This window comes from Notamacropus eugenii, chromosome 1, assembly GCF_028372415.1.
Source record: "Notamacropus eugenii isolate mMacEug1 chromosome 1, mMacEug1.pri_v2, whole genome shotgun sequence".
In the NCBI taxonomy this organism is placed as follows: Eukaryota; Metazoa; Chordata; class Mammalia; order Diprotodontia; family Macropodidae; genus Notamacropus; species Notamacropus eugenii.
Window position 1 is genome coordinate 440731603 of NC_092872.1, and position 144179 is coordinate 440875781.

General features: G+C 40.1%; 1 long non-coding RNA gene across 1 annotated transcript; it reads right to left on the reverse strand.

Annotated features, from left to right (window-relative positions):
• Window positions 1-5224: 5224 nt before the first annotated feature.
• On the reverse strand, window positions 5225-86147 carry LOC140526573 (uncharacterized). Its single transcript, XR_011974436.1, has 2 exons — window positions 86063-86147; window positions 5225-5619 (listed from the first exon to the last, which is right to left on the reverse strand). It is a non-coding gene; the product is annotated as an uncharacterized lncRNA (long non-coding RNA).
• Window positions 86148-144179: the final 58032 nt, after the last annotated feature.

The window sequence follows — 144179 nt, forward strand, 5'->3', positions numbered from 1 at the left end:
CTATAATTCATTAATGTTCCTTTTAATACATTGTACTCAGAACTGAAAGCAATACAGGTATCACAATAGATTAGACAGCCCAGTGGCAGAGACCAGGCCTCAAATCCAGATATTCTGAATCCTATTCTTATATACATTTCCCTCTTCTGCCTTCTCTTACAGCAGAACAAACACCATAAAATTTTGTGAATGGGGAAAGCTGATATTAGCGCAGTTAGCGAAGGTCTATATAGTCAAAGTTATAGTTTTTCCAGTAGTAATATATGGCTGTAAGAATTAGACTACAAGGAAAGCTGAGCACTGCAGATTGACACTTTTGAATTATGGTACTGGAGAAGACTTTTGAGACTCCTTTGGACAGCAAGGAGATCAAATCAGTTAATACTTAAAGAAACTAATTCAGGCTATTCACTGGAAGGTCAAATACTGAAGATGAATCTTAAATACTTTGGCCACATAATGAGAAGATAGGACTCACTGAAAAAGACCATGATTGAAGGCAAAACAAAAAGGGGATGGCAGAGATGGATAGATAGTGTTATAGAACATGAACTTGGACAGACTTCAAGAGATGGTGGAGAAGGGCCTGGCATGATATGGTCTATGGGGTCATGAAGAGTCAGACATGACTGAACAAATGAAATGAAATGAAAACACCACTAAAATGTGATGCAATGGAACTCACAGTAGACAGATGTCTCAGAGTACCTCCAATGCCCCACTTTCATAACCTTTAACAGGATTTGAACTGACCTCTCTCTTAGGGAGGTCCCAGAAAAAAACACTGAGTTTTTCAACAGGTTGGAGTTGCCCCTTAACTCACAATCCAAGAGCACTGAGTAAGTGATTACTAGGAATAAGGAGATATAGGACCAAAACAAAGATTTTCCTGCCCCATGGAGGGATGAATTGTTTAGAGAGAACATCTATCTATTCATTAAATAAACATTTGAGCACCTACTATGTTCATAATTCTATATTAGTAGCCCTGAAGGGCACCGAGAAAAACAAGACATAGTTTCTGCTTCAGTAGAAGTTATAGACTATAGAAAAGATACAAAATGGATATATATGTATATATATATATATATATATACCTATAAAACAAAGTAGATCAGCATCTCCCCCATTCTCTCTTCTTTTTACTGTCAATACTTAATGCCTCCCATCCCATTCACTTCTCAGTTCCTTACAATCTAATCTGGCTTTTGATCCCACACTTGGCTGAAATTGTCATCTCAAAGGGTGTCAGTGATCTCTTAACTACCACATTCAATGATTTTTTCTCAGTCCTCATCCTCCTTGGCCTCTCTGCAATATCTGACAGTGTTGACTGTGCTCTTTTCATGGATACTTTTATATCCCTGGGTCTTCATGATGTTGTTTTCCTGGTTCTCCTAATTATTGGGATGCTTGTATTCAGTGTTCTTTATGGGGTCATCAATCATGCCCCACTTACTTTACATATATATGCCTCCAAGGCTTGAGCCTGAGAAAGAGGGAGAGAGAGAGACAGAGAGAGACACAGAGAGACACAGAGAGAGACAAAGAGAGGTTTTTCCCTTCTCCTCCATCAGATTCAACTTTCATTTCTATAAAGATGGCACCCAGATCTACATATCTAGCTCTCATCTCTCTCTGAGCTCCAATCCCATGTCAATAGCTAACTGCTGAACCTAGATATCTTATAAACATTTCAGACTCACTCATGTTCAAAATAGAACTTCCCAAACATGGACCTCTCTCATTTACTTTTCTATTTCTATAAAAGATCCTAACATCCCTTTAGTTGCCAAGATTTACAATCTAAGAGTCATGCTTGACCCCATTTTCATTCTTCTCCCCACTCCCCAGATTAAATCAGTTTCCAAGACTATTCAATTTTGCTTCCTCACCATCTCTCATATCTCTCTCCTTTTCTCCATGCATACAACCACCACCTGTATCAGTAAATACCCTGACATACACAATGGAGCCTTGCTATCACAGGTTCTTTGACCTGTTTCTCTAAAAAGAAAGGCAACTTTTGAGGGGTTAACAAGCACTTTAATCAAATACATGTATCATTCAGTTAGTTCAGGGGGAAAAGTCAGCACCCTGAACTTCAGAGAAAATCAGAATCAAAATACAGAGAAATCAAAAGTCAACAGACATGCTTCCAAACATCTGACCATTAAAATACTTACACCTTTACCAGAGAGGGAAGCACCAACATCTGGGTTTTCAAAGATGGAGGGCTCCTTAGACCTCCAGAGTCTCCTCTGGCACACAAAGCTTCTTCCAAAAACTAAGTCCCAAAGTAAAACCTTACCTCAGAATCTTCGTACACTTTTTAGAGCCAGAGGGCATCACATCCCTTAAGAACCAGTACCTCATTAACAAAATGTGTGGGCCTTCCTACAAATCTTCCCAGGCCCATCAATAGGTGCGGAAGATCCTCCTTAATCACATTATTCAATCAGAGGCACTTTTAGTAAAACAAAAGCAGCAAAAGATCCTACTTTGCTTGCCCTTACACCACCCTAATTCAGGACCTCATCACCTCCCACTAGTTTCAATAGTCCCCCGATTAATCCCCCTACCTCCAGTCTTCCCTTTCCCTAATATATCCTCTACACAGCTGCCAAATTTGTATGTCAAAAGCATAGGTCTGAACAAGCCACTCACCTAACCAAGAATCTTCTGTGGCTCCCAACTGCCTCTAGGAAAAAAAATGCAAATTCCTCCTTTGGGCATTTAGAGCACTTCATAATCTGATTCCAACCTAATATTTCCAGACTGATCTTACGTCAATCACCCTTCATGCATGCTCTGCTCCAGCCACACTGGTCTATTTATTGATCCTCATACACAACTCCCACCTCCATGCCTTTGTACAGTCTGACCCCCTGTGTCTGGAGTTCTGGTTTTCATTCTTAGAATCCCTAAATCCCTTAAGATTCAGTTTAACAGTCACCTCCAACGTTTTCTTTATTTCCACCAATTCTTCATGCTCTCCACCCACTCTGCCCCCAAATTTCTTAGTGTTAATGCTATATATATATAGTATCTGCTTATCTGTGTACTTATTGTTTTACCCCTACCCAGGAGAACATAAGTTTGCTGAAAATAGAGACTGTTTCCTATGTGTCTCTGTAATCGTAGTGCCAGAACAGTGCCTTGTCACACAGTAGGCACTTAATGAATGGCTGTTGGATCAGACTGAGTATGTAAACTGCCAAATGTGTATGTGATAGAACGGAAAGAGCATTGAATGTGAAGTCAAAGAATTCGAGTTAAATCGTGGCCCATGTGTGCCCATGGACAAGTCACTTAACCTCTCCTGGGGCCTCAGTTCCCTCATTTAGAAAATGAATTGATTGGACCAGATGATCACCAGAGTTCTTTTCTACATCAAATCCCATTTTCCTAAAGCATCACGCTCCCCCTCCTCCTCATTTGTTCCACTTTTCCCAGTGACAGCCCTCAACTGCATCTGCAGCAGCTGCCTTTCTGGATGTTCCTGGGCTGTCTTTTCTTTGTTTGTTTTCATTTTTGTTCCACTCACAACAGCTAAGTGGGGTGCTGAAAGACCTTCAGCTGAACAGCCGACACACCAAACATGCCTCAGGCGAGAAGGCAGTTTTTATTTATTTAACTTTTATAAAAATAACTTTACTTTCTCTTCATGTTGTCGTCTCTACCCCATTCTGTTTTTCTCTCCTGGAGGTGGCTGCCTGGCTTTGTCAGACATGAGGCTGTCCTCCTGCCTGTTTTCTGAGAGCCGATTGGTCAGCCCAAAAGGGTGTTGGAGAGGTTTGCCTTGTCTCCTCAAGGGGTACCTTCTGAGGTAGAGCCCCAAGCATGGCTGCTTTGTAATCAAAGATGAAAGGAGACTAGGTGATGTGCTTTGGATGGAAGCACAAAATTGTAAATTAGAGGACAGTTGCAGATATGCTTTGGTAGAGGTAGATTCCTTACTGGGAGTTAATTAACTAAACCAATGAAATCACAGGTCTAAGCCAAAATAAAAATATGGCTGGTATTATGCTAGGTGCTGAAAGCTAAAAAACTAATGAAGGAAGGTGAGAAAGGGAGGGAGAGAAGGAGGAGAGAAGGGGAAGGGAAGAAAGGAAGAGAAAAAGGAAGGGAGGGAAGGAGAAGGAGGAAGGGAGGAAATCACAAAGGAGGAAAAGGGAAGGAAGGAAGGAAGGACAGATGGAAGGAAGGAAGGAAAGAAAGAAGGAAGGAAGGAAGGAATCCTGTCCTGCCCTCAAGGAACTAATATTCTAATGGGTAGGTCAGGAAATACTATATATGGCCAGTTATAGTCTGTATCTCAGTTCTAAAGTAGGATTCTTAGAGAATCACAAGCACATCACATGAGATCCTGACTAAATGCATCTCTGAGCCTAATAGTAGCCAGGGCCACACACCACACTACAAGGGAAAATGGTCACTCCCATACTTCTCAGACCCTTCCCTAGTGGCCACTACTCCACTCTTTCTTATCCTGCATTATAATTCACAAACTAGGTCACTCTCAGGGAAGACAGTGCAGACTTCACTTAAATACCTATTACTTCCTTACTATATGTGAGTAAAAGCCCTGAGAGTCATCTCCAGTGTGTAATTGAGGCTGAGTTCATCAACCTCAGTGTCTGTTGGGGGCTAGTTGACAAAGTCAGAGGCAAAGTATAAACTAGACAGACCCTAAATCTTTTAGCCTAAGTAGGCTTAGCAGCACACTATTCTTTCTCCAAAGACTTTAACTTTGGGCTTTATCTAGAAAATGAATAACCTCATGAAGTATCTTCTCTGGGGGCTTTTTTCTTACCTGAAGCAGCTAGGTAGTCAGGAAAACCTGAGTTTAAATCCTGCCTTAAGTAAGTGGGTACTTAACTCAAATGTGAGACCCTTCTTTATCTGTAAAATAGGGTGAGAACAGCCCCTACCTTTGCAGCGCTTTTGTGAAGATCAATTGAAATAATGTGTATAAGGCACTATACAAATACTAATTGATACTGTTACTACAGTCCCTATTCATACTCCCTCCTACCCACCCCCCACTTGCATCTCCAAATGTCCCCACCTTATCCGACATTTCTCTCTAACCCCTGGATGAGAAGATGATCTTTAGGTGGCCTTGGTAAGAATCCCAGTCCCTCCCTGGACTTCGAGTTCTGTTCTGCTTTCCCCACCATCCCGGAGCTTATTGTCTCTGCTAAGCATATGTAGGCAAGACTTGGAGGTTGTGCAGGATTATTATTATTCCTGAGACAGCTTCATTTTTCTTCCCCAAGCGGGAGCAGAGCCACCTGCCCCTAGATCAGCACTAGATAAAGGAGAAAAGAAATCTCCTTTCTAGCTTCTGGCGAGTTCTAGTTTGGGAGTAATACATTTACAGAGCGAGGGAGGACACATAATAGCAGGAATGTGACAGGAAATATTTTTGCACATTTAAGGGAAATCTGATAACATGCAAGAGTCAGAGCCAGAGTCCTGGAAATTCATCGACTGCCCTGGGTCCCTTCAGGATCCATTCTTCATGACTTGGCCATTTGTCCCGTATGGCTCTCACCTTCACCAGGGAAAGAAGAAAGGTCAGATGGCAGGCAGTGAAGGTGGCACTCCATTTCCCTAAGAACAGCGACAATGAAAATGATAATAGGTTAAAAAGAACACCATACTCACTACAGAGCTGGAAAATCATGGAATACTAAAGATGGAAATTGGACATAGAACACAAAATGTTAGAACACAGAACACAGAATATCATGGACTTCAGAGATGATCTAGCCCAGGGACAGGGAACCCTCAGCCTCAAGGTCACATGTGGCTCTCTAGGTCCTCAAGTGCAGCCCTTCAACAGAATCCAAAAGTTCCCCACTTCTGATCTAGCCCTACTAGAAGGTAAGCTTCTTGAGAATAGAGATTGTTTCACTTCCCCAAATCCTAACCCAGTGACTGGAAAATAGCAGTCATTTCATAAATGCTTGGGGCAAGCATGATAATACATGTCTATAATCCCTACCCCTGGAGAGCTGAAACTTGTATATCCCTTGAGTTCAGGAGTTCCTACCTGGAGTCCAGCTAAAGCCAAGAAGGTATATGAATAAAGTCTAGTACTAATGTCATGAGTTCCACAGGAAAGGAGGGGACCAGGCTACTAGGTGGGAAAAATGGAGCAAGACAAAGCTTCTGTGCTGATCAGCATTAGGGTCAGCCATGAGTAGCTGCTGCACTTCCAGCTCCAGGCGATATAGGAAGAAAAAAAAGAAAGGAGAGGAGAGGAGAGGAAATGCTATCAATTGATTAATAGATAAAGTCCCTCATTTTGTAGGAAAAAAAGCTGAAATGAAGATAAGTAAAGTTACTTTCCCAAGGTCACACAACAAGTTAGCAGCTGAGCTAGAAATATCCTACTTTCTAATTCAGGGCTATAACCATGCTGCCTCACCTCATTTCACTCCTCTTCCAAATCTACTTCAGAGGTTCTCCATTTGCCTACAAGATGAAGTCCAAACTACTTAGCCTGGCATTTAAACCCCCTACAAACTGATCCCAACGTTATCCAGCTCTGTGTCCCATTTCTCCACACACACCCCCCACACCCCCACATACATACTCTAGCTCCTGGTCTCTTCTTTACTCTCCATACATAATCATGATTTCTGGTCTCTGTACATTTACATGATTTTCTCTCACTAAAAAAATTCTCTCTCTCTCTCTCTCTCTCTCTCTCTCTCTCTCTCTCTCTTTCCCCCTCCCTCCCCTTTTCCTCCCCCTTATCCCCACCAATCCCACAAAAATCCTATCTACTAAACCTATCTATTCACAAAACCATAAAATCTCAGAGCAGTAAGCAACCTCAAAGTTCATCTTCTCCAGCTTATACCTGAATAGGAATCCCCTTAATAACATCTCTGGCAAATGATTATCCTTGTCAAGGATGCCTTGCCTAGCCAAGCCAGCCTCACTATGAAGTCTCCTTCTTCTGAACTCCCCTGGTAACACCTTGGAGCTGGTCTTCCTACCCCGACCTGGCTACATAAATAAAATTCCCTGCTTTTCCCCAGGGGTTTATATCCATTTCTCCTTTTCTGGCTTGGTTCCAGTCCAATCTAAAGGATCCAGGATAGACCCAGCAAAGGAATTCAGCAATATAAAACTTTAATGATTTTCACGAAGCCAAAATTGCTCTCACTAGATGGGGTGGGAAGGGGGAGGAAACAAGGAAAAGAGGGAGACAAATATATATATATGAAAATATATATATGAAATGCCACAGAAGACTAACAACGAATTGTCTGTGTTTTGCTGGGAACATTGCAAATGTCATCCCATTCTGCCCAGGAGGTGCCTTTTGTAAATTACTGAACTTTTCAGAAGCCTGGGAAAAATACTGGGGGAGTCAATGAGCTGGCTCACTCTGTGATTCAGGTTTTATTCCCTAATACCAAACTGCATAGTAGAGGGAGAGGAAGTTCCATAAAGAAGGTCATCAGCAACTAACACCAAATATCTTGTCTCACTGACAGCTTATTCCACTAACCAGATCCCTAGGAATTTCCCCCGGGAAATGGCTTCCCAAAGACAATGTGTGTTGGCTTTTCTGGTTTCCTAGTCTATTTGGGTTCAGATATTTTCAACTTCCTGGAACTTCTTTTTGACTTTGAACTCTTTGAAGAGGATAGTATAATGTATTATATAAAAGAACTTTTTTTTCAACTTAGAATATATACTCATTTAGGGCAGAAACTCTTTCCTTTCTGTCCTTGTATCAACAATTCCTAGCAGAGTACATGGTGTATATAGTAGGTCCTGAATAAATGTTTGTTGATCATAATTGACACAAATCTCAGAGGTGATGGATCTGGGCTCAAGGTCCACCTTTGTAAATTCTGTGATCAGGGACAAGTTATTTCTAGCTTTGTGGCTCCTCTTTCCTGTTCTGCAAAATGGGACTGATGATACCTTCTGTTGAAATATTAACAATAATAATAAAATTATTGTGATTTGTTAAAAATAGGTTTTATTATGAATTATATTCCATGACATATGTCTATATGTGAGCTAATGTGTGTCTGTGTATTTAAGTGTATGAGAGCCATGGGCATGACTCCCAAAGGAGTTTGTATAAAATACTAAGCCATGTTGTGAATTTAGAGGGATCACATGAACAAAGGCGATAGAAGCAAGTGATAGTTTCTTTGAAAAAGGAATAAGAATAACTTTTAGTGACATAATAAGCACAAAAGTGGAAATCTTGAAAAACAGAGAAAGATAAATTGGAAAACAAAAGGTCTAGAACACTGATAAACAAAACTAAATGATAGTTCTTTAAAAAGGCTAATGAAACTGATAAACTTTTATGTATCTTAAAGTAAAAAAGAGAATAATCAAATAAAAAAATTAAAATGAACAAAGTGAAATAACATGAAAAAATAAAAGGAATTACCACAATATACTATGTTTTTATATTCTAGCAAAACTGGGCATTCAAAAAAAAAAAGAGAGATACACTAAGATACAATACCTAAATTAAAGAAAGGCCAAATAGAGAGCTTAAAAAATTCAACCTCAGAAAAGATACTGAGTTAACTGTACAAGGAACTACCAAAGAAAAAACCTCTAGCTCAGATAGATTGATGGTAGAGTTCTATAAAACTTTTAAAGATCAGTTGATGCCTATGCTACACAAATCATTCACAATGAGAAAGAAAACCCCCAATAAATACATTTTATGAGACAAATATAATCGTAATGCCTAAAACAGGAAAGGATAAAACAAAGAAACAAAGTAAAGATCAACATTGATGAGTATTAATTCAAAATTTTTAAATAAAATTCTGGAAAAAGACAAGAGAAACTTATCCGAAAAGTATTCACTATATCCAAGTTGGATTTATGCCAGGTATATAAACATGTTTCAACTTTAGGAAAATAATTTACATAATCTTATGAAAAACAAAGCCACTTAAAACCACATTATTATATCAGTAAATGCTGAAAATACTTTTGACAAAGTACAACATTTATTTAGACTGAAAACTTTATAAGCCATATGCATAAAAGAATATTTTTGTTCATATCTTAAAGAAGTATCTATCTAAAACCAAAAGCCATGATCACATGCAATAGAAAAATACTAGAAGTTTTCCAAAAAAATTATGAAAGTAAAACATGTGTGTTCTCATTCTTCATTTTTGTTTAGTTTTATCCTAGAAATGTCAGTGATAGCACTAGTACAAGAGAAAGAAATTCAAGACATAAAGAAAAGCAAAGAGGAAACAAATCTATCCCTATTTGTGGATGACAAGGTGGTTCACTTCAAAAATCTGAGGGGATACCTAATCCAAGGAAACTAACTGAAACAATTAATAGCTTAAGCAAAATAACATAATGCAAAATAAATCCATAAAAGTCAACAACACTTCTGCATAGCAATAACAAATTCAGGAAAGGAATAATTAAAAAGGGAGAGCATATTCAAAATAGCCACAAAATACATAAAATTTCTGGGAGTCAATCTGCCAAACACATTCAATAACTGTAGAGAATCAATTACAATATTTGCCTTAAAGAAATAAAAACAGGGGGCAGAATCAAGATAGCAGAGTAAAAGCAAGGATTTGCTTGAGCTCTCCCCCCAGCCCCTCCAAATACCTATAAAAAATGACTCTAAACGGATTTTAGAACAGCAGAACCCACAAAATGACAGTGAAACAAATTTCCACCCAAGACAACCTGGAAGGTTGACAGGAAAGGTCTATTGCACCAGTCTGAGAGAGGAGCGCAGTCCAGCCCAAAACGTGGCAGCACAGACAAGGCCCCAGCAAACCTGGACCACACTTCAGGGGACTGAATTACTGGCATCTGTGTGAAATATCTCATTGGAAAAACAACTGACCTGGAAAATAGATCCAGGAGAGATAATTTTAAAATTATTGGTCCACCTGAAAGTCATGATCAAAAAAGAGCCTAGATATTATCTTACAAGTAAATCAAGGAAAACTGCCCTGATATTCTAGAAACAGAGGGTAAAACAGAAATGGAAAGAATCCACCAATCACCTCCTGAAAGAAATCCCAAAAGGAAAACTCCTAGGAATATTGTAGCAACATTCCATAGTTCCCAGATCAAGGACAAAAGACTGCAAGCAGATAGAAAGAGACTATTCAAGTACTGTGAAAACACAATCAGGATAACACAAGATTTAGTAGCTTCTATGTTAAGGGACAGGAGGACTTGTAATATGATATTCCAGAAGTCAAAGGCAGTAGGATTAAAACTCATAATCACCTACACAGCAAAACTGAGTAAAATTCTTCAGGCAAAAAAAATTAACATTCAATGAAATAGAGGATTTTCAAGCATTCTTGATGAAAAGACCAGAGCTGAATAGAAAGATTAACTTTCAAATACAAGACTCAAGAAAAGCATGAAAAGGTAAACAGGAGAGAGAAATCATAAGCAATTTATTAAAGTTGAACTGTTTACATTCCTACATGGAAAGATAGTGTTTGTAACTCATGAGATCTTTCTCAGTATTAGGATAGTTAGAAGGATTATATATATATAGACAGAGGGCACAGGGTGAGTTGAATATGAAAGGATGATATCTAAAAAATAAAATCAAGGGGTGAAAGAGGAATGTACTGGGAAGAGAAAGGGAGAGGTAAAATGGGGTAAATTACCTCATATAAAAGAGGCAAGAAAAAACTTTTATCATGGAGGGGAAGGAGGGAGCTGAGAGGGAATAAATGAATCTTATTCTCATCAGATTTGACTTAAGGAAGGAATAACATACACAGTCAATTGAGTATGGAAATCTATCTTACCCTACAGGAAAGTAGACAGGAAGAGAATAAGAGGGGGTATGGGGATGATAGAAGGGAGGGTAGATTGGGGGAGGGATAATCAGAAGCAAATATTTTTGAGGAGGGACAGGGTCAAAGGAGAGAATAGAATAAATGGAGGCAGGATAGGATAGAGGGAAATGTAGTTAGTCTTTCACAACATGACTATTATGGAAGTGTTTTGCATTATTACACATGTATAACCTATGTCAAATTACTTGCCTTCTCAATGAGGGTAAGGAGGAAGGGAGAGAATTTGGAATTCAAAGTTTTAAAAAAAATGAATATTAAAAATTGTTTTTACATGGAACTGGGAACTAAGATATACAGGCAATGGGCTATAGAAATCTATCTTGCCCTACAGGACAATAGAAGAGAAGAGGACAAGAGAAAGGGGTAGGGGATTGATAGAAAGGAGGGCAGATTGTGGGAAGGGGTAATCAGAATGCAAGCCATCTTGGGGTGGAGAGAAGAGAGAGATGTGGAGAAAATTTGGAACTCAGCATCTTGTGGAAGTGAATGTTAAAAACTAAAAATAAATTAATAAAAAGATTTTAAAAGAAATAAAAAACAACTTAAATAACCAGAGGGGTATTCAGGGTCACAGGCTGCACCATGCCAATATAATAAAAATGATAATGCTACTGAAATTAATTTATAGGTTCAGTGCTGTGCCATTCAAATTTTCAATGCAATATTATACAGAGCTAGACAAAATAATAATGACATTTATTTGGAAGAACAAAAAATCTAGACTATCACAGGAAGAAAAATAGTAGGGTAAAGTGGGAATAGCACCACATCTACACTTCAGACTAGATTCTAAAACAGTAATTATCAAAACCATTTGATACTGGTTAAAAAAAACAGAAAAGTAGATTAATGGGTCAGACTAGGCAAGGACAAATCAGAAATAATTGAACCGAATAATCCTCTCTATTTATTCTTTGTCTTCACTGTAACCTCTAATCCCTCCAAGATTCTCCTGGGCCATCACCCTTGCTCTAACTTTGCTTTCCTCTTCTCCCAAGTCACTTAACCCTGTTTGCCTCAGTCTCTCATCTGTAAAATGAGCTGGAAAATCAAATGGCAAACCATTCCACTATCTTTGCCAAGAAAACCCCAAGTGGGATCATGAAGAGTGAGACACAACTGAAAAACAACTGAACAGTCAAAACCCTATAGTTAAACAGTCCAACTCTGACAGTGTTCTCTACCCTAAATCCCTTTCTCTCTTGTCCTATTGATGCCTTCAGAATCCCAATCCTGTATTATTCCCAGTCTCCACCTCTTCTGTTCCTACTCAAATGCTGCATCCATTATGAATTTACCTTAACTAATCTGAACTGAGCCCTCACCATAGCAAAGTAATCTTGTTACTCACCTCTAATTGGCTTTCTTTACTGAGGCTGCTCCCTCTACCATCTAGGATGAGATTTTTACCACATATTTTGCTGAGAATATAAAGACCATTTACAATCTGTATGTCCTTGGGCAAAACACTTAACCTCTGTTTGCCACAGTTTCCTCATCAATAAAGTAGGGGAGGAGGAGGGGTAATAGCATCTGCCTCCCAGAGTTGTAATGAAGATCACATGAGATAATATTCATAAAGAGTTTAGCACAATGCCTGGCACATAGTAAGCACTATATAACTATTAGCTATTATTATCACTGTGATCTTTCTCTAGTCCCCTTTATATCTCAAAACTCTGATATTATCCTTCATTTCCTCCTCATTTATTCTACTGTCTAATGAAGAGGTTACTTTTCCTAGCCAAGGCCAACTCATCTATATGTATCCTAGATTCCCATCTGCTCCAGAAGATTGTCTACACAATCATCCCCTCTCTGTAATCTTCAATCTCTCTCTATCTATTCGTTCCTTCCTTGCAGTCTGCACATATACCCAAGTCTTCCCCATCTTTACCAAAACCTTCTACACAACTTCATACTCTGAAGATATCATCCTATAACTTTCTCTTTTTTCACAGACAAACTTCTAGGGAAAAAACTCTCTATAATCATTACCTTCACCTCCTCACCCCTCTCAAATGAAATAATATTTTTAAAGTACTTAACACAATGCCCAGCACATAGTATGTGCTGAATAAATGCTTATTTCTCCACCCCCTCTTCTCAACTCTATGCAGTCTGGTTTCCAGCCTTATCAATCAGGTGAAAGTAATCTCTGCAAAGGTAGAAGGATCTCTTAATTGCTACAACACTACCTACCTCACATTGTTGTTGTGAGGATTAAATGAGACAATATTTGTTAAAATGCTTAGCACAGTATCTGGCACATGGCAGGCCCTATATAAATGTTTATTCATTTCTCCCTTATTTTCAATTCTCAGTTTTCTCCACCCCTCTGCCACACTTAACACTGTTGGATACTCTCTCCTCTCTGGGTTTTTGTTTGTTGTGACATGTTCTAGTCAAGCTCTCTTATCTAAGTGATCCTCAACCTTTTACTCAATCATCATCCATCACCAACTGCCTATAACAGTGTTAGATCATCTTTGGAAAAATACAAACATAGAAGGGCTCTAATATGGACAAGAAAAAATTCATTCATTTAATCTGCAAACATTTATTTCATAAATAACTATTTCTGGGCTATGTCAAGGGAGTGGGGTTAACAAGGAAAAGGCAAAACATTCCTTGCCCTCAAGGAACTTACATTTTGATAGATATCATATATACACAGATATCTGTAAATATATCTAAATGTATATAAGATAGACAAGGTATATGTACAAGATTTCTATAGGGAGGTAGATTCTAGGTCCATGTAAGAAAGAACTCCTGATAAACACATCAGAAAATTTTATGGGACTTTACAGAAGGTTTGCTAATGTTTTCCTCACAACTCTTTGAAGTAGATACTGAAAGTATTATCTCTATTTTTCAGATGTAAAAATTGAGGCTCAGAGAAGTCTTTTATAATTTACCCACAATTCCATAGCTAATAAATAAATGAGACAGAATTCAAACTCAGGTCTCTTGATTACAAGTCAAGCTTTCTTTCCAGCACGGAGTATCTAGCTGAAGAGAGATAAAGAAGGATTCCGACAAGGTAGAGAGATTGTGAGCCTGATTTCAGAAAAAAATAAAATAAAATTCTACATAAGGGAAAAGAAAATGGAGAGAGCCTTGAGTTTGACTCTGGATGTATTGATTCAGATAGCAGTATGTAGAAGCGGATGGAAACTAAGAGGCTGAGTGCCCATAAGCAGGGGGAAAACTGCTCAAAGAATTTCTGTGGGCAGAACCCATGGGACACTGGCCGAGATGGTAAAGGTGCCTTTCAGGGGAACAATTTCAAACTGAAGCTGAGAGGGTAGGTAGACCTGTGCAGGAAAGACAACTTGACTCTCTAAGGATGTACAGAGCTGAGGGAGAAGAAAGCACTGTCTGGACTCTTGGGATAGAAGCCAGGCAAATTAGCGGGAAAAGACCTGGATCACCTGCAAGAAACTATTAACCTTTGGGTCTTTGCCAGACTCATTGAGTAATGGGAAATTGTGTACTTATAACTTAGCTGAAATATGTGTGTATATAAATATATGTGTATATACATATATGTGTATATATCTACTACATATAGATATCCATATATATGTGTGTATGTATATACTTTATACCTTGACATTATCTCAGGAACATTCAGAGGTAGAAGGGACCTTAAAGATCATCTAGTTTAATATCTGTATTTTATAGGTGGGGAAGCTGAGACCCAGAGGAGTCAAGAGATTTCCCCAAGGTCAAACAGCAGGTTAGTAGTGGAACTATGTCTAGAACCCAAGTTTCCTTCGTTCAGTTCAACACTCTTGCTATCACCTTGCCCCATTTCCCTTAGGGGTACGCTTCCATGTTTGCTATAGTTTGACCCTTTATTGGCTGTTTATTTGTAGGTTACCTAAACAGCCCAACAGCTACTCATCCCCCCATGCCTTGATCCCATTGCCTGGGATTACTCAGCCATTTTGCAGTGATGCTATCCCTTCCTTCCTCTCTCTGTTGGTTTTTGTGTTTGATGGTTTTTGCTGGCACTAATTAAGCTGCTGGGTGCATGTTAGGGGAGGAGGGGAGAGGAGATTTACCTGCCTTCTTATCAAATCCGAGATTAACTGAAACCAGAGATAGATTAGGCCAAATACAGTTCATTAAGGGGCGAAGGCTAAATACTGGGGAGATCGGTATTCCACGAATGCCAAGCACCATAATCTCAGCACGGTGTTTAATGTTATAAAGTGTGCTAATAAGTCTAGGTCACCTGCCTGGGGAAGGCAGATAAGGACTTGAAAATTATGCATATTAGTATGTGTAATCTACCACCAAATATTGTTGACTCGAAGCCCTAGATATTTTAATTCACTCCCCCGCTGCTTCCTTTCTGACTACATGGTTAATTCAGGAGACATAAATCGGAAAGCAATAATTACTAGAGCTATTATTTGGGTTTGATCTGCAACCTTCTACATCAGAGAAACCAGGGCGGGAGTAGGAGGGTGAACTTATTCCCTCCCTCTAAACAACCTACCTCAACCAACTTGATAAAACTTTGGTCTGATGGAAATTGCTGGACACTCGATTCTTATCCTTGCCCTTCCACCAGCGATTTGTGTGACTCTGAGCTTGTCCTTTAGAATCAGAGTATTTAGAGCTTTAAAAAGACTTAGAAATCATATAGTTTAACCCCTTTCATTTTACAGACAAAAATACTAAGGTTGAAAGGAAATAAAGTATTAAAAAATTGAGTTACCCAAGAAGAGGTTAAGTGAGTCTTCCAAGGTCATAGACAAGTGACACAGATAGAACTAGGAAGAGGGTCACCCACTGTCCTATTCATTGCTTTTAAAATCATATATTAAAAGAAGACAACTTAGAGATCTGTTAGTCCAACACTTTCATTTCACAGATGAGGACATTAAGGTACAGAAAGGGAAGCAGATTAACCCCAAGGTCACTGGAGGTACTGAGTAGTGGAAGTAGGATTTAAACCCAAGACCACTGTCTCCTAATCCAGTGTTCTTCTTACTATTCCACACTTCCTATCCAAACTTTGCTTATTAGTTTCTTCTTCCTGTAAAAACAAACAAGCAAACAACAATAAAAACTTTCCCCTCTCCCTAACTCTTGTCACTATCATTCTTCTAGTCACTCACACTTATCCTCTCAGAGCCCTCTTTGTCTTTTCCTGGTCACTCAACTCTGACATCCAATCAGCTGCCAACTTGTATCAGTTCTACATCCAAAATCCACCTCACTTCCATCCCCTTCTCTCCATTCCCACTATACCAACCTTTGTCAATACTTTCATCTCATCTCTCCAAGACAGATGCCTAAATGATCTCTTCTGCCTTTATTCTGTCCTTTCTCTCATCCCTAATGCTGATAAACCTCACTTTTCCTTCATTTTTTACTACCTATCTTACAAAGAGGTTGTGAGAATCCAATGACATAATGAATTTAAAGCATTTTGCTTCAAAAAGGGTCAGATAAATGTGAGCAAGGCTATCATTTTCCAGAGGTTCCTTGAAGGAAATCTCTAAAACTAGAAGGAACATGCCCTGGGCTTTGACCATGATAATTTTGAGTCCCAAGTATGTTTCTCAATTCCATCATGGACAAGTTGTATAACTTTCTACAAGTCATTTACCACTCTCTAGGTTTTATTTTAAATAAAAGCAGGAAGGCTGGGGCCTTATAAGTACCTGTGAGATCAAATCATTATCAGAACCTAGATTTCCTAGACCCACTTTTATCTCCTCCTGCTCTAATAGGAAATGAATGAAAGAGTCCTGAGCTCAAGTTTGGAAGTAGAAATAAAGAGAAGAAATTCATGCCCCAGGGCCCTGGCTATGTCTCCATATGCTATATAGGCTCTGAAGCAGAACTTTTTAACCTGGGGTCCGTAAACTTGAATTTTTTTTAATATTTTGATAAATGTATTTCAATATAATATGTTTCCTTTGTAATATCATGTATTTTATTTTATGTAATTAAAAATGTTATTCTGGGAAGGGAGCCATAGGCTTCTCAAGACTGCCAAAAAGGTCTGTGACCCAAAAAAAGTTAGGAACCCTTGCTCTAAAGACTTTACCTTGCTTCTGCATGAAGAAAATTCTTGGGAGAAGTGGGTAGAAGACATTATCCTGGTAGATTATAGGTCCCTATGAAGGCAGGTCCACTCCTTTAAAATTAGGAAACATCAACCACAATTGAAGAAAGCTCAACTATCCATTATGTAATTGATCTTGCCATTGATTTCAGAAATATATCAATCAAGACCCAAGGCTTTGCCCTTTTAATTCCCATTTCCTGACCTGATCATCTGAGAGCACTGTGGGAAATCTTTACCCTGTTCTGCCCAGGCAAAAAGTGAAAGGAGAAAGCTCAGAAAGTAAAATAAAGTAATTCCAGGCAAACAAGAAAAGAGACCTGAGACATTTGCATTTTGAGGATTTTGCTACACATTCATTTAAATGATCTGCCAGGATCGATGGCCTTCAGAAGTACCAGTCGCGCTCTGGCTATCTCTGAAGTGACAAAAACAATAAGACGTTTATCTGAGGAAATCCTAGGAGCCCACATGGTGAAATGTGGGACCCTGTGCTAGAGCTGTGCATTGTCCTATCCAAACACTCACAGAACTGAACAAGTCCCAATCAGTCTACACCTCCCCACTCCTGCCTTCCCTTCTTCCCTCTTCTTCCTTCTCCTTCCCCTTCTTTTTGTTTTTTTCTTTCTTTTTCTCATTTTTCACCCTTGTCTCCATTTATCCTCTCTACCTTCCTTTCTCTCCTCTCTTCCTCCTTCCTCTCTTTCTCCCTTTTTCTGTCTTTTTCCCTCCTCTACTACTTCTACTTTCCTCTTTCCCCGCTTTCCTCCCCTTCTCTTTGAATTTCCTTCTCTCTTCTTCCCCTCCTTCTTCTCTCTGCCCTCCTTCCTTCTTCTGCTCATGTCTTCCTTTTCTATCCCCCTGTCATCCCTCTTTTTCTTTTCCCATCACATGTTAAGCAGATAACAGTTCATCTGTATTCTTCTAGAGAAGACTATCATTTTAGTAGGCCCTCTAGAGATGGTGCCTTAATCCAGTCAGTGGATTGACTCCCTGATGTCAGGAATTTTAGGTTCTAACTCAGAACTAAGAAATAGTGTGGAATAATGGCTAGAGAGACAGATTCCAAATCAAAAGACCTGTGTTCAAGTCTTGCTTCTGACACCTACTGGCTTTATGACCCTGACACTTAACCTCTTGGTACCACAAGTCTTCCTCCTAATATCTACCAAGATGCATCCATGAAAGGAGTTTCCCCCATAGGAAGCTTTCTATACAGATCTGACCTTTAAAAAAATGAGGTCAGGGCCAGCGTGGGAGATGTCTTTAGTCATGGGAGCCCTTCAAGTGGCCACCTGTTCTGTTCATACTTCATCACTCCTGTTTGGCTGCCTATCACACTGGGGCATTAGAGAGAGGTTTCAAGTCTCCAAACTTAGAAGCCTAGCCCCCTGTTCCCCAGCCCCACATGGGCCCAGTTCCTAGGCCTTTGGCTCAGGGGCAGGAGGTAGAACATCCTCAAATGGAAGCTTCTACTAGTTCCCTCTAGGTTTCACAGAACAGACCCAGGGGTCAATTTTCAATCCAGAATAGAACTGTCTATGAAAGTATCCCATCATCTTTGAACAAAAATAGCTACTTTAAATGTCTAAAGACTTGTCACATGGATGAGGGAGTACATGTGGAGGTGGGAGTGAGCAAAGCACATAATTCGCAAGTAATGTTAGAAAGAACTTTCTACCAATCAGAACCACTCAGAAATGAGGTGCCTGTCACTGGGAGAGCTAAAGTAGAGATCAGATGATAACTTGTCAGGGGTGCTGAAGAAAGGACCCCTGCAGGCATCATGTGGAGAGGGAGGCAGGAGAAATTCTCGATGACCCCTATGCTACGATCTCTTCCAACATGAAGCAATCCAAGTTGCCCAGATCTGGATAAACTGCTGAATGACAGAAGCGGCCATTCTAAATATTCCCCATGAAGTGTTGTGTATAGAGTGCTGGACCTGGAGTCAGACAACCTGGGTTTGAGTTTTGTTCCTCACACGGACACACAGAGGATAAAATGTTGGACTGGGAGTCACAAAAATCTAGGTTCAAATTCAGGCTCTAATTGTTACTAGCCATGTGGCCTTATTCCATTCACGTAACCTCTTTTGAGCCTCAGTTTCTTCACCTGTAAAATCAGGAATGTGTACCTAATTTTTGGAAGCATTGTGAGACCCAACTGAGATAAGGCACATAAAGCCCTTTGCAAACTCTAAAGCCCTATTATGTCAGTTATTGTGGGTGTGCAACCTTGGTGAATTCCTCTCCCCTCTCAGGGCCTTGGTTTTCTCATTTGGAAAACTGGGGCACTAAATGAGATGACCTCTAAGGTCCCTTCCAAGCTCAAACATTATGTGTGTCTATAAATAACTACTGAATGACTTGGCCTGGAAAGAGCTCTCTTGGAAAGGTGATATCTAATTATTTATTAGAGAAGTGGAAACAATGGGAAACTAGATTGTTAACAAATGATCCTTTGCTATTGGTGGAAATTATGTTCATGTTGTTACATACAGTTATATACAGGGTAAGTGCCTGGAGGAAGGAAGAGGAGGAGGGAAAGGAATAAGAGATGTTGGCTATGGCTTCCCTGGGTTTGGAACAGCAGGTGGAGTCTTGATAATGTGGAGGACTAGTAGCATCCATGAGCCCTGTGTTCTACCCATATTAGATTCAACACAAATAAATTTGAATTGAATAAAGGAAGGGCTGAGGATCAAAGATAAAGGGACAAGGAAAATCTCTTTTCTATTGAGGGAATCAGAGAAAACTTGATAGAGCAAGTAGGTGGCATTTAACTTGAAACAGAGAGTGACTTGGAAAGTCAAGAGGCAAAGCTTAGGAGAGAAGATTATCATTCCAGGCATAGGGAATGATATAAACCAAAGGTCAGCAAATTATGGCAGGTGGGCCAAGTCTGACCCTCTGACCCTCTAAGTTTACAGGCCATACAAAAGCAAGTGGTAGACCAGTTTGAGGCCAATCCACCACAGTTTACTGACCACTGATAAACAAAGATTCAGAGCTGAAATAGGAAATAGAAAAAGAGAAGATTTGGGGAAAGAGGGAAACATGATTGCTATCTTCGCAAATCTGAAGGAATGTCATTTAGAAAAACAATTAAATATATTCTGTCTGGCACCAGAGGGAGAACTAAGACAAATGGGTACAAAGTACAGGGAGACAGATTTCAAAGTATTCTAAAGAAGACAGAGTGGCAGAGGGAGAGATGGATGGAGAGAGAAGGCAAGCTGGATGACAGAGACAGCAAGGAAGAAACAAAGAAGCAGGAGAGGAGGAAAGGGAAGGAGATGGAGAAGAGGAACAAAGAAGGGAAGAAGGAGGGAAAGAAGGAAGGAATGAAGGAACAAAGGAATGAAGGAAGAAGAGAGGGAGGGAGGAAGAAGAGAGGGAGGAAGGAGAGAGGGAGGGAGGGAGGAAGGAAGGCAAGAAGGGAGGAAGGAAAGAAAGAAGGAAGGAAGGAAGGAAAGAGAAGGGAGGGAGAAAGAAAAGGAAAAAAAGACAGCATAACTCTCTTGAATTGTTTTGTTTGTGGCCACTATTATCAGCAAAATCCAGCATATACAGTTAAAACAAGGAGACTTCTTAACTTTAAACAACATTCCAAATTTCTGAAGTCACTTTTTTGCCTCCTCAGGATAAAGCTTACCGCTCAATTTAAAATTAGAGTTTTTGTATTTTTACCACTTACACAGTGTTTTGCACACAATAGTTAAATAAAGGTTTGTTAAAGGAACGAATATAAAGAAAACCCTAAGTGACTGGAGCTGGGATATAGTTCTAAGAATCTAAAGGCTTCCTACTCCAGGTCCATTTTATCACATAGAGGAGTTAGGAAAGTATGGATACAAATAATGGCTTATGGGACACAATCTGTCCCCTGGCTTTTAGTTCAAGCTTTTAGGGGCAAGCACCAGCCTTAGAAGCGAGGGAATAAGGACACTGGAGGGGAGGGTGTGAGCATGGAGAGTGTCAAACAGCTGAATCTACAGTTCTCCCCCAGGAGCAGACCAGGGGGCAGCCTTCCTCCACCTCTCACTTTGTCCCCAGAACGCTCCAATTTCTCCCAATGGACTTGGAAAACTTATTTTTAAATCTTCCTTTTGACACTCACACAGCATGACTTGATCTGATAAACAAAACCTTCTGGTGCTGTTCCATGGGCCTCAGCTAAAGCGTGGGGCACACTGTGGGAAAAAACAGTTCAAGAGAGAAGAATTTAACATCAAGCGTTTCCTGTGACAACTGAGTTAACAGCATAAATAGGTCAGTTTACAGGTAAATTGTCCTCAGACCCAAAGTGTCAGAATCCTTGAATACTGCCTGGAATTCTGTTAGCCTGCTTTTTGTAGCTTCTCAGTCTCTCATCTCATACTATTTGTGGTGATTTCATTCAATTCAATTCAATTCAACAAACGTTTACTATAGAAATAGCCATGCTACAGGAGAAACTGTCCTCCTCTATGAGCCAACTCACTATCCCTGAGTCTCCTCAGACCAAAACTTGCTTCCTAGCACCCCTACCCTAGATAGGTTATCTCACCCTATTAGAGGACCTGGCTTTAAAAACTTCCTTAGCTAATTACTATCTCTGTAAGCTTGGGCAAGTCACTTGATCTCCGTGGCTTCCATTTCCCAACCTGAAAAATAAAAGGATTGCACTAGCTGGCCTCTGAGGTCCATTCCAGCTCTGGATCTATGATCCAATTTATACCTCAGGCACAGTACAGTGCCTTGTATACAGTAAATGCTTAATAAATGCTTTTCATTCATTCAATCACTGGTCTTGGAGTCAGGGGCTAGGATTCATTCTCTTGCCATTTATTAACCTTATCCCCATGAGCAAGTCATCCCCTGTTAGCTTCAGGCCCTTCCTCCATTAAGTGAGGATAATAATGCTTGCCATAAGTACAACACAATATTGTTATAAGGAATTTGAAGAACTTACTATCTCCTGTAACAACTCAATCCACCATGGGATCATAATATTTGGAACTAGAAATGACCTTAGAAGCCGGTCTAATGCCCTTATAAAGGACTTACCCAAGATCACAGATAGTAAATGAAAGAGCTGGGATTCAAACCCAGGTCCAAGAATTTCCTTAGAATGAGTTAACATCTGCCTCTCTCTAGTTTTCCTCATTGATCCTAATTATATCCTCCAGAGTTTCACAGAGTGAGTCTCTTCTTTTTACAGCCAATAAACAGTCAGTCTTCAACCCAGAAGGGAAAAGGGGTTGCCTGTTAAAGTGTCCTCTCATCTTTGGAAGAAAATATTGCTGTTTTCAAATAGCTGTAGGTCTAAAGCTGGCCATGCCCCCAATATATGCACTAGACCAAGAGTGGGGAAACTGTGGCCTTCAGGTCACATGACACAGAGAAACCAGGCCCAACTCTGCAAAAGTAAAGAAGAGGCTGCCATGAAGGACATCCTCTCTGACTCATCAGGCTTCTACAGGTCTTGACAGGGCCACGGTTTAAAAGACATGGCAAGCTTCTGGATTCAGCATTTTTGTACTTGATAATGGACTTTAACAGTTTGGTTTATTATTGAATATGTTCTCCTCTCCACCCCTTCACTCTGCTGCCTTTACTATAAAACTACCAAAGTAGTAAAATCCCTCCTGGCACTAAGTATCCAGCAGCAGGATTGCCTTCCTGAATGATATTGATCCAAGGTCACTTTAAACAACTATATTACATTGCGTCACCCCCCTGATTTGCTTAAACAATCTACGATGCCCAAAGTTAGGTCAATTGCTGAGACGTGAGACAGGGAAAGAAGTTCTAGAGATTCCCCCCATGAAATAAATAACCACAGGCCGAGTTGGCCCAAAGGGAACCAGAAAGAGCTCTCCAGGAAAATGATGCCTAGTTAATTACTGGTGGGAGTGGAGGAAGAAGGCAGGGTGGGCAGAATAAATAATGACTTGTGAAAGACAATAAGGCTTTTAGTAACCAGCCACCCAGACTCAGGCTTTGAATTCTTTCTTTAAGACTGTTTTCTTTTATTGGGGGGCCCGATCATCACCTGGTCCCATGGCACGTTCATTAACCCAACCTGGGACTCCAAGCACATGAGCAGATCAATGAGAGGGGAGCCATTAGTGTTACTCAGCCAGGGCTCCACTGACAAGACCCATCTGAAAAATGTGGACAGAGAGGTCTGCATGGAGAGCCTTGAGGTCTGCATCTAAATTGGCTGTCAGACTTCAGTCTCTACCCTCCTCTCTACCCCACACATAAAAGTCCAGAGATAAAGATCTCTCCTGGACATATTTTTCTCATTTCCCGTATCTGAGGGGGCAGTCCAACCCTCTGAGAGTTCTTGCTGGATGTTGGCAATTAGATCTGATAAATAAAGATAAAAACTGTTCAACTGCTTTATCCTTCCCTACATTGGTTTGTTTGCGGGAAGAAGGTTGGTATGGGACAGAACTTTTTACCAGGAGTTTTGGGCTTCAGATCCAGCTAATGATAAATAATACCACCTTCCATTTGTTAATTATTTCAGCCACTAATGGAATCATAATATCAGATAAGTGGAAGTGACCTTGGACATCATGTAGTCTGCCCTCCCATCCAATCTGCTAATCCCCCCACCAAGGGCATCTCAGTTCTTATTTGATCCAGTTCCTAAATTTTACAGATGAGGAAACAGAAGACCAGAGAAATAAAGCAAACCTCTCAAGGAAAGTGACACTGATAAGTGACAAAGTGGGAGGTCACACCCAAGCCTTCTGATTCCAAAACCACGAACCTTTCCACTCTACCACAATGAGCTCTCACCTTTAAAGTGAACACATTACTTTATTTGGTACTATCCTTGACTCCATGAAGGATAGATTTTCATGTCAGAGCAGAGATTTGGGGTCATAAAAGAGCATAATCCTGAGGCCTCCTTCTCTGGGAAAGACAGGGCACACATCCAATCCAGTGGCTTCCCTTTGCCACTAAGGACCAATCATCAATAGACAGGAGGAGCATGGCATAGTAAAAAAAGGAAGTGGATTTAGAGTCTGGGTTCTAGTGCCAGCTTTGACACTCAATACCAAGTCATTTCACTATTTCTCTTCTGTAAAACAAGAAAGTTGGGTGAAATGGTCTCTGAGATCTCTTCTATCTATAGATGTGTGATCCCTTGAACCAGAAATGAGTAAAAATCTGGCCTCAGACATGTATTGGCTTTGTGTCCTTAGTCAAGACACTTTAGCTCTCTGAGCCTCAGTTCCCTCATCTACAAAATAGGGGTTTTAAATATCACATACCTCACAGGGCTGAAAATGAAAATGCAAACCTTACAGCACTATATGCTATATAAATGTGAACTCACTAAAGAAGTTTCAGTATCTCAGTCTTGAGCTGGGGAGAGTCCTTCTGGACATGTCTCACTGGAATACCTCACATTTCTGTAATGCTTTAGGATTTTCAGAAGTATTCTCCTCCTCACAACCCAGAAAGGTAAGTGGTGCAAGTCACAGTGTTCCCATTTTACAGATGAGAAAACTGAGGCTCAAATAGGCAAAGAGATATTTCATCAGGGCTACATAGCTAAAAAATCTATACTCAAACTCAGGTCCCCTGACTGCAAGATAAGAACTCTTTCCATTAGGCCTGTTCCACTTGAGCAGCTGAAAAGGTCATTCCCCTGGCATGAGTTGGGGTATTCATGCCCAGTTGGTAAAATGCCAGAATTATTAAATTCCCTTTCTCCTGTCTCCTGTTCCAGGTGAATGCAATCTAACTTCTATTGTATACAAGCACAGATTTTTTTCCTTTTTGCATTTTCAAATGTGCCAAGGTTAAGAGACAAAGTAGGAGGAGAAAAACATCCCTAGCTGTCATGGTCACCATTATGCTGAAATGAATTCAAAACACAGTAAAGGCATGCCAGGTGGGTAGGGCTGTAAATGCCTGGATCCCTGCCCGTTTCTTCCCTTTTGCTCCCTTGTTTTATTGTCAATCCCCTGGTTCCTGTGAATCTTGAAGCATACATGATGGGAGATGAGGTGTCTTCCGACTTGGGATCCTGTAAAAGCTTTTTCTGCAGCATGGAAAGATCCTACAGTAATGTGGATGGAGATTGTGGAATCTCTGAGGTCAGTAGGCTCAGACCCAGTTATACCACTGGGGCTGGTAAATCACTTCAATTCTCTGAGGCATCACAGAATCTCAGAGCTGAAAAGCAAGGATCTAGCCCAACCATACCAAAAAAGAAGTCACCCACAAGTCCCTACGTGAAGACCTTTATTGAGGGAGGGACCCACTACTTACCACTTTTAATCAGCTTTTATCATTAAGAAAGTCAGATCAAAATCTTCCTCTACAACTTTCACATACTGACCTTAAATCTACCACACTAAGAACTCCACAAATATGGGAAGACAGCTGTCAGGTCCTTCTGAGACCCAACCCTCTGCCCCATCTCAATTTCCTTTTCAAATAATAATAATGTTTGCATTACATACTTTACTGAACTGTGAGGAAGAGTCATTGTAAACCATAAAAGGCTATAGAAATTTAAGATATGTATTGTTACTATAGTCAGAAATGCCAAATTTGCCACCATGAGGGTGATGTACAACATTTAAGTGTCCATAGAGCAAAGTAGCAGAGTGAATCATTAAAGGGAACTTGGAATTTGGGTGACCATTCAACATGCCACCAAGAGGTTATTACTTTCTTCAGTCAATTGTCTTTTAGTGCTGACTGTACTCCAACTTTCTCTCTCACCACTGAAATTTACCACCTTTTGACCTGCTTCCAGCCCATCCTCTGACTGTAGGTAAACGATGAAAGTTATAAAGTTAAAATAAATTACTAGAGTGGTAAGGGGCCTTTGAACATAGACTGTTGGAATTGCAAAGGACTGTTATACATGGAATTTTATGATATAGAATATTAAAGTTGAAAACTATAAAATACTCCAACTCTGTCCTTTTGCAAATGATCAAACTGAGGCCCAGAGAGAGAAGAAGTGATTTGTCTAAGGTCATACAACCACAAAGGGGTAGTCACAACTTGAATCCTGGTCCTCTGACTCCCACTCCAATGTTCTATTCTAAAAAGTGATGGTATTATACTGCATCAACCAAATAATTAACAGTTTACAAGACTAGCCCTTCAAAGGTTTTCACTTTGTCTGTAATTGAGGTGTGATACCAACAGAGAACAATATGACTACTTCTGGTCCAAAAAGAACTGGGTTTCCTATATCTTCATATGCCATTCCGGATACTGAAGTTATATAATAAATAGCAGGACATAGTAGCTGAGTTTGGAGTCCAAAGACCCAAGTTCAATTCCCCTGATACACGGCTTCCTACTTGTGACATTACCTGTGAGACTTTCAGCAAATCATTTGATTTCTCTGGGCCCCATTTCCTTCACCAATAAAATAAGAGAATTGGTATAGATGGTTGTCCAGCTCTAAATCAATTATTCTCTTATTTGTTTTCTTCCATTAGTTAGAAAAGAAATCAAAAGACCATGGCAATATAAATACTGTTTGCCAGTATGATTTCTCTCTCCATCAGCAAATCTTTGCCAAATCAGTAGAATTTTCTTCCTTCACTCACTCCGCCAACCCCAGGCCCACCTTAGATCTTTATCCTTAGAAGCTAGAGCTTGTGCTATATCCAGTTTGCATCAAATGGTCACGTTTACCCATTCAACATTAAGTGTGACCAGTCCTTGACATTGTTTAATAATATTAACAATGATATGTACGCTATGATGTGCTGGTAAATTTTTAACACCTGGCTCAAAAAAGGGGGGGGGGGGGTGATGTTTGACACACTTTTAAGTTTAACATAAATTAACATTTTTTCCATTGCTTTCTTAAGTCTAGACAATCAATGAAACAATAAGTCAAACCCTCATTTGTAGCATTGATTTCTAAGTTATAAAATGTTAATTACTGATATTGTTAAATGTTGATTTCTAAGTTGTTAAATGGTCATTCTGAAACTGTAGCAATCAACTCTGGGTGGTTTGGATTGACTCCAGCATACCCTCACACGTGTATAGTTTTTATGGTCACAAAGTGCTTTCCCATATGTTGTGTCTTCTGGTAATAACTGAATAGAGAGTATAGGAACTATGACCCCTATTTTGTAAACAAGGAAATTTTGTCTAAGAGACTTTCACTAAGCAAGTAGGTATCCAAATCAGAACCAAAACCTATCATCTGGCTTCTGGTCCAGTTAATTTCCCCAGCACCAGTGGTAGAAGACTTCTCTTCCTGAGTCCAAATCTGGCCTCAGACATTTGCTAGCTGTGTGACCCTGGGCAAGTCACTTGTTTGCCTCATCTATAAAATGAGCTACAGAAAGAAATGGCAAACCACTCCAGTGTCTTTGCCAAGAAAACCCCAAATGTCATGCAGAGCCAGACAAGACTGAAATGACTGAACACCACCACCAGTAGTATCAAATAGAAAAAGAGGTCATTAAGTCACACATAAGGATCCCCACTAGCTATATATTGACTGAGAAAACCAAATATTAATATTATCTATGTTTTATTGCATTTTGTTTATTTTTAAAGTATTTCCAATTACAACTGAATCGGATTCAGACTGCATTTGGCATTCTACGGGATGGGTGGTGGGATATTTACCACCCCTGCACTACAACACATCACCTTTGTATTCACCACAAGATAACCACACACCATTGCATTCTAGCAGACATTCCACTGCTATTTCTTGATTAAATTTTTTATTAGCCCTTTCTCAGAAAAGAGGGAGTAGCAGGAACATAGTTCTCCAGACACGCAACCCAATATCTTGGTCTCTTGGGGTAAGGCTCTATTGAATAGGTACAACATTCTCCTAGCCTGAACCAGAACCATGGTTCCAAAGACAAAGAGTATGAATTTTCTAAGCTGAGAGCCAGCCGAACTGCCTTCCAGTCCAGGGTCATGGTGTCAGGGACTTCCTGCAGACTCAACTCATGTAAACCCAAGCCATTCTCATAAACCTTCCTGCCCAATCTGGCCTTTAGTCTCAGCAGGTGTATGTAAGGAGGACATCAAGACAGTCAGTCATTCGGGGCCACAAAACAGAGGTAAGAGAAAGGCAGTCTCCCTAATGTGTCCTCTTGGCCTTCCCTGGTTCTGGTGGGGAAGTGGAAAGCTGGTCACTATCAGCTCCTAACCTGTTGTGGTCCCTGCCTCAGCCAGCGTACAGTGTCCAGAAAGAAAAGGGCATGATTAAGAAGTTTTCCTGTCACTAGTATTAACTGGGGAGTGGTAATGTATTCAGTCCGCCAGTCTATATAGAATACCTGTTTAGCACTGTACTTGGCTCCTTGATGGGACAAAAAAAAAACCTGACTATATATCCCCAAGGTATGGGGTTGAGGGGGAGAGATAGAAGATCAGTAGGTGAAACAGAAAAGTGAAAGTGTGTTAATTTCTGGAGTCAAAGGAGCTGGATTCTTATTCTGAATCTATCACTACTTTGGTAAACATGGGCAAATCAATCCTCTTCTCTAACCATAGCTTCTTCATCTGTAAAATGAGGGAATGAGATTTGATAATAATAGGTGACCTTCTATAGTCTCACAATAATCCTGTGAGGTAGGTATTATTACTTTCATTTCCCATTCAGGGAAACTGAGGCTCATAGAGATTTAATGACTTGTTTAAGATGACATAGCCAGCAGGTATCTGAGGAAGGGTTTGTACCCAAGTCTTTCTGATCCAGCGCTCTAATCATTTTATTAAGCTGCTGTGCAGGTTCTCTTCCATTCCATATCTATGATTCTGTGACAGCTAACAGTCCAGTACGGGGAAGAAAAGTATCCAATAAATGATAATGATGCAAAGCACCATATAAAACAGCAGAAAACAGACACAGAGTGCTATGGGAATGCAGAGAAAGTGGAGATTTTTTTCTCTCTGAAGGAATCAGGGAAGGCACCCTATTGGATTTCATAGTTGCAATGTCAATAAATAGAGATCTAGTGGAAGGACATTCCAGGCACAGGGGCAGAGCACAAGAAAATTCCGAGGTAGAATCCCAAGAGTCAGGATTCCAGGAAATGCAAATCACTGGGTGTGGCTGGAGTTCTGGGCACACTTACAATGGATGTAAGGGAGCCATGGCAGATGAAACAGTAAAGCTAGATTATGACTAAGATCAGATTGTAGAGGGCCTTGAATGCCAGACTGGAATTTTATCTAGTACATGATGGAGTGCCATTGAATATACTCATACAGGAGAATGACATGATGAAAGTGGTGCTTTAGAATAATTGCTCTGGGGATATTAAAGGATATTAATTTGAATGCAGAGGGACTATCCACTTCAAATCAAGAACTTCAAATCACATCCTGACAGAACAGGGCAAGGTATGCATTTGGCAGGGAGCTCCTTTTTGTAAATACATAGCAATGCTCGATATGTAACTGTAGAGTAGAGAAAATAGACTATGGACATCCCACACATCAAACCACTATGGGGATAATTTGAGTGACTCAATGAACAAAGAAATTTAATGAATAAATGAAGGAAAGGCAGGAGGAGATAGAAAAGAATGTTAGACTTTGAGTCAGGAAGATGAGTTCAAATCTAGCCTCAGACACTTTCTGGCTGGGCAAAGTCACAATCTCTGCTTGCCTCAGTTTCCTCATCTGTAAAATAAAGATAAAAGTACCTACTTGTTTTGAGGAGCAAATGAAATAAGAATTGCAAAGTACTTAGCTTAGTACCTTGCACGTAGTAAGTGTTATATAAATGTTACACATTAGCAGTAGTAATAGCAGTAATCTCTCTCAGGCTCAATTTCCTATAAAATGGGAATAATAATAGCACCTATCACCCAGGCTTATTGTTGAAGGTCAGATGAGACAACATATGTAAAGTGTTTTTGCAAACCTTAAAGGGCCATACAAATGCAAGCTATAATTATGATGATGATTTAGCATTAAAAAGCATTTACTGAGTTCTTACTGTGTGCCAAGAACCATGCTAACTAAGCATATCCATTCTAATAAGAGGAGCAAAACATATGAGGACATAGGGGCAAAGGAGGGGTATTTTGGTTTGGAAAATCACAGTGGAGCCAGCAAGGAGGAGATTGACACACCCCTTCTGGAAGCAAGGACAGAGTTGATGGCGATTATGGTTCAATAGCTGGAAATGGGTGGGAGGTTCTGGGCAGAAGGGTACATGCAGCAACAGTAAGGCAGCTAGTGGGAAGATGGTGGGGAGGGAAGTGTAGCATGGCTGGAGTCGGGCCTAGAAGTGGTAGGTAACTGAGGCAACTGCCAATCAGAACAGCAAGGCCCTTCATTTGTTCAATAGACTGCTTTATGGCCAAGAGTCCTAGAACACTGCAGTCTCCAAAGAATTAAAAGTGAGTGTATCCCTCAGAAGACAATGTAATATAAGGCATGGTAGGTTAGAGCAGGCCACAGTGCATCACAAACAAGGAATCCCAAAGAGAATCAGAAAAAAGGCTATCTTCAAGCAAAATAACATATACTTCAAAAAGCTGGGTTAGGTATTTGGGAAGAGCGAGGGAAAAGCTAATGGAAAGCCCAAGTGCTCCACCCAGTATCTTCTAAATACTCTATCAAATGAAAGCAAGGAGGGTCCCCTGATGAGAGAGAACAGAAAAGAATTTCAGAGAATGGGCAGGAATGGATGTGCCTGCAATCTGCATCACTGGAAGAAGCAGCTACAATGATGAAGCCCCAGAACCATATGAGTATTTGAGTATTTAATAAGGACGTTCCTAAAATGTTTTAAATGAATCTCATTTTTTGAAAATCAAATCTCATTTTTAATTAAAACCTTAGAGCTACATGCTCTGGCCATTTTAAAGGGATCATGGGAGAAGATCTGTGACATTAAGAATCCAATGACTGGAAGTTACAGGGAGGCAGATCCTGGTCTTTAGAAGGAAGAGCTTCCTAATATTTGAGATTTTCCAGCCACAAATAGGGTTGTTCCATATAAATTCCCAGAACTAAAAATGTTTAGAGACTGAATGAACACCTGCCAAAGAGGATGTTGAAATTATTCCTGCCTGGGGCGAAAAGTTGAATGGTATGACTTCTAAAATTCCTTCTAACTCTAAGATTCTATGATTCTAAGGTAATAATAATAGTAACTAATCTTTATATAACACATACCATACGCTAGGTGAGCCAGTTAGGGTACATTGGATAAAACACTGGCCTTGGAATCAGAAAGACTCATCTTCCTGAGTTCAAATCTGACCTCAGACACTTAATTAGCTGTGTGACCCTGGGCAAGTCTCTTAACTGTTTGCCTCAGTTCCTCATCTGTAAAATGGGAGAAGGAAATGGCAAACTATCTCAGTATCTTTGCCAAGAAAACCCCAAATAGGGTCTCGAAGGGTCAGATATGACTGAAACTACCAAACATGTGCCAGGTACTATACTAAACATTTAATTATTATCTCACTTGATCTTCACAACAACCCTGGGAGGTAAGTGCTATTATTATACCCATTTTACAGATGAGGAAACTGAAGCAAACAGAGGTTAAGTAACTTTCCCAAGGATACACAGCTAACAAGTTCCTGAGGCTTGATTTGAAGTCAGGTTTTCCTGATTCACCCCACAGTGCTCTAGCCCCCTACACCACTTAGTTGCCTAAAATCTCATTTGATAAAACCAGATTTTCCCAAATGGATTCAGAGCTGATAAAGACCTTAGAGATCATATAACTCAAACTCTCTTGGTTTCTAGACATAAAGACTCAAATTGGTTTTTCTTAATATGAGATCTATTCATATTTTTTGACCCTCTTGGAGTACTATGGCCTCATTCTACCCTCCGTCTCTCTCTATACAAGGTATCTACTGGCCTCATACTTTCCAATCATCATAAACTCATAGCTCAGAATTGGTGTCATAGTATTAGACCTGAAAAGATCCACAGAGGCCATATAGTACATGAAACATAAATCCCTTCCACAATTCACCTAACAGTCAGTCAGTCAACCTCTGCCTGAACCCATTACAGGGAACTCATTACTTCTTGAGGTATCTAATTCCATCATTGAGCAGATATAATTGTTAATATGTTCTTTCTTATTTTGAGCCAAAATCTGTCTCCTTGTTCCTTTCCCCTCTGGAGTTGTTCCAAATACATCTACTAATCCCTCTTCTCCAGGACAGTCCTTCAAAGAGAAAGTTAATGATCATGTCCCCAACCACCCCACCCCTAACCCCAGCTGAGTCCTTCTCCAAGACAAATATCTCCAGTTCTTTCAAACAATTTTTATATGACATGGTCTCTGATCCCCTCACAATCCTGGTCACCTTCCTCTGGATGTATTCCAGGTTATCAATATCCCTTCTGAAGCATGGTGCCCAGAACTAACCACGACATCTCAAATAGAATCTAACAAAGTATAGTGGGTTTGAACAATTTTGAATGCAGACATTTATATTCAGAATAAGAAATGAGGCACGAACAATTCCATAAATCTTATATTAATTAAAATATGATTTAAGCATACCTGACTTCTCTTTTCAAAGCAATTTCTCTCCCTCCTGTTCCATTTAAATACTCTCCTTTATCCATCATTGAACCTGGATCCAAACCTAAATTTATCTTATTCTGGAGACTAGAACTGGGACCCAAGCAGAAAGAAAACCTACTCAGAAGTTGTTACCATGTATCCTGCTATCTCTCAGGCCATTAAAGAGCTTTTCACGACATAGGAGAACTGTGGTATCTCTGGATGAAGAGAACAGGAGACTTGGAAGTCAGGACAGTTAGATTCAGGTCCTGTCTCAGACACTGTCTGCTTAAAAACCTAAGATAATAATGACATAGAACCACAAGAGAATACTTTAACCAAACAGCAATATAAAAAAATATTCATAGCATGCATTAAATTTTTGAAGTCATAATAATAATTTTTTATTATTATTAGAAAGATAGTATGGCATTGTAGATAGATAAAGGTCTAGTCTTGGAATCAGAATTGGAAAGGCTTATGAGAAATTACACAAGTTACTGAATCTTCCAGTGTCCCAGATAATTTTCCAAGATCATAAGTTACAAAGGACTTATCTATCTGCTTCTCTGGAAGTGCTAATAATAATAAATAACATTTTATAGTGCTCAAAGATTTGCAAAGAAAGTTCTTTACATACATCATCACATCATTTGAGCATCACAATTACCCTGTATGATAGGTAATATTATCCCCATTTTACAGATGAGATAGCAGGACATAGTAGCTGAGTTTGGAGTCCAAAGACGCAGATTCACATCCCCTGATATACTGCTTCCTACCTGTGACATTACTTGGGGGACTTTTAGCAAATCATTTCATTTCTCTGGGCCTCATTTTCTTCATCTATAAAATAAGAGAGCTGGGATAGAAGTTAATCAATAAGTATTTATTAAATACTTACTATATACTTACTAGGCACTTTACTAAGCATTGGTGATACAAAAAGAAAAAAAGAGGACATAAAACTTAAGGAGCTCACGTTACAAGGGGAAAACAAGACATAAGTAACTATATACACACAAGATCCTGTATCAGGATGATGGTGGTGTGAGAGGAAGGGAATGTAGGGGAAGGAAATAAGCATTTGTGTATAGCCTTCTATGTGTCAGATGTTGTGCTAAGTGCTTTGCAGATATCTCATTTGATTCTCAGAACAGCCCTGTGAGGGAGGTGCTGTTACTTTCCCCATTTTATGGCTGAGGAAACAGGAATGTAGTGAGTAAGTGACTTGCCCAAGACCACACAGCTAGAAGACATCTGAGGCTGGTCTTGAACTCAGGTCTTCCTGACTCCAGGACCAGTCCTCTAATCTGCTGCAATACTCCAGAGTGGAGAGAAGAGAATGTATATGAGAGATGTTGTGAAGGTAGAAATGATGGGTTAGCAATGTGAAGTAAGTGCAAGAGAAGAGTTAAAGATGACATCAAGGTTGTGAGCCTGGATGACCGGAAGGATGATGATGTCCTAGACAGTAACAGAGGAGTTGGGGAAAGAAGAAAAAGATGAGTTCTGTTTTGGACATGTTAAATTTGAGGTATCTAAGGGATGAATATCTAATCAGAGATATCCAATAGGCAGATAGTGAAGTGAGACTAGACTTCAGAAGAGAAGTTATAAGACATCTATGAGACAGCTAGACTTGGAATCAGGAAGATCTGAGTTCAAATCCTGGTGGTTGTGGGGAATCAAATAAGATAACATATGTAGAGTGTTTTGCAAATCTTAAAGTGCTATGTAAGTACTAGGTATTATTATCTGGACAGAGACTGTATTTGAGCCCATGGAAACTGATGATTTCACCAAAGGAAATACTATAGAAGGTAAAGAAAATAGGCCTAGGACAGACCCTTTGGAAATATTCACAGCTAATGGACAGGACCTCCATGAAAGTTATAACAAAGATCACCCAGGAGTCAGTAGAAAGGTATAAGAACTAGGAGAGGACAGTGCCATGGAAACCTAGAGGAGAAAATATCCAGGAGAAGAGGGTGATAAAAGTGTCAATGACCCTTGATGACTGGAAAGAAAGTTCAACCAGCATTGGAAAGAGTGGTCAGAGACTATTTCAAAGTCTCATTCATTGCCTAAAGATGGAAGGAGTAAAAAAATGATGAAGATGAAACCAAAGTTTGTTGTCCATGGAACAGATGTTCCAGAGAGCAGAATGGAGGGGTGAGTAGACCTGTAGGGGGATATTTGGGAGATAGAGTCAAGAGGGGTGAGAGTCAGAGAAAAAGCAGTTGGGGACTGAGATGGGGAGAATATAAGGGAGGAGTTTGCTAACCATTGAGGAGTGAGTCTAGGCAGAATACTAGTAGTTGGAGAGAGGATCTCAGGTATCTTAGTAATTAACATTCTCATTTGTTAAACCAAAAGATTGGTTGGTGGTTGTCCTTCATTCTGGAAGAGGATCAAAATGATGTCACTATGCTACAGTCAAGTTACAGCATGTTCAACTGTGGCTGATCAGATCAATACAAGCTCAGAATGTTCTACCTCAGGCTGGGTACAAATAGCCCATGTGAACATTTAGGGTGGATTCTCTAAATTTGCACATGTTTTATTTCTTCTGACAGGCTAAACCAGGTTGAGGGTGACCAAGGGTCTCAAACCCATTGGTGGGTTAGGGCTGTGTTTAAGTAAAGTAGATTCTAGTGTAATTAAGCTAGAATTTAGTGTATAAAGTGGATTTTTGTCATTCTTTCTTAGAGTTTCGTTTCCCAGGATCCATAGTCATAACAATCCCTTGTTCCCATGTATTAGATATGAGTTCTCACAATTACGGTTCAAAACATTTCCACCACACTTGTGCAGTATTATATAATGACAAACAATATAAACATTTGTGCTTAAATTGTAAATATCTACTGCAATTGTGCAGTGAGATATAGAGATGAGGGGATATAAACTTGTGAGGCTATTTATTGCTGACAATTTGCCTTATTTGTCTGTTGCCCTATAAAGCAGGTGGGCACTGGTCAATGAATGTACAAGCTGGAATCCTGTGCCTGCTTTGATTGGCCCCCATCAAGGCTTGGGGAGAATCTGTGTTTGCCTCAGCCAGCCCCCATTGAGGCTTGAGGGGGCTTAGAGGTATGCCTAAGCTGTGCCTGAGATCTTAGGGTTACCTGTGAGAAGGTGATGGGAATGCTGTAAGAGTTGGTGCTCCCATTATCAGCAACCCTTGTGAGAAGATTAGTCTAGAATAAAGTAAGACTATCAACCCCTCTGAAATTGTCTTTCTGTCTGACCAGATCAAGAGTGAACCTGTGCTAGCAGCTGTCCTGTATGTACAGGGTATTTACCCCAAGCATGTGAAGACTTCCTCTGTGAAACGGGCAAATGAGAACAATGTGTTCCAAAAGCCATGAAGGCAGCTGAAGCAGGTGCTGTGGAGCACCTAGATCTTGGGTAGACATCGAAGATGCCAAGGTCATCCACTGCATCTTGAGCCATTGCCAGTCATCTTGAGTCTGTCTTGCCATTGGACTGTGATGACTGGAGGAGAGAGCGAGACCTAAGACTTCATGCAACTCTGCCTCCCTTAAATCCAGTTTATGCAGGAATCAAAACCAAAGGAAGGGTTGGATTGGATGGTCCAACATCCATCAATTGGATGGTCCAACCTCTAAACCTGGACAATGCTGTGAGAACCCTTGGTTCATTCATTCCAAAGTTTTACAAATAACCCTCTCATTCAGGGAAATTCTCCTTTACCTTTAGTAAAATGTAGCAAGACCTTTGAAATGTTAAGAGTGCTTCACCAGTGTAAGCCATTCATATTATTATTAGCTTCACCTTGAGAGCAGCCTTTTAAAGTTGACTTGCAGTTTAAATACAGGGTCTTTATAACCAGAGGATTAGCCACCTGTTGATCCCCCCCCCTTTTTTTTTTTAATATAGAGAGAATGTAAAGAGGTTGTTATCTATTTCTATGGATGGAGTACGCACCTCATGAAATCACCAATTGTTAAAGTAGCAGTATATAGAAAAATCTACTTAAGGGACCAGGGAGCTAGGTGGCTAGCCAAATAGAGTGTCAGGCCTGGAGTCAGGAAGACTCACCTTCCTAAATTCAAATCCAGCCTCAGACATTTATTAGCTAAGACAGGTCACTTCACCCTGTTTGCCTCAATTTCCTCATCTGTAAAATAAGCTGGAGAAGGAAATGGCAAACCATTCCAGTATCTTTGCCAAACACACACACACACACACACACACACACACACACACACAAAGGGGTCATGAAGAACTGAACATAACTGAGCAAAACACTGAAGGGACTCTGGTGCCAACTTTGTTTCAGCTGTAGGTTTAGACCATGACAAGTTTGTCTCTGGCAAGCTTGCCCCCTTAATTCACCCCAGCAGGCTGATCAGAAGGTACGGGTGAGAGATTCAGCATATGTCTACTCATAAAATAAAGTGGGACCTCCTGCCAGAGAAGTGGTAATTGTGATGAATTGATCTGTTACCAAATTACAGAGGCATTAACGACCTATTGTGCTCACCCTTGTAAGTCAAACAGCACCAGATTTCTCATAAAGCTGGAAGGTTCACTGTGTCTTGGAAGGCTTTAGAACTTGACACTGAATATCATCCAGGTTGGCTATGGCCAGGAGGGATTGAGAATCACTTTAGCACTGGACCAACTTCCTTGTCTGTGAAATGGGGATAAGTCTTGTGCCACCCATTTAAAGAGTAGTCGGGAGGCCCAGATTCATTAATATATGTGCTCTGGTGCTCTGGAAGTCCTGAGGGGCTATGTACATTATTATTTTCATGACATCAGGAGACTACAAATCTGTGGTTTCATCAATTTAGGGCACTCCTAGTGTGGAGGTAAGCTGTGGAGAGATATAGTTGAATTAGTAGATAGCTTTCCATACTTGGAGGCAGGAAGACATGAATTTGGATCCTACATAGTTGTGGGACTAGACAAGTCGGTTAAAGCTCTTTGATCTGGAGACTTCAGTTCTGTGGAGGACCTGATTTACCTTGACCTGTCAGCTCTTGCTTACTGTGAGATAGGCCTCCTGGCCCTCCAAAGACACAACATAGCCTTGTGTCACTAGGCCAGACCTCTGGTCTAAGCATGTGCTTCTGTCAAAGAACCTCTCTCCAACCACTAGTACTCTGCCTAGACTCATTCCTCAATGGTTAACAAATGCCTCTCTTATACTCTCCCCATCTCAACAATTCTGAACTCACTGATACAGAAGTGCCAAACCTGTTCCTAATCCCCACTTGCTTTCTCTCTCTCTGGAACATCAACATGTTGTGAAAATAGCCAAAATAAAGACACAGGTAGCAAGATCCACATAAGAGAAAAAAACAGCTCCCAAGTAAAAACTTTCATCCTTAATTCTGGAAAACAAGGATTCAATTAAATTCAGTTTCCAAAATTTTACTTTCCTACCTACTCTCCGCTACCTGAAAAAAACACAGACACAAACAACAAACACACAGACACAAACACAATAATAGCCTTTGTTACTGTTCAGTCACGTCTGACTCTTCATGACCCCATTTGAGGTTTTCTTAGCAAAGATACTGAAGTGATTTGCTATTTCCTTCTCCAGCTCATTTTACAGATGAGAAAACTGAGACAAACAAGGAGAAGGGACTTGCCCAAAGTCACACAGCTAATATCTGAGGCCACATTTGAACCCAGAAAGATGAGTCTTCCCGACTCCAGGTGCAGTTCTCTGTGCACCGTGGCACCACCTTGCTGCTCCCAATAAGCAGCTGTTAATGGCGGCTTATATCTTTCTCCACATCTTGGAAAGTTCAAATGTGACCTCAGACAATTATTAGCTGTGTGACCCTGAATCAAGTCATTTAACTTCTATCTGCCTCATTCTCCTCAACTGTAAAATGGGGATAATGACAGCGTCTACCTCCCAGCGTTGTGAAGATCCAATAAAATAATATTTGTAAAGTGCTTAGCAGTGCCTCGGACATATAGGTTCTATATAAATGTTAGCTAATTATTGTTACTGTTTTGTTATTATAGCCTTCATTCCATGCTGTCTAGATTGAAGGTGTCACAATTCTGACACCCTCCCCTAGCAACTTGAATAAAGAACATGGCTTAAATTCCTCTCTAGCACTTTTCAAAAGGTTTTCAAAATGTTTTTCTCACAATAGCCCTATGAAATAGGGATTATTTTCCCCATTTTATAGAAAAGGAGATTGAGACCCAGAGAGATAAAGTGATTTGGATGAGGTCATATAACTAGTAAATAACCATTACGATCCCCAATTTACAGATGAAACCACTGCGGCTTAGAAAGGTGAAATAGCTTGTCCAGTAGTGAGGCAAGGTCACTTTTAGGATTTAGTCCCAGGTCTTTTGATCCCAAGATATGTGCCCCACTCATGATGCCAACCTGTTTCTCAGACTTGAAAAAGAAGACAGAAGTGCTTCCTATCACCAACTCTAGGGGCAGCAGCAGATGTTCTTTGGGCTTCTTAGTGTGGGGTAGAACTCTAAAACATGAAGAGAGGGAATCAAAAGAAGTGAGGCAAGAAGAGAAGTTGTCTATTGATGTTTCTGCCTATCCTCTGGATAGCTGGGAAGTACAACAATCAGATATATCCAGCTTCTCCCTTGGGATTTTCCTTAGAGCTTCAATCATCCTAACTGTTGTTTCATTTTATTTTGATTTTCTACATATATTAGAGACACTGTCCTCAGGCTGCCCCTCCTAGGAAAAGAGTTGACAATCATATAGCACATTATGAAAGACCTTTGATTTGTCATCTTGGCTCTCTCCACAGTCCTATGAGGTAAGCTATGTTGTGTATTAGTCCCATTCTGCAGATGAAATAAACTGAGGCCTGGGGTTAACTAACTTGCCCAAGATTTTTTCCCCAAATTTATAAATTTCTTTGTTTTCAGTTTTCAGCAATCTCTTTGATAAATTTCAAATTTTCTCCTCCTCTATCCCTCCCCTCCCTCACCAAGATGGCATGCAATCTTATATGGGCTCTACATATATATTCCTATTAAACACATTTTCACATTAGTCATGTTGCAAAGAAGAATTAAAACAAGTAATTCCATAGTTCTTTCTGTGGATGTGGATGTCATTTTGCATCATGAGTCCTTGGGAAATGTTTTAGGTGCTTGCATTGCTGTGCAGGGCTAAGTCTATCAGAAACAGTCCTCACACACTGTGGCTGGTACTGTGTATAACGTTCCCCTGGTTCTCCTTATTTCACTCAGCATTAGCTCATATAAGTCTTTCCAGGTTTTTTTTTTTTTGAAGTCTGCTGTTCATCATTTCTTCTAGCAAGCACAATAGTATTCCATTACATTCATATACCACAACTTGCTCAGCCATTCCCTAATTGATGGCCATCCCCTCAATTTCCAGTTCTTGGCCACCACAAAAAGGTTGTTATAAATATGTTTGTCCATGTGCATCCTTTCCCCATGTTTATGATCTTTTTGGGATACAGCCCTAGAAGCAGTATTGCTGAGTCAAAGGGTGTACACATTTTTATAGTCGCTTGTAATTTGCTCAAAATGACTTGGCTATAAAATGCAGAATTGTTTTAAGATTCAAACTCAAGACTCCAGACTCCAGTTCTGTCACTCTTGAGACAAGGCAACATTCCGACTCTTTCTACTGGCCTGCCTACTCATAAACTTCTCATTGCTAGCCAGTATCCTACTGAATTTTTCAGTTCAGACAAACTACATGATTTTATTTCCAAGGACATCCCTTTGATTGCAGAATAGACTGCCAGGCAGGAATTCATTGCATCAGTTCTCTAATTACAATGCTACATATAAAAGAGCAGAGGTTGTAAGTTGTGTCCCTTGTCAGCTTCCTTACTCCTTGTGCCTTCCATTCTGCTGGATCATCTTGCATTGTGGGAATTTCTGCCTGGGTTAGATTTTGCTGATTAAATCTCCAATCAATTTTGTGTATGTGTGTGTATATGTGTGTGTGTGTATGTGTGTGTGGGTGGGTGGGTGTGTGGGTGGTGGTGGTAGTTATAATGGTAATGGTGGTAGTGCTAACGGTGGTGGTGGTAGTGGTGGTGGTGGTAGACATAGCCCATCCTTGGAGTCAGAAAGATTTTGGTCCAAGTCTTTCTACTTAACTTCTTAATGTCTCAGGCAACTTTCTAAGATTATAAACTGTCAAGTATGTGCAAACCCAAACCTACATCAGAAGAGGGAATTTCCTTAGTGGAAGTTGCCCTTACCAATAAAATCACAGATCTAGTTGGTTTTTTTTTAAAAAGCTGGTAAATAAAAAGTCATCAGTATTTATTAAATATTATTATTAAACTCTAAATATTTGTTAAATATTTATTTAACTTTATTTTATAAATATTATGTTGGGAATACAAAAATAAAAAATGGCATAGTCCCTGTCCTCAGGAAAATTACAATTTTATAGATAAAAGCTCATATTTTATAGGGCTTCATCGTTATAAAAATCTTTGCATTTGTTATCACTTTCTCACAACAATCTAATAAGATATGTATAATGATAATGTTCCCATTTCATAGATGAGGAGATTGAGAACCAGAGAGATGAAACAATTTGACCAAGGTCATGTAACTTGTATGGCTGGGGACTAAAACTGAGGTCTCTTGATTCCAAGGCCAGGGCACCCTCCCCTACAGCATGCTAGCACAATCATTTTTAAGTTTAATTAGAGTATGGAAGGAAGATCTTCCTTTTCTTCACCCTTAGTGTCTGGTGGGCCTTGCAACAATAGATTGCCCTTGCTGGGATATCACTACCAAAGTGGAGACTTGATCTTTCCCACAACGTGGTATCAAGACTTTAAGCATTCACATCCAAGGTCCTGACTCTTAGTTTATAGACTCTGATTTGGAAAGTACTTCAGAAGTCAGCAAATCGTCCCCTGTGTAAGGACAGGAATCCCATCTGTGGAGGATATGTGGTCTTCCAGGCTCTGCTTAAAGGCCTCTAGTGATGAGGAACCCAATGAACTTCCCAAGGGAGCTCCTTCTCTTTTGGATAGCTCTGATTATTTCGAAGGTTTTGCTTGTCTGTCTAAATCTGCCTCTACAGTTTCTGTATTATAACAGAACAAGCCAAACCTCTCTCAGACAAGTCAGTCAATCAGTCAGTCAGCTAGAGTTTCTTAAGTACCATGTGCCAGGCATTCTGTCTGCTAAATACTAAGAATACGAGGGAGGGAAAGTCAGGAGAGAGAGGGGAGTCCCTGTTTTCAAGAAGTTTACAATCTACTGGGGAGACATGAAAACAACTATGTACAAACAGGGCAGCTAGGTGGCACCATAGAGCACAGATTGCCAGGTCTGGAGTCAGGAAGATTCATCTTCTTGAGTTCAAATCTGACCTCAGACACTTACTAGCTGTGTGACCTTGGGCAAGTCATTTAACCATGTTTGCCTCAGTTTCCTCATCTGTAAAATGAGCTGGAGAAGGAAATGGAAAACAATACCTCTGTCAAGAAAACCCCAAATGGGATCATGAAGAGTCAGACTTGATTGAAAAACAAATGAGCAACAAAGAGATATACAAGACAAATGGGGGGAGGGGGTGGTTAGAGGTTCTCAGGGGAAAAGTCCTAAGACAGAGGAGTGAGAAAGGCTTGTTACAGATGGTGGAACTTGAGCTGAGTCTTGAAGGAAGCCAGGAGGTAGAGCTGAGGAGGGAGAGAAATCTAGGCATGATGGATCTAGGCTAGTGAAAATATTATTTGAAGATAAGGCAAATTTTCAGTTACTTTAAAGTAGCTATCATTTCTTCTGTGAGTCTTCATTATTCCAAGGTAAGAATCCTCAATCGTAATTTCAGACAATGTGGTCTTCAACATAGATCATTGGCTCTGAAGTCAGAGGACCTGTGTTCGAATTCCTTGATCTTTAACTATGAAATGGTAAGGTACCAGAAGATTACCCCTCAAGTAACTTCCAGTCCTGGCTCTGTGATATTATCACCTCCCTGGTCACTCATCTCTAAATACATTCCAGCTTGCCCATGTTCTTAAAAGTTCTCATACCCAGGGTCTCATTTAATTCCAACAAAAATCTGAAATCAGAAATTCTCCCAAAAAGTTACATGCTTCAAAGGCTAACCACCTTGATCCTACTTCCCTAGTAAGGGAACTGAGGAAGACTTCAACACCTGGAGGTGAAATGCCTTCCTTCCTTTTCAGCTACTACCCCACTCCCCATATGTCTTTAAATGGACTGTAACTGAATTGGGACATACTCTTCTTTTGATAGGAACTAAGGTTCCAAGATAGACAAATGAAATGCATTCATGATTGTCCAATGACTCCTGATCACTCACAAATAAGCCAGAAATGTAATGTATACTTGGTAGATGCCTCAAAGTAATCCTGTTACACTGGGAACCACATAAGGGAGCTCATTCCCATGAGAGGTATCACAGATCCTAGAGGACAGGAATAATTACACAGTTAGTTATAACACTTGTGGCTGAGTCTGGGATGTTTCACACACCATTTTCTGGCAATGATACCTTGGACAAATCATTCAACCTTCCTGGGGATGACCTGACAGGTCATCTAGTTCAACCATTCTAAAGTCATCACCAGTTCCAGAGCTATGATCCTGTGACCTCTAAAGTCCCTCCCAGTTAGAATATTCTGTGATTCCTTGATTCTGAAGGCCCCTGTGCTTAAGTAGAATGAGATACCAGTGAGCCAGGGCAATCATCAATCAACAAAAAAATGCATTTAGTGCCTCAGATGTGCCTGGCATACCTGAGGAAATAGATATAAAAATGAAATAGTCCCTGCCCTCAAAGAGCTCACATTTTATCAAGGGAGACAACATGCTAGTATATATGTAAATAAAAAGTAAATGTGAGGTAGTTTGGTGGAAGAATGGAGAGGGATCAAGAAAAGTTCCATGTAGCTATCTATAGAGAAAGTTGATCTTGGGTTGAACTTTGAAGGAAATGAGGGATTCAAAGAGACGGAGAGGCATGATAGACAATAGCCTGGACATAGACATAGGGACTTCCTATGCAAAAGCATGGAGATATAGTATATTTTATGTGAAACAGCAAGAAAGCCAAATTAACTAGATTACAGAGCATATGAAAGTGACTACTTCATTAAAAGGATGGAAAAGTACACTGAAGCCAGGTCATGAAGGGATTTACATGCCCAACTGAGAAGTCTATATTTTATTCTAGAGAAGAGATTCTTAACCTTTTTTATTCATGCATCCATCTGACAGTCTGGTAAAGTCTTTGAACTCAAAAATATATAAATACTTAAGATATATAGGATCACAAGGTAAACCAATTATATTGAAAAAATTATATTTTTAAGTTCATAGAACCCAGGTTAAGAATTGCTTTTCTAAGGGAAGAAGGAGCCACTGAAATTTGTTAAGCACGGAAATGACATGGTCAGACCTGTGGTTTAGGAAAAGTCACTTTGATAGTTATGTGGGAAATGGATTGGAGAGAAGAGAGACTTTAGACAGAGAGGGCAATCAGAGAGCTACTGCAATAGTTCAAGAGAGAGGCAAAAATGGCCTGAACTAGGGTGATAGCTGTGTGAATGGTAAGAACAGATGAGGCAAGAGATGTTGTAGAGATAGAGTCAATAAGAATTGGCAACTGAAATGTGGCTGGTTGGGTAGGATGAGGGGGAGTAAAAACTCAAGGATGACTCCAAGGTTGTGGAACTAGATGGCTAGAAAGGATGGTAATATCCTCAAAAGAAACTCAAGAAGTTAAAAAGAGAACTAGGTAGGAGCAAGGGGAGAAGTGTGAGAAATAATGAGTTCTATTTTGGATATGTTGAGTTTGAGAGAATTATTAGATAACCAATTAGAAAACCTCAATAGGCAGTTAGTGATGGATGACAATCTAGCAAAAAATGAGGAGGGGTCAGGCAGGAAAGAGGATCCCCAAGAGATGGCAGAGGAATGAAACCAAGAGAGAGTATGTAGAGAGATCACAAACAATTAGGGAGCAAGAATAGACCATTGGCTATGGTAATTAAGAAACCACTAGTTACTATGGAGAGAGTAGTTTCAGTTGAATGATGAGGATGGAAACCAGATAACAAAGAATCAGGGGACTGAGAAGAAAGGAAATGAAAGCAATGCTTATAGACAGCTCCTTCTAGGAGTTGGTATGTGAAAGGCATGAGAGTTATTAAGTAGGATCACAGGCATACAAATTCATCTCATTAGGAAGTACTGTCAGGGAATTTTATTTTTAAGTATTTATTGAATACTCAATCATAAAGCACATTATTTTTATTCATCAAACTAAAAAAACAAAAATTTAACCAAACTTATTTTTTTTAAAGTCTACACCTAAATTTCATTTTAAAAATACAAACTGAAAAAATGATTCAAAATATCAAAATGTTTTTGAAACACAAGGGTGTGCCTGGACACATCAGAAATGCTATGTACTTCAATGATAGATTTAGGGGCTGTTAGGCTACAGTGAGGTTTGTTTGGATTTTGTTTGCTTGTTTCTTTGTTTGTTTAATGAGAGATCCCTGGATGAATCTGCAGACATCAGTAGATAGAGATTGAAGATAAAGAGGGGCGATGATTGTTGGGTAGAGATGAGAGGGGATTAGATCAAGGGTACAAATAGAGGGATTGAATTTAGTGAGGAGGACCACCTCTTCTTCAGTGAGCTCAACAATGTTTTCTGGTAGTATTTCTCTCCAAAACTTAGCCTTCAGTGTGGGCTTCTCCTCTGACAGCCTCTTTCTGCCCTGGCTTTTGTCACTGCCTAGGGTGTCACATTAAGTCCTGTTATTGAACCAATATCGTCACCCAATACCAAAAGAGAAGGAAGGCTGCTGCTTAGGAGAAGGGCAGGAAGTAAGGACTGTGTCTAGCAGATTCTCAGGCCTTTTGTCTCCATCTCCCCCAGGAATTTAATGGGAAGAGAGGCATCCAGGGGAGTTCAAAGATCCCATATACACTTCTTGCCAGACTTGCCTGGAGGCCTTTCATTGCAAAATCATTAGGGATAAGAATAAGATTAAGCCTCCTTTATTTTTATATATTTATTTTCAACAAAAGTAAATAGTCTCTCTCCTGCCCCTCACAGCTTCTGTAAAAAAAAAAAAAAAAAAGATGGGACTTTATCCTGACAGGCTGAGTCAGTAAGATAGGGGAAGAAAGATAAGAGGAGAGAGTTCAGGGAAAGAGTCTTTGCTCAGCAACTAAGACATTTCAGTAGGAAGTGTGATCTTCTTGGACTCTGCAGAAAGAGAGGTGTGAGTAGGGGGAAATGGAGTTAAAGTGGTTTCCTTCCCCATCCCACTGTTAATGTATATCTTCTAACATATAAACAGATGAATCCCTCCTTCCTATCCTGACCCATACAACTCGTCCTAATAACTCTCATTTCTATGTCTCTTTAAGGTTTTCAAGACCATTTCCTCACAATGACCCTATAAAGGCTCTATTTTGCAGATAGGGAAAACTAAGACTCAGAGAAATTAAGTGTCTTACTCAGGAACACGCACTAATCAGTGTCACTGCTAGTTCTTAAATAAAAGTCACTTGACTCCAACTTTGGGATGGTATTTCATGACTATACTACACAATAGAAGTGAATTAAGACAATACACATGAAAGAAAGATCCAAAGAATGAAGAGATTACTGTGGGATGAGATGTGAAGGTAGCCTTCCTGGAGTAAGTGAGATTTTAGTTGGATCTTGAAGCATGGAGAGACTGGATAAATGGAGGGAAATAGGGAGTGTATTAAAAACATAGACATGAGAATGAAGAACCTAGAGGTAAGAATGATCATGGAATATTCCAGGACCAGTGAGGAGACTCTCCTGCTTACTAAAGCAGAAGCCATTTCTTGAAGAAGAGGTAGAAGAAAGATGAATATCTGGAAAGAGTCAGGTTATAGTCTTAAACATCCATTCTTATCACTCAAATTATTTAAGTCATTGAGTCCCGAATCACAGAATTTCTGAGTTCGAAGAGACCTCATTGGCCATCTAGTTTAACTCATAACTAGTCAAGCATCCCCTCTAAGCAAACCTACCAAGTGGTGGTCCCACCTTTGTTTGGAACCAGATCTTTAATGAGGAAGAACTTTATTTCCTCGAGAGATAATACATTCTTACTTTGGGATAGTTTCAATTGTTGGGTAGGTTTTTTTCATATGGTAAGCATAGATTTGGCCCTTTGTCATTTCCACCCATTGCAATGAGTTTTGCCTTCTGGAATCAAGTAAAAGAAAGCTAATCCTTCTTCTACATGACAGCTCTTCAAATACCTGAAGACAGCTATCATGTTCTTCCTGTCATCTCTTCTCCAGGATAAACATTCCCATTTTCTCAAATCATCTTCACATGGCATGAATTAAAGGGCTTTCTCCACAATCCTGGTTGTCCTCCTCAATTTATCAGTGTCATTCCTAAAATGTGGTGTACAGAACTGAGCAGTGTCCCCCACTAGACTATGAACTCCTTGAGAATAAGAACTGTCTTTTACCTTTCTTCCTATCTCCAACATTTTAGCACACTGCCTGGCACATGGTAGGCAGTTAATAAAATGCTAATTGACTTGTTGACAATCCTCCGGAGGGGATCTGGCTAGGACAGAGTCCAACAGGGCTATCACCCTCCTAGTCTTGGACTCTCTGCCTCTCTTAATACACCCCAAGAATGCACTAGCTTTTTTGGCTGCCCTATTATACTGTTGATTCATATTGAACTTGCAATCTACTAAAAACCTCAGTCTTTCCAGACAAGTTTCCATCTCACTCTATCTCTCCTATCCTGTAGCTGTAAAGATTTTTTAAACCTATGTGTTTATAGACTTTTTTATACTTACCACTTTTATTTTATTTTATTTTATTTTGCATCCTGAGCTTCTCAACAAATATTTTAGCTGTTTCTTCCAATTTTGTGCCATCCCCAGATCTGGCCAGCATGTCTTCTTTGTGTGTACCCAAGTAATTGATTAAAAAGTTAAGTAGTATAGGCCCAAGCACAATTCCTTTGGCGTGGCACTAGGAAACTCCTTCCAGACTGATACCAAACTAATAACTGTGTCCAGTCATTTCACAAATTTTTAATCCATTGTATCATACCATTACCTAATTCAAACCTCTCTCTCTCTCTCTCTCTCTCTCTCTCTCTCTCTCTCTCTCTCTCTCTCTCTCTCTTCCCACAAGAGTAGCAAATACTTTGAAAATTTATCTGTAGCATTCTCCTTACCTATCAGTTTAGTTGCTCTGCCAAAAAAATGAGATTAGTTTGGGATGACCTAGTCTTTGGAGAGGCAGCATGGTATGGGGAAAAGAATACTAGCTCTGAAATCAAAGAAATGAATTCAGGGCCTGTTGGTAGTGCTTATGATCTATATAACCTTGGACAAGTCACTCAACCTCATTTACCTCATCTGTAAAATAAGGGCATTAGACTACATGGCCTCTGAGGTACCGCCTAAGTTTCTGATAAGATGATTACTGCTTCCTTCTCTAAAGGTTTACTAATCATCCCTTTAATAACAACTTCTATAATCATGCTAAGGATTGAAATCAAGCCCAAGCTAAAGGGCCTATAATTTGCACGTTCCATTCTCTTTTCTTTTAAAAGTCAGGATGACATGAGTCCTTTGCTAATCTGATGATACTCCTCCAATTCTTCATGAACTTTCAAAGATCACTGACAATGTCTTAGCAATAACAGCTGCCAGTTCTTTCAGTACTGAAGATAGTGTAGCTACATTTGTGAATTTCACTCCTCAAGGGCATCTCAGACAACCATTTATCAGGTATATCATAGAAGAGATTCAGTCTTTGAGCAATAATTAGACTAGATGACCTCAGAGGCCCCTTCCAGTGCTAAGATTCTATGATTCTGTAACATTCTAGCTCCAATCTCCTGCCTTGAAACTCTGATGGCACTCATTGTCTGAATTACACAATGTAGCTTCTTGATTCTCTCCACACACTGTTCTCTAATTGCTTCATGTACCTGTTTCATGTCCTAATGAGAGTGTAATAATTGGTCACATTTCTATAGTACTTTGAAATTTACCTTTCACAACCAAGCCTCTGAGAGCAGTAAGATAGGCATTATTATTCTCTTTTAATAAGCTACAGAAATAGTATTACAGTAGTGGCTAAAGTGCTGGTCTTGGAGTCAGGAAAATCTGGGTTAAACTCCACCTTTGATACTTACTAGTTTCAGGACCCTGGACTAGTCACTTAACCACTACATATCTCAGGCACCTCCCTAGTCCTTGTAAACCACTGTAAGTCATTGTAAGTCATTGATGTTGGTACAGGTAGTTCTCACAGAAGGACTTCCCTACGCTAACAAAGATCACAGATCCTCCATATAATGACATAATTTACATCTATAAAAATGTAATTTTACAAATAAGGAGAGCAGAGTGGAAAAATGCTTTCCTAGTAAATAGTCAAATACCATGTAAATGTCAGAGCCTAAGCACAAAACCAGTTATTCTATTACATTACATACTGTATACTGTATACCTCTCATGATACATGATGCATATATCATGTATATTGTACCTTAGTGGCAGGGTCTATGTCTTAGGATCAGAGAATCACAGAATCTAGCGCTGAAAGCGACCTTACAAATCATTTTGTCCAACCCTCTCTTTTCACTGGTGAATAATCTAAGACCCAGAAAAAAGGTGTGACTTCCAAAGTCAAACAGGAAGTGACAGAGGAAGGGTTTGAACCCAGATCCTCTGAATAATAATAACAGCAAGCATCTACATAGTGTTTCAAAGTTTGTCAAACACTTTACATAATTTCATTTGATAGTCATAATAGCCTTGGGAGGTAGGTGCTATTATTATCCCCATTTACGTACAAGGAAATTGAGATAGACAGAGGGTAAATAACTTGCCCAGAGTTACAGAATGGCTGAGATCAAATTCAAACACAGGTCTTCTAAACTCCAAGTCCAGTGCTCTATCCACTGCCCCAGCTAGTGCACCTAACCCGAACAATCTTTCCAGTGCCCCATACAGTGCCCCATATGCTCTCTTCTCTGACATTCCTCCTCCCTCTTCTTCCTCTCCACCAAGGGCCTAGCACAGTTCTAGGCACATCACAAAATCTGGTCTAATCTGTTTGTGTTGATCTTCCATAAAGCTGTCAGATTCATCACACCCCAAGCTGACATTCCGAAGCCTGCAGTGAAGAATGACTAAGAGCTATGACAGGGAACTGGATTAACAGGAGGTTAAAAATTGTCATAATTCTACCAGAGAGGCACTAACAAAAGACAGCCCCTGACCTGCCACCCATTCCAACTGTATGCAGTAGCCTGGTTCTCCCTTAAAAGAGTAAGAACCTGACCAGTTCTCTGGAAAACTCCACTCTTCCCCCTCCACGGGAACCTGGAAAGTCTTATCTCCCAGTGCAGCAGGAGTCTGGGGCTCATCTGTGGCCTGCAAGCTCTTTTGTCTCTCTCTCCACCGACACCTCATTGATGGGCAATTTTTCTAAACAGCAGCAAAATTGCAGTGCCGGCTTCTCTGTCAATAAATTCCATTATTTCACAAGGAGCTTGGTCGTCTGGCCAGAAAATGCCAGAGTGATTACTCCTAGGAACTGCAGAACTGCAGGCTGAGGGCTGTGTGAATCTGTGTGCCGAGTCTGATCTTGGCCCAACAGGAGCACTACAGTCCATACTCACACAGTTGATTTTGTTTCTGGCAACCAGGCTAGCCCTTCTGGAACAAAGAAGGGAGAGTATGGCTGTAGCAGGCACAGATTTTATGGTTCTCAGTTGATCGACTGGGAAAATGACACCAGTTTCTCCAATGAACATAATCTGAGTGGGAAGAGACCTTAGAGGGCAGTTATTTTCAACCTCTACCTTTACAACATCCCCAGAGATGTAGTAGGATCAGATAGGATCCAGTAAAATATAAGCTCCTTGAGGACAGGGTTAGTACTATTTTTGTGTCTACATCATTTATGCTTAATTCTATGTCTTCTATGTAGTAGATCCTTAAATCTACTTACATGAATTGACATGATTTGAATTGAATGGGGGGGGGGAATCTTCATAAAGTGTCTATTCATCAGTCAAGATAATAAAATAACCCATACTTATGTAATAAAGTTTACTACATATATTCCTCACAACAACCCCAAGAGGTAACTGGTCCAATTATAATTATCCCCATTGTAGAAATTTTTAAAAAAAACTTATGCTCAAAAGGATTAAGTGATTTTCCCAAGATCAAATAGTTATTGCATCACAGTCTATATTTGAGCATGTCTCCTAATTCCAAATTTAACATTCTTTTTACTGCACCATACTGACTCTCACTCATTCTCTCAATAAGCATCTGCACCAGTCACTGCATAAGATACCTCAGATACCAAGACAAAAATGAAACTATCTTCTGCACTAAAGGAACTTATATACTACCATTGTCCTCATGATCCAAAGCACTCATTCAGCTGAACACAATGACTTCCCTCTTTCTACCTGTAGATCCCACAAATGTTGAAGCCTCCTATTATTACTCTGTCCCTGTGTCACCACGGTCAAGTCACTTAACTTCTTTCAGACTGGGTTTCTGCATTTGCAAAATGAGGCATTTGGGATAAATTATTTCTAAGATTCATTAGAGTTGAAAAGAAAAATTTCCTTATGATTCTGTGAGAGATCTTTCCCCAAACCCTCCCAACCCAGCTGCTCTTGAATCTGAGCAGGAAATGATTTTGCCTCAGAATCTAGAATTCTTTCATTCATTCACTTGTCTAGTGTCTCTATCTTCTGGTTCCTGACAATTCATTCTGACTTTTAACTACTCATCTTCAAAGAGTCAAAGAGTTGGGAGAGACTTAGAAGTGATCTAGTCCAACTTTTATCAGGAGAATCTGGGAACTAATAAAAAGTGTAATCTAGAAGAGAAGAGAGAGACCTAGGGTGTGGACTCATACACCAGCAGTCCCAGCCTGGAACTGATTACAAATGAAGAGAGCTGCTATTTTGAACTCTTGAATCACTAGCAATTAGAGCCTCTTTGTCTCATTGATCTGTTCAAGAAGTCATCTGCCTGAACAGAATTTTGCTTATTCTCTATCAGAGCTACTGGAAACTGGTAAATTTATCCTCTCTCTACTACCTCTCCTTCTCCTGCCTCCCTGGGGCCCTGAGAAACTAAAATCATTTGTGAGTTTCCTGCTCTCTTTAAATCTTTTTTCTTTGCTATTTTCATAAAATGTTTTTTATTTTCACATAAAGATAAAATCATTTCCATTGCATCCTGAGTGAGGGTTTGCTCTAAAGGAATGGACCACACAATGGGCAAGGACAAAAGGGAATCCGTGGACCCATAGCCAGAGAATTAATCTGAAACCAATACTGAAATTCTCTCAACACAAAGTAGTGCTTTACATGAATTCCATGGAATCATGTACAGAAAGAGCTAGAAGGAAACTCAGAGACCATCTCTTTCAACCCTTTCATTTTGCTAATGAGAACAGGACCAGAATGGATAAGTGACTTGTTCACATATCTGAAACAGGATTTTAATTCCAATATTCTGAGTCCAGAATCAGTACTTCTATCTTATGTCCTATGTTGTCTCTCACTCTATGCTTCAGAGACAAAGGATCATCCAGATTCTTCTTGAATACATTCATCTATAAGAAGTTCACTATCTTTCAAGGAAGCTCATTCTAAGGCAATATCAACTGGTAAAAAGTTTTCCCATTTATTGAACTAAAATCTATGTCTGTTAACTTTCAACATACATACACATTGGCCCTCTGACCTTTTTTGGTCCTTTTGCTCTCTGTGCTGTTCTGATTCTTGCCCGGAGGCTTCCTGGTTCTTTACCTATTGCTTTTCTACAGTCTCTGATCTCTTTATGTTCCTTTGACTTATGTCTCCCCATCTAGTTCCTAATTTCCTATTTATTATTCATAATTACTCACAATTTCTATTGTCCTTTAAATTTTATAAAGTATCCCACCATCTCCCTGTAAGGAAGGTCAAATTAGCATTAGCATGCCTATTTCACCAATGAGGAAGATAAGACTGATTTAGTCACACTCACAATATCTAGCTAGGAGACATTAGGGCCAGGATTCAAGCAAGCTCTGTCTGTAGACTCTAAATGTAATGTTTCATTTGGCTTTGTTTTGTTTTCTACTGTGTTCCATGATATGTGCCTTAGAGAGGTGTAAAACAAAGTGTTTTTGAGCTCTGAGGAGTAAAGTCATTGGCGATGGGGGGAGTCTAGGAAGTCTTAGAAGGAATAGCCCTTGGGTTAGGTCTTACAGAAAGGGTAAAATTGAAAGACTTCAGAACTCTGGTCAAGGTAGTGACCAATAATGACTTCTGAATACTAACAATGAAGTACACATGCTTCCTGCCTCTCAGCAGAGGTATTGGTAAGTTACCAGTACAAAACAAAGTGTACTGTACTTATTCAGACATGACCATTTTGTTGATTTGTTTTTCTCAGCTATAGTTTTTTTGTTAAAAGGGAAAGTTCTATTTGGGGGGCTTGGAAGTCATCGGTAAGTGTGTTGGGGGAAAAAATCATTGATAAGGCATTTTTAAAAGAATAGGTATAAATTCAACAGCTGAAAAAAGGTCATTTGAAAGCAAGGAGAACAATGTGAACAAAGGCAGGGAGACGGTAGAACACAGAGAAAATAGAACAGCAATAAAACCTTGGATACCATGAGTCTGTAAAGTCCCTGGGTGATCCAGATCAGAAGTCAATGTTTGTTTTCCATTTTCTTTCTTTCTCTTAAAAAAATTTTTTATTTGTGCTCTTTTTGTTTTACAGATTGTGTCAATCCTCAATGCTGCTTCCTACCCCACCACTCAATAGAACCCTCCCTTGTTACAGTTAAGTGCTGTCAAACAAAACAAATTAACACATTGACCAAGTCTGAAAATGTACATCTCATTACACACCTATTGTAAATAGGTTCCATAATCAAGTTAGCCAATCAACCAACAAGCATTAAGTGCCACTATGTGTTAAGGCTTTGGCATAAATAACAAAAATGAAACAGGAAAAACATAAAGACAAAATTGAAATTAATCAACATTTATTAAGCACCTACTATGTGCTAGGCACTGTGCAAAATACTGGGGAGCAAAAGACAATCGCTGTCCTCAAGGATTTTACAATCCAGTGGGGGAGACAACATGCAAATATGTACAAAACATGTTAAATACATGATAAATGAGAAATAATTAACCGAGAGAAAGCACTAAAATGCAGAAGAGTGGGAAAGGCTTCTGGTATAAGATGAAATTTTAGTCAGGACTTAAAGGAAGCCAGGGGAGTCAGAAGAGGGAGTGAAGGAGGGATAGCATTCCAGGAATGGGGGAGAGCCAGAAAAACTGCCCAGAGTCAAGTAGTGGAGTATCTTGTTCTTGGAACCATCAGCAGACCAGTGTCACTGGATAGAAGAGGACATGTAGGGAAAGAAGGTGTAAGATGACCAGAAAGGCAGGAAGAATCTAGGTTAGGAAAACTAGGAGGCAACAGGGAGTTTACAGAAAATCTCTGATATTAAGGAGCTTGAATTCTACGAGGGAGGATATCATGTACACGTATAAGTAAATACAAAATATATTCACAATAAATGCAATTTCCAGGGGAAGGGATAGGCAGGATGCTAGCAGCTGGGCAGACAGGGAAGGCCTCACATAGGAAGTAGCCATTGCCCCAAGAAAGGTGAAGAGGGAATGCATTCTAGGTACAGTGACCAGGCTGTATTTCTCACCAGGCACCAGTCCTCCAGACTTGTCCAGCATCCCCCAGAAACCTCCTGAAAGATCCACTTTAGCACTAGAATTCACACTGGCAAGTACCCTCTGGACCTGGAGTCCTTCCTTGTGATTGGAGGGTTCCTCCCAGAACACTTAGACTTGCCATATCTTCCTTTGTCCATGGTCTAGACTTCTCACCTCATCCCCTTCAGCTTCCCTTTATGTGTTATCTTCCCCATTAGAGTATAAGCTCTTTGAGAGCAGGAACTGTTTTTATTTTTGCTTGAATTTGCATTCCTAATACACTGTGTCTGGCACTTGGTAAGTGCTTAATTAACATTTTTTTATTTGACTAAAGACAAAAGATGAAATTTTGTTATTTTGTTGTTGTTTTTAATTCAGAAAAGCAATTTAGCTGGAAAGTAGAGTGCATAAAAAGAAGTAGTGTATAATAAACCTGGAAAAGTAGATTGGAGCCAAATTGTGAAGGGCTTTGGATGTCAAACAGGGGAGTTTAAAATTCATACTAGAAGCAATAGAGAACCATTAAAGCTTTTTGAGTAGAGGAGTGATATGATCAGACAGACCTGCAAAGAATATCACTTTGGTAGTTTTGTGAAAGATGGATTGGGGACCTGAGAGATTTAAGCCTGGGAGATCAATTAGATGGTTATTGAAATAATTTAGGTGAGGGGACCTGAACTAGGGTAGTAGTCAGTGCATTAGAGAAAAGGAAAAGATGCTTGAGATGCTATGGAAATTAAATGGACAAGATTTAGTCAACTGATTAAATGGGGAGGAGGGGGAAAGCAAATGAAGAGGTAAAAACGACTGCAGAGTTGTGAATCTAAGGATGGTCTTGCCCTTGGTAGTGTGGCCCTTGACAGAAATAAGGGAATCGGGAAGATGTGTGGTTTGGAGAGAGAGGAGGAAGAAGAAGGGACCTTAGTACTGCTTTGGCCCCATTGGGTTTGAGATACCTAGAGTATGTAAAATGGGAATTGTTTAAAAGGTAATATTAGTGCTGAAAAGAGACTAGGATTGGTATATATAGCTCTGTCATCTTCAATAGAGATGATAATTAAACCAGTAGGAACAGAGATCAGAAAGTGTAAATATAAATAAGGGAATAGGGTCCAGGACAGAGCCTTGGTGAACACCTGCACATAGGGATGGGACATGGATAATGATCCAGCTAAGGAGATTGGGAAAAGGGGACCTCATAGGTATAATGCATGTTTTATTGATGGTCTTTTCTTTCTTTCCATCAGTATCACTTCCAAATGACTCCCCACCTTCCAATGGAACTCTCCTTTTTAACAAATAAGTACAATCAATCAAGCAAAATAAACAAATCAGTTCACTGGCCATATCTGAAAAGCAATGTCTCATTCCACATCCTTAGCCTGCCGTCCCTCTGCTAAGAGGTGGGAGGCATGTACTAGAATATATACAAATATAGTCTTCTTTTCCAGTTAAGTTCCCACTTTTTATTCTCATCTCTTCCTGGATGAAATTCAAGAAACCTATTCTTTTTTCCCCTGTTGTTTTAATTGGCTATTCAAAAATATTCTAACTTTAAAGCTCTATTATTGAAATCATTTCTGAAGGACTCACTTTCTAAGGCAATTTGTACCTACTGAGGACAACTTCAGCTAAGTAACTAGCAGTCTTTGATATGCAGATTTGTCACAGAACCAGGGAAAAGGGGTGCCTTGTCTCAATGAGAAAAATTAAATTTAAAAAATGTAGATGCAAAACATTAAAACTATGATGATCTGTGATCTCTCTGGTGTGGACACAGTGTGTACTGCTCACATCACATTATATCCACACCTACTCACCCTCTGTAATTATCCACATTGCTTCATGAATGCTCCACAGAAGATTCAATCAACGTAAGGGAGGGCCAGTTGGTTACTTCATTGGCCAGAACTCAAAAATCTTTCTAAACAGTTACATTATTATGATCATTGTATAAATTATTCTCCTGGTTTTTCTTACTTCTCTCTGCATCAGTTCATACAAGTCTCTCCAGGTTTCCTTGAATTCTTCGTGTATGTCATTTCTTAAAGCACTTTAATATTTCATTCCATTCCATTTATATACCATAATTTCTTTAGCCATTTAGCCCGTTGGATAGTGTCTCTCTCTTTCTCTCTCTCTCTCTTCTCTCTCTCTCTCTCTCTCTCTCTCTCTCTCTCTCTCTCTCTCTCTCTCTCTCTCTCTCTCTCTCTCCTTCTGTCCTCTCCTTTTCCATATTTGGCTATTATAGAAAATGGTCCTCCAAATATCTTTGTATACTCAGGGCCTTTCCCTATAGCATTAACCTCTTTTCGGTATAATTCTAAACTGCTCTTCATTTTCCAGGCCTGTGAACCTTAGAAAGTCACAAAACTGTCATCTAAAAGATGAGTTAATAAATATTATTTTAATTGTGTGTTCATAAACAAAATAAACACCCTCATTTACAGATCTTGAGGTGCCAAGGCCAAATGTGTCAGGCAGTATAGGACTGAGTTATTCTCTAGTCAGTCTCACATTTTAAGTGCGAAGTCTCTAAGGCAGCTTGCAAAAGGAGGTGATAAGTAAGTTGTAGTTTAAATAGCACATCGTAGTCTTTTTAATTCTTTCCTCCAAACCCACTGGGAAAATTAACAGTGCAACACCTGTGCCAACCAGTACCAGTAGTTCTCTTTTTTCTCCTTAAAGCACTCCTAGATCAGAGATTCTGAATCTTCCCTTGGACCTTCATTCTCCTCTTCATTCTCCCAGACAGGCTGGCCAAAAAGCATCTGAGGAAGGGGACTAAATCAGCCTAGCTCCAGTCTATGTTAAGTGTTTGGACAGATCATAGGACCATTTAGTTCAGAAGTCAGCAAACTATGACCTGTGGGCCAAATCCAACTAAGAGCTTGCTTTCATAAGACCCTTGAGCTAAGAATAGTTTGAATATTTTTAAATAAAGTTTTAATGTATTTAAGGAGGTTTACAAAAAAAAATGTCCATAGCTCATTGACTATATTAAAAATGGGTGGGCTGATTTGGTCTTTGGGCCATAGTTTTCCAACCCCTAACAACATCCCCATTTTACAGATGAGGAAACTTTGGCTCAGAGAGGTTGTGACTTGCTTGAAGTCATACATTCAGTAAATGGCAGAGCCAGGATTTAATCCCAATTCCTCCAACTTCAAACCCAATGCTCTTTCCATGGTAACTCATTGCTCGATAGGGACACCACAATGTTGATCTATGCCCATAGAGAGAGGAGAATGATGTTCCAGAAAGGGCTTCTCCAAAGAAGATCATTGGACCATTTAAAAACATTTGTTGAGAGGCCAACCTGTCCTGGCACCTGGAGATGACGATGCTACTGCAACTGCTGCCAACAGCTCAGTAATGTGCTGACAATTTCATTCGAATCAGCAAAGCCAGCTGGGAGTTCACCCTGGCCTCTTTCTAGCATCTCTGCTGGAACTACTCCCCTCTCACACTGTTTTCCATAGCAACTGCTCTGCTCCAGTGCCCCTAACCATAGCCTATCAAGTTTCCCCAGGACCACTCCAAAGCTCTATCCCAGCTCCCTTTCAGTGTATTTTTACTACAGATTCCCTTTGAAAATAAATAAGCAATACTTCTCCCAAGATATCCACAACCAAGAATCCTGAAGGTGATGATGCCACCTCAGATGTACTGAAGAATCTTCTTCGTGGATGTTATTTGTTTAATCAAAGATGCTGTGAACTACAGGATGTCACCGATAATGACTTCCATGAGAAAAGCAAAATAAAACATACCACTGAGTGCATGAATGAACCCAGAAAAAGAAATGGGGCCAGTCACAAGATAAAAATGAAAACTAAGAGCTGAACAGTCCAAGGGCTGCCCTTGTACTTACAAAATATTCAGCAAATCAGAGGAAGGCTTCCAGCACTTGGTATAAATTCTTAGTGAAGAACTTTCTGAAAAAATATAGATGAGAATCACCAAGGATGAGAAGGCACAGAGGGATTATGATCTGCACTAGGTGAGGGAAGACTCACACTGATCAAATCACTAAGTCCTCAAGTACTGATTCAGGGCACAGCAGCTCTTACTTATATATCAGCAGAATTCAAACCTGCACCCTTGATAACACAGGATCGAAGACCCACATTCATTCATTCCTTCATTCATTCATGCATTAATTAATTCATTCTGGGTAGCAGAACCTAGAATGGACTGGGGATCCATTGATTACCTTTGAAAAATTTGGAATTTGGCTTTGGAGGAAAAGGACAAGAAAAACTTGGCCTTACAGTCAAAGCTCTCCACAGTCTAGCTCAAACCTACATCTCTAGACTTATCTCAGTCTACTCCCTTCCATGTGAACTGTTCTTCAGCTCAATTGGGCAATCATCATTTTCCAAATATACGTGACCTGTTCTTTCCCTCCACCATACTGTTCTCACCCTTTAAGACTTAGATCATATGTCACCTCCTCCATGAAGCCTTCCCTGATTCTTCCCAATTTGAAGTGATCTTTCCCTCCCTTAATTTCACAGAACTTTGTGCTTCTTGTATGTACTTATTTTTTGTGCATTATTTTATGCCTCTATGTGAATTTAAGATCCTTGAGGTCACAGATTAGGTCTTTGCATGTCCTCCAATATCAAGTATAGAACATTGCATCTAGTAAACTGTTGCATATACGAATAAATGAATATGTAAATGAGTGGGTGAATGAATGAAGAACTTTGAAAACATGAGCTTATTTATAGAGGTCAGTGCATGACTAACCTGTGAGGACTTCCTCTTCTGTTTTTGGAGTATAGGTTTCACTGGAAAATTAAGGCACTGAACTGAGGTGGTGGGAATGATGAGTTCAAAGCCCCTCAAAAGTTATTATTCCTATTCATCAAAATGGACAGCCCCACTTGAGTCAGTGAGAGGGTGCTTTGATTTAACTTAGCCACTTGGATGTTGTCTCTTGCTCTTGTTGAGCTTATAAATAGTTTTGACATTCACTGCTTTAGTTAAATAATAAGAAAATAGGTAGGGGCGGGGGGAGTATGGAGAGAGAGAGAGAGAGAGAGAGAGAGAGAGAGAGAGAGAAGAGAGAGAGAGAGAGAGAGAGAGAGAGAGAGAGAGAGAGAGAGAGAGAGAGAGAGAGAGAGAGAGAGAGATTTTCTAGCAGGAAAGAAATGTCCTTTAACCAAGCAATCTGGAGCTTAAATGTTCTGGGGGAAAATTTGAATCTGGTAAATTAAGAGAGTGTTCCAGCGATGAAACTGTCTCTCTACAATAAGTCATGTGATGGTAAATCTTCCTTGAGTGACAGCCATATTAACAAACTAGAAATAAGATTGATGTGCGTCAGAGGCCCCTGAATGCAAAATCCAAGTGAAGAGCTTGCCCAGTGGTGATGGGCAAAGTATAAATATGTATCACTTGCTTCTAAAGTGAGTTATGATTACATTTTCCTACTGGTACCTGAAATCTGCAGGGGTTATTCATCTTATCCCTATATCGGGTGTGACAGATATAGCAACGTGGTCCCACAGAGAAGATACCTGCTCAGCAGATAAATCAGAGCCCGTGAAGGAACCTGTTGTTATCAATTTGATCTCGGGGAAAAAAAGGATCCCCATACACAGCCTGGGTTGTCAGTGCCCTGAACAATCTCTCCCTTTTACTGACGTATTTTCAGGTTCAATGTTCTCTGGCTGCCTGCCTGCCTCGGGATAGTACTAAAAGCTAGTTATACAAGGAAGCCGTAGGTGCCTGGGCAAAGAGCTTGGAAAGGGACAATGTAGCCAGTGCCATCCCCCAGGATGCTCAGCACTCCCCAAGGGGCCCACTTACTCAAAGGCTCATATTAAATCTACCTCCTGGCCTCATCACAGGAGTGATGCTGGTGGTTTAGAACAAGCCAACTTCAAGCTTCCCCCAAACTCAATAGGTCTCAATGGGAGGAGGTCTTGCCCTCCTCCAACACAGCTTTCATACCACTGCCAGACTAATACTCCGTTTGTAAAGATCTACTCACCAGGGTGGTATAATAGAACCTAGAAGTGAGGAAACCTAGTTTGAAGTCCCGACTCTGTCACTTCTTCATCATACCATCCTTTCTCTGGATATTTATCTACCTCCAACAAATTGCCCTCTCTGTCATCCCCATTCCATTTATTTTCAATCTCCCCCTCTCCATTGATGAATGGCTACAAACATGCTCCTGTCTCCTGAAATATCCTCACTTGACCTTTCTATCTATGCTAATGCCCTATATCTCTCCTGCCCTATGTAGTTAAACTCTTGAAAAGGACATCTACAATAGATGCCTCCACTCACTCTTCCCTCACTCTTAACCCTTTACAATCTGACTTTCGACCTTAGCATTCCACAGAAACTGCTCCCTCCAAAGTTATTAACACTCTCTTAGTTGCTAAATCCAGTGGCCTTTTCTCAATCCTCATTCTCCTTGACCTTTCTGCAGTCTTTGATACTGCTTGGCACTCTCTCCTCCTTGATTCTCTCTTCTCTCTAGGTTTTTGGGACACCTCTCTCTCCTTGTTTCCCTCCTACCTATATGATCTCTCTTTGACAAGCTCTTCCTCTTCCCTTCTCTTTCTTTCCTACTTAATTTGGTGATCTCATCAGCTCCCATGGATTTAATTACCATCTTTACGCTTATGGTTCTTAAATCTACCTTTCCTTCCCCAGTCTCTCTGCTGACATCCAATCTTGCATCTCCAACTTCTTTTCAGATATCTTGAGCTGGATGTCCAGTAAATATTAAAATATTGAAATTGAACTCATTATCTTTCTCCCTAAACCCACCCTACTTACTTCTTCCCTTATTACTGTAGCATGCAGTACCATCCTCTTAGTCTTTCAGGTTCCCAGCTGCATTCCTCACTATTTCTCACCCCCACCACATCCAAACTGTTGCCAAGGCCTATCAATTTTACCCTTGCAACATCTCTCAAATATGCCCCCTTCTCTCCTCTGACATTGCCACTGACTCTTGTACAAATGCTCATCACCTCATGCTTTTCATAACTGCAATAGTCTGCTGATGGATCAACCTACTTGAAGTCTCTCCTCGCTGCACTCCATGCTCTATTCAGTCACATTTTCTGAAAGGGCAATCCTGCCATCTCATACTCAACATACTCCAGTGGTTCTCTATTCCCTCTAGGAGCAAATACAAAATGTTCTATTTGTGTAATAGTGGGAATTAAAGATCTTCCCTACCCATTAATGGGCCTCAAGTGGAGTCCATTAAAGGAAGCTTTATTAGGTGAGGATTGTTTTATAGGAAGGCCTACACCTTTTGTTACTTGTTAATGAGACACTGGATCTATGATGCCCTGTGGCTCTGAAAAGTGTATACATAGTCCAAGGTGAGGTTTTGCTTTAGGGATTACACTTTGGAAGAAGGTTCATGTTCCAAATGAGACTCTTGGCAGCCACTAAGAAGTCCACCAGCTTTGAAAACCCAGATGTTGGTGCTTCTCTCTCTGGTAACTATGTATATATGTAATGGTCAAACAGCTGGATCTGTCTGTTGATCTATGATGTATGCATTGCTTACAGTCAGACAGTTAGAAGCCCTATCTGTTGGTCTTTATTCCTCTGTATTTTCTCTGTTGGTATATGTAATTAAAGAAGATTCTTGGCCCCTTTTAAGCTGCTTCCTTAGAAAAGCATATGTAAGAATCTGTGCTAGCAGGCCATCCTGGAAGTATCAGGGAGCTTGCTGCTACAGATTGACATTCAAAGTCCCTCATAATGTAGACTCCGCCTACTTTTCAAGTCTTCTTATACCTTACCCAACACATCCTCTTCCATTCAGTGATACTGACTTCCTGGCTGTTCCAGCAATGAGACACTCCATCTCTCATCTCTGGGTATTTTCAATGGCTATTCCCCATACCTGGGATGTGCTCTCTCCTCTGCTGTGAGACTTTCTTTTAGGCCCATCTAAAATCTCACCTTCCACAGAAAGTCTTCCCTAACCCCTTTTCATTCTGGTACCTTCTCTCTCTTAATTTCCTATTTAACTCATATATAGCTTGGTTTGTATATATTTGTTTACGTGTTGATTGTAAACTCCTTGAGGACAGAAACTGTATTTTGTATCTTTTTGTATGCCTGATGCTTAGCACAGTGCCTGGCACCGAGCAGGCCCTTAATAAGTGTGTTTTGATTGATTGTTTGTTTGATCAATTGCAGCTCATTTTTAAAATCCAATGAAACCTTCCCTGATTTACCTGGTGAGTCAGGGTCTTCAGTCCTCACAGAGCCTACTAGATCTATGTTTACATCTCTCTGATAAACATATGATATTCAATTGAATATCATATTTTTTAATGGATAATTCCCCATACAGGATCATAGGCTCCACAAGGGCAAGGTCTGTGTGTAGTTTAAATCTGAACTGCTTTTCCAATACCTCACACAATTCTCTACACACAGTTGTTGTTGCTCAGTTGTTTGCAGTCATGTCTGACTCTTTGTGACCCCATTTGGGGTTTTCTTGGCAAAGATATTGGAACGGTTTGCCATTTCCTTCTCCAACTCATTTCACAGATGAGGAAACTGAGGCAAACAGGGTTAAGTGACTTACCCAGGGTCACAGTCAGTGTCTGAGACCAGATTTGAACTCAGGAAGATGTCTTCCTGACTCCAGACCCAGTCCTCTATTCACTGTTCCCACAAACTTGACCTTACTCTCATTCAAAGGGACCAGAATCTATTATTAAAATCGCAGATGACCTGGACTCAAGGGTCCAAACATGTATAGTAAAGATGTGGAATACAGCATTTCTGTGAACTCTGAAAGAAAACTACATTCTTTCCCCATATCATATAATTGAATGGTTTTTAGAAGAAGTTACCAGACAACTGCCCTGTGAATGCCAATCCATCAGTCAGTCTGTATTAAGAGTAGTAGACAAGAGACTGCCCTCTAGGTGGCAACACCTAAAGCAGAAAGAACATTGGAATGGAATTCAGACTCTACCTCTACTATTTCTTACCTTTGTGACTTTGACAAAGTAATGTAACCTTGATAAGAACTCAGGTACTTGATAGAAAGAAGGAAAATACCTCAAAGATCATGTAATCCAACTTCTTCCCTTTACAGATAAGGAAGGCCCAGAGAGATGAAATGTTTTGCCCAAGGTAATGCACGAAGTAAAAGCTGAGTTTTGAAGCCAACTCCAAACCCAGCAATTCATACCACTACACCAAGCTGCTTCCTCAAATTGTCTTCTTGCTCCAATTCTAATAAATTACAATCTTAGAGAAACAAGGACGCAGAATGGATAGAAAGGATGAGGTCAAGATGGTGGAGGGACTTGTGGCTAAGTTGAGGAAGTTCTGAGACTCAGTTTATCAATCTGTAAAATGGATCTATCTCCCGAGGCAGGTTAGTGGGCCAAAAAGGTAGGTCTGACTATAGTCTCCTGTGATTATGGCAAATGACCAAAGGCTATATTAACATTTAATTCAACAATTATTAAGCCCTTAGTAAGTAGAGTGCTAGACATTAGAGATATAAAGGCAATAATGAAACAGCCCCTTCTCTCAAGCACTTACATTCTACTAGAGGGATACAACATGTGCACAGATAAAGTAAATGCAAGGTAATATGAAGCAGGAAAGAGCAAGAAAAGCCTAGGGCATCAGGGAAAGCTTCATGGGTTGGGGCTGGAGGTGAGGAGGGCTGATACCTGAGACGAGATTTGAAGAAAGATAAAGATTCTGACAGGCAGAGTTAAAGAGTGTAGGAGTGTATTGCAGGCATGGGGATGGCCTCTGCAATGAGTATAGGCTGGAGATGTCATATCAAGGTTAGAAAAATGCCATTAATCCATTTGGTTAGAAGTCAGAGTATGAAAGGGACATTGGCACTGATACAGAAATAAGGTTGGAAAGGTAAGTTGGAATCAAATTGTGAAGAGTTTTAAGTTCCAGGCTAAGGAGTTTATATTTTATCTCAAAGGCACTTGAGTTTCAGAGCAAGGAAACAAGAGGGTCAGATTTGTGGAGGAGATTATGTTGGGAATTAAGCAGAAGATGAACTGAAGAAAACATACTAGAATTAGGGGGACTGTTAAGAGGTTATTGCAATAATCTAGGCAAGCAATGATGACAATCTGAACTAAAGTAGTGGTCATGAGTAGAGAAAAAAGGATGGAGATAAGAGATTAGTGGAGATAAAACCAACAGGATTTGTTTGAGAAGGACCAGTCATATAAACAGAAGAACCAGGAGAGAGCAGTGTCATGGAAGCCAAGGGATGAAAGATACACAGGATGAGAACATTGTCAAAAGAGCCAAAAGCTAATTAAGTGGGATGAGAACTGAGAAAAATGCATTGGATTTAGTAATTAAGAGAGCATTTGTAATTTTGGAAAGTGCAGTTTCAAAAGAATGGTGGGCTCAGAAGCCAGTTTTCAAGGGATTGAGAAGTGGGTGGGTGGCAAGGAAGTAAGTGTAGATAATTCTTTCTTGGAGTCTGGCAGAGAAAGGCAGATGGGATATCAGGTGCTAATTTTAGGAGATGACATGGTCAAGTAAAGTTTTTTGAGAGTAGCTATGTTTGTAGACAAGAGTGAAGCAAAAGACAGAAATTGGGATAAAGAACAAAAGAAATGATCAGTGGGTAAATTCTTGAAATAGATAGGAGTGGATGAGATTGAATGTAAACATAAAGGGCTTAGTCTTCACAAGATGGAGATCCACTTCGTCCTCAGAGATCAGAGAGCAAAGAAAGAAAGGGTGGGTGAAGACACAGAGGGTCTTTGAGTGAGAAAGTAGAAATGAGGAAACTAGAAACAGATGGCTTCAACAACATCCTTGGTAAAATAGGAGACAAAGCATCTACAGAGTTATGCAATGACATTGAGGATGTGAGAAGTGAGGAGAAAGCATTGAGTATTTTGCTGGGAGAATAGTATGGAATGATACTGCTGGGAGAATTATATGCCACAATGAGGACCCAGTTAATATCAAATGAGATAAATTTATAATCCATCTAGTGAGTAGCCTTATGTAACTCCCTCTAGCAGGTTTCCAGATCTGAGAAAAGAAACCAAGAAGGCAGGTGATGGAGTCACTCAGGGTTAAGGATCAGGAGGGTAAGGTGGAGGATAGTTTGTAGGATCATAAATTTAGAGCTGGAGGAGACCTTAGAGGTCATCTAGAGTAGATATATCTCCTTATTTTATAAATAAGGAAGGTGAGAGTGAGAGAGATGAAATGACTTGCCCAGTGTCACATGGGCAATAAGTGACAGAGATGGAATTTGAACTCAGGTTCACTGAGTCCAAATCCAGTGTCCATTCCACTGCACCCCACTGCCCCCTAATTGAATTAGTTAATTATATTTAGGTGAAATCAGAAGAGGAGTAAAGAACTGGGAAAACAGGAAAGAATGAAGCAACCAAAGTTAAGATGAAGAATGGATTTAGAAGAAAAGAGAAGGTAGAAGAACAATAGCTTATCATCAGAGAGGGCAATTTCAGAGTTCAAGCTCATGGGGGTAGAACAGAATGATTAAAATGTATAGTGTGACCATCCATGTGGGTAACAGAACTAGAGGAGACATGTAGGCCATGGTAACTCTTCAGTTACCATGATGGCCTGGGAGGCCAGGTTGTTGGAACGGTTACCAATGTAAATATTAAAGGCCTCAGGGGGTCAGTATTAAAGTGGAAAGGAAGATTGGGAAGTGAGAATGACCCAGAAGCTGGGAGATGACTACAGTAAGGATCTAGGCTGGCTTTCCAGAAAGAGTTAACCTCAGAGGAGGAACTGCTACTCAGTAAATTCAGCAGAGAGAAAGTCTGAAAGTGGCAGTGAGGGGCAAGGAGTAAGTCCCCTCCTCCTTCTGCCTGGTATGCCCAAATACATGGGAGGAGCGGCTATCACTGGAGAGGTGCCTAGAGTATGAGGTGTCTTCCAAAGAATGTAGGTTTATGTGACCATAAGATGATAGAAAGAGTATGAAAGCCAGAGCAAGAGGATGAAGAATTTATTAATGAAAAAGAAGAGATTCTGGAAATGACAGTGGAAAGAGAGGGTAAAGGAGGATAGGGATGTGGGAGAGCTAGGGCTAAGCTGGATAAAGAAGAGAATACAAGGAGAAAAACTCCATAGTTTTTACCCTAGCACTCTATATCAAATCAATTTGGGGAACAAAAGTTGGGAGTTTGCCAACTGTGTTGTTTTGATATTGTTCAGTTGTTTCGATCATGTCCAATTTTTCACAACCAAAGATATTGGAATGGTTTGCCATTTCCTTCTCCAGTTTATTTTACAGATGACGAAACTGAGGCAAATGCATTAGGTGACCTCCCCAGGGTCACACAGCTAGTAAGTGTCCAAGGCCAGACTTGAACTTAGGAAGACAAGTCTTCCTGACTCCAGGTCTGGCACTCTATCCACTCTACCACCTAGCTACCTAGAAAATTACCATTTGATGAACTTCTCAGTTGGTTAGGGTAGGGCATGAGAGTTGGTGTAGCAATCAATAAGATCATTCATTTGGTAAAGGAGGCCACTAATTTTAGAAAGTCACAGCAGCCATTTCAGTCTTTTGTCCCTCGCAATCACAATCCTTGTGGGAGGGTTCTCTTCCAGACTAGGAAGGTCTGTGATGATAGTAAATAGAGATGTCATGTGGTTATGGAGGCTTCAAGTCCTAGGCAGTTAATCAACAATCATTTATTAAGCACCTAGATGTGGCAAGAATTGGAAATACAAAGATAAACTGAAACAGTCACTGCCCTCAAGTTAATATTATTTGGGGGAAAACAATATGTGTGTGTGTGTATATATATATGTATATATGTATATACATATATATGATGTAACATCATCTTATATTTTTAAGGCAGATTTGTAAAATATTGCCAGCGTTCATAGTAATTCTGCACTTGAAAGTGCAGTTATGAAATGACTCATGTTTATGGTCTCAAAGAATAAAACTCTCCAGTCCCCATTTCTGGCTTCCAGACTTCAAAATCATGCCACCTCATCCTGGAACATCCTTCAGTACCTGGGGTCTCCTTGCCCTGAAATGTCTAATCACCCCCATGGCATTCTCAGCATGGAACTTCTTTGTCTAAAACTTGTCTCCTTCCTTGGTAAGTTCCTCCTGGAGCCTCCACTTTGTGGAGAAGGCTGGTCTTCATTCAGCTCTCAGCTCTGTTCCTGGCTTCCAGTCTTCAAAACCAAGCCCCCAGAGTCTAGTATTGATTTTTCCCACTCCACACTTTTCCATTGCCTTTTGTGTGTTGGATAGAAGCTCTTTGGGGACAGGAACTGTCTTTCTTTTTTGCCCTTAGCATAGTGCCTGGAATATATCACATACAGTACTCAAGAATTGTTTATTTCCTTCCTTCTTTTCTTCCTTCTTTCCTTCATTCCTTCCTTCCTACACTGAGATGGGGTTTAATCTCCCAACCCTGCACTAGGAAAGGTACCTTTCTCCTATGTGGTTCTCATCACACCCTCATACTTAAAACAAAGAACACCAGACAACATAAGGACTAATCAATGACATGTTTGTAAGAAATATTAAATCTAGAACATGTATTCTACAACAGAATTTTTTTAAACACCTATACAATTAAGTGGAAGTAAGGCAGAGGTGAGGGAGGGACTGCCCATTCCTTTTCACTGGATTATCTCCTGCTATTGGAGAGCACCCATGATAAAAACCCACGGTCATACATTTCCAAGCTTGTCCATTTTGAAGTCATGTCTCGTGGTCTTAAAGAAGGGAACTGCAGATGTGACAAACACCAGCTGCTTCCATGGGACTATAGGCACCTCTCTTCCCAAACTGGAAGCCTCCCATTCTCTTGCCAGAGGTTATGTATGTGTGTGTATATGTGTATATACACACACACATATACAAAAGAGATACAAAGTGATTGGGAAGAAAGTAGGAAGAGTCAGGAGGGGGCAGGGAATCAGGCTTTATGGAGAAGTTGACTCTGGAGAGATCTTAATGGAAACTAGTGATTCTGTTGGAGGTGGAGAACAGGTTCCAGGGCTGAGAGCCAGGAAAAAGGCATGGAGACAGTCAATGGAGTGTTATGTATGAAGAACAGTATGGAAGTCATATTTGACCATATTGTATGTGAAGGAGAGTAACATGTAATAAGGCTGGAAAGTCAAGGAAGACTTTAAATGCCTAACAGAGAACTTATGTTTGTTTCTAGAGGAAACAGAAAGCCACTGGAATTTACTGACCAGGGAGATGACCTGAGCTTTGGGAAAACTACATTAAAACCTCATTTTGGGAGCTGTATGGAAGACAGATTAGATTGGCCAGACTTGAGACAGCAAGACCAATTAGAAGGTTATTTCAATAGCTCAAGTAGGAGTTGAAAAGGGCTTGAACTGTGTTGTGTGGGTAGAGAAAATGTACACATAAAGATGCTGAGAGGTATTGACAACTGATTGGATGTATGTAATGAATGAAAATGAGGAGTCCCTAATAAAACCGAAACTGGAAATATGGGTAACTAGAAGGATGATGGTACTCTCAAGAGTCATTGGGAATTTTAGAAGAGGCAGGGATTTGAAGAGGAAAGATAATGAGTTCTGTTTTGAATGTGTTAAGTTTGAAATGCCTATGGGACATACAGTTTAAAATGTTCAACAAGCAGTTTGGTGATGGGAGACTGGCACTCAGGAGAGAGACAAGGGTTAGAAATATCAATTTGGGAATCATCCACATAGAGATGATATTCATCACTCTACCATAATCCCTTCAAGAGGCTAGAGTTGTGACTACAACTGGGACAGTGGGGGCAGAGGTGGTGACAGCAGTGCTTTCTCTCTATGAGGCTGATTTTGAAGACAGTAATGATATGTATGTGTGTGTGTAGATAAATAGACAGACAGACAAAGATGGACAGATAGATGGACAGACAGATAGATGATAGATAGATAGATAGATAGATGATAGATAGATAGATAGATAGATGATAGATAGATGGATTGATAGATGGATAGATGGATAGATGGATGGATGGACAGACAGATAGACAGACGGAAGGATGGATGGATGGATGGATGGATGGATGGATGGATGGATGGATGGATGGATGGATGGATGGATTTCCTGGTAGTAAATCTGGAAAATGTATTCTTTAATGGAATATTTTATTACCTGCTGATTAAGTACCTTCAGTCAAACTGAAATTACACACAGACTAGCCTTATGGTCTTTTCCTAGAAAGACAGGATCTGAGGCTCTTTCAAATATCCTCCCACTTGTATGAGCCTTGGGCTCCAGAGTACAGACAGGCAATAGTCCCAGCAGCAAGCATGTTCTCCCATATACTAGTCAGACAGCATCTGGGGTATTGTTTTCATTTCTGGGTACACTTTTTGGGAAAGATGTGGATAAACTGAAAAGCATCCAGAGAAGAGATATTGTGTGTGTTCATCCTTCATTGTCAAAGAAGACCATGCCATCAGAGAAATAATGGCATGATTTGCACTTGACTTTGTTTTGAGTGAATGAGGGCTGTGGAGATCACCAGCCTCACTTCTCCTCCACAGCCATCTGAATCCAGTGACCAGATATTCATCAGGATGACTAGAGATGACCCAGGATGAGGCAATTGGGATTAAGTGACTTGCCCAAGGTCTCACAGTGAGTGAATGTCAAGTGTCTGAGGTGAGATTTGAACTCAGGTCCTCCTGACCAGAGAATAGCAAACATGAAGCAAAGGGCATGGAGTTCATGCCATGTCAAGATAGGTTGAAGGGACTAGGAATGTTAACCTGGGAGAACAGAAGATTCAGGATAGATATGATTGTCTTTTCAAGTGTTTGAATGGTTTTCATATAAAAGAATTGGATGTGTTCTGCTTGGCCTGGAAGGCAGAGAATTGGAACAATTAATAGATATTACAAAGAGGTTGTTTTCATCTCCATGTAAGGAAAATTTCGGTACCAAGCAAAGTTGACCAAAAGTAGAGTGGGTATCATCAGGACTAAGTCGTAAGTTTTTTATGATGGGAAGTTTACAAGTGAAGATTAAATGACCACATTTCAGGCATGTTAGATAGAGAGGATTCATGTTCAGGTGGAAACTGGACTAAACCACCGAGGTCCCTTCAACTCTGGGACTTTTGATAGGGCATTCAGTCTAATGCAAAGTGCTCTAAACTTTTTGCTGGCCTATAGACATATCCATTTTAATTCCCACTTGTGGGAGGCCTAGCTCATGAATCTGAGTATTAACCATTCTTCTATATACTCACCTATATGTAAACCAAAGATCTTAGCCAGCAGCATCAGCCACTAGAGATTCCACTGGGAAATACATTGTTATTCTCTTTACTGTCCTTCCCTCAAGAAACATTTACTTGGCGCCAGTGATGTTGAAACGTCAGGCTGCCTGGCTCCAAAGTATATAATAATTGCTGAGGAAGGAACTTTAATAAAAAAATAGATTTTGGCAAGAGAAGACCCTTACAAGGGCTCCATTGGGATGGGGGAGGGAGGGGAGAAGTGATATGGCACATCAAGACATGGAGGCTCTGATAGGGTCTCAGGGACAAGAGGGTGGAACTGCAAGGGGCAGGAACTTTGGAGGTAGCCCCTGGAAGCTTGGGAAGTTACTCTCAGAGAACTATTGTAAGAATGAAGGCTCTAACCCTCTATACTAGAAGATATTGGGGTAGTCAGATGGGGTCAGCTCCATCTGAGGAAAAGTAAGAGCTGTCAGTCAGACCTGTGGCAGTGAAGGAGACTCGATAAAAAGTTTCCCAGCAACAGGGAAAGAAGAAAAATTACCACAATTGTACTAGTCAAGGCATAAGAGGATAAAGAATTTTCATAAATCTTGGTCTAAATCTCACCTTACTTATTTACTACTACCTGTGTGAACCTGGGCAAATCAAAGAGATAAAATTCTTCATAGACGGCTTCTGCAGTCCTCTTTAGTTCTTAATCTAGGGTCCTATGATCTTCAAATCATGTGTTAAATTATAGGTTCCCTGAATTGAACTTAAATGAAGAAGCATCTATTTTCCCACTGACTCCTTGCATTCTTTAAAAATATGTTGTCCTCTGTCTACAGAAATGGCTCTTCTCTCTCCAATTACTAGGAGTTCAATTTCTTTTCACCAGTCTCTCATCTCCTCATGACACACTGGGTAATGATAAGACTTAGAAATAGAGTATCTAGATTCAAATTCTGATTCTGCTACTACAATATACTTCACCTCATTCAATCTAGATATCAACCAACCAAAAAACATGTATTAAGCACTTATTTACTATGGGCCAGGTACTCTGCTTCACTCTTGGGGATGCAAAGAAAGGTAAAAACATAATGCTTATCCTCAAAGAGCTCACATTCCAATGGGGTAAATGTGTAAATAATTAGGTCCTTCCAAGACTTAAGCCTCATTAGCTTAAAATTACACCAAGTCTCTTGGGACACCCTGTAGATAAAGTAAATGGGAGTTAATTTGAGAGGGGGAGACCCTAGACATTGGGGGAACCAGGAAAGGCCTCCTATAGGCGGTAAAATTTGAACTGAAACTTCAAGGAAGCCAGGGAAACTTAGAGGTAGAGATGAGGAAGGAGAACATTCCAAACGTGGGGGCCAGCCATTGCAAATGCACAGAGATGGGAAGAGTGTTTTGTGTGAGAAAATACTATCCAAGATAGCTGGATAGAGTGAATGGAGGGGGTAAAGTATAAGACTGGAAAGGTAGGAAGGGACTAAGTTATGTACAGTTTTTGATGCCAAACAGAGGACTTTTTATATGATTCTAGAGGTAGTGGGAAGCCACTGGAATTTACAAAATGAGGATAATAATATCAACTACCCTGCTGGATTGTTGTGAGGATGAAATGAAATATTAATTATAAAATGCTTAGCACATACCAAGTGCTATATAAATGTTAGTTATTATCATTATTATTGATAGGGGTCCACTGGAGTTTAAAATAAGGATAATAATGGACTTACATTACAGGTCTATTGTGAGATCAAATAATGTAATATGAGTAAAGCTATTTGTAAACTTGAAAGAGTCATATTTGTAGCTTTCATGAATACCCATTTACTTTTCTGAGCCTCAGTTTCCTCCTTGGTAAAATGATGGAACTACACTTAGTGACCTCTAAAGACTCATTTAATTCTAAAGTCTATGATCCTATAATTCTATGACCAATGGCCTATATTTCTGAAATGCCTGGGATGGGATGGAAGAGTACCCTATGTCCAGAGAACAAAACAATTTATTCCATATGGACATAAAATCCTTGGCGTTGGCCTTAGCTGAATCACTACAGGTCCAACTCACCTACTCTAGAATCCTCAAGCCATGAGATTTAGACATGGAAGAGATCCCAGAGTTCCTGAGGACACTGAAACTTACATATGGTCTTTCAGAGTTGTTTCCCTTTGCATTATTGTCATGTTCATTGCAAAGATTGTTCTGGTTGTGTTCATATCAATCTACATCAATTCACATATGTTTCTTCAAATTTCTTGCAATATGTCATAGTCCTTACTTCTTACAGTACAAGAAAATCCTATTTTGGTTCTAACCTACAATTGGTTAAGCCATTCTCTGATTAGATTGGTCCCTGTTTTTTTTCCAGTCCTTTGTTACAACAAAATATACTACTATTAATATTCTTTTACACAGGCATCCTTTCCCTCTGTCTGTGGCCCGTTTGGGGGTACAAGCCAAATAGTAATGGCTGGGTCGGAGAGTATATTCAGTTTAGTGGTTTTTAGGGTATAGTTCCAAATTATTTTCCTGAATGACTGAACCAAGTCACAACTCCACCAACATTGCCCTGGTGTTCCAATCCTCCTACACCCTCCAGCAATTGCTATTTTTCCTTTTTTGGTCATTTTTTGCAAACTGTTTTATTTGTTTTAATTTGTATTTCTCTTTTTATTAGTGTACTGGAACTTTATGATTGTAAATGGTTTGTATTTCTTTATTTGAGAACTACCTGCTCACATCATCTATTAAGGAATGGTTCTTATTCTTATAATTTGTATCAATTTTTTATATATCTTGAATATTAGACTTTTGTCAGATATAAATTGGCTGTGAAGATTTTTTTCAAAATCAATTTTTCTCTCTCTGATTCCAACTGCATTTATTTTGCCTTGCAGAGCTTTTTTTCTACTTTATTTAATAAAAAGTGTTCATTTTGTCTCTTATTATCATCTCTTTCCATGCTCTAGGTAAGAATCTTCCCCCTAGCTGTAGCTGTGAAATGTATATTGTTCTGTTGTCCTCTAATTTTTTATGCTATGACATTTTATATTTAAATCTTGTGTCTACTCAGAGTTTGTTGTGGTAAATGGCATAAGGTATGGATCTAAGGCTAATTTTTGCTATACTTTCGAGTTGTCCCAGCAGTTTTTTGCCAAACAGGGAATCTTTATGAAGAAATTAGTGCCCTTGCAACCTCTTGATTTTACTGGGAGAAACCCAAAGTCTAGAAAGGGGAAGGCAGAAAGAACAAGACCTGGGATTTAAATAGTGATCCTCTGAGTTCAAATGTGATGCTTTTGCAACTGCAAAGTACCATCCTTTCTACTCTGTTCCATTGTTTCCATGAAAAAATATGCTAATGTATGTAAAGCATTTTATAAATCTTAAAGCACCACATAAACGTCAGCTATCATCACCATCATTTTTATCATCAATATCCCATATTCCAACTTCAAGCATCCTTTTGGAACACAGCTCATTTGAAAACTAGGGATAGCTTGTATAGGCAAATCGGGATTTTCACAAGTGATAAACTAGAGGAAGGGCGCTTGTCTGTTCCAAAAGTATCCCCAAAGGATTCATTGACAACAGATCCGATTTCTCAGTTTCTGAATTACACCTAACTTTTCAGAACATAAAGATGTATAAAGTGAGGGCCATGGGTAAATGGCAACTTCAAGGACCATAGTTGTGGGAATAGGATGGGAGTCGATGAGGAGTCATACAGATGACAATGATAATAATACTTTACTATTGTGAGGATAATAATGCTTCAATATGTTTGAGATGATCTGGTTGGTATGGTTATTTCTTCTACAATGCAGATTCTAACACTTTTAAAACTTAGGAGACAGTCTTCAAAATTTTCTTAGCTTGAAAATTCACAATGAGCATTTCTACTATAAACTTCATTAGGCTGATTCTCAGGTGGCAAGAATACATAGTTCAGCACCACACCTATCCTCAACCTTTTCCAACTTCATAACAACTGCCCAAGCACATATGCCTGCAGAAAAGCCTTCAAGAGTCTGAGATCAGGGATTTCCACCCACGATGACAGCCTGAACAGGTGTCACATAGCTCAGCCCCTTCGTGTCTACTCCAGCCAAAACTTGAAATTCTTACAAGATTGAATAAATAAATTTGTCAATAAAAATTTATTAAGTGCCTACTACATGCTCAGCACTGAAAATACAAAGGAAGACAAAAGATACTCTTAAGGGTCTCACATTCTACTGGGGAAAGAAAACATGAAAACAGATATATATACACACACACACACACACACATACACACACACACACACACACACACACACACACACACACACACATATATATATGAACAGTCTAAATTGGTGATGACAAAAGGAAGATATTAGTATCAAGGAGGACCACGAAAGGCTTCTTGTAAAATGAAGGATTGGAGCTGAGACTTGAAGGAAGCTAGGTAGGTCAAGAGGTGGATATAAGGAGGAAGAGGATGCCAAGGATGAAAATGCTTCCAGCCACTGAAAATGCTCAGAGTAGAAAGACAGCATGTCTTGTGCAAGGAACAAGGGTGACATCGCTGCTGAATCACAGAGTATATTAGGGTGAAGAAATTGTGAGAAGTCTGGGTGGGTTGAGGGGGGACAATAGTTATGAAGAGATATAAAAGCAAAAAAAGAAGATTTTATATTTGATCCTGGAGGCAATAGGGAGCCACAGGAATTTATTGAGTGGAGGTGAGGGGGGATGACATGGTCAGAATTATACTTTACAATGATCTCTTTGACAGCTGAGTGAGGGATGAGACTTTTGAGGGAGACTAACCTATCTATTGCAATAGTCCAGAGCATGAGGTGATGGGACTGGAATCAAGGTAGTGGTAGTGTCAGAAGAGAGAAAGGAGAATATACTAAAGATATTATGAAGGTAAAATCTACAGGATGTGTCCTTAATTTAGATATGCAGTGAGAGAGAGTGAAGATTCATGTACAACATCCAAATTGCAAACCTGAGTGATTGGAAGGATAGTAGTACCCTCAAATATAATTGAAAAGTTAAGAAGAAGGAAGGATTTGGAGGAAAGATAATGACATATCTCTGTCCCCTGCAAGCAGGATGAATTCCCTGCAAGCAGGAAGAAGCCAGCCTGGAAGACTGACACATGATGGGAATTTCTTATTATCAGGAAGAAGCCAGCTAAGGAGACCAGCATGATGTGTCTCCTCCAGTCCCCTGCTGAGAGGATGCAGCTAGCCTAGGAGACCAGACAAATAACATAATGGCATCTCTCTTATCACCTCCAGACAGGAAGAAGAATAAAGATCAAATAATCCAGGTAGAAATGGCGATGCCTTCATCCACCCTAGAACTGCACAGGTCATCCAGAGGTAGGATGAAGAAGAAACAATGACAATGCCAGTACCAGCACAGGCAAAGAACTGCAGAAAGAATCCAGAGATAGATGCAGCCTAAAAGCCTTTGTGTCAGGAAGCAGCAAGTGCAGAGATATACTGGTTGAGAAAGGTACCAGCGGTGGAAATACCATAGATGTGGACCTTGGAATCTCTTAGGAGCTAGCAACAGGGGCAAGAGGACTCAGATTTAGGGTAACTACACTTATATGATGACAGTCCAAAATTAGGCACTCTGAGGTCCTAGCACTTTGTTCTGAGATGCCATGAAGGGCCCTAAAGAAGAAGAGGTTCCCACAGTGGGAGATACCACCCCCTAGGGAGAACTGGAGTAATCTAGGGGGGCAGTAGTAACCTCAAGTGCAATTGGGGGATGTTGAATAAAATAAGGCGGTGATAGAACCATAAGGAAAGAAAAGAAGAGAAGAAAATTTTGAAAAACTATTCATACGTTTCATTTGTTGTGTAACAGAGTTAAAGTAGTAGTGACTGCATTATTTTCCAAATAAATTTACAAAAGGCAAGTTATAACCAATCAGTGGCCAAGTCCGCTGACAGGTTTTAGCATATAAGTATTGGCAAATGAGTGTGTTGCATATTGTTGGGAAATCCAGCATGTATTGGCAGGAATAGGTGCATGTAATAACTTGTTTGCATTATGATACTGTACCGTTACATGACATAATATTACATCATCAAAATTTCAATGTAGGAAAAAACACACATGTACGATAAATTATTAAGTTTAAGATGTATCATTTTTTAAAATGATGCAACTTTCAAAAAAAAATTAAAGGGTTAAAGAAAGTAGATTTCCAAGGGGGTGCTCAGTAATTTTTTTAAAAGGGGGTGGTAGGCCAAATAAATTTGAGAAACTCAGATCTAATGCTTTGAATCCCAAAGATGTGGGGGGAGGGTCCTAACGATGGGAGATAGAGATCAGTGAAGAAACTCTCAAGAGACCCAGAGTAAGGCAAAACAGGGCCAAACACCCCACTCCAAAGTGCAACAGAGGGCAGAACTTGGTCTTGGCCCAAATCCCCAGTTCAAGAACTAAAGCTAGAGAGATGAAAGTACTGACAAGCAGAAAATAATTTATTACTGATTTAGAGGTGCCCCAAAATCCAGCCTAGAAAGGAAGAGCAACTTTACTACACTGCAGAGACTTAAAGGAGAAATGGATTTTTCACAGTGATTACCAAATACCCAGAAGAAATTCAGCAAGAGATTTTTTTTAATTAACTAAAAGTTCTAGGGAAAAGATTTGGAAAGAAAATAAGTATCTCAGATAAAGAACATAGTAAACCTTACCCAAGTAATGCACTCCCTGAAAACTAGAATAGACTAAAACAGAAATCATTGACTCTATGAGACAGCAAGAAATATAAGAACAAAATCAAATGATTGAAAAAATAGAAGAAAATACAAAATATTTTATCAAAAACAACTGGAAAGTAGGATCAAGAAAGGATAATTTCAGAAACATCAGACTGCCTGAAAAACACAATTTTTAAAAAATCACAAACACTATATTGGAAAAATATGTATAAATAAAAACTTCCCAGATCAATTAAAAGCTATGGGAAAAGTAAAAGTATCAATAATCCACTCATTGTCTCCTGAAAGAAGCACCAGAAGGAAAAGTTCCATTAATGTCAAAGGGAAAGTCTGAACTCTCATGGTGAAGAAATAATATTGCAAGCTCCTAAAAAGAAGAGTCCAGGTACCAAGGGACCAGAATCTCCATACCTGGCAGCTATTACTTGTAGACACAAGGTCATGGAATGCAATATTTCAAAAGGCAGAAGAGAAGATGGGCTTACAACCAGTAATAGGAAAACTGAGCATAATCCTATGGGATGGTTATGGAGGAAGCAAGGGAATTTATTTCTAATGGAATAGCATTTTTTTCTTTTTTCTTATTTTATTGAAGTTTTAAATTAACAAACATCTATTTTATCTCTCTCCCACCCCCTACCCCATTGGAAATTTTCTGTAACAAAAAATACCATTTTTGATGAAAAGACCAGAGCTGAGTTTAGAATTACAAACACAAGAGATAAGAGAAACCTAGAAATGTAAATTGCATTTCTGCCATTGAAAGGGCCTGTATCATGGATGATGGGAGAGAAGAGAAAAGTGTCCCTCTAAAACCTTAATGTTGTCAAAGGATATTTAGGGAAGTAAATAAGAATAAGATTGAGTCTGTTCAGAGAGGAAAAAGAAAGGAGGGTTGAAAGATTATACTAGTGAAGCTCTGCTTGGTCTATATGCCCCTGCCCTAGGATAAGTGAATCAGGAAATTTTATCATACCCTTATTCCTTCCACATCACTACTTCCCCTATCATGGTTTCAATATATCTCAGACCAGAATAAGAAATTAAATGGGAATTGGGGGGGGGGGGGAGATTTTGCAGAAGCAACAGATGATATGTGAAGGCCAGCAGATGACACAGAAAAAGCTTTAGAAACTCAGAAATGCATAAAATATGTGTATAGTATTGTATAATATCAACCCAAATTTTACAATATGGTACTATAAACACTCCATTAAAAAAAAGAAAAAATTCAGGCTTCTCTGGTAGGAAAGGAGGACTAAAATATTTTATATGGATTTCCCAGATCACCGGGGGAGGGGGATGCCCAAACTCCTTTGATGTGGAAGGAATAACTATACTGCTGAACTCAACCTTGGATACTCAGCGCCTTCCGAAGTCCCTCAGCTTCTTCTCCTTCTGAATGGAGGGCAGGAGGGGAGAAAGCTAAACTCTACCTAAAGCTTTCCTTTATAGAGAACTGAATCTGGAATTTAAGCTCAGTCCACTTTCCATCTGCAGCTCTGTGTGGTCTGAAATCCCTGGAACAAGATACTTCTGAGCATACCCCAGCCCCTGCCCAGCTTCTTTTTGTGTGTTATTTTCCCCCATTAAATCATAAACTCTTTATGGGCAGATACCTTCTTTCTTTTTCTTATTTGTATATTATGGAGCTTGGCACACAGTAGGTGCTTAATAAACATTTTAATTAAATTGAAGAAAGGAATGAAACTTGCTATTTTTAAAACTTACGATGCCTGAGAAGACCATACAAATGTAGGGGGCAGACATCAAATGAGCCTCATTCTAATCTGAAATGGACAAAGGAGAGCTGAACACACATATACAATTAGTTTGTTAGAAATATATCAAACTCAACAAGGAAACGTGAGTATTGGAAGTGGTGTTAAGAGGAAGGATAACACCAGGGAGAGAACAGTGAAAGCAAAATAAATTTCCTGATTAAAAGCGAGGATTAAAATTAGAAGGATAAAAAAGAACTAGAATCTAAGAGATGTGTCCATCAGCTGGAAATGACTGAACCAAAATTTGGTATATGAAATGCAATGTAATATTAGTTTGCCATGAGAAATAATGAAAAAATTTCAGAAAAAATGCTTTGAATTGAAACAGAGTGAAATAAGCAAAACTGGAAGAATACTTGATATGAGGAAATCGTGTTGACAAACAGCTTTGAGAGACTTAAGAACTCTGATCACGATAACGACCAACCATTTGTCCAGAAGTCCTCGAAGGAAGCAATCGACTTTTTGTCAGAGAGGTGATAGTTAACAGGGTTCAGAAAGAGACACACGTTTTTGGACATTGCTACTGCAATAGATTCCTTTTCTTTGACTATGTTTATTTGTTAAAGAGTATTTTTTTTTCCTCTCAGCATCTAATCAGGGGAGTCAGAGAAGGGGAAGTTGATAAGAATAATGCCGAAAAAAGGGCCACTGAAACATTTTTTGAAATGCACAGAATAGAAGGAAGATCAAAATTACCAGGCAGCTAGTTGGCACATTGGATAGAGCACTGGACCCCAGAATCAGGAAGATCTGAATTCAAATGTGACCTCAGACACTTCCTAGCTGCATGGCCCTAGGCACATCACTTAACCCTATTTGCCTCCATTTCCTCATCTGTAAAATGAGCTGGAGGAGAAAATGGCAAACCACTCCAATATCTCTGCCAAGAAAACCCCAAATGGGGTCATGAGGAGTCAGGACTAAAAAAACAACTGAACAGCAGCGCAAGTGAGAGGCATTTAGGTAGTGCAGTAGATAGAGTCAAGAAGTTTCGAGTTCATATCCAACTTCAGACACTTACTGGCTTTGTGAACCAGGATAAGTCACTTCACCACTGTTTGCCTCAGTTTCCTCATCTAGGAAATGGGGATAATAATAGCACCTATCTCCCAGGGTGATTATGAGGATCAATCAAGATTACATTTATAAAGCACTTAGCACAGTACCTGGCACATAGTATGTATTATGAAAATATTAGTTATTAGTATTAAGTAAGTAGACAAGGACAGTTTTGAAAGTAACATGGAATTTGTTATATACTTTTTTTAAAGCAAGCAATATAAAATGGAGATTTACAGTGTCATATATAATCTTGTTCCAATCTGTATATGGAAATGTGCTCTCTTGCTCACTTGTTCCCTCTTTCTCCCTCTCTCCTGTCCAGGTGATACCATACAAGTCACCGAAATCTCTCACAGCCCAGGTAGCTTTCTAGGGCTAATTGTGAAGCAACTGCTTTGAAAAAGGAAGTGTTTTTCACCAGAAGTTTCTTACACCATAAAAGAGGGAGTTTTGGATCATATCCACTGCACAAGGAGGCATTAGAGAAAGATATAGTGGAACAATTGGAATGAAAAGAAAGAGAAAGAGGAGGGAAAGGATAATAGCTCACTTTCATGCAGAAACATAAAACTGGTAAAGAAAGGATATTAATACATGGCAATACATTGGATTGTTGCAAGGATCTAATGAGATAAAATATGCTAAGTGCTTTGCAAACTTTAAATGACTAAACAAATGAAAATTATCATCATCATCATCACCATTTAGTGTTTTATAGTTTCCAAGGCAATATCCTCTCAACAATCCAGTGAGGTACTGCTGTATAGTAAAAAACGCTCTGGATTTGGGGACGTAAGTGCTGGATTCAAGACTCAGATCTTTTACTTCCTGCCTGTGTGGCCTTGGAGAAGTTGCTTAACCTCTCTGAGTGCCACTTCTCTCATCCATAAAATAAGTGGGTCAGACTAGATGACTTCTGAGGTCCCTTCTTGTTCTAAATCTATGATCCTGTCTATGACACTAAGATCTCTTCCAGCTGTAATTCTTATGACCCCTATAATAAAGAGGTAGTATAAGAATTATTGTCCCCGTTTTACAGATGAAAAAATTGAGATTCAGAAAGCTTACAGCAAGATCACACAGTAAGTAAAAATCTGACTTGGGAGCCCAGGTTTTTTGACTCCAGAGCTAGTGATCTTTAACCAGGACCCAACTCAGCTGAAGGTATGGAAGTGAAAAAAAAGCTCACTGAGTGAAGATCCCCTTGTTCTGCAAATTGGCTCTGGAAAGGGGAGGAAGAGAGAGAAGAGCCTGCGTGCTGAGTCCCCTTGCAAATTAACAGAGCTGTAAGTCTCTCAGAACACCAGCAATCCAGAAAGAACATGAGGTACAGCTTTCTTTCCCCCAATGTGATCCTTAAAGGAAAAACAACTTCTGGTTGGGAGCTGTCACAGCTATTCCTGTTCAGGACTGTGAAGGAGGATTGGGGGGAGATGGGGGAATGTGCCATATGACATTATAAAGCTAATTTCGGCAACAATATGTTCTGGCCAACAGTGAGCAATGGAACCAGACAATTTATAGCATCTTGTTCAAGAGAATTTGTTTGGAGCCTGGATTGCCTCGAAAGAAAAAAGCTTACCTCTGAATTCTGACTCAGCTGGAGTCTAGGGACCCTGTGGCAATATGCCATGTCAATTGTTAGGATTATTGATGCTATTTATTACTATTCCTAATTAGATGTATTGATTAAGAATCCTATTTTTCATTCAACCATAATCTTTCCTCTCTGTAATCAATGCTGCCCCTATATTTCCCCACTTGCCTTCACCTCCTCCAGAAAGTCTTCTCCATCAAGCTGAATTCAAAGCCAAAAGCCCATAGCCTTTGTTGTGTTCATCACACACTTCAACACGTTGCACACAGGATTTTACATTCTTGTACTTTTTCTAATTGCTTCATGCTCACGATTCTTATCTCCCTAGTTGAGTGACAGACTTTTGGAGAGCAGATACAGTCCCTTCCCCCTATGGTGCTCAGTGTACAGAGGATCTTAAAAAGTCACTTCTTAACTTGATTTGAATCCTGAAATCAGAGAAGGCTAGAGCTGAAAGGGACCTTAAAATGTAGAATTTGAGAGTCAGAAGAGACCTTAGAATCCAAGATGTTAGGCCATCAAATATAAAAGATATTAAAATGGAGAGAGATCCTAAGAACATTGAATGTTAGAGCCAGGAGGGGGCTTAAAACAGAATGCTAGGAAATTGAAAGTTAGAGCAAACAAGACCAAATTTTAGAGCTTGATAGGAACTTTGAGACCTTCATTTTACCAATAGGCACATAAAGCATGATTAACTAAGTCAATGATTATAATGTACCTCCACAGTAATTCTTTTATTTAATAGATCAGAAGTAGAAGCCTTTAGTAAAACCACCAAATATAAATATTACTCACTAAAGCGATTTCTTCACAAAGTTCTTTCCGGTTCTTGGATTCAGTATATTACATAAACATCACTTTGATTTCCTGAAGGACAAACCAACAAATTTCATCAAATTCTCTCACAACTGCCTACCTTATTTTCTTGGGCTCAAAGATCACTGTAGATGATGACTCCCACCGTGAAATTAAAAGATGCTTGCTTTTTGGAAGAAAAGCTGGAAAATCTGGACAGCATACTAAAAAGCAGAGACATCACCTTGCTGACAAAGGTCTGTATAGTCAATGCTATGGTTTTTCCAGTAGCAATGTATGGCTGTGAGTTGGACTTATAAGGAAAGTTGAGCACTGCAGAATCAATGCTTTCAAATTGTGCTGCTAGAGAAGACTTTTGAGAGTCCCTTGGACAACAAGGAGATCAAATCAGTCAATACTTAAAGAAATTAATTCAGGTTATTCACTGGAAGGGCAAATACTGAAAGTGAAGCTTAAATATTTTGGCCACATAATGGAAGGTGAAACTCCTTGGAAAAGATCCTGATGTTGGAAAAGATTGAAGGCAAAAGGAAAAGGGGATGGCAGAGGATGAAATGGATAGATCATGAAAACAATGAACCTGAACTTGGAGAGATATCAAAAGATGATGGAGGTTAGAAGAGCTTGACATGCTATGATCCATAGTATCAGGAAGAGTCGAATATAACTCAACCACTAAACAACACTTAATTTGATAAGCTAACTGATCTGACAAACAAATTTGTGTTAAAATATTCCATGGATACTAATATATGGAGTTTCACAGATGTCAGTGTGTTTTCTCTAGTGCAAGGAGTATGAATTTAAAGTCAGGAGGCCTGGATTCAAGGCCCAAATCAGCCATGCAACTGTCACCCTCTTCAACCCTCAATTTCTTTGTCTCTAAAATGAAAGACATAGACTACATGGTCCCTAAGGTTCTTACCCCTGATATATGATATTCTATCATCTTATTCTTCTATGATTCTGTGACTATAACTCTCCTGCAAAAAATAAAACTTTGAATCTAAAACTAGCCATTTGTGGCAAGAGAGGCATTTAACCAAGAAACCAGCTCTTCCCAAAACACAAGTTATTATATAAATTTGGATCATCAATGAGTGGCTAAAGTGCCATCATCGTTTAATGACAGATGTTCTATTAATCCAGCATTGCAATCTGACCACTATAAACAAACTGCTGAAATGGACTGAAGGGATTGGCAGAGGAGTAAAGAAATGGTCTTATCTTCATTGCTGTCACCCCACTGCTAAATAGCCATTAGCCCAGCTCTCCTGGATGTAAATCAACTTTTGAATGTTCAGTGGGAAGTCAAGTTGTTTAAATATTATGCCCAATCAGACTGTCTATTGAAAAGGGTGCATTTGGCCCTGAATGGTTGCCAGTCCAGAGAATAAGTGGGATGTGGTGAAGAGAACCACCCCAGAAAATTATCGACAATCCCTTTTTCACCCCCAGACCACAAAGGTTTGTTATAATTCACTCTACCCTAGTTCTCCCTCATCCATCACCAAACTGTGGGCCATAGTAATAAAAGGGGTAAGTACTGTAAAGGGAACAAGCTTTTCTTCACCTAACAAGAGGAAAAGGCCCGCTTGTGAGAATGAAGAACAGACCTTTCTGGTACCATCAGGGTCTCTGCTCTCAGTGACTGAAACTTGAAACACATTGACCACTTCCCTCTGAATCTCCCTTTGTGAATGAGCATTGAAAGTTAAAAAAAAACAAAACAAAAACACTTAAGTGCTAAGCCTAAAGGCTTTAACTGAAACTTGACCTCCACTGGGTGAAATGATATGTGCAAGCATGGGGGAAGTGATAGCACCACCGTGCTCTACACAAGTCATGTATTCTGCTCTAGGTTCCACAATGGAAGAAGAATATTGTTAAATTGCAGGGCATCCCAGTGGAGGGGGTTTAGAAGGAAATGGATACCATGTCATGCAGAGATAATCTCAAAAGAAGACTGAGGGTGTGGTTGCTTTCTTTGATTCAATCTGGTACTGTGTACCAGACACTGTACTAGGCACCAAGGACAAAAGATGAATACTCATAGAGTCCCTGCCTTCAGAGACCTTATAATGTCCTAGAAGGGATGCCACATGTATGACTGCCATCATGTGGAGGATGGAAAGTGTCACTTTCGTAAAGTTACAACTAGGAGCAAAGGGTAAAAACTTCAAAGAGATAGATTTTGGCTGGATGAAAGAAAAATCTTCTAATGATGAGAGTTGTCCCAGCCACTGAAAATTTCAGGATCACAGATTCAGAGCTAAAAAAAGGAGCTCAGAGGCCATCTAGACCAAGGGTTTTTAACCTTGTGTGTATCCTGGACTTCTTCAGCAGTCTGGTGAAGCCTATGGACCCCTTCCAGAGGAATATTTTTAAATATATAAAATAAGATTTGTAGAATTACAAAGAAAATCAATTACACTGAAATAAGGTCATTAAAACATTTTTAAAATCAAGTTGACAGATGCCAGGTTAAGAAGCCCTGATGTAAATCAATCTCTTTTTTCTTCTTTTTTTAAATAAAGAAACTAAGGGCCAGAGAAGTTAAGTTGGAGGCTTTAGGTGTAATGGATAAAGAGCTGTACTTGGAGTCTAGATGACCTTGGGCCAGATCTTCCCTTGGATGACCTTGGAAGTCACTGAAATTCTTTCAACCTCAGTTTTCTCACCTCTAAAATGGGGACAATAATCAAACCTACCTCACATGGTTGTTTTGAGGATCAAAAAATAACACATGCATAATGTTCACTAACCATAAATGTTTGCTGTTGTTATTTTATTAAGGGCCTTGCCCAAGGTAGTAAGTGACAGATTTCCCTGACACTAGACCCAGTCCTCCTTCTGCCACGCCAGGCTTTCTCTATCTTCAAGCAGATGCAGGATGACCACCTTCCCAGGGACACCATGGGGTACAGTCTTACATTGTGTGAAAAGTTGGACCAGGCAATCCCAAAAGTCCCTTCCAACTCTAAGATTCTATCTTTCAAAAAGAGATTTTTAAAAATAATTTAACCACACAAAAATATCCTCTTCCTGGGCCAGCAGTCAAGATTGATTGCTCCAGCCAAACTTGAGCTCCTGATGGAATTCATTCAGCACTGCCAACCCGACATGTGCTTCTGGGAGGCAAGCACAGTCCTGGCATTCTACTGCCTTTCTCCCCAGCCATTCGAGAGCTGCCCCAGCTCACCATTGTCTCATCTGCTGGGCTTCCCAGGCGAGGCAGCCTAATGCAGCCCATCTTTATTATCCCATCTGAAAAGATATTTCATTTTCCCCTTTTTACTGCACAATTTTCAATAACTGGAACTTGTTTAAAAGCCTGTCGCTCCAGGAAACCGCATTATATCTTCTGCTTTTACGTTCAGCCACCGCCATTTACGGGTATTAATAATACATTGAAAAAGCTGCTTCCTTATTTTATTTTGTCCTCAAAGTTGAGCTCTTTAAATCAAATATTTAGGAGGGGAATATTTACCAACAGGCCTGCCAGGGTGCGCCAGTCTTAAAGGTAAACATATTCCGTGTCAATTAAGGACTTACTTGCTGGAACAGCAGAAACCCAAGAACAGTTTCCTCACCACACGAAGCGAGCGTCCAGGGAAGAAGGAATCATCTGAAGGAAAATGGGAAATTTGTTTTCCATTGAAATGTCTCTGCCTCTCTAATTTACAAACCCCTTTAAACCCCAGAATGGATAATGAAGGTTATAGCAATTATTTAGCTAAGTAACAAATAGATATGGTATGAAAATGAGTTTGACTTCCTGTAATGGCACCAATTTAACCCCACCCAAAAAAAGTCAGAGCTCATAGTTTGTCAGAGGTAGTATCTACACTATAGAATGATCTGGATTTGGGAGGGGTCAAGAAAAGAGCAGATCATCTGTCTGGATCTTTAGGTCCTGGCAGGTGTACACAACTAGATGTGAGAAATCTAGCAGCAGAAAGGCCACTGGACAGAAAAAGCATGAAGACGTGGGGCCCAACCCCAACTCTGCCATTAACTGGTCATGTGACCAACCCTATGTAAGTCATTTCATTTCTTGGGGGACTCAATTTCCTCCATCTATAAAATGAGAATAATAATCCTCACTCTGTCTAACCTACATCAACAAGGTTGCTATGAAAATCAAATGCCATATCCAAAACAGAATTTACTTTCTTACTCCTTAAACCCACCCTACTTCCAAATGTCCCTTTTTCTGGTGAAGGTGCCATTTCATTCTTATCATCCAAGTTCATAACTTTGGATTCCTGTCTGAGACACAGTATGGATTGATGGATAGCTCATTGGACTATAAGTCAAGAGACTTAGATTTAATCCTACCTCAGATGTTTACTAGCTCTGTAACCATGAACAAGTATCATTCACCCCTGAGCTTCAATTTCCTCTTCTTTAAAATATTACCATTAATTCAACTCAAAAGATTGTTGCGGGGAAAGGACTTTGCAAACTTTAAAGGACTATATTAATGTCCATGGTTGTCATCATTTTTGTTATTCCATTGTTGCATAATAATACAGTAATACTGTACTGTTATTTTCCTTAACACTTCCCTCTCCTTCACCCCACCCCAAGTCTTGTCAATTCTACCTCCACAAATCTTTCATGTCTACTCATGGCACAGTAGATTGAGCATTGGACTTAGCATCAAGACTCATCTTCATGAGTTCAAACCTGACCTCAGACACTTACCAACCATGTGATCCTGGGCAACTCACTTAACCCTGTTTGCCTTAGTTTCTTCATCTGTAAAATGATTGAGAGAAAGAAATGGCAAACCATTCAAGTATCTTTGCCAAGAAAACCCCAAATGAGGTCATAAAAACACAGACTAAACAATAACTAATGCTATCCCAAGCCTTACTACATCTTACTCAAATTATTTTAATAGCTTCCTGATTGCTTAGATTTCCCTCACTCCTCACCATACTCTACCTCTGTCAAAATAATCTTCCTAAGGTACAGATGTCACTATGTCACTTCTCTGCTCAAAAATCCTCAGTGACCCCCTAATGTCTCTAAGATAAAATAAACAGACTTCAGCTTAGCTTTTAAGAACCTCCACATTCTGGCTCCAACCAGCCACTCAATGTATACTTCATACAGTTCCACTTCATGATCTCCATGCTCCCAAACAAAATGGACAACTCACTATTTCCTGAAGGCGACATTTGATCTCCCACCTCTATGCATTGGCCATCGCCCCTCCATGCCTTACCTTCTGCCTCTCAGAATCCTTATCTTTGTTCCTGCTTAGCTTAATAACAGCTCCTCTGAGTAGCCTTCCCTGATCTTCAATCCCACACACCCACACACACAAATACAAAACTCAAAACATATGTTCTCTCCATTTTCAAATTGTCTCATTATATTATTTTAATATATGTTGAATTTCCTCCCTGCCCTTCCCCCAAGTTCTTTGACTAAAGGGACTGTTGGTATTTTTTTAAGGCTCTGCTGCTATCTTTTTTTTGTATTCCCAGACACTAACATAGTATCTTTTAAAATCAGCATTCACTGAATTTAATTTAATTTAATTAGATTGAAAAGTAGATTTTGTAACTTATAAAGTACTATTATCATTGTTGCTATTATTTCAAGTAAGTTGTTTATTAAATACCCACTCTGTACTTAGGACTACGCCAGGGTGTGTCAGAAATATAGAAGAAAATTGTCTGCAATCTTAGTGAGTTCTCTGAAGACAGAGACTGTTGGGGTAGAGGGGTAGAGATATAGAATATACATACATAAAGTCATTTGAAATACAAAGGAATATGTGACTAAGTGCTCAGTTGTAGAATATCACTCCATATGCCATAGAAACTCAGAGAAAGGAAAGACTCTAATGGACTGGAGCATTCAAAGAAGACTTCATGAAGGAGACAATGGAGGAGGGAAGACTTCTAAGGACAAGGTAGGCCTCCAAGGATATAGGGTTTATATATTTTTGAAGTATCCAATATCTTTCCTTTTGAAAATGGATCCAGAGGGATTTCAGTGGATCATAGGTCTAATTGGAAACAATCTGGATTGTTCTGGCTAGAACAGATAGTCTATGAGGAGGTCATCCAGGTCTCATGCAGGGGCCAGTTTGGCTGGAACTGATTTACACCTGGGAAATAGATAAATACCACAAATCAGGGCTTGATTTATTTATTTATTTTTATTGTCTAGCTTTAAGCCAGTGATGGAAAAATATTAATGATGCAGATTAAACTTTAAAATGTATCCTGCATACAATTTTTTTTTTGGAGAGTCACTTATAAACCATTTGACAAGGTATTTTGGAGAATGGCTGTTTATCAATATCAAACCAAGTCCAAATAGTATAATCTTACCTCCACACAACAAAACATTTCATAAAATCACAATCTTGAGTGATGTAAGGGACCTCCACAATTATGTGGTCTGACCCATACCTGAACAGAAATACTCGGCAGCAGTCCCAGCAAACAGCCTCCAGTTTCCACTTGAAGACTTCTACTGGCAGGATTCTCAGCACCTCTGGAGGCAGCTCATTTCACCGCTAGACACCTTTCACTAATCAAGACTTTTTCCTTATAACCACCAGCCTTCTCTCATTGCTCCTAGTTTTTGCATTCTGAGGTACAGTAGAAGGAATCTAGTTCCTTTCTCAACTGTAGCCCTTAAAGTATTAAAAACAGTACTAATATGCCCCCTCAGCCTTTTTTTCTCCAGGGTCACACAAACATCCCAGTTTCTTCAACCCTTCCTTATATGGCAGTTTCAGGACCTTCACTATCCTAGTCATCCTAGCACTAGCTTCTCAGTATCCTTCCCCAAAATGTGGTGACAAGAAGGAAACAAAATATTCCAGATCAAAGGACAATGGGACCATCCCTGACCTCCTAACATCTCTAGTAATGCAACCTAAACCAAGTAAGTTTTTTGAATGCCATGTCCTACCTACCACCGACAAGCCCTAATGGAGCAAAGCTATATGCAGCATGCAGAGTTTAGGTAAGACATAGCACCTACCCTCAGGGACCTTTTAGTCTCTGAGAGGAAAGAGAAAGACTCCACTGATCAAACTCCAATACACATTAATCTAGTTCTTCCATGTGTAGAGCCTCTATGGTCTAGACTAGAGGAGATACCAAAACATGGACCATAAGTACCCTGAACTCTGGGGATAAAGCTACCCTCTTTTCTGGAAAATGTAATGAGATACATCCTATCCATAGTCATGGAAGAAGAGCCTTTCTCCCAGGTGAGGAAATCAAAACCTCTTCCCACCCATTCCCCACAGCCCCCTTTAGTTCAGTCTTCTTGGGAGCTAATGACCTTAATCCTACTCTGGGACATTCCAAATTGGAATATACAAGGATCTCTGCCGTTTCCTTCCTACTCAATTAATTGAGAGGAAAGAAATTGTGCAGAGGCTTTTTTTCCTTCTTCCCCGCCCCCTCATTCTCTGCCCAGCCCACCCCCACTCCCAGTGTCTGTTCTCTAAATGCAATCCGTGCATTATGATATTGGAGCTGGGATCTCTCTAAGCAATTACTTCCAGGCACATTAGCGTCTATGCACTAAATGCTAAAAGTGTTTATTCGGTGCATTGCAAGATCAGGTTATTGCTGACTCTGTCCATCATGCCAAGAAATGATTGCTCTGAGTGCTTTAAGAGCAGGGTCAGCTCAGAGGAGATAGAGATGTCCCAGAGGAGCAGGGTTCAGCTGCTCCCACCCCACCCACAGAAAAACTCAGGCACCCCTTTATTCCAGGAACAGGGACAAGGAAGCAAATAAGGGGGAAATGTGCTCCCTTGTCATGTGCTAGTGAATAAGAATATGCCTCATCATCAAATGATGATTCACCGATCCTCAGGAAAGAGAAGGGGGTGAAGGAGGGAGGTAGAGGGAGAGAATAAAGGGTTTCTTTTGAAGGAAAGAAATTCAAATGAAGCAGAAATTGAAGTAGCAAGTGAAATGAGAATTGACAAAGTGAGGCAATTCAGCCTTTTGCCTCGGATTAAGGGGTCGGTTATTGTGGTCATAGAGGATAAACGGTAGGCTAGAGAGGCCAACTGAAGTTTAGAATCACAGACTCTTCAACTTTCAGGGGACAGGGACACTAGAACTTGGTGTAGGAGAAAGCCCCCTGGATTCTTGAGACCTGGATAAGAGGCAAGGCTCTGTCATCTGCTAGCCACATGACCTTGGATAAAACACAGAAGCCATCTAAAACCGGAATCCCAGACCTCCAATGATGGGAAACTCATTATCTCTGCCAGCAGCCCATTGCCATTCTGCTTTCAGACAGCTCTAATTGGTAGCAAGTTCTTCATTTAATCACTCCTTCACCCTGCCCACCTCCCCACCCCAACACGCACACTTGAAGACCTCCAAAGATGGGAAACTCACTGTCTTTGAAAGTAACCCATTCCACTTTTGAACCTCACTGAATAATTAGGAAGTTTTTTCTTCTTAACTAAATTAATTAAATTTTCTTCTTAAGCCAAATATAACAAAGATCTTCCACATTCCCCCCAGTTCTGTCCTCCAGGACCAAAAAAACAAGTTTTATCCATATTTCCCATGACAGCCTTCACTCCTCCTTTCTAACGAAGCTTCAATCTCATCTGTAAAATAGATATAAAAAACCCCTTCCTTGTCTCCCTCACAGGATTGTGATATGGATTAAAAGAAGGGACACCTATAGAAAGTGCTCTGTAACTTGTAATGGTCTATGTAAAGGAGAGGTATTTCCCAATCCAGCCTCCTTGTTATACAGATGACTCCTAAAGGATATCAAGATCCTGGGGAAACTGAGACCTAAAGGGGGGAGAAGATTTCTCTAAAATCATTGTAGCAAGTTTGGGACACAGAATGCACTGGAATACAACCCCTCCTGATTAACAGGTCCAGTCCAGATAATCGGGGACTACATGTGTGCAAACGCTTAACCTATTTGTATTGATTACTTCAACTCTATATCCCATTCAGTCATCCAACTTTCCACCCAAGTTATCTCGTCTTCCAGCAAATAGGGATAACTACCCTCTCTATCACCCCCTCAGAACAACACTTCTTTCCCCAGACACCTCTCTTCTGTGTATGTTGTCTCCCCTCTCCCTCTCCTGAGAACCCATTCCCCCACTGTTGAGTCCTGGGGAAGGGCCCCAGACCAGTCACCTCTCATTCTCCACACATAGCTCCAGTGCTCCATGATAAGGATCTCCTTTCTCCTCTCACCCTTTTTTGTGTTTTCTTCCCCCTTTGGAATGTAAACTTTTTGAGGGCAAGGATCCTCTCTTTTTGCTAGTACTTTTATTCCCAGTGCTTATCACAGATCCCAGAACATAATAAACACTTATTAAAGGCTTGTTGGCTATTGAATATAAACTCCTAGGGGGAGAGGGGAAAGGGTTATTTCCCTTTATCTAAAAAAATCATATTCCCTCCTAGCACACGGTAAGCACTTAATAAATGCTTTTTCACTCATTTGTTCATTCATTCATCCATTCTCAGGCCAGTACTCCTCTTTTCACTTCTCTATACTGCTTTAGGAATTTGACTCTGAAAAAGAACCCTGTTTTAAAGGCTCTGAGTCACTGGCTTCATTTATGAAGAATCTTATTCTTTTTCCATTTTGGCTCCCTCCCTCTCTCTTGCTGCCATTTTCCACTAGTTGCTGGTTGACTTTAAGAGAGCCTTCCCCCTCCACCACCCCCCCCATCTGGTACTTTAAGGGTACAGTAGGAAGAGTTTAAGGCTCCCTCCCCTCCTCCACAATCAGGCAGGATCCCCCTTGTTCCTGGGGCCTGGATAATGTCATGATTGGCCGTTCACTGTCTGGTTAACAATGGGTCATGGGTCACTCTGATGCACAAATACTAGCTTCCACTCAGGATGACAGAGTGTTAGCCCTGGAAAGGACCTTAGAGAATATCTCCTCCAACACCGCCTTTTACAGTTGGAAGAGCAGAGGCTCAGAAAAATGAAGGAACTTCCCCAAGTTCGCTTAGCTAGGAAATCACAGTCAAGAGATTTAAACCCAGTTCTTCTGAAGTGGGGTCCAGTTTTCTGTGAAGAGCAGAGATTTCATCTGCAAAGGGGAAATTACGAAGTAGGCCTTACATACTCAGCTACAGAGACAGGCATATGAAAATAGATGGGTAGACCAAAAGGGCTTATTAAACTCAAATTTCATTCAGTATCAGTCACTCACATTGTCATCTGATTGCCATTACTAATGGAAAGAAGCATTTACCAGAGTAGTAACCTACAATCAGAGAATTGCAGGGGTGGTAGAAGCTGGAAAAGGTCACAGAGACCCTCCCCCTGCCTCCTCACAGGTTTGAACCTGAAACATCTCAGGGAGCATCCATCCTATTGTTATAGCTTTTAAAGAATATTTTACCAACTTTTCCATTCCCCCATCTTGTGCTACCCCACTCCCTCCAAAAAAAAGTCCAGAAGTTTATCTTCTCATCATACTAAAAACTCTAATGCTACAATGGCAGATCCATCAGCCATCCAGAGTATAAGAGAATTCTAGTTCTATCCTATTTTTGTGATGGCCAAGGCTGTGTTCTCATCCCCCTCTTGGCCCAGTGGTGTCCTAGAAGTTCTTGTCTCCAAGGGTAGATGGGTATTTAAGTCTCATTTGCATAAAATGCTCACCATACCCACTTGTTCTCAGCTCACAGGAAGACCCTAGATCTAAAAGGGGCCTTAGGAATCATCTAGCCCAGCAATTCTCTATCTTTTTGGTCTCAGGATTCTGGAAGGCCCCTGAAAAAAGCTGTTGCCGATGTGTGTTATACCTATCAGTATTTACTGTTTTAGAAACGTTAGTATTGGTACTGATAGAAATCTTAGTGTTATCATTAAAAGCTTTAATGTCATAGACCGCTTGAAATAGTCTCAAGGCCCCTGAGGGATCCCTGAAATATACTTTGATAACTGCTAATCTAGTCTAAGCTTTTCATTTCACAGATATAAAAACTGAGACCCAGAGAGGGGAAGTGACTTACCAAGGTTACACAACTGACTAGTGACAGGGCTAGAATCTGGAGCCCCTGACTCCCTGTTCTTGAGGGCTTCCCAGAGCCTAGCTCAGTGCCTTCCACATACCAGGTACCCAATAAATATTTGTCAAAATTATATCAGAAGATCTGAGTTCTAGTCCCAGCTTGGATATTTGCTAATTGCAGGATGCAGGACAAGTCACTTTATCTCTCTGAATCTCTGTTTCCTCACCCGTAAAATGGGCATAACCACACTTGCACTCCCTTCCTCACAAGATCATTGGGAAGAAAGTGCTTTATCATTATAAAGGTGGTCTAGAAATGTAAGCTACAGTTTCATTACTTGGCCTGTTTTTTTTCCTAATTGCTCTAATTCTCTCCCTTCCATTTCCCCACCCAATGTCCCTAGATATTTCTCCTTTTTTTCTAACCCTTGTTCCTGCTCTCTTTCTTCAGTTTCCCCCTTCCATGACAATGTCATATCAAATTGAGCAAAATCTTCTTTGATTTGTATCTCTTGAGGCTAGTAATGCTACAATAGTCCAAGGAAGAGGAGAGGGAATCAAACAAGTTATATTCCTATGCCCCTGGCTTAAGAATTGAAAGTGATACGTTCCCATATACACACTCTAAGAAAAAGCAAATTGGACAAAAAGCTAGGAAGTTTCTTATTGGTAGGTCTGTAAATAACATGGCCATAAAAATCAATTGATGTCACCATTCCAGTCCTTATTACTGGGACAACCACCATCTAATCTTTAAGAATACCCGTCAATAAGATCCTGAGGCCCACTTCTTCATGCAGACAGGTGAAATTGGTATTTAAGTCTCACTTACATAAATGTTCACCATGTCCAGTTGTTCTCAGCTCATGAGAAGACCCTAGGACTAAAAGGTTTGAGAGATCATTTAGCCTAGTACTTCCCTAAATTTTTGGTCTCAGAACCACCTTACACTTAAAAATTAGTGAAGCTTTCCTCCACCCAAAAAAAAGAGCTTGCTCTAATTATCTGGAAAGTTGAGAGGCAACAGGATCTGTGGAAACACCACTAGACTCAGAAAATGTGGGTTCCTGTACCAACATTGTCTCTTGTTTTGGAACCTCAGAGGCGGGAAGGACCTCAAAGGTCATCTCATCTAACTTAAACAAGACAATCATCTGTAACATCCTTGACAAGCAGTCAGTCATCTACTATCTACCGAAATTCCTTCAATGATGGGCAGATCATTACTTCCTGAGCAGTCCATTCCACTTTCAGACCACTTTCATGGTTAGGAAGCTTTTCTTTATACTGAACCCCAAACTGCCTCTCTTTAGCTCACTACCCCTTGGTCCCCCCTCAGATCTGCTCTTGGCTGCCTAGCAGAACAAAAAGAATTCCTCTTCTACATGACTACCCTTCAAATAGGAAATGGCAGCCTCTACACGGTCTATTTGTGACCCTGGGTCAACTCTAAGTTTTCTGTAATCAGTCAATAAGTATTTATTAAATCCCTATGTACCATGCACTGTACTAAGAATTAGGGAAGCAATGATAATAATATTAAAGAAGTTAAGAATGGGGGAGGATTTGAGGGGAAAGATAATGAGTTCAGTTTCAGACAATATTGAGTTTAAGATGCCTGCTGGACCTCCGGTTCCAGATATCTGAAAGGTAACGAGAGATGCAGAAAGCTTAGGGCTTTAGGATTTAGGATGATATGGTGTGGTTCCAAGTACCTATGCTTCCTGGTTGTCTTCCTCTGGATGGGTTCCAGCTTGTCAATATCATTCCTAAGATCAGACATCCAGAACTGAATGGGTATCAGAAAGTATGCGTATCAGGCATTTGCCCTCCTTAGGCCTCAGTTTCCTCATCAGTAAAAACAAGTCTAATAATACCTGCAATAGCAGTGCTGATGTAAGGAAAGGGCTTTGTGAAAACTGGAGTGTTCTGGAAATATGAGCTATTATTATTTCTAAACGTCCTATTGACGGGGACCCAGCCACCTCTGGAAGCTGCTGACTGTGTTGCATAACTGGTTTTACTATTGAAATGGATTTTTTTTTGCTTTCTTCCTTCTAACCTGATTTTCTCTCCTATTTTTAGACCCTTTCACTGCTCTTGGTTGTCAGAGCCCTCATTTTCTCCTTCCAGGTTATTAATATCTCTCAGTGTCCCAGCCTTTCTCTTTCTCCCATTCAGACAGTGACCCTGCTGCTTTCCTCATGGGAATTCAGAGGGGGGGTATACGTATATCCAAGTCCCCTTCCCTCTAAACCTCTTCCTCCCACTCACCACCCACCGCAGCACCAGGGATTTCATTTCAAGCCCAATTAAATTAGTTCAGCTCATGTAGGTTTGGGAAACATTCAGACCTTCTTGGCCAATCCATTTAGAAAATATGAAAGTTCAGGGGGCATTTCAAAAAGCATTTTAGTTGGGTCTATATTTCAGCAAAAAATAATTATTTGGGGGATTCACTTCAGAGTTCATTACATTAGTGTGACTCCTTCCAGTTCTCAAGACGTGGTGTATTTCATGTACATAGAGTCTAACATTTCTCAGAAGGCATTTCTCAACCCATTTTGCAGATGGAAAAATCAGTGAGCAGAGAGGTGACCAAGACAGAGGTATGGCCTTGACAAAAGGATTTAAAGGGGTTTGACATCTGTCTTTAAATAGTAGATGGAAAAGAGATTAGACTTGTCCTGAATAGGTCACAAACAGAACTAGAACCAGTTCAATGTAAATGAAAAACCTTCTACCAATCTGTCCAAAAATGGAATGAACTCCTTAGAGAGGTATTGAATTCCCTGTCACTGGAGGGGTTTAAAGTAGAAATCAGCCCATCCCTGGTTCAGAAGTTCATAGAGGTTAAGAGTGCTGTACCTAGGAATTCTGGCACCTGGGACATATTGAGAAAAATGGAAGTTGAAGGAGTGACTACACCTGTACTTAGTGGGTTTCAGCTGAAGACTGTGGTCCTGAGGAAACTGAAGATCACGAAGGCTGAGATGCTCAAAAAGTAGTGTTGGAATGGAGAAGAATACTGTGTCAGGAAATGAATTTTTTTGAGAAGAAGAATGATCTGGAGACCCAGAGTTGAGAGTAAAAAAGAACTGGACACAATAAAATAATAAAAAATGAGCTTTAAATGGAGAGGTATGTGCTTAGTGATGGAACATAAGGTCCTTGATGACAGGAAGCATTTTGTTTTCGTAGCACTTGGCACAGGATCTGACACATAGTAGGAATTTAATAAATGCTTGTTGATTAATAGATGGCTAGAGGCAAAGACAGGCTACAAAAGTGGATACTGGGAACAAGGAATATGCCAGCTCCTCCTGCTGGCCTCATGTGCCAGGGAGTGTGGAAGAAAGAGCAACCAGCCTTGGAGGAGGTGCTGAGAACTGTGGTATCTTCAGGAGAAAACTAGGTTCCAGTAGATATCAAATGGAAGAACTATGAAATAAAGAGATTAAGCAAGGAGAGAGTTTCTAAAATGAAAAAAGAAAGCCCAAAGGGCCTAGTGGAAAGGGAGGACAAAGGAGAAATTGGACTTGGAATGACTGGGACAGAGTTTACTAAGTACAAGAGAGGGGGAATTAGAGGAAACCATCAAGCACTGTTGTCTCTGCCAATGATCCTCCCACTGATCCCTCGGGATCATATGTTACAGGAGTCCAAAGGTCAGGCATCAGCAGGGATAATTTTGTCCGGTAGAAAGGTGGAGTGTAGAAGATGGATATGACAGAAAAGGGAAGTCTATCAAGGGGGCTGGTGTTCCATGGGGGAAGGAAGGAATAGGAAAAAGAAAGGTATGCCCAGTATTGGCACTTGGGGGAAATACTCAACCATACCATCCTAGTTCAAGCTCTGGAGGTAATTCTAACGGTAGTAGGAAGCTGACCTTCTATCCAAGGTCTCCTTTGTGCCTAAGGAAGGCCCTGTGTTCTGAGATTTCATTGCAAATCTGTGTAGTGAAAAGAGCACAGGATTTAAAGGCAGAAAGTTTTAATTTGACTCACAGTTGTACTACTTACTACCTGTGTGACCTTGGGCATTTCATTTAACCTCTCTCGGCCTCAGTTTACTCAATTATAAATTTAGAGGTATAGACTTGAAAGAAGTATTTAGTAAGCAACTATCAGGTATAAAACACTATCCTAGGTACTGGAAGAGATAGAAGGTCTAGATAAGATATGGACCCTAATCTCAAAGAGTTTACAATCTAGCAAAAAGAAAATCCATAAATACCTCTACCTATAAATATCTCATAACAGAGTCAGAGAATGTCAATAGTAACTGTTGCTCTTTTGTCCAGCAACCCTAAGGGTCTTCCCTTCCCAGTTTGAGGGGTTTTTTTAGGTTTGCTTGTTTGTTTCGATTTGTTTTTTTATTAAAGGGGCCATCCCTTGACTCTCTTTTTAAAGAGGTCTATTCATTCAATGGGCATTGCCTCACCCAAAGTAAGAACCTGAAAAGACCTTAGCTTAAAAGGGCCAAGGTCTTCCATTGCATCCTGGGCCATCTCCAGTCATCCTGATGAATATCTGGACACTGGACCTAGATGGAACTAGAAGAGAAAGTGAGGCTAGTGACTTTGCATTGCCCTCCCTCATTCATTCAAATTAAAGTCAATTGCAAGTCATGTCATCATCTCCCTGATGTCATGGTCCTCTTCAAGAGTGAAGAACAAACCACACAACTACACAATATCTCATGACCAGAGCTTTTTCCTCAAAACAAAGGACTAGGTGAGATCTGAGTGGGTAGTGGTTGCTAACCAGGGCGGATGAATAAATGAATGAATGAATGAATGAACCTCCATTTTAAAAAGACACCTAGGCCAATCGTCTCTTCATTTCCCACCCAGTAGTATTCCTCTGGATTTGTCTATCATGCCCCTTAGTCATGTCTAGATCATCTCTTATTGGTATTCTTTGCTCCTTGGGTCTCTCCTTCCCTCTGACTAGCAGATAGAGAGAGGAAAGCTTCTCCCAGAATCTCCATTTAAGGAGGGTCCCAGGCCATGCCCAGCGATCTACCTGCTCCTCTGGATTTCTCCATCATCCCCCTGAGCCAGATACTTTCCTCTCTTTCTATCCCCATTCCTTCTTTACAGCTTCTTTTTATGTGTTGTCTTACCCCATTGCATCGTAAGCTTCTTGAGGGCAGGGACTATTTTTCATCTTTCTTTATATTCCCATAAATTAACCTGCAGAGCCTGGAACATAGGAAGCCTTAATAAATGTTAATTGAATGAATGAACTAATGAAGGCATTTGTTAATCACTATGTATACCAAGCTTTTGTTAAATTCTGGGGATACGAAAAAAATGGCCCCTGATCTCAGTTCTAATAGGGAAAGACAACACATAACAGGGAATTGGTGACCAGGAAACAGTGCTTTACTCAGATATTGTTAAAGAGTCATTTCAGTCAAGTCCAACTCATCATGGCTTCATTTGGGGTTCTCCTGGCAAAGTTACTGGAGTGGTCTGCCACTTCTTTCTCCAGTTCATTTTACAGATGAGGAAACTGAGGCAAACAGGATTAAATGACTTGCCCAGGATCACACAGCTAATAAGTGTCTGAAACCAGTTTTGAACTGAGGAAGATGAGTATTCCTGACTCCAGGTTGTATGCTATCTCCATTGTATTACCCTTTAGTCAAGTAAGTCACTGGATAAGTCACTGGAATAGTAAATGAAAAAGCTGATCAGCCCCTTTCCCTACCCTTTCCATGATAGTGTTGATTCCAATAAAATTCTCAGAGCAAGAAGTGATGGGGCAAACAAAGGGTTCCATTTCCTCTGGGAATGGTGGGACTGTAAATGACCATCATGAAGAGGCATCGTCCCAAGGAGCTGAGAGTTGAGTATTTTTTATCCACGATCTCTAATATCCCTTATAGTTCTAAAACTCTAGAACCTTAATGGAAAGAGGACTTGATTTGTATAGGCCAGAGACCAGAGAACTGAGTTCTAATTCTGACTCTGCCACTGGTGGCTCACTTCACGGGCATTTGCCTCATTTTCCTCTTCTATGTAAAGAAGAAGTTGAATTGGATGATCTCTAAAGTCCTTTGTAGCTCTGAAATTCCCTGTTACATGACTTTGGGAACCTAGGCATCTGAATGACGGGGACCAATGTCACCCCTTTAATGTTACCCCTTTTTATCCATCTTTTGACTTCTGTCTTCTTCATTTTTTCATCTATGCTTCTAAAACGACACCAAGCTGGTGTGGAGTGTTCCAAAGAAGATCTTAACAGTCAAGCAATTTTCTCTGTCTTTAGGCTATGGAAATTCATCAACAGATGGACACACAGATATTATGCTAGATTACTTTCCACAAACTATGTTAAGTGTCCCAATTTGTACGGAGAACTTCTCAAACTTTGAGAAAGGCTGGCAAGGCCATTGTTGGCGTTTTATTTCTATGCTCAACTTATTAAGAGGATTTGAGCTTGTAATGGGCATTCCATAAATACCTGCTGGCTTACCTTAGCCTGATTTGTCTAAAGGGCTATAGAATTAAGGAATGAAGAAAGATGAAAATATTCCACCTAAAGAAGGCTTAAAGTAGGGAGTTGGCTAGTACACCTTATGTGAAGTTTAGTGACCCAATTAAAAAGGAAAAAAAACAGTTTCTTTGGAAAACAGTAGGAATAATTTAAATTAGACAAACTTCAGTGTGGGGCTTAATCCAAAAAAAGCTAACTCCTTTGTATAAAAATAAAACTGTATATTTGTATAATGATTTACAGTTTTAAAAGTGCTTTCACACACTTGGTTCATGTGTTGGACAGGGGGATGGATCAGAAACCCTCTCAGCACTTTTCCAACTCTGAGAGTCTATGATGTGTTATATTAATTTCATAAATGAGGAAATGGGGACTCAGAGAAGCAAATTCACTTGGCCACAGTCAATTAGTGGCACAAGCAGCAGTGCAGAACACACCTTCCAACTCCAAGTTCTATGTTCTTTCTACCATACCATTTACTGTTGGGGCCTTCAGATCTGAAAGGGTTTTTTGTACCCATTGACACCCGAAGTGCATGGGCAGTACGCACAGAAGTACATATATACAGCCGCCTGGTGCTGAAGTTCACATAATTATTGTTTGTAGGGGAGGACCACTTAGACAAAGACCACTCTGGTGCTAGAATGCATAAGACAGGATCATAGATTTACAGATGGAAGAGACCTTACATATTAGTCCAACTTTTTTTTTTTCAGATAAGCAATCTGAACTCCAGAAAGTTTAAATGACTTGTCCTGTACTGATTCCTAATTAAGCCCCTACCAGAGAGAAAATTGTGCAAGGATGTTCTCTGCTTTGCCTTTTGGGATGCTATGTCTTCTGAGCATCTATTTCCCTTGGGGGAGTTGGTATCCTCCACCACCCTCAGAGGAGTGTTAAGGCATTCAGCTAGAGAGAGGAAATGTCTACAAAGCATGTGATGCCCCCAGGAAGCTGGCTCCAGGCTAACTGCAAAATCACGTCTTTTCACATGGCTTTGCTGCTCCGTGTTCCTATGCCTGATTTGTATTTGTCAGATGCCATGCCTCTCATGCACGTGCCAGCCCACACTGACACCCACACCATTCCAAAGTTCTAGTGGCAGAGACACAAGTTTTGGCCACTGAATGATTCTACCTTCCATCTTAGTACCGTGGCCAAGAAATGACAGATCTGTTCCATGACCCTGATTCACTCCCCACATGAGCTCTGTCCTTAGTTTGGGTTCCCACAAAGCTCCTTGCCCTTCTCCCGCTAAGGCTGCCTTCCATAAGTAGCTCCCTTGGCCTTCTGGATACTCTTCCCTTTGAGAAGAGGAGGACTTGCTCTCCTCTGAGTTTTCCAAACTGATCCCAAATGATGGAGAGTGATTTTGCAATCCCTTCTTGCCTCTTTTTACAGAGATCTCAACCAGAAAATAGGCTGTCTTGCTGATAAAGAAGTAGCAAAGGGCAGAGTGACGTGGGACAAAGAGCACTGGTCTCAGAGCCGGGAAGACCTTGATACAAATCCTGCATCTGATACTTACTAGTTGTATGACCTTTTGAAATCATTTGCCCTCTTTGGGTCTTATTTCCTCATCTATAAAATGGGAATAATAATGTTTACTATTGTACTGCACATATTGTTGTGAGGAAAGCACCTTGAAAACTACAAAGTCCTGAGGAAATTCAAGTTATCCTCTTTCCCCTTTCTTCCTGCTAACTTTGACAAAGGTGACAAGAAAAATAATGTGAACAAGAGAATACAAAACTCCTCAACAAGGTAACTATGGGTCTCTGAAATCTGGCAACAATCTGGCAAATATATTCATATAGTCTCCATTCCATATAGGGCGACTTTCTCACTGTCCCTCCACCACACATGCATGAAATGTCCATATCCATTTCCACTGCCATGCCTTTGATTTATGTCATTCCCTCAAACTGGAGGGCCCTCTTTTGACACTCCCCTTATCCAGCTTCCCTGATAATCAAAATCCTACCTACTCTTCAAGGTCCAATCCAAATCCTACCTCTTCCAGGAGGCTTCCCTGAATACTCTACCCCTCACTGATCACACCCTGATTTAAATTCCTTTGGCACCTTATATTGGACACCAGTTCATTTGACAAATAATCATATACTATACCAAATTGTTATTTAACCAAGTTACATGGGTTAGTCATGCCTCCCTGGTAACATCGTAAGCCACTCACTGGTAGGAAAAAATATCATTCCCCACTTTTTAACTTTCTGCTCTAACCCCCCCATATGAATTCCCAGCCCAATCATGGACACCTAGAGAGTATCATACATATATGCCACTCATTAACTAACGTCACTTTGTATTGTTAATTGTTGTTCATTATCCGATATCCCCACTTCCCAAGTAAGATCCTCAAGGGTCCATCTTCTGACCATGTCTCTACAAATCACCATCACCTAGCATAGAACTTTGCACACAGTTAATGAAAAGCCCTTTCAGAAACAGTGTCTAAATCATTCATATATAGATATGTAGATCAATTTTTTGACTGGATTTATGGTTTATTTGATGTTTGGGAACTCCCAGTGTGGAATTTCTCTATCAATGAAAATTGACATCTATTCTGTAACTTATAATCTCAGAGAGTTTCCTGGAACACTGAGATATTAGGCAACTTTCTCATAGTCACATAGCCTTTATGTGTTAGAACCCGAGGCTAACTCTCCCTGCATCTACCATACCACAGCTGCCTTTAAATCAGGAATGTTTAACCTTTTTTTAGGTCATAGACTCCTTTGGCGGTCTTGTAAAACCAATGAATCCCTTCTTAGTATGGTTTTAAATGATTCAATATATAATAAAGGAAAACAATTATATTAAAATAGTTATCAAAAAATTTAATAAATTCACAAGCATTGGTTTCAAAACCTTCAGTCTAGATAGCTGAAGAAGTGACAGGAGCAGTATGATTTAGAGGAGTCACCTGATCTGAGTTGGAGTCCAGGCTCTATGGAACCCTAGGGAAGTCACTTCTCTTTGAACTCTGGTTTCCCATCTTCAAAATGATGGGGTTAGACTAGATAACCTCTTCTAACTCTAACCCCTATAGCCTATGATTATCTAGTAAATACTCAATAAACACTTTGAACTGAATTGAAATAGAGAGGTCAGTGCCTCTGGGATCATCATGAAATAGGAGTTTCTCCCCAGTGCATTCTGCCAGGTTGAGTTGAATTGGAATGGACATCCCAATTCTTCAGGGATGCAATATATGCCTTCACCAGCCAAGAAGTTCAACACGACAGAGAAGGGTCACATCTATGTTTACATGCTGGACTTTTAATAGCTCAGGGGGAGCTGACAATGAGTAAGGTCAGGAGCGTGTGAACTAACATGGACTTACATAATGGGATGTGATGTCATTGCTTCCTAAATGCCCTGTCTAATATACTTTGGTCACCTGTCACTCAGGTGCATAATAGAGGCAATAGAGGCTGTGAACTGTGATGGCAAGGGAAGGTGACATTGACTTGATATATGCTAATTAATTCCTTCCTTTATCCATTCATTCATCCATTCTTATTCAGTAAAGGCCTACTGAGCCCCCACTATGTACTCAGCATGGTACTAGCTGCCCTATGCAGTTACCAAAAGAGCAGAAGATATGGTCTCTGTTCTTGAATAATTTAGTATCACTAAATACCTAATATACATGATATGACTAAAGAACAATGACAAATAATCATATGAACAAGATCAAAGAATACATTTCCTATACTGCATATTAAGGGAATTGTCATGATATATTAGAGACAGTCAGAGAGGACTTCCTGAAGGAGGTAGCAGAATTTGAAGGGTCTTCAAAAGTCATCCAAATTCATTCTTATTCAAATCACAAATCCACTCTATAATCAATCAATCAATCATTTAACAAGCATTTTTTAAAGTTCTATGTTCCAGGCTCTGGGCTAGACTCAAAGGATCCAAATACAAGGAATAAAACCATCCTTACTTTCAAGAAGTTAACATTCTAATACAGGAGACAAGTACACATTAACATACGCAAAGAACAAATATAAAAAAGAATAACTACAAAGTAATTTGCGGTTGAGAGGGGAGGTGTTAGAGGCTTGGTGTAAAAGGCAGTACTTGAGATGTATCTCCAAGGAAGAAAGGAATTCTGTGAGGCAGATGTAAGGAGGAAGTTTCACATTCCAGTCATGGGAAATGACCAGTTCAAAGGCACATGGACATGGGATCATCCCTGACAAGGGGAGGTACAGCCCCTAACTGATGACCAGTAATAAGGAACTCACTACTCACACCCCATGAGGCATTCCATTTCAGTTTGGGACATTACGAGTTTTATATGAGTATTATATGAGTTTTAGCTAATCTGTTGCCTTGCAAGTTCCACTCGTTGGGTTCTAGTTCTGCTGTCTGGAGCTAAATGAGAGAAATCTGTTCATATCCCACTCTATCCCACTATCTCTCATTGCATCTGAAGAGAGATGAATTATCACTGTCTCCAAAAGCCGCCAGAGAATTTTATAATTTTCTGTTGTTCAGTCACATCCAACTCTTTGTGACCCTGTTCGGGGTTTTCTTGGAGAAGATACTGGAATGGTTTACCATCTCCTTCTCCAGCTCATTGCACAGATGAGGAAACTAAGGCAAACAGTTAAGTGATTTGCCCAAGGTCACACAGCTGGTAAGTATCTGAGGCCAGATTTGAACTCAGAGAGAGGAGTTTTCCCAACTCCAGGCCCAGTACTCTATCCATTGAGCCACCTAGTTCAAGTCAGAGGAATCCTGCTTCTAATTACAACTCACCTGACCTTGAGCAATTCATTTAACTTTCCTGGCTCTCAGTTTCCTCATGTATAAAATAAAGCTATTGGGTTAGGTGATTTCTGGATTTGTGTTCCTATAATCTAATTACAAATGCAGGAACATATGAATGGGGAAGAAGTAAATCTCTTAACATTGGTTTCTAGTCCTACAAGTCCATGGTCCTCTTGGTGCTAAAAATTGTACCGTTCCCTGGTCTGATGGGCAGAAGACCCAGCCCTGCTACTAAATAGCTCTAGAAACCTGGCAAGTCTTAGAGTCTTTCTTTCCCTTTACAATTTTTTCACTTTTAAAATGGGGCTAATTACACCAACCAAAGGGTGAATAAAGAGCACATCTGTTTGATCTCCAGTTCTCCCTGGGCACATTCATTAGATACTGTGACTTTTTTTTTCGTTTTGTCCAGCTGTGAAGGAGTTTCTTGACTACAGAAATACTGGATTGATTGTTTATAAAATACAAATCCCATCTCTCAGATAAACAGAAGGCAAGACTCCTCTTACATCACAAAGAAACAAAGTGACAGGTGCTTATGGGATGAACTTGAGGATGCTGTGTTGAGTGTAGCCTGCCTGCCCTGCATGGATATAATCATTCCTTCCCTACGGTCTGAAATAATCAGTGATGGAAAAGTTCAAACCATGGGGAGAATTTGACTCCAGGGTAACTTCTAGATAGATTCCTAGTTCCAGGCCCAACTCTGCTTTCAAGGTAGAAAACAATAAACACAGAATAAACATTCCACAGAAATCTTTAAACAGAGAGAAGAGTTTAATTATAAGAATTTAATTTTCAGAACTGAAAACTCCTTTCATACAATTACAGTGAGGCAACTTTTAATTAACTTTTGAAACTTTCTTTGGCTTGAATATCTAATTAAAAATACTTAAGGAACTATTAACATAAAACAAGATACCGAAAGGGGGAAATAATATGGAAAAAATGTGAAAATGAGACTTGGAAGGTGTGTGTGTGTAGGGATTCAGAGTCCCTTGGGCTTTTCAGACCTGTAACCAATTCCTGCCCCTCCCCCTGCATGCCTGGAAGTAGCTCAGGAGACCGCACTCAAGGCTGAACTCTGGTGAAGCCAGGAGTTAGATGTCTGACCCTGGAAAAATCACTTCATCTCTGTGCCTCAGTTTTCTCATCTATAAAATGAGAAGGCTGAACTAAGGGCTCTCACACTCTCTAATCTAAGGTCCCTTCCAACTTCAACATCCTCTGATTGTCTCGTTATTTTGTCCAAACAGTGAGCCAGGCAAGATTCGGAGTCTCTTGACAAGCTTAGCTGCCTGACCTGCTCCTAGCTCTGTTTTCCTTCTCTCATCTCTGATACAGGGCATATAGGCCAAGGAGAGTGGGCGAAGGAGAGAAGCTGAGAAAAGACAAAGGACAGCATGCTACCTGACTAAAATACTGACTTGAACAGGGACTGCTGGGGAGTGAAGCAGCAGGGTCTGTTTATGCTAGTTTTTGAATGTGAAAGTAATACTACTGACCTATCAAGCAACAATTAAGCAACCTTTTAAGAAGCTCTCATATGTGGGTTCTCATCACTGGGGGAGACACACAGTTTAGACAAAGCATGATCCCTAGGCTCATGAGACTTACATGAGTGGAACATGCCTCTAACCTGGGGGGCATGAATGGAAGGAGGTCTGACTGATAAATCTTGAGATCCCACTTTCAGTCCTGGCTCCACTCCTAACAGTGAGATCTTAGGAAAGTTGCTGAAATTTATGGGGTTTTGGTTTTCTCATCTGTCAAATGGGATTGTTTGTGAGAATCTAATGAAATATGAAAATGTTTTGAAAATCTAAAATGCTATAAAATGTATTCATTTATTCAGATTGATGAATGAATGATAAAGCACTAGTGAAGTCCTTACTATGGGCTAGGCACTGTGTTTATGGCTGAGAATACATATTCAAAAAATCAAGATGGACCCTGTCTTCAAGGAATTTACATTTTATTGAGATAAGACAACAAAAAACACAAAAGGAAACTACAAAAGAAGAGGGAGGGAAAGAGTAGAATAGATCTTATGGTATGGGCTTAAGGAGGATGGCTGGAATGGAGGCAGCATGGTCACTGAGTATGATCAAAATAAGGATCAGTTGGGATGCCAGAACTGACCATCTTATCTTGTGCTCACCATTTCCATTTCTGTGGGAAGAACTAGATCAGTGTTTCATCGCATCAAAGTTGTCGGCCTTTGAGGTGGTCACTTTTGATCACCTTCTGTCCATCGTGCTTTCTGGGTAAAGACTCACCCATCATCTCTTCTTCCAATAAGCTGTCTTCAGTATCACTGTCTTTTCTCCCCTTTGGGGCAGTCATGGAAGGACACTTTGCACATAAGCCTTTCACCTGTCCTTGAGAAATCCCAGCCCCCTGAGACCAAAGTAAGGTGTTCTGTTGTTGCTGCTTTTAACCTTCATAAACTAATCATCACACTGGTATCAGCCAAGTACAAGACCCCGTGCTAAATATTAGATAGAGAAAAGGAAGAGACATCCAAAGATTAATATCAAAAAGATATGAAAAGACTCTTTCCCCTCCACCCCACTTTTTCAAAGGGTGTGAAGCATTAAATATTTTGTCAGATTTTTTTCAAAGTTTTTATTGGTTTTGCTGGAGATTTCTTTTTCTTTTTTTGAAAAGAAAATTATTTGTTGCATAGTATGTCTCTCTGGAAAGAGAAGAGGATAGATACAGGGGAAAGTTGGGACAATGTAAAAACAAAATATATCAATACAATTCAGCTTTGGAAAATGAACAACTAGAACCGTCCTCAAGAAGCCTTATAATCTAGTAGATAAGATAATACCCAGAGCCATACCTAGCAATTCTAGCACCCAAGGCACATAAGGAAGACACCCTCAAAAAAACTTTTAAAGACTTGAGTGTGGAGAGGAAAATCTCGGGGAGGTGTCTTGGACCTCAGGACACAAGGCTCTACTAGAGAAGACACAAAGCTGCTTCTAAGAAAGCCCCAGAGAAGAGAGCCAGGCTAAACTGAGTTGAGAAGTTCACCATCGCAGGGGGGATAGGGAGCTAACCTCAAAGCCAGAGAGACTTGGATTCACCTCCCACCTTTGATACATAGTGATCAGGGGACCCTGGGGTCCCTTAACCTCCCAGCACTCTAGGAACTCTACATTGCAGAGAAGACACCCCCTGCATGGGTAGGAGCAGTTTCCTTACCTGGGGGTACCCTAGATCAATGAAATCTCAGGCCTAATCCCTAGCCCTAGCTTCAAGTGCTAGTTTAGTTGTTTCTGTCTGTTCAAGGACTGCAGATGGCATCAGAGCCCTTTAAATTTCAGGCCCCTGGAGCAAAACCCTGGCATTCAATGCTGGGTCAGTGGACAGAAGCATGATTGGCCCTCAAAGAATGGATTGGAACAGGCAGAAAAGGTCTCGTGGAGAAAGGGGGATTTGAAATGGCCTCAGCAATGATGTTTTTTGATACCCATAGAGGATAAGGATGGTATTCTAGGCAGAGGCATGTGGGAAAATGGCAAGGGCAGTTATGGTCACAGTAGATTATAGAAACTGCTAAGGAGATCCTTTTGGCTCTGTACCCTTTTGGCTCTGGACTTTAGAGATATTGTTAAAGGAGTAGTGGGAAAGAAGGAAGCAAGACAGGGGCAAAGGGACCAAATGACACAGGTCCTTGAATGTTCAAAAGAGGAAGCTGAACTTCTTGGTGACAATAAGGAGCCACGAATATGTTTAAGTGAGGGAGTAACCTAGTCAAAGTAACACTTTAGGAGGTTTCACCTGGCAATGTTTGTAAAATGCTAATCTCTTGGGGACTCAGTTTTCTTCATTGTTAAATAAAGAGGTTGTAGTCAATTAGTTCTAAGGTCCCTTAAGGTTCTAAATCCTATTATATTGTGCTTATAAGTGTGGCGTAATGAATCAAGTGCTAGATTTGCAGTCAGGGAATCTGGGTGCATATCCTGGCCCTTAGCTGTTTGGACGCAGACATCTCTGAGCCTTGATTTCTTTGACTCTAAAATGAGGATAACAATGCCTTTGGTTCCTTCCTCACAGGATTAGTGTGATGCTTGTGTAAGATGATATACGGAAAGTGCTTTGCAAACCTAAAGTGTTATGTCAATAACCGTTTTTATTTTTCTATATGTAAGCCACAGATTAGTGGGGGAAAGAGACTGAAAGTAGGGCAAACCGGCCAGGAGACTGTTAAAATAATCCAGGTCAGGCAAGATGAATTTGAATGGGAACAGTGGGAAGAAAGCATGGGATACATAGAGACACTAGAAAGGTAGAATCGATGGGACTTACTGAAAACAGCTCAAGTTTTAACCCTGGATCATCTAAAAAACCATGCTCTCCTCCTGCCTTGGTACCTGAAATCCTCACCATCAGAATCACTCCTTAATGGGCTTATTTAGAAAAACTCCTGAACTGTAACTGGGTGAGGTATGACATTCTCTGGGAGGGATGAGGCATTACCCTGCTGTGTGTTTCTCTAATTAACCCATTAGCACCCAATATCCAGAAGGACAGAGCAATGGGGCCCTAGGAGGTGAGACACAAGTGCTGATGGGGGAAAGGGCATAGGGCCCTGCTTCCGCCCCTTCCACAATCCATTTGAGGGTTCGTAGAAATGAGGCCACAGAATAGCTTTTTCAAAAGCTATTCTCTGAGGCTGAAGCTTTGGACAGGATTTTTTTTTCTTTTCTGTGTCACGAAAAGATGTTTCCAAACCTAGCCTTGTGATTTCCTTCTAAAGGAAATAAAGTTATTCTAAAATAAAGCTGCTTCCCGAGCGACTCCAGCCCTCCTCCCTCCCCATCACACCTGGCAGTCCTCCTGCCATCATGTTCCAAATGGGGTTTCTTGAAACTGAATGTGTCCCTCCCCTTCCAGAGGCTCGGAGCAGCCCCCTGGAGCACTCGGGAGCTGCAGCATTGGCCAGGGAGGGGAGGAGAGCGAGCCTGGCCAACTCTAATGTTACACTGACCTCCAGTGGCAGACAAGAAGAACATGTCAGCTCCACCCCAGCACCCTCACCCTTCTGCTTTGGCCTCCTTGGGATCAGGTGGTTTCAGGTCTCTCTGCCCCTACTCTCAGACCAGAAAGGTAGGAAGGACAAATCCCTGGTTGTCAACAGAGTTCCCTGAGATAGGTCCTACCAGACTTAACTAAGCTCCATCTTAGGAAACTTCCCATCCTTCCCAAGGTCATACAAAGGTGGGCAGAGAAGGAGGCTTACATTGGGGCTTACTTCTTGGGGTAGGGATATAAGGCAAGCACCAAAAACCATGTCCTGGTTCAACTCATGAAGCAATGTTCACTGCAGAGGCTGGGAAGGGAAGATATCACTCTGTGGCCATGAGATAGTCAGGAGAAATGTTCCCCCAGCTCATCATCTTAGTGCTCCTTGTTTTAGTAAATCATTCTTGTTAACTATATGCTAAAACTCTGTCTGCTGGAGGATTGCCTTCAATTTTAAATTCTGGGACAAGTTGCATCACCCTGGTTTAGGTTCTGAGTCATCCTAGAGCAGCCTCGAGGTGGCTTGTGCATGGACTGCACAGAGACCATCATGGAATCTGAGAGAAGAGTCCATTGCTGGCATGAACCAAGGTCAGATGGAGATAAATAGGAAGCCCCAACAAGAATTCACTCCTGGGCTAGATTCATTGTAAAAAGGAATGCAGCTGAGTGTAAAGAGTCCTATACCAGGAATCAGGAAACTTGGCTTTGTCACTCTCTGGTAACATACTTTGCCTTTCTAGGCCTCGATTCCCTCCTCTGTAAAATGAAGAGGCTGGACCTAATGACCTTCAATGCTTCTTCTATTTCAACCATTCAACTGAATATTCTAGCATTCTACACTCTCTTATATACCCTTATACTTCTCATATTCAATGTTCTATTTTGTAACTTTCTAGCTCAAAGTCTTCCTCAACTTTAAAATTCTATGACTCTACGAACTTCTTACTTGGAATTGATATCTTTTTTCATGTCCCCAACACAGGAAAATGACATTGTCCCTAGACACAAAGAGAAATCAAAGGAGACAGGTAGACAAGGCAAGAAATAGGGAGAAGAAAGAGTGAGGAGGGAAATATAGTTGACATGAAGGCTGGAAGGTGGGGGGGAAAGCATATAAGACAAAGCAGAATTATCAATAGCTAGTGAACAGGCCCTGTACTCTGCTCGCCACCTTCTGGTCCTCTTCTCCTGCAGCAATAGGTAGTGAGGCAGCCAGTGGAAAAGCACATGGCCCACCACATTTGCCTCACCAAGGCAAGGGCTGCTCCTTTTTCTTTCACAATACTCCTCAGGCTTCATGTTGTCTCATAGTGACTTTCCCCCTTCAAGACTACAGTCAATGATCATATTAATCTGATTTTACCTGAACAAACATATTTCATTGAGACAAAGATCTCATGGCTCTGACTACAGTACAAATACCTGAAGGAGTGGCAGGAAGTTTCCCAAAATTCCTTTAACCTTTAAATTACAAATCAACTTCCTTCCCAAAGATCTTGAACCTGCAGACTTACAGGTATCCCTAATTTTAACAAATAAATACATTCCAGCATGTTGACAGAAAGTGAATTTCTATAAAGTGAATCCAGTTAACTCATTGAGTTCCTTTATAAAAATCAAAGATACATTCTTATAGAAATCTGACCTCATTAGACTGACGTGAAAGCTTGTGATGGTGATGGGATTGACGTGTGGCCAAGCCTATGACATGTTGGGCATGACAATATTGGCCATGCTTCAGGGTATTTACCAGTCTCCAAGATCTTTCATTATCATCTTATCCATCCTCTGAAGCCAAAGGATATTTTTTTCCATATCCGGAGACCAGGTAATCAATACCCAGGCAATGCAGTTCTTCTCTTTTTGTTTGCTTATTAACTATATCTCACAGAGCTGAGTTGCAATATCACACCTCACCAGTGGATATTACCATTTACTGTTCTCCAAATTCTACTCTAATAAAATGTAGGCTTCTTAAAGGTCTGGAGTGCTTCATTTTTATCTTTGTATCTCCTACACCTAGACAGTGCCTGGTACATTGTAGGCCCTTAACAGATTCTTACTGATTGATCAATTGATTGATTCAAAGCAAAAGAAAAGGCATGACCAAAGGGGCAACTTCAATAAAACAAATTAGCTCCCTGATTTGCCAGTGCTATGTCTGAAATTCTATTTTTTGAAAAAGCACACTTTCCTTAAATAAGAATTCATTTCTCCAGAGAAAGAAGCAGAGAACCAGAAAAACAAAATGATTTGTTGACTGTCACACTACATGTGCATTGAAAACTAAGCTGTACTGGTCCCATCTTCAGACTCCCCAGAGAGTACTCCATCAGTCCATGTTTGGGCATCACTGAAGGAGGTGGGGAGGTGTGCACATGTGTGGTGCCACGTTGGCATGTGTTGCGTCCTTGATCTTAAGATCAATTAATCATCTGTCTCCAGCAATCTTGTGTAGAAATTTCACATTTCTAATACAACCTCTGCCTCCCTAAACCTGTTTTTTCAATGGGTGATAAGAAGTTCACATGAGTCTTGCTGGTATTGAAATGTCAGCCAGAGGAAGAATAATGCAGGGTCGGGTGAGGACACACTGTCTAGGTGCCACAGTACATGCCTCAGAGGATTTTCAAGTTTGACAGGTGGCTTTTGTTACAGTAATGGGACCATTATAACAACAGCTTTCTTCCTGTAACCTTTAAAACCCCACCCCCATGAGCTTTTCCTCCTCCCCTCCCCTGTGCCAATTTAGATTATTGTAGAAGACAAAGAGTGTGTGCAAGCGTACAAGTGTGTATAAATGCCTCTGTGTATCTAGACCTGTTGGAGAGCAGTATATGTGTATACATGTGTACCTATGTGGATATATACATGCATATGCATGTAAATCTGTGAGTATTTGTCTGTAAGGGTATATATATCTGTATGTAGACACAGGTATGCACGTCTGTGTGATTTTTGTGTCTGCATGCATTAGTGTGTATGAACATTTATGTAGGTGTCTGTGAGTTTCTACATGTGGAACTGTATTTATGCATGTCTGTGACTTTATATCTGTCTGTTTGCACTGTGCACATGCATATTTACTTGCATATTGTCTTGGAATGAGGAAGTCCTGAGTTTAAATCCTTGACTGTCACTAGCTAGGTGACCTGGGTAAGCCACTTAACCTCTCTCAGTCTCAATTTCATCATCTGTAAAAGGAAGATAACAGCAGCACCTAACTTTCAGGGGAGCCATGAAAGTCAGATCAGGATAATATGGAAACCACTTTGCCAAATCCTAAAGTGCTATGGAAATTCTAGCTACTATGATGATTGTATTGATATGTGCGAGAACAGTCATGTGTAACACTTTATATGAATATGGGTATACACATGATCACATGTATTATTAGATGTCCCCAATAAAATGTTGTCATGGGCAGGTTATTTGAGAGTTAACTGCTTATGTAACTAAAATCAATAACTTTCTTGGGTCTCCGCATTTAGAGTATTGTCTGCATCAAGGGATGGGACCCAGGAGCAGCAAAAGCCATTCTGGCTAGGACCAGCCCCTCAGGATGGAGTGGTAAATAGGAGGGCACAGGAAGAACATATATAGTTAAGCTCACCACATGGGAGAAGGGGGAGAGGAAGAAAGGGTGGGCTTCTCCAATAGCCAGAAGGAGTCGGGTTAGGCCTAAGCAGGAACTCATGGCTTCCCTGGCCTGTTTCACACTAACATAATAATAATAACTCCCACTTTGGTAACAATTCTAGTGCATAGCTGTTAAAATTCAAACAGAAGTCTTCAGACTTTCTAGTCTAGCAGGCTTTCCAATATACCAATATGGCATGCTGGCAGAGATGATGAAAGAAGACTGCAGGAATAGAAAACCTAAAAAGTAAAATGGACAGCTTCTGTGGGAAGCTAAAAGAACTGACAGATAGACTAGATTCCCAGGAGTCCAGCAAGAACTGGAAGATTTCCTCTGCCCTGGTCCCTCCTTTTTCAAATTCCAGGCTTGACTAATGTCAGCTATTATTTACAAGTGATTTTTTTTTATGCCTTAATTCCTTGGCTTTCTACAACATGGCCGCTGATTATTGCTCCAATCTGATCTCCCATTATGTCCCAACATATATCCATTCCAGACAGAATGGTTCACTGTATCTCAAGTACCCCCACCACACATTTGCTCCAACCATTCCCCTGCCTATAATACTCACCATCACCCTGGTATTTATCCAATTCCTACCTGTCCTTCAAAAACCAGCTCAAACCCCCACATCTTCCTTGAAGCCTATAGCTCTAACCCAAAGTGATCTTTGCTTTCTCCAAGATCTTTTAGCAATTCTTGACTGTACCACTTTATTTGGCAATTAGTGAATGGCATGAGCTATGTTTTCTTGTGTGTGTGCATTTTCCCTCCAATTAGGCTGTGAGCACCTTGAGGGCAGGATTCAAGTCTTATACTTCTTCATCATCATTACTTAATAAAAAATAGATGCTCAATAAGGATTGCTCATTGATTGAAAATTTGGGATCCCCAATAATTTGTCTTAATATTAACTCCATTTCTGTATCTTTTTCTGGTTTAGAAACTGCATTTCTCACAATAACTCTGTGAGAGGGTAGTATAAAAATTTTTCCCATCCCCCTCTTCATCTCCATCTCTGAGAATACTTATCTTTCTTCAAGACTCATTTTATGTACCACCTTTTCCATGAAACCTTCCTTCATTTTCCTACCCAAGTGCTCTCTCCCTCCCCAAACTGCCTTGAATTTACTTTTCTCTTGGTCTTTGTCCTATCTAAAATATGGCACCTAGAATATTTATAGCTCAAATTTATATACAACTTTGAGGATAGACTACTGATTTGTTTGATCTTCATGGAGGGACATGCTATTATTATCTCTGTTGTTCAAATGAGGAAACTGATGCTCCAGAACTGGATTTGATAGAGTCTAACTGAGGAAGAATACAGTGGAAACGTCATTCCCACCATTTTAAAGACTGTGACTCTCAGTGCAGCCTAGTGATAGCATTTGGGGCAGTTATGTCATTCTTTTGACCCACATTGAGTTTACAATCTCCTAAGCTCAACTAAATCTTGAAGTTCTTTCCACAAAAAATTTTGTCTAATCATTCCTTCCCTCTTCTGTACTTGAGAAGCTGATTGTTTGAGACCAAGTACAGACCACTGTAGTTTTCCCTATTCATTTTCATCTTATTTAATTCAGCTCTTCATTCTAACCTGTTGAGATCTTTTTGGATTCTGACTCTGTTGCTCTGTGTTAGCTCTCCCTCCCCGGACTGTACGATATGCAGATCTGACAAACAGTGATAAAATACTATTAAATAGTACAGAGACAAGATCCCTTATTGAGCAGTCAGACCTTTGGGGTCTTTCACTAAAGACCTCCCTCTATGCTGACTTCATTCTATCATCCCCTATTCTTTGGGTCTAAGAGCTGTAAAAAAAAGTCTTTGAAGAGCATTTAATCCAATTCCATACCCCCATTTTAAAGATAAAGAGACTGAGATCTAAAAAAGAAAACTGACTTGCCAAGGTCACATAACTAGTTATTGGCTCAGCCAGTATGTGAGCCCAAGCCTCTGGATTTCTAGCCCAGGATTTTCATTGAGCTATCAGATCACATCTTCATTAAGGAGAAAAGTGCTTTGGAAATTTAAGGCACCACATAAATGTGAAGTGTTATTAATCGAGGGGGAGACACACATTCCTCTTGTTTCCAAACCAGGGCAATACCATCGTGACTGTATGCCACTCCCAGTCCCAAAACCAGTTTCACTACAAATATAACCATACAAGGAACTCTCTGACATATGGCATATCCCATCTAGCTCCCCACATTGCATAGCTAATGATGGGGATGAATCATTCACCATATGGCCCAATGTAGCATTATTCCACACTCACTGGGGCCAGCCTGAGGGTCCTGAAATGCCCCCAAAAGGACTAGGACCAAGCTGTGAAGGCTTCTCCTTCCCACCCAGGGCATCCCTTTGCTAAGTACTACAAACACCAAGGACGGGCCTGGTGATCACAAAGGGAATTGTGGAAAGGCAAAAGTGATAGCTGACATTTTTGTCTATATACGTATCCAAGGTGATACAGCCCCTAAGTCTGCGGGGTAGAGCCTTTGAATTGTGACTCAAAACAGTATTCTTCCAAAGACTGAGGGACTATACTCCAGATTTCTGAGGTTCCTCCATAAATGATCTTTCTCTGCCCTCTGGGGATGTTTCTCCTCAAAATCCAAATGGGAAGCAGTTAAGGTCTATTGTGGCATGAGATCCTCTGCCCCTCATCTCTGTCCCAATTCCCTCTCCACCCCACACAACTCAGCAACCAAACTGAGGGGCATCTGAGAGAATTTTTGGCTTTCACAAGGATTGACATTTCCACAGTGAGGTGATTAAGGGCAAATGGTGCTGATTTTGCTGCTGGACACAGTACCATTCAAATTATTGCTTATGAAAAAACTTCAGGGAAGAGGAATTGGCTTGATCTCTACTTCTGGTCATGTTAATGACTATTCTGTATAAATAGGATTTAACCACATAATGAAACTGAGACCCGAAGAGGAATTTCCTAGATTCTAACCATACATTGCCACCCTGAGAGGCATGCATCTGCCATGATCCTCTAGTATAGTATAGTATTGGATCTGAGTTTAAATCCTGACTCTACTACTTACTAGGTGTGTGACCTTGGACAAATTACTTCACCTCTCAGAGAATGTTTTCTGTCATAAAATAAGGGGTTTGGGCAAGATATCCTATAAGCTCTCTTCTGCTCTAAACCCTAGGGCCTTTCTTGTGCTATCTACCTCACAGGCCTACTATAAGAAAAGAGTTTTGTAAGTACCAACGTGGAAAAGTGAATTATTGTCACGAAGTACACATCAGCACTGGTTACGTGGCCTGTTACTACTGCTCACTCTAATCCCTCAAGTCTTAACCATCAATCCTGACCCATGAGCTCTACTCTGGCCTTCCCTCCATCCACTTCTTGAGCCCCTGAAGGAAGAGGTAGAAGTCCAGGAGAGTCTGTAAGAAATGAGGGAAGGCAGGGCAAATTAAGAGGAAAATAGAGGAGATACCCCAAAGCAATGCCATACGGATTGGGAACTTGAATTTGATGACTGCTAAAGTCAAAAATTCTTTTGGTTCAAATTCCTCCTGTATTAGTTCACTCTTTGTAGCAAGATCGTATATCTGTGTACACTGTATATCAATGGGACCTTAGAAATTATCTAATCTAATTTCCTACTTATTTAGAAGGAACAGCAGGATTAAGACCACCACTACAATACCATCTCCACTCACTTTGAGTTCACATTAGTGACAAGATTTCCTTCAAAGCCATATCTCCTACCTGTTCTCTAATGCCTTTCTTTCTGAAAGGCCCCAGAGGTAGAAAAAGTGAGGTCAGAAGATCATAGATTTGGAACTGGAAGGGACCTTGGAGATCAAGTCCAATCTCTTCATTTTACAGAGGAAGGTTAGAGAGACCTTGAGAGGTAGAAGGAGGATTTGAGCCCAGTTCTCCTGACCTTAAAAACAGTACCCTTGAAACTAAGCTGACACCATCCCAAAGATGAGGCCCTGGAATTTCCACCCTAGTTGGTGTCCTTCTGTCCCCAATGGTGATTGCCTCTCTTAGATCATTTCTTGAGGAAGACTTTAGCTATACTTCTCTTCCTATTCCCCAGTCATCTTCTTGATAGCCTTGGTAACCATTAGCTCCTTTTCATAGCCCCTTCCCTTCCAGTTTTAGTACTAGGATCAAACCAACTTTGCTACTATTTTTGTAGCACCAAACCGGCCCTTCCTGGCCACCACACCCTTGATTTGTCTAAGTCATGTGAGCAGTCAAGCAGCCAATGTGGGTTTTAGGCAGCCCCTGCTAGGGGGAAGTAAGGAGAGAGATGGCAAGGAGGCAAGTACCCCCAATGGTAGTGTAGATTCCCACAGCTTGACAGTCAAAATTTCATTCATTCATTCATTCATTCATTCATTCATTCATTCATTCTAACTCTAACATTCTGTGCTCTAAAGTCCTTAATAGAATATTGTATGTTCTAAGGACTCTCCTAACTAAATTCTATGTTCTAAATTCAAAGAATCAAAACATCTCAGTATTGGGGAGTAAACTCTCAAGGATCATTCTGAATAGAAATACCCTCTAAATATTCAACAAGTGCTAAGTCTCCCCTTAAAGAGCAGAAGATAGAAGAAGAAAAAAGACCAGGAGATAGGAAGGGAAAACCACTGTATCCCAAGGCAGCCTATTTCAATTTTAGAAAGTTCTAATTTTTACTTTTTTCTGTACGTCAAGCCAAAATTTACTCCTTTTCCACTTCTACATATTGCTTCTAATTCTGTTTTCTACAGCTAAACAGAATAAGTAATCTTTTTCTTCAAATTCTTCAAAGACAGGTATCATGTTCCCATACATACACATAGACACAAACCCAATTTTTTTCTTCTCTAGGCATTATGTCAAAGACCTTTGGAGTTGTTGCTGAGTTGTGTCCAACTCTTCATGAGCCCATTTGGGGTTTTCTTGGTAAAGATACTGGAGAGGTTTGCCATTTCCTCTAGCTATTTTACAGAAGAGGAAACCAAGGCAAACAGGGTTAAGTGAATTGCACAGGGTCATACAGCTAGTAACTGTCTGAGGCTGGATTTGATCTCAGGTCTTCCTCACTCCAGATGTTCTATCTACTGCACCAACCAGCTGGCTCCCCTTCCCTCCCCCAACTTTTACCATTCTGGCTAACCTCCTTTGACTACCCTTCAACTTGTCAACAAAAATGCAGTACCCAGAATTAAACACAGACATTCCAGACATGTTTTAACCAGGACAGAGAGTGGCCTGGGTAATTCTCTTATCATGGATGCTTCTAATTTTCACATTTTGTGTGCTAAGATGCCTCCCAAGTTCTAATATACTCTGTCTCTCAACAGCAGTGTCTCTCTCTTCCTCATCCCTGTGAGAGAAACACCAAAGTGTTTACACTTTGGAAAGGGAGCAGTGATGAAGCAGGCAAGCAGGGAGGGAGGATCATCAGGGAACTGGCTAGGCAGGCCCTCCCCTATCCCTCCCTCTGCCTTTCCCCCTACCACAGACACACATAGACATGCACACGCGCGCACACACACACACACACACACACACACACACACACACACACACACACTTCCAGCCCTCCACAAACTGATCTGATAGTGGACAAATTATTCTCTCTTGCTTTCAGAGTAACACAATAGACCGGACTCCCAGACCTGTAAGGTCTGCTATCAAGCAAGACTGGAGTCTGTTGCTATCTGGACCAGTGTTAGACTAATCACAAATAATGAAGGCATTGAACAGAGAACCTACTCAGGTGGCATTTACTATTGTTTGCTGCAGATAACATAAAGCTCTCTGATTACAGTCAGCTTTTATCACTTCCCAGCAAATCTACTCCACTGAAATGTGCTAATAAAAACTAAGGAAGCAACAAACTGGAGAGAGAATGGAGATGGAGGGAGGAGGGAGAGAGAAAAAGGAAAAAAAAGGAAAGCTTGAGCTCGGGCAGTAAAGTGAACATTCGGGAAATGGACAGCTTTGGCTGCCGTTATCATTTCCAATTTATTAGGATCTAACTGTTTCCGTAATATGGAGTGATTGCTGGGGGTTAATTTAATTTTCCTTAATACCAGGCTCCTGGTCCGCTGTGCAGCGTCAATTTCCCCTTGATGTCTGGTTCTCAGTTAAAGCTGGAAGAATGGCCCACTCCTGCCCCCAGGCCATGTGGTTTCCACAAGCTCTATTGGAATGGACCCTATTCATTTAGCATACAAGAACATGGAGCAGGAAGAGGCCTTAGAGATCTCAGAATCATAGATTTAGAACTGGAAGGGAGTTAGGTAGTCATCTTCTCATTTTATAGATGAGAAAAAATGGAACCCACAGAGGTCTAGGGATGTGTCCAAGGTCACAGAGGAAGTCAGTCACGTCAACAAACATCTATTAAGTGACTATTATGTGCCAAGCCCTGGGCTAGGCACTGGGGATACAAAAAAAGGTACACACAAAATAATTAGTGGGAAAAATTGGGCTTTTAATTCAGCACTCTTTCCACTACTTCACATTGTTTGTCATTTTGTACAACTCCCTCATTTTGCAAATATGAAAACTGAAGAACAGAGAGGTTAAGCTACTTGTTAACCTTAAAGGTTAAGACCCCAAAGGCAGTGACTAGCATTCCCTCCCTTTGAAATTTATCTTGTATATATTTACTTTCAGCAGATAGTCCCGGGCATGGCACACAGTCAGCACTTAATAAATGCTTCTTGATTGATTATATACAGCTGAATAAGCACCTTGACAGCAAAGACTGTCTTGTTTTTGTCTTTGTACTCCTAAGGCCTTGTAAGAAACTTGACTTGGCTTTGTTTGAGCAATACAGCATGGCTGATCCCAAAGCTGATGCAATCAGGATACATTCATGGAAAAATAATGTCCAGGACAAGGGAGACAATGGCTTCAATGTACTGTTCTGGTTAGAGAAAATCTGGAGCATTGTGCTCATGTCTGGGAACCATATATAGAAGGAGGGGACAATGACAAGCAGGAGGTATCTAGATGAAGATATTAAATATGATGAAGAGACTCAGAATTGTTTATACATAAATGTTTGATTGTTGTCTACCCTATCAGATTATAAGCTCCTTGAGGGCAAGGACAATTTTTTACTTTCTTTGTATCCCCAGGGTTTAGCACAGTGCCTGGCATGTGATGTAGGCACTTACTTGTGGACTTGACCAGTACAGTGTATTTAATAAATATTTGTTGAATTGAATTGAAGTAGAGTCAAAATCCAAACATAGGACCTATGGCTCCAATTCCAATGCACCCTCTATCACACAATATTGCCTTCATAAGCCCTAGCCTTTTGACTAATCAACCTAGTAAATGCATATAGTGTTGCAGCTCAGTGGGATATGGATAGCTTCCATGAGAAATCACAAATTTTCAAGATGAGAAGGGATCTAACATACAGTCTAGTTAAGAGCTTCTTAAACTTTTTCCACTCACACCTCCTTCAGCACTTTTCAAACTGTGGGTCACAACCCTATACAGGGTGCGAGTTCACCACCACCACCCCTTTTGACAAATGAAGAAACTGAGGATCAAAATAGATTAGCTGATTTGCTCAAAATCATTGGCAGAAACGGGAAAGCCAACTCTGCTTCTCCTCCTGGTTCTCGATATTGCTTTCTCCAACCTCAGAGAAGCCCAGGGGTGATTCATATCATCTGCCTGGACTGCCATAGAAGAGGAAAGGGAAAGCCAGAGGAAAAGAGAGTTTGAGTGCCACACTGAATCCCCAAGTGAGAGTTACACGGATATAGATACAGGGGAAGAGAAGACACACCCAGGACTCATTCACTCTAGGAATGGCTAGGAATAGAAAATGGGACCTTTTGGTTGAGCAGGGAAATTGAAGGAGTTCCCACAGGTGACTAAAGAAGCCCCTTATGTGAATGGTGGGGTCATGAGATTGTATGAAATAAATAGCTGAAAGTTTTAAACAGTCCAGAGGTCTTTTAAGTATGTGCCTGCCTGAAAGAACTAGAAAGTTTCAAATAACCCCAAATCATTTTGGTCCTGACTCTCTCATTCTGAAAGGGTTACATCATGAATACAAAGCCCTTCCATAGTATGATCTCACAAGAGTCTAGCTATTAGAAAACTGGTGCCACCTCTTGGGAAAGAGGGGAAATAGTGTTATTTGTAAGAAGCAATAGCAAGTGACCAGGAAATGTGACAGTTCACACATTCAAGAGAAATGAACATCAGCGAGATAGACCATGATATCACCTTGGAACAGATGACAATGAAAGTGAAATGACAGGATATTGATGGAAGAGAGAGAGCAGTGTGGTATGGAGCTATCACAGTGAGCAATGGCACAGAGACTGAAAAAAATGCTAACCAAGGAGCAAAGCATCATAGGACACCAACAGAAAGGAACCAATCTAGACATTTCTCTCACTGGAGCCACTAGGACTATACAGGTCCCAGAGAAAGATTAGCCCACTAGAAAAAAAAGGAGTAGCCCTTGCCTTTTTAAAGAATCCTAGTTATATTCCCTTGTGTCACCAAAGACAGTCCTATAAATCCGAAGAATAGTATACATAGGTCCCTAGGGAAAATGAAGAGAAGGGTGTTTCTTGACTACATAGGCTCACAGAGTTCTCTCTGTGTTCTTACTAGATAAATAAAACTTTGCTACATTTGATGCCTTGTGAACCTAAGTTCAGATAAGGAGGACTGATGACCATCTTCTGGAAAATTATCATATGATCATTTTTAGGTACCATTTTGGTATGGGAAGATAAAACAGAGAGAAGTTGTACCTTAGTTGGGTCAGGAGGGAACCTCAGGTGTAAATAAGGATTCCCCTTTTGACTGACCACATCTGATGCTGTTTCTCTTTTATGAACTTTTGTGCCAACGACAAGAGAATTCACAGACCAGGGAATTAGAAAAATTGAGGAAAGGAAATGAAGTCCCAGTCACTACCTTCTCCATGCCCTCATATAAGACCTCAATCAAAACCAAGAGTCAAATCCAATACTCTCAGAGCAAGGATGAACTTTCTAATATCCAGAACTTCCCAACCATGAAATAGGTTCCATAATGAGATAGTGAGCTCCCCATCACTGGAAGTGTTCTAACAAAGCCTTCCATAACCACTTGGCAAAGATGCTTTGAAAAGAATTCCTAAAGTGGGAAGGAGTATGGAAGATATGATCCCTAAGTTCCTTCCCAATGTTAACATTCTTTGTTCCAATGTACTTTCCAGCTCTAATACCCTTAAGGTCTATATTCTAAAAGTCTATGTTCTTAAGGTCCCTTCCATCTCTCATACACTATATTCTGTGTTCTAATACTCTGTATTTTAATGTCCTTTCCAATTCTAACATTCTCTTTCTAAAGTTCCAACTCTCACACTCCATAGACTATGTTCATATATTCTGTGCTGTCAAGTCCTTTCCTGTTCTAATACTCTATATTCATATTAGTTTGGCCTCACTGCTAATGCCAGACTCTAATGTTAGCATTGAGGATATGTTAAAAGCATGGCAATAGCTGCATCACTGCAGCAGGGGTCCCAGTAGAAGGACCCACTAGTGCCTTCATCCATGCCTGAGTGACATGGGTAATTGCAGAGCCGGTTATGCCACCCACTTCAGTTCTGGAGCTCCACCAGGGCTTCCTGCCTAGAGGGGCCAGGGATTGCTAATTTGGTGAGTTGGGGGTCTTAGCGCTCCACTTTAACTCTCAAGACATTAGCTATGAATTTATATTGGAGTCACTGTGCAAAGATTTTTATGCGTTCTTAAATACCAAAACATAATTACCAATGTCAATACATAATGTTTATTTCTTTCAGAACCGACATTTTAATTTCACCATGTGGGGGGAAAATGATATGCATAAAAATAATGACAAATATTAAAGTCACCCAAATAATGGAACCAGATCGACCGCCTAATCCTAAATTTAAATGCATTAGCGATCCCTGCAACATTAAAGGTCTGATAAGCCAAATTAGGTTTCTTGTAAGCATAATTAATCTTCTTTTTCAATGAAGATATTACAAGGGAGTTAATTTGAATCCCAAAGGCATTTTGAAAATTGAATTATATAGATAAAGCAAATATTTGACCTTTTACAGATAATTACTATTAGGGGGAAATAAAGCTCACAATGCAAATGAGAGCCATGTAAACCTTGAGCCTGAGACTGGCAAGGGGTGTAATGAAATTCTTTATAAATATTCAGTGACTTCCCAGGTAGGGATTCCCAGCCCCATTCAGCCTCCAAGCTCTTCTTTATAACTTGGAAGACCTAACTCCAGCAGTGGGTCTCATGTTTATTAACAAATAATTGAATGGAATTGGGTAGAGTTGATTATCGCCAATTTGCAAATTATCTGTTATCATTTATAGGTCATTAAATTGAAGAGAAGGCCAGCAATGAATGTGTCTTCTCTGTAGAAATTGTTGTTTTGCTGTCATTATATGATGTTAATGTTTACTGAAGTAAATTACTCCACCTGGTTAGGAAGTTTTTCCATGCTAGTGTCACACTTTGGTGTTTGGGGGTTTTTTTGCAATTCCCATCCTCTCCCCTTTATCTGCCCCTCCCAAGACAGTGGATTTCAGTTTGGAGATTCACGGGCTGGGATGGTGTCTTCAAAAGACCCTTCACTATCCTTTAGCACTGGCTAAAAACAAAACAAAAATTTTCATATAGAAGGGAATGGAGAATATTTGAGCTGCCAAGGTCATGGGCTAACATTGTTCTGTTCACAGCTCCAGATGAATGCCTAACCCAAGCTCCTAACTTAACCTTGGCCATTTACTTTTTCCCTGATACCTATTCAGCCTAGTGCACCTAAGGCTGGCCTCGCATTGAACCCTGATCCTATCCACAGGCTGAGCCTTGACCTGGCTCCAGACTGAACCCCTAACACTGCTTCCATAACCCTGGCCACTAATTAAACTTTGGTTTTAACCCCAAATGATCCCCCAAATCCTGGCAACAGATTGACGACTCTATGATCTCTAGTTCTAAAATTCTGTGATCCTCTTATTGTCATTTTAATTTATGAAGGCCAAATCAGATGCCCTCCAAAAATTCCCGGAGACCTGAAGTTGAGCCATAGGGTACTCACTCATACTTGAGAAGGCTCAGTGAGAAGAGAAATATAGACTATCCAACTAAGTTACCATGACTGTGAGTTCATGAATGGGAGCTCTGTCTAGTCTCATTTCTCTTAATATACCTGAAATGTCTCATTCAGTTCTGTGGGGTTATAGATGATCTCAGGGGTACAGAAAGGAAGGATAAGGTGATGTTCATATGATCATAGGATTTAGAGCTAGAAGAGACTTTAGAGATCATCTAGCCTAGGGATGGGGAACCTACAGCCTTGAGGCCATATGTGGTCCTCTAGGTCCTCAAGTGTGGCCCTTTAACTGAATCCAAACTTCACAGAACAAATCTCCTTAATATAAGGATTTGTCCTGCAAAACTTGGACTCAGTCAAAAGACCGCACCCAAGGATCTAGAAGGCCATATGTGGCCTCAAAGCTGCAGGTTCCCCACCCCTGAATCCCAGTTCTCTCATAGTGAAGCTGGAAACGGAGTCTCAGAGAAACTAAATGACATGTCCATTGTCACAAAGAAGGAATTCTAAACCCAAGTCCTCAGTCTTTTTAAAATTTTTAAACCAGTACCTTTATGGTGAATGAGGAATGAAAGGTAACTGGAGACATTTCCCTTTTTTCTTACATTTATAAGGTTTCTCTCCACTTTCAATTCTCCAGTATTGACCAAGATGTACATTTTGAGCTCCTTAAAAAAAGTCACTATCTGAAGCACAGAATTACACAATAAAAGAGACCTCCAAGGTCATCTAGTCCAATTCATACAAAGAGAGATTTCCTCTATTTCAGAATCTCAGAGTTAAGAGGGGAAAGGAGTCTAATTCTACCAATAGGAATGGGAATCTAAGGATCCTTTCTCCAGCAGCCCTACCAAGTAGTCATCCAGATGCTAACTGAAGGCCTCCAGTGATGGGAAACTCACTACCTGCTAAGGAAGCCCATTTTATTTTGAGGTAGTTCTAAGTGTCAGCAAATTTCTTATTACATCAGTCCATCAAGTCAGTTAGCGTTTTTATGTACCTTCCATGCTCCAGGCACTGTGCTAAACAGAGAATCAAAAAAAAGAAAGAAAAAAAGAAAAAACAGTCTCTGTTCTCAAGGAGCTCACAGTCTCATGAGAGAGACAATACGCAAACAACTATGTACAAACAGATACAAACAGGATCTATCAGGGGTGTTCTCAGAGAGAAGGCACTAAGATTAAAAAGGCCTAAGAAAGACTTCTTGCAAAAGGTAGAACCTTAACTGCAACTCAAAGGAAACCAGGAAAGACAGAAGACTGAGATAGGAGGAGGTGAATTCCAGGCCTGGGGGGATAGTCAGAGAAAGCAACTAAAGTATAATCTCTTTTCTACATAGCTGTCATGTCTCCCTTGAATCTTTTCTTCTCCAATATAAATATTCCCAATGTCTTCAACCAATCCTCCCAAGGCATGGCCACCAGTGTCTCCCCTGTCCTCGCTGCCCTCCTTTACACTCACATCAGTTTTATCAATGTCCTTCCTAAAAATGTGTCTGAACTAAACACAATATCCCCAGGACTCCAAAGGATAGGAGATTTTCAAGTCATTTGTCTTCACTTTAAAGTATGCCAGCTCTGACGACAGAATGAGCAGAATTATGTGAAAACGCAAATTCTGAGTGTATGGACAGTTTCATTCTTAGCATTTGCATCGAACAGCACCTACCCCAGTGCTCAGAACATAGTAGATACTCTTAAAATGCTCGTTGATTGATGCGAAATCCTCTAAGTAGAAGAGAACTTTAAGTTCTTGGCAGAGAATATAGCATAACTCATACCTGAAGCACATCTTCATACAATCCACTGGAAGAAGGACATCTAACCTCTACTTGAATACCCTCAATGATGGGGAAAGCACTACCTGTACTACAGGGTACCCTATTTCATTTTTAATAGCTCTGGCTGCTACCAACTTCTTCCTTCTATTTAGACAAAATCTGCCCCATTATCATTTTTCCCATCATTCCTAGCTGCCCTCTGGCACCCAACGGTACAAGTCTAATCCCTCTGCCCTCTGGCAGCCTAGGAGTGCTCTTGCTTGTCACTGATACTCTGGCACTAAGCATTTTTGATGTGGTCTCTAACAGAAGTTTTAGGAAATAGGCACATTTTCACATTTTACCCATGTATTAAACTGTTCAGCCTGCAGAATGACTCAGCTGACGTCAGCCACCCCCAAAGGGAATTTCTCACCAAGTTATGATTGCTGTCTGAGCCATACGTGCCTCAAGTATCTTGCCAAGGAGTTAGGGATGGCAAGGTACATGCCTCCTACCCTTCTATCCCCTTCTGAAAGTGCAAGAGTGGGCATGGAGACCAGGAGCTGAGGCAGGATTCTTCTACTCCAGAGGAAGGAGGTGGGCTCAAGATTTGTGGGACCATGAGCTGCACAGTACATGACATACTGTTCCCTAGAGACAAGACGTTGAACTAGATGAATTCTGACCCCTTCTGGTACTATTAATCTAAAAAAGGGACATCTGAAGCACCCAAAAATAGGCCAGCCACCCTCCCCCCAATTTCAGTTTTATAGAGAAATCTCCAAATCCTGACGTCCTGGCCCACCCTTGGTCCCCAAGTTGAAATCTATTCCCAGCTTACTAGGACGTCATAATAGAAGTAAGTTTCTTGACTTGTAGATAATATCATTCACTGCTGAACTGGGGAGCTAGGGCATGGATCACCCCAAAGCACAGATGACCCCCCCAAATAATTTCTGGCTTACTTCAGAATGATAAGACCAATTTGATTGCTTTACTGTTACTATTTTAGTGAGTTGGGAGGTTTCATTTGTTGTTAAGTATCAGATTTTTTTTTTGCCAGACCTAAGATTTTGTAGGTTTGAGGAGTCCTCAGTGAGGAACCTCTGCTGTGAGTACAGATTGTCACCTTCTCTGAAGCTTATAGTCTTCATCATTTGCCTGGGTCACCGAGAGGTTAGTGACTTGCCAAGAGTCACATAGACAGTATGGGGCAGAGGCTAGACTTGAACCCAAGTCTTCTTGACTACAAGACCAGTTCTCTATCCACTGTGCCACATTGCATTCCCCATCTTTATTTTCTTCAGTACCATTTCCATTTCTTCTCTAAGCAATATCTTTTTGTGGGGGAGAAGAAGGGGACAATCAGAGTTAAATGACTTGCCTGGGGTCACACAGCTAGTAAGTATCTGAGGTCACATTTGAACTCAAGTCTTCCTGGTTCTAGGTCTGGTGCTCTATCCACTGTATCACCTAGCTGCCCTCTTAATAAATAGCAAATGTCTAACAAATATTCATTGAACATAATGGAATTGAAAATGTGTCCCTGGGACTAAAATATCCATACTGTTTAACCCCACTGCTAGGAATACATCCCCAAAAGGTGAAATATAAAATGAAAGGTCCCATGGACATCAAACTATTCAGAGCAGCACCATAGTTTTTTAGTTATGCTTTGCACAGGACAATAATCCCATGAATTTTGAAAGACAATGGGGGTCTGACAGGTGGTTCAGTAGATAGAGCACCAGCCCTGGAACCAGAAAGACCTGAGTTCACATCTGGCCTCAGACGTTTACTAGCTGTGTGATTCTGAAGAAGTCACTTAACCTCTATTTGCCTTAATTCACAGGAGAAGGAAATGGCAAACCACTCCAGAATATTTGCCAAGAAAACCCAGTGGACACTATTGGCATGCCATGATCTATAGGGTCACAAAAAGTCAAACATGACTGAATGAAGAACAACAACTACAAGCAAATATCCAGTTAATTCAAAGTTGGTAGAGTGTTCCATTCCCATGCAAATTCTTCCTCAGCCTGTCTCATTTTGGCTTTACCTACTCTATAGCTAGTTCCATGCTGCCTCTTATGACCTTGATAAACTGAAGATAGTTTTTAGATGATGTAACTGAAGAATTATACAAATCCTCTTATACATAGTTAATGTTTAAGCCATACAAGGCTATACCTCTATTACTGAAGTATTACATTCAAATAGCAATTTCTTTTTGTTTATCTATCAGTGGCTCTGAACTCACTTTTTCAGAGATAGGCTAACTACATCTCACCCACAGTACCATATAGGTACATTTTTTTTCTACTTATGCATTCATATTAAACATATTTTCACATTAGTTATGATGAAAAGAATTAGAATTAATGGGAGGAACCATGAGAAAGACAAAACAACGCAACAAAAGAAAAGGAGATCAAATAGTATGCTTCCATCTGCATTCAGACTCCAAAGTTCTTTCTCTGGATGTGGATAGCATTATCCATCTGAAGACTTTTGGGGTTGCCTTAGGTCCTTGATTGCTGAGAAGAGCTAAGTCTATCAAAGTCAGTCATCACACAATGTGGCTGTTACTGTGTACAGTGTTTTCTGGTTATGCTCATGTTGTCATGTTAGGTGATTTCATTTGATCATAATTTGATAGGTGTGATGTGGCACCTCAGAGATGTTTTGATTTGCAGGTCTCTAATCAATAGAAATTTAGAGCATTTTTTCATACCATTGTAGATAGCTTTAATTTCTTCCTCTGAAAACTGCGTGTTCATATCCTTTGACCATTTATCAATTGGGGAATGACTTGTATTCTTGTAAATTTGACTCAGTTCTCTATATATTTTCGAAATGAGGCCTTTATCAGGGACACTGGCTGTAAAAATTGCTTTCTGCTTCCCTTCTAATCTTGGTTGCATTGGCTTTGTTTGTGCAAAAACTTTTCATTTTAATGTAATCAAAATCATCCATTATACATTTCATGATGTTCTCTGTCTCTTGTCATAAATTCTTCCCTTCTCCATAGATCTGACAGATAAACTATTCCTTGCTCTCCTACTTTGCGTATAGTATCAGTCTTTATATCTAAATCATGTACCCATTTTGACTTTATCTTGGTATAGGGTACAAGATGTTATTCTGTGCCTAGTTTCTGCCATACTATTTTCCATTTTTCCCTGCAGTTTTTATTAAATAGTGAGCTCTTATCCCAGAAGTTGGAGACTTTGTATTTATCAAATAGTAAGTTACTGTCATTATTAACTCCATGGGTACTTCTGAGTGGTTGAAGGAGTCTTTCTCTAATGCTATCAGTTCAAGTCCCCATCCTCATATGTTCCTGCTGTTGCTGCAACTTGTCCTTCATTCTCAAAGAGAACTATGACATTGAATTTAAGTGAGAGAGGGCTGTGCAAAGTCACCAGCATCGCTTTTTCCTCCAGAGCCATCTGGGTCCAATGGCAAGATATAGATCAGGATGATTGGAGATGGCCCCACAAGCAGTGGAAGACCTTGGTCTTTTTAAGCTATAGTCTTTCCCAGGTCTCAGTTTGAATGAGAGGATATCCATTCAGTGATTACAGCTCTGTGAGAAATGAGGCAAAAAATAGCTGACTTAGTTTAAAAAAAATCACTCTGGAAGGGGAAGACCTTCTTAGTAGCCAGTGATTAGTGTCCCAGTTCCACTGAAAGAATTAATATTAATCAGTTTTTATAAAGAGTTCTTTGCTGTGGAGATATAGCAAGGACACATATAACAAGTTCCCATAGCACTAAGGGTACACCCTCCGCTATACTTCTTTGGTCCCTGGGAAAAGTGCCCTCAGACTTAGTGACCTTTTTTATCTTGCTTTGGTCCCACCATGTTTATATTCACATGTGGCACAGTCTCTTGATGAGTTCATGTCTCAGCTACTGCTGAGTTGGGTCCCAATTGTTGTGCCTCAAGACCTTTACGGTATCCTAGTTATTCACAAAACTTAGCATGATGAGAGAATAACTATTAATAATCAATTAATATCAGGAAGAGGGATTAGGGTTTTTCCTTTTCTATTTCCTCCTTCAAAGTCCAGCCTCTTAAAGGCATCTCTGACTCTTCCCAAAGAATTTACCCCACTCAAACTATCTCTCTCAGACTTTTCATTCATCACATTAGACTTTTGTTCTCAGACCTCCTGGTAGATCACTTTACCAAACTTTTGAAGCTCACAAGCTCCTAGACATCGCCAAGCTCCTTCACAAGTTCCTAAGAAAGAATAAATACAAAAAAGCAAAGAATGTAGGAGTTCATGAGCTACTGGGTCAAGAGCAGTCACCCACAAGTTCCATAGAACCCAAAACAACATTCACCATTCTAAAGTCCTAAACCTCTAGTGCAAGTATGAGTTAGTGGGATTAAGCCCAGAGGAGATGCTACAACTGCTTCTTACATCACAGTAATATTTCATTAAATCCAGGAACAACAGCTGGCTTAGCCATCCCACAATCAAAGGGCTTTTTCTTTGTGTCCAGGTCTTTGCCATCACAACAAAGTGCTGTTTTGGTGTATATGGGACCACTCTTTGACCTTTTGGGATTATATGTCTAACAATGGGATCTTTGGGTTAAGTTAATCACACTAAAAAACTTTGAATTCCATTCTATTGAACAATCATTTATTAAGCACCTACTCTCTATTAAGATGTTCTTAGAGAAGTGATGGAAAGAGCACTGAAGGAGGAAAAGAAAGGAAAAGCAACTGTACTAGATCAAGCCCATTCAGAGGAATGACACATATGAGACAGATATCTTTATATATTTAGGCAGCAACCATATATGGTATAAATATACCACATGGGCAGCTGAATAGAGTGTTGGGCCTACAGTCAGAAAGACTCATCTTCCCAAGTTCAAATCTGGCCTCAGACACTTACTAGCTGTGTGTCCCTGGCCAAGTTACTAAACCTTATTCGTTTACTTTTCTCATCTGTAAAATGAGCTGGAGATGGAAATGGTAAACCACTCCTCTATCTTTGCTAAGAAAATCCCAGATGGTGTCATGAAGAGCCAGGCATGACTGAAAAATGACAGAACAACAAATTCGGAGGAGGTCTATGCTGGAGGAAGCCAAATACTGAGGACATTCAGGGCTCAGTTCTCAAGGTATCTGAAGAAGGGAAAGATACCAAAGGTATGGGAAAAAAGGTACGTCCCAAAAAGAATTTCAAAAACTACTAATCCACATACCTACTTTCCCATCTATATAAAATCTTTATGCAAATAATCTATACAGGCATCAAGAGAATCTTTGATAAGATATTAGAAAGGAAGAAGGAAACTTTTCATAGTCTGCTGCAGACCAGCTGATGTAAAGATGTGTAGAATCTCACTGTGCATATTGTCTGTTGACATACAATATTATTTTATATGTGCTATTCTGTAATATATTATATATAATAAATAAATAACATATAAATGTTGATTCAGTAGAGCAAAATGCCACCTTAAAGGTTCTTGAATACATAGGTCAAAATTTTACAAAATCCCTTGAAAGATTTCATATAGAGATAGCCTTGCTACACCCTCTTATCAAGTCATATCAAGTGAGGCAAGAGTAGAGAGAGGAATGCTCATCAAATGTGTTTATTGCTCTCTTGGGAGAGAGATCCTACACAGAGTCCAATTGAAAGAAGGATTCCTAAAAGTTGGCAAATTTCTCCAGTTACTCTTTTTTTCGGACAAGATTGTGCTGATTACATCAAACCCCAAATACACTGTAGATCTTCCTAAGTGGGAGTCAGACTCAAAAGATTCTGACCTATCCATCCAAACAGGAAAGGCCTATTATCTAGACTCAGTTGTGAAGTTGAAATGACCACCTATAGAGCTCATCTATGAGTACATATAGGAATGTAATCCTACTTTGGCCCAAGTTTGGGGTCATTTTTGTATGCTGAGAACTCAGAGGGAGATGACTCCTGATGAGCTAAGAGAATGCTAAGCACAGTACTGGATGAAATTATTGTAGGATCCTTTATAAAAGGATTTTGAAAGAATTAGTGGAGAGAAGCAAGCACTAATTTTTAATTGGCTACTAGGATCCTGGGAGTCATGTTCCTTGGCTTCTACTAAAGGAAACATACTGTCCTTGGTAAGATCATTCCCTCTTTCCTTGGCTGAGTTGAGGTGTTTTATTATATTCTGAGCCAACGACTCCACTTACTATTATATATTACTTGGCCTTTTCTAATCTGTATAATTTCTTTGACTTATGTTTAATGTTTTGTTTGGGAAAAAATAGTTTTTCTTGCTATTCTCTATTATGATGGTTATTTTTGTAAATAGCATTTGGTAGGAGGGAGCTAAGCTGGAAATATTAAGCTAAATATTACTCTTAAAAGCAATTAGGGAAAGTGGCATTTAACTTGGGTCCCAAAGTATTATTTCCCTTAGACTATCAATATTTGAGTTATGGTAGATAGAAACAATTCTAGTCCAAAACCTCTCTTGGAAATACATGAGGGAAGGCACAAGCACTCAGCCATGGCCCTCCTTCTACTCCCTTAGAGGTAGAAATCAAAGTCTCTCTTACAGAGGGTGGACCAGATCCCAGATCATATCCATCAATGACACATATGAGCCAGCTGTCTTTATATATTTAGGCAGCAACCGCATATGGTATAAATATACCACATGTGGTATATTTATACCACATCTATAGATACATATACATATACATGTACATATGTATAAATAGATATATATATATACATATAAATTCAGATATATCTTGAATAAATACTACAAATGAAAGAGTTGGGCCCAGAACTAAGCAGGAACAAGAGAGTAAGCCAGCTCTAGGATCAAATATAAATTCTTCTATTTGACATTTAAAGCTTTTCACAACCTGTCTTCTTCCTGTCTTTTTCAGAGTTCTTACGCATACTCTGTTGTATCACAGTATTAGCCAACTTGCCTCTCCTCACACAGAATGCTCCATCTTCCATGTCTTTCCATGAGTTTTTCCCCCATACCTGGAATAATCTCCCTCCTCACCTTCACCTCTTTCAGTACTCATCTCAAACACCATGTACTTCAGATAGTCTTTTCAGGTTCCCTCAATTATTAATGCCTTCCTCTCTAAGATCACCTTCCTTTCATTCCGCATATATCTTGTAGATATCCCCCTCAGAATGTAAGCCCCTTGAAGGCAGGGAATACTTTTTTCCTCTGTATCTTTACCCTTAGTAGAGTGCCTAACACATGGTGAATGCTCAATAAATGTTTGACTGATTGTGAAATTGCAAAATTATTCCTGAAAAAGGCCCATCTTTTTCATATCAATATTTCTTGTGATATTCCATGACTGTGTCATGGAATGCTACATTCTCTAAAAAATTAAAGGGCATAGTGCATGGTGGATGTGAGAAGTATGCAGCACAAACAAAGAATCTAGGAGAAACAATCTAGAAGATTGCATGAAATGTATAATTTTAAAGAAATGAGCTGGTCATGTGGCAAGCAAGGGTCAAGGAGAACTGATGATCAGCTGATGTGCTCCACTGGTATTTTGAGACATCAGAACTAAAAGAAGGTACTCAACGTATTGAGTGGACTCCCTGAAGGGAAGTCATGAACCAGAGTAGCACAGGATGAGCAGACATGTTTGTATTGTGTTCTGGACCCACGAAGAGGATTCCCACACCATTGTGGTCAGATCCATAGAATACTGGAGTATTTATTAAGGACTATCATTTAATAGAAAGTGTGGTATAGTAGAAAGAGAACTAGACATGGAATCAGCTACGTCTGACACTTTGTCTCCAAGTTTTAGTTTTTCTAATCTGTAAAATAAAAATAAAAATCCCTATAGTTCATATTTCACATGAATTTGGAGCCAATTAACTGGGACAATATATGTAAAATATTTTATAAACTTGAAAGAACCACATGTCAATTATTTCTTTTCTATGTGCAACATACCATTCTTGATGGTATGCGGGGAGGAAAAGCAGATGAAGAGATTAACACTGAGTTCCTGTTCTCTTAGAGCTTACAGTTTGGTAGGGGGGATAAAATAAAAACAAATTTAATTCAAGGTAGAGTATGAAAGCATATTCAGTTCAATTTAACTCTTCTTAAGTGCCTACTGTGTGCAGAGTACTGAGCTTGATGCTGAGGGATACATAAAGCTTAGCTAAAGCATAATCTCCACCCTCATGGAACTTACTGTCTAATAAGGACATAAAAGCACATCGAAAGCTATAAACAATAGAACACATAACAATTACCTCAGAAAGGTAGAAAACAAAGTGCCACCTGAAGTCTAAAGGGAAAGGTCACTATTAACTTAGGTGATTAGAGAAAACTTCATGAAAAAGCCAATATTTTAACTATATTTCAAAAGCGGAGTAGACATTCAACAATCAAAACAAAAAATGGCAACAAAAATGCTGTTCTAAACATGCATAAAAGTATGTGCAAAAGTCTGGGTGCGGGAGCACAGGGATTATTTGGGGGGATAATACGATGGTTTCATAGTATCATAGATTTAGACCTAGAAGGGTCTTTAGAGGTCAGCTAATTAGTCCAGCTCCCTCTTTTTTATTTTGTATTTTCTTTTTTTATTATGAACTTATTTTATTATGAACATCAATGGACATGAAGATTTCAATATATGAAGAACAATATATGAAATCTTGGACTTCTATTACATACAGGTTTTTGTTATATTTCATTCAAAGAGTACTAACCAAATTTCCCTGTTCATCTTTGTCCTTTTCCTGAATGTTTTTTCATTCATTTTCATCTTTGTAGTTTTTTATGTTTTATTGATTCCTTTTTCTTTTGAGGAAACTAAGGCCAGAGAGGTAAAGTAACTAGCCCAAGTTCACACAGATAATAATAGACAGAGCCACAACATTTATTAAATGTCTACAGTGTACAGAACATTGTGAGGCACTAGGGGAGATATAAAATTTAGATAATAGAAAGTCCCTGCCTTTATTCTTTATCAAGAACAAGATATAAACACAGAAAAGAAATAACACAATATTACATGATTAGTTTATTCAAGAGATATAAAACATAGTTTATTTTCATTTGGGATGTAGAAAGGTGGACGAGGATCAAGAAAAGCTTATTGGAGAAAGAACTTTTGAGTTAGATTTTGCAAGGTGGATAGGAATTCTACAGGTGAGAGAGAAGGAATACACTCCAGATACAGTGAAAAGTGCAAAGAAAAGACACAGAGGGAGACAGAGTGGCATGTTTCCAGGAAACAGGGTTGTCTGGTTTATCTAGGATGTGGAATAGGTAGAATGGGGTGGTTATATAAGATAATATGGGGAAAGAAGGGGTATGTCATATTGTAGAGGGACTCAAATGCCAGGCAGAAGATTTTGAACTTTGCTCAGGAGGCAATGGGAGCTTCTGTTGACCTTTGGAAAGAGGAAAAATATAACCAGATTTATCAATAGGAAAGATCATTCTGGCCATGGAATAAAAGATGGGTTAGAGGGGGAAAGAATGGAGGTGGTGACTGTTAAAATAGTCTGGGTAGCTGGTAATGAAGGAATGTACTAGCATGCCAATAGTAGAGCAGAGGGAAGAGTACCAAGAGAGACATTTTAGAGAGGGAATTAATAGGATTTGGCATCACTGGCAATGAAAGATAAGAGAGAGGGAGAAGTCAAATTTAGAGGCTGCAAATGTAGAAGACTAAGTAAATAGTGGTGCCACTAGAAGAAATAATGAAATCAGAAAGAGTGCTCAAGAACAGTACAGAGTGCCTTGAGCATTCATAGTGGGGACCACTTCTAGCTTGGGATGTTTCAAGGAAGGTTTCATCGAGAAGGACTTTGAACAATGGGTAAGATTTCAACAGGAATTGGCAGGGAGTTGAAGGAGAAGGGTGTCAGGGAGCAAAAAATCTGAATGAAGGAATGTAGGTGGGGAAAGGAGGGAGGGATATGGTCAAAGAATTGCAAGTAAATCAATTTAGCTGGAATTTAGAGGCAAAATATAAGATAAAGTTGGGAGAGTAAGTTAAAGCTTATGAAGGCCTTTGAATGCCAGTGTTATAGGGCCTTGGAGGCCAGATCACCTAACCTGAAAGCACCATACTTCTCTGCATTCTCCTACCATGTGGGTGGGAATAGCATCCTTTGGTCCTTGTATTGCTGGAATTAGCTTCATCCCTAAAACTGGCCATACTTGGACAATCTCGAGGGAAAAAATTCACTGTTCTCTCTCTCTCTCTCTCTCTCTCTCTCTCTCTCTCTCTCTCTCTCTCTCTCTCTCTCTCTTTCTTCTCCAGCTCATTTTACAGAAGAAGAAACTAAGACAAACAGGTCACACAGCTAATAAGTGTCTGAGGCTGGTTTTGAACTCATGAACAGAAGTTTTCCTTACTCCAGGCCTGGCACTCTAACCACTGTAACACCTAGCTGCTCCCAAAGTCAAGGATACCTGAGTTCAAATCTCATCTCAGTGATTGTATTTTCCTGGGCAAGTCACTTAACTTCTGTCTGCTTCAGTTTCCCTATCTGTAAAATGAAGATAATAATAGCACCTACCTCTTAGGGTTCTTGTGAGGATCAAATAAGATAACATTTCTAAAGTGCTTAGCACAGCACCTGCTAAAAGGTAAGTAATTAATAAGTACTTATTTTTAAAATTGACTTCCATATTCCCCAACTGATAAATGGTCAAAATATATGAACAAGGAAGTTTTCAGAGGAAAAACAAAACTCTCAATAGTCATAAGAAAAAAATGCTCTAACTAATAATTAGAGAAATGCAAATTAAAGCGATTCTGGGATATAACCTGACATCATCAGATTGGCTAAGATGATAGAAAAAGAAAATGACATCTGCTGGAAGGGATGTGGAAGGGATGATGGAGTTGCAAACTACTCCAAACATTCTTGAGAACAATCTGGAACCATGCCCAAAAGGGATATATAAACTGTACATTCTTTGATTCACCAAAGCTGCTACTAGCTCTATACCCCAAGGAAATATTTTTTAAAAGGACAAGGAAAAAGGACCATTTGTACAAATTTATTTGCTCCAGCTCATTTTGTTACAGTAAAGAATTAGAAACTGAGGGGATGCCCATCAATCGTGGATTTGCTGAACAATTTATGGTATATGAATGTGATGGAATGACTACTATTATGCTGGAAGAAATGATGAAAGGGATGGTTTCAGAAACACCTGGGAAGACCTATATGAAATGACACAAAGTGAAGCCAGCAGAACCAAGAGAACAATCCACACAGCAGCAGCAACATTGTAAGCAAAATCAACTGTGAAACGCTTAGTAGCTGATCAACATAATGATATTGCACAACCCAGAGGATTCGTGATATAAAATGCTATCTATATCCCCATAGGGAACTCAGAGGGCAGAATGAAGCATATTTTTCCTCTCTTATTTTTCATGCTTTTTTTTTTCAGGACTTGGCTAATGCAGAAATAGAAGTCATTTTTCTTGCTTTTTCAATGGGTGGGGAAGGAGTGAAAGGTAAGAACAGAATGTGGAACTGAAAATAAAAAAAAATAATATTTTAAATAAAGAACTTCTACAGCCTTCCAAAAATAAAATAAAATTAACTCCCACGTGGCTTCACTCATGATCCCTCTCATTTTCCAAACCAAAACATTTCACCCTGGCCAATATTCCCCTATACATATTATAGTTCCTATTAGAATTTAAGTGTTTGGTGGGGCATAGACTTACTGGGTTTTGTATTTATTTCCATAATGCTTATCAGAGTGTTTGGCACATAGTAAATGTTTCACCAACATGTATTCATTCATCTAGTCCAACACAATTGTTTACTAATAAGAAAACTGAGATCCAGAAAGTTTAATGAATTTGCCCAGAACTACAAAGTTGTAAGTAGCAGAGCTTTGGAATTTGAACTGGCTTCTGCTGACTCAGAATCTAGTGCTCCTTCATTAATGTACATTTGGAACAAAAAAATTGACCCTATATATAAGATAGATTGGAAGGGAAGAAACTGAGGAGGGGGAAACCTCTTGGGGGCTATTACAGTAGTCCAGGGAAAAGTAATGAAGAAAGAGATTTGGATGGTGGACATGGGAATGCCACAAGCAAACCAGAGGTTAATTTGGGCCTCTGATGGGTTAATTACTACAAGTGATTACACAGGAGAAAGTAAGACCTAGATATAGGTGTTCCCTAAGTGATTGTGAGCCAAAAGCAGTGTGTTGAGAAAAACGCCAAGGAAAGACTAACTAGGACATAGGAGGACTAAAGAGGAACCTTACCAGAGGGTAGACAAGCTCAACTCCATTAGAGATGTGAAGGAGAGTTCTGCATTAGAATATGCTCACTGTTTCAGGTACATTTAGGAGCCTCTAGTCTTGGTCAGAAGCAAAGTGGAAGAAAGGTGGTGGGTGGGAGGTGAACAAGGTTGAATTTAGAAGCCAAGGTGGTAATCTGAAGGACTCCCCTCTTGGAGAAAGTCTGTGTTTTCTTAAAAGTCATTCAGAGAGAGCAGAGTAGGGGGGGATGACCAATTGTTGGGTATGTCAAAATGAAGTTTCCTCTGGTATATGACTGCTAAAGTCCTTTCCAAATCATACCCTGTGATTCTGCGTGAGAACATAGTATTATGCTGAGAGCACTGGTTTTGGAGCAAGAAGACCCAGGTGTGAATCCTGACTTTGTAGTTTACTATCTTTATAACTCTGGACAATCCCTTCCTCCATCTGGGGCCTTATTTTTGTTATTTGAAAAAGAAGTTGGGTCTGGTGATCTCTAAAGTTGCTTCTAGTTCTAAATCCCATAATAATACTAGCCCATGAGGAAGACCGGGTTGGAGGAGCTGTTGAAGGCCATGAAGAGAATTTGAATGACACAGTGTTTTGGCAAGTCAGAGAGTGAATGTCAAGGATTAGTGGTGGAAATTGCTGGAAATTAGTGGTGGAAATAGAGTCTAATTTCACCTCTTCTGCTAATTAGTTGTATGACCTTGGGCAAGTCATTTCTTTCCCCCACCAAGTTTTCTTCTCTGTAAAAAGAGGTAGTACAGTGGATGAAAGAGTACTGGCCTGGAGGAAGGAAGACCTGAATTCAAATCCAGTCTCAGATATTTACTAGCTGTGTGACCCTGGACAAGTCACTTAACCCTGTTTGCTTTGGTTTCCTCATCTGTAAAATGAACCAAAGAAGGAAATGGGAAACCACTCTTTGCCTAGAAAACTCCAAATGAGATCACAAACAGTCAGACACAACTGAGAACAACTAAACAACAGAGAGAGAGAGAGAGATAAAATTGGGCTACATAAGGTGGGGAATTACCATTTGTATAGCACCTAAAATATCTCAGGCATTGTGCTAAGCGCTTTTTACAAATATCTCATTTGATCCTCACAACAACCTTGAGAGGTAGATGTTATTATCCCTATTTTCCAGGTAAGGAAACTAAGGCAAACAGAGATTAAGTGACTTGCTCAGAGTCACACGGGTAGTACATTTCTAAGGCTGAATTTGAACTCTGGTCTTGCTGACTTCAAACCCAGTGTTCTATTCACCAAATACCAGCGACTTCCTGTAGCTGGTGCAGATGGTGGTCTCTAAAGATCCCTTCCAGCTTCATAATCGATAATGGGAAGTGTGGCATGATGGTAAGATCACTGGATTTGGACTCCAAGGATCAGACTTCCTCTCATTTGTCCATAAGCTCCTCTATCACTCTATTGCTACTTTTTCTAGCCATCAGGAGCTGATTATGAAACTGCTACTTTTCCTTGCAACATCCACTACCTGTGTCCCCTTCACCACACACCACTATCCAGGATGCTACTGCCCACTTTCCCTACCTCAGGAAAGTGTTACAGCTCTTACCTTGGGAAAGTTACAACCTTTACAAGAGATAGCCAGGGCCATTATTCCTCTGGACTAATTAATACATCTTCAACTCTTTAGTTACTCAGGCACTCCAGGGCAGCTAGGTAGTGCAGTGGATAGAGCACCAGTACAGGAGTCAGGAGGACCTGAGTTCAAATCTCACCTCAGACACTTGACACTCACTAGCTGTGTGACCTTGGGCAAGTCACTTAACCCCAAGTGCCTCATCCTGGGTCATCTCCAGTCATCCTGATGAATATCTGGTCACTGGATTCAGATGACTCTGAAGGAGAAATGAGGCTGGTGACCTGCACAGCCTTCCCTCACTCAAAACAAAAGTCAAGTGCAAATCATGTCATCATTTGCCTGATGGCATGGTCTTCTTCAGCAACAAAGGACCAACATACACACAGGCACTCCACAAATGAGTCTATCAAGTAACTATGCAGAATTGAAAACTACTGAACTGCTCATTTCAACCAAAAGTCATATTTAGACATACAAGGGCTTCTGAATTCTCTTTACCTCTTCCCAAACATGGCAGTTTGCTTCCCACATAGTCAATGCCTCACACTGTGCTTTTCTGAAACCCTTTTCTATTGTCTTTCAAAAACTCATCATCAATCCCTCACCTACCCTCAGTCAGTGACTAGCACAAGGACACACAAATGATCTTGAAGTATGAAGAAATGGCATTTGGTAGGGATAATACTGAAGGGTGTGGTACAAAACTGCTAGCCACTTCTGGCAAAGGGAGAACCCTAACAGATGTCCAGATAGTCAAAGCCCCTCTCACTGTTGTAACATGTCTTTTTATGCCTACCCCCGAAATTGACAGATGACAAAAGATGGTCAATGTAGGAAATCTTGTAGGAAGAGATATACTGCTAGTGGACTTGTAGATTTATCCAGACATTCTGGAAAATAATTAGGACTTATGCTAAGAAAGCTACTAAAATATTTAATTTAAAAATCTTAGTATTAAGCATGTACTCCAAAGAGGCCAAAGACAGAAAGGCCCCACGCATGCCAAAATATTTACAGCAACATTTTTTTATTGTAACAAAAAACTGGAAACAAATTAGATGCTCGATAACTGAGAGATGGCACTGGGAGAGATACACAATGTAGATAAAACCAAACAAATTGTGGTACCTGAATGTAATGGAATATTACTATGTCATAAGAAACAGTAACTATGAAGAATGCAGAGAAACATGATAACTCACACAAAATGCAGTATGGAGAACGAGAATAAATACAATGGGAACAGCAATGTTAATGGAAGGAATCCCACCAAAAAATCAAAACGGAATGCTGTTTAATTAGGACCAAACTTGGCCTTCTCTTCTTTGCAAAGGTTGGAGACTATTGGTGAGCAATATGTTTATACTGTCTGCTCTCAGGTGATGTGTTGGCTAGTTTACCGAATTCTTTTTTTTCTCCTTTTATTCTTTGTTACATGGGGAGGCTCTCCAGGTGAGGAATATGTTAGAAAATGATGATGATGTAAAAATAAATGATTTCCATACTTTTACGAGCATGAGTGATCACAAAGGATGGGCCTTTGTTTCAGGAAGAAACTTGGAATCATGAAAAAATCTTTGAATTTTCCTAGAAGAAATTCCATTCCTTCCCTCCTTTCCGGACTCACCTCAGTAGTGTAATGTGTGTGTGTGTGTGTGTGTGTGTGTGTGTGTGTGTGTGTGTGTGTGTGTGTGTGTGTGTGTGTGTGTGTGTGTAAACTTTGTGAATTGTCCATCTATAGCACACCCTCTAAGTTACTCTTCCCAATTCATTTTCATAGGTTGGGTCCCCAAGTTGGGGGTGGGGAAGGTTACTACTCCAGGTTCAAGGCTTTCTGTGAGTCTGTATTCCTAAAACTATAGCTCACAACTCCCCTCAAATATGTTTAATTTTAAGGATCAAACAGAGGACATAACTAACTCAGATAAAAGCTGTTTACTGAGATGGAATCATAAGAACATAAATTATAAAACTTCTCTCTCAGTCTTTCCTCCCTCCCACCCCCCCAGTTAAACTGGGATATATTGTCCCCATGAGACAGTCAGTGAGAAGTGAGCCCCCAAATAGAGTACAACAGTAAAGGAACATGGAGGGAATACATGTGGACTACAAAAGGGATTTGGCCAATAATAAGTCAATAACTGGTTATCTTCCTGTTATTCAGTCATTTTTTCAGTCCTGTTTGTCTCTGTGACCCCATTTGGGGTTTTCTTGGAAAACATACTGGAATGGTTTGCCATTTCCTTCTCCAGCTCATTTTGCAGATGAGGAAACAGAGTCAAACAGGCCTAAGTGACTTATTCAGGGTCATGCAGCCAATAAGTGTTGAGGCCAGATTTGAACTTACACAGTTGAGTCTTCCTGACACCAGACCTGGCTCTCTTATCCACTGAGCCACCTAACTGTTCTGTTGTTCTCTAATGCCATCCAGTTTGATCAGAGAGCCCTTTCATAAAGAGGTAACAAAGTGTGGCTACTTCTCTACTTTTCATTTAAGATCATAATCCCTCATTATCTTTGTTAACCATCCTCTTACATTCTACAATTTCATAACCTGAATTGAGAAGAAATGAATTGATCAAGGGATCAACTGCCACCTCTACTACACAGCTAGCTGTATATATTATTCTAAATGATAAGCATTCTTCATCCACTCCATTTTTTCCAAGTTAGGTCAAGTTCTTTTGAGTGATTATGGACCTCATTGAGAATGAAAGCTCTGCAAAGTTCTGCTCTAATGCCTCATGGTGACATTGAGTGACATTGTTTGTTTGAAGATTATGCCTGAAAAGCACAAGATGGATAGATTGTACCATGCTACAAAAGCTTCATGTATAGTCCCAGTAACAGACTATGACTGCTTCCTGAGGACCAGCCCACCTAAGTTCTAGTAGGCTCATCATCAGTAGGTTGTTATTTAAAGAAGGAATATTGACAAGGAAGTGAATTTGTTGTTGGAATCATTTTTACTCCAAGTAGAAGTAACAAAGGATCATAGGATTTAGAGGGAGAAAGAACTTTACAAATTTAGGTCAAAGAGAGTTTGTGACTTGCTCAACATCCCGTTGTAAGCAGTAGAACCAGGCTTCCATCTGTGGCTTTTCCTTGCTTGAACCTTAGCTGTAAACCCAGTGGTGCTCTTCCCACTAGAGCCCAGAAATGCATCAATGGGATGTGTATCATTTCTGCTGGGCACCCTTCCATTCTCCTGGATGGAAGTTTTCTCCTCCTGGGAAAGCAGGCACCAGCTCCTTAGGCTTCCTGGTTCATGCCAGGAACATTTCCAACTTTCTCAGAATTGTCTCTTACCTAGTAATAGGGAAACCAAATAGGATCTTGCTCCAGAAATGTCTCCTCAGCTCCTAGATGAATTGATCTTTTGAGCAGAACCATAACTAGGACGCTGGTATTTAGAGGGCACCAACTGCACTTGTATTCCTTCATCTGAGCTCTGTCCTACTCTTTCTCCAAGACCAGTGTCCCCAAGACATCCCAAGTTCTCTTCCCCAACAGGATATTGCATCCTAAGGTCTCTTCCTGTTCACCTCAGATGTAAAACTTGCCCCCAAGACCAGAATTTTTAGTGATGGTCCAGATATTAATCCCAATGCTGAGGTTCTTCCTCTGCCCACCTGCTCCCCATAGGTTTGTATGACAGCCCAGCTTCCCCTTCTCTGGATACAACTAGCAGAAGCTCCCTCATCCAGTCCCCTCCCTGCATTAGTCATAAGGAGCTTTATTCATTTGTATAATAACAACAACGTAAAAACAAACAACTTTGAAAGATTTAAGATCAATGATCAGTGTGATGACCAACCATGCCCAATGAAGATAAATGCTACCTGACAGAGTAGCACAACCTAACAGAGGCTCAAG